This window comes from Bidens hawaiensis, unplaced genomic scaffold, assembly GCF_021521415.1.
Source record: "Bidens hawaiensis isolate Kalapana, Puna unplaced genomic scaffold, B.hawaiensis_p1.1 tig00008064_1, whole genome shotgun sequence".
Lineage (NCBI taxonomy): Eukaryota > Viridiplantae > Streptophyta > Magnoliopsida > Asterales > Asteraceae > Bidens > Bidens hawaiensis.
The window spans coordinates 800,241-944,419 of NW_027491569.1; the positions used below are offsets into that span (position 1 = coordinate 800,241).

Below are 144,179 nucleotides of genomic sequence, written 5' to 3' on the forward strand. Positions count from 1 at the left end.
TAATGAAGCGGGCGGGGGTTGTGGTGGGTGTTAATGGTGGCAAATGGTGGTGGTGGTGTGGGGAGCCGGTGGGTGGGTGGTGGTGACTTTTGGTGGCGATGGCAGTGGGTGGTGGTGGTCGGTGGTAGTGGTGGGTGAGTGGTGGAGGTAATGTAGGGTGAAAAAAGGGATGGAATGGGAATAAAACATGGTGATGGATGGAATGAATTTGAGGTGTTTTAGAAATGAATGAAATGAACAAGGTAATTAGGTGATTCCATTCTCTTAGCCTACCAAACATTCTTTTTCCATTTCTTTGTAATGGTTCATTCCGTTCTGACTCTTACTCCTGCATTCCAAACGCTATCTTACTTTTGATTTATTGGTTACCAATTCAATCTTCATCAACAGACCTTCACCATGAACATTCCATCACATAGCCTTCTACTTCCATCATTGGATGCTTACAGAATTGAACAGGTTTTACCATTAGATTCGTTTTATGGATATTTCATTTGAATGTGATGCAGGGTGTTAGAATGCCATATACCTTTTTATTTGGGAAGCTTTCTCTAAGATGTATTTCTAATGATTATTTTGAAGTTGCAAAACGTGTTAGTAAAAAGGTTTTGCTTAAGACAACCAATGATCCTTGTGTAGTTTTAATTGCTATTGCATCTCTAATGCAATTTCTTTATTTAAAATGCATTTTGGTAAATATCATTCCTGCAAAGTTATAGTTCAAATTAGTTTTACTATAAATATATTTTATGATATTATCTAAGTTAACCGTTCATAAATAGTTATATGTATACAAATAATAATAAATATTTATAACTTATCCGGTTCTTAATTTGGATTCACTGATCCAGCTGGTTTTATATATATGCCAGACAACAAACACGTCATCGCTAACGCCCTCATACAACCCTATTATGAAGCATGAGCTCCTCTACTATACAACCAGTGTCATTTAACTATGCATGTCAAACACATTTTTCTTAATTAATTACTTAAATTATAATTAATGAGAGAAATATCCAATCTTTATTACCCTATAATGCATCAACAATAATTAATGAAACCCACACTCCATCAACTCACCAATTAACATCTATTGATTCATCCATTCAATGACAACTTTATTTTCACCAACACCCCCTATATGTCCGACTCCTCGTAACCAAAACCAATTTTCACACACCAATTGCCTCATTTCAGGTTACATGTCATATTATTGCTCTTTTATCAACATTTCATCCATCATTCTTTTTACAACATTTTACTCATTGGTAAATCTAATCCATGTAATACATACAATACTTTTGTCAAAAACTAACATCGCCTATGTTGCATTTCAGGAAGAAAACATGTACATCACACAAATGCAATATGCTCTTCAGTTAAGACATACTTCTATAAATCACGTTACTAAAACTGCATCACAACATTTCAGGAAAGGGATGTAGCCGGTTTGGGACCATGGAACAGATGATGAAACCAAGCCCTCGAAAAAGGGCAACTACAATGTAACATCCCGTTTTTTGAGTTTTCGGTTAATAAATTAAAATACAAGTTATTATGAGTCGGGCTAGTGTTGGGTTAAATGGATATGGGTTATGGACTTGGGCTATGAAAGAAAGAGGAAAGGACCATGGGCTTAAGCCCATGATCCATAATTATATAAGTCATTAAATGGCCTTTAATCATTCATTTCACACATTCCATACACCTCCCAAAACAAACACTTAAGCTCTCTCTCTCTAGTCTCTCTCTCTCTAGACCGAAACCAAGAAGGATACCGATCCCGACCCAAGGTATGATAGTATTTTATTGTATGAGCTTAAACCCGTTAGATATAAACACGAAACGACGAGCCGACACCGTTAAACCGTTTAAGTCACGAGATCCAGGCGGAATCGGGTATAAACCGAACCTATGATGAGCTTAGGGGTCACCCTAGCTCATATCTGGATCGAACGGGATGAAAAACGGTGAAAACGAGTTAAAACTCGTTTTTCCGACGTATTCGCGGTTTTCCGGCGGCGCCGGAAAAGTTTGTACGAGGTTAAGGGATGTCAGGGAATGTTCTGACATTCCCTGACCTAACCCTAGTTCGCTAAGGAATAACCAACGAATTAAAGTGATTCGCTAGTTGATTCGCCTAAGTAAACATAACGAACTAACTTCAGTTCGTTAAGGGGAAAGGATAGCGAATTACCCTTGATTCGCTATAGTTAGAAGATAACGAATTGAAAGGTCCAATTCGTTACATAGACTGGTTCGCTATGGACTGATTCGTTAAGGGTACAGTTCGTTAGAAGGGTTCAATTTGTTAAAATAACCAGTTCGTCATGACAAGTCAGTTCGTTAAGGATAAGTAACGAACTAGGAGTTTGGCAGAATGACAAGAACAGTCCCTGGACTTAGAAAAGAATGATTTAATTACAAAGAAGCCCTTGGATTTTAAGTAGCAAATTATTTAATGATTCAAAATCCTAATGGAAAATGTGTAAAGACAGTTAATGAAAATAAAATTTGTCCAAGCTGACCTGGCAGCTTAACCCCAACCAGGGGCTCTGTTCCTTGGACCCCGCTAGGGGCTGCCGCCCCTAGAACCCCGCTGCCAGGGGCGCTGCCCCCGGACCCGTTCGTTGAGGGTAATGATTAAACTAGAAATACGATATGTGTAGTGATAGTTTATTGATACGTATAATTATTATACAGTTAGTCGTGCACAGCTCAAGAAGGGAATAACCGTAAACGGTGAACACAACCACATTGAGGTGAGTTTCTAGCCCCCACTTCCTTGTTATGTTTTCGGGGCTGTGTGCATACTCAATGTGATAGTTAATACACTTACCTTTAAGTGGTAAGTGTATGCCTTGTATGATTTATGTATGATGATTGCCTGACGGTGCGTGAACGATCTTCGGATATTGCATGTACCGTCAGGTGATAGCTAAAGATGTGATCTCCATGTATAATGTAAGATAAGATGCATGTATGAATATATACGATGTATGCATAATGTACGTACGATATGTTAATGGTACGTGAACGCTCTTCGGAGATTGCACATATTGTCAGGAAAAGTATTTAAGAACATGTATAGTATGAAGCTATGGAAGAAAGGGTGACCGGACCCTAATAATATCTGAGATGAAGGTTGACCGGACCCTAATAATAATATCCGAGGATGAAGGGTGACCGGACCCTAATAATATCCGAGGATGAAGGGTGACCGGACCCTAATATTATCCGAGGATGAAGGGTGACCGGACCCTAATATTATCCGAGGATGAAGGTTGACCGGACCCTAATAATAATATCTGAGGATGAAGGGTGACCGGACCCTAATAATATCCGAGGATGAAGGGTGACCGGACCCTAATAATATCCGAGGATGAAGGGTGACCGGACCCTAATAATAATGTCCGAGGTATGTAGGTGAAACGCCCTTTATAATGTATGGTTAGATATGAATGTGTATGGACGAATGATGAACATCCGAGGATGAAGGTTGACCACACTTAAGCACTCTCTAGTTATCTCCTTATCTTAGCCGAAACCAAGAAGGAAACCGAGCACCGACCCGAGGTAATGATAGTATGATATTGTATAAACCCGAACCCACAAGATTTAGTCGCGAAACGACGAGCCAACACCATAAACCGTTAAAGTCATGAGATCCGGATAGAATCGGATATAAACCGATCAAAAGATAAGCTTAGGGGTCACCCTAGCTCAGATCTGGATCGAACGGGACGAAAAACAGTGAAAAATGGTGTAAAATGGGGTAAACTGCGTTTTTCCGGCCACCGCCCGTTTTTCCGCCACTATTTAAGGATGTCAGAGAATGTTTCTGACATTCTCTGAAAAAACCTAACCCTAATTCGTTACGGGAGAATAACGAATGAGCTTTAATTCGTTATGTGGTTCATTACGGAAGAACCCTCGTTCGTTAGGCTAGTTCGTTAAGGAATAATAACGAACTAGTTGAGCAATTCGCTATGATTGCCAGTTCGCTATGAAAGACCACTTCGCTATAAAGTTCAATTCGTTAAGATGGTCCATAAGTGGTGATTCGTTATGATACAACGAATCAGAACTCCATTCATTATAAAATTCTAATTCGTTAAAGAACTGAATAATGAATCAGATAACTAGATAACTGGATAACAAACTAAGTTTACAAGAATGGTATAAATGGTCCCTAAACTTAGAAAAGAATGATTTAATTACAAATTAGCCCTTAGACTTTATTAATTAACGAAAGATACCTTAAAGGATTGTCGAGTTAGCAATAAAATAATATTATGAAAACCTAATGGAAAATGTGTTAAGACAACTTAACCTCAGCCAGGGGCTCTACCCTTGGACCCTGCTAGGGGCCGCCGCCCCTAGAACCCTGCTGCCAGGGGTGCTGCCCCCGGACCCCGTTCGTAGAGGGTAATGGTTAGACTAGAAACGCGAGATGAGTAGTGATAGTTAATTGATGCATGTAATTATTATACAGTTAGCCGTGCCCAACTGAAGAAAGGAATAACTATTAACGGTGAACGTAACCGACTTCAGGTGAGTTTCTAGCCCCATTTCTTGTTATGTTTTCGGGGCTGTGTGCATACTCGATGTGATAGTTAATACACTTACCTTAAATGGTAATTGTATGCCATGTATGATTTGTATGTATATCTTAAATGTGAATGAAAGTTTGTCAGTGCGTGAACGATCTTCGGATATTGCATGCACTGCCAAGGCAATGGTTTGATGATATGATTGTTGTACATGATGAATGAATGATGTATGTACGTATGAAACTTACGAATTATATATTTAGAAAGGTACGGCATAATAGTAGGGAAGAAAGGGAGACCAGACCCTAATAATATCTGAGGATGGAGGGTACCGGACCCTAATAATATCCGAGGAAGAAGGGAGACCGGACCCTAATAATATCCGAGGATGGAGGGTACCGGACCCTAATAATATCCGAGGAAGAAGGGAGACCGGACCCTAATATTATCCGAGGATGGAGGGTACCGGACCCTAATAATATCTGAGGTATGTAGGGCGAAATGCTCTTTATAATGTAAGGTTAGTTATGGATGTATACGAACGAATGATGAATAGGTTAAGTGTGTAAAGCGTATTTTCGGGCACGTATATGTTTTTGTAAAGTAAGTTATCTGATTAACTAGAACTCACTCAGCGTAGCTGACTTTTAGTATGCACGCAGGCAAATAGGTTGAGGCAGCTCGCGTGACTGAAGACACATGGCATGGAATTGAAGATACTGGCATCTCGAGGAAATGTTGTGATGTTTTAAAGACTATGTTTTGTTTTTAAATGACTATGAAAGTTTAATAAGACAAGATTCGAAAGATATGTAAAATGTTATGGTTGAAGTTTTATATTCCGCGCAAAGTTTTAATTAACTCTGATATTTAGGACTATGTTTATGAGTAAATACAACACCAAATGTGAGGCACCGGTAACGGGGCCTTACACCAACAAAATATTACAATATGATTTAGTTACATATTATGAGGTTTTTTTTATTAACAAAAATAACATTATTGGTTCTCAGCAACACCCACACCCAGCAGCAACATAACTAACGAAGGCAATAACATTGCATGTATTGACCCACCATCCACATTGGTAACCGTCATACCGGCCTACCCAACTAACGAAAATGACTAGGATAACGCATGGTGGGTTTAGGGTTCACGACATGGTGGGCAGGCAATCTGTACGTCGTCATCCAGGCCTGCAAACCTTATGACACCAAGTGATCCTCTTTTGAGATGCTTATGGAATTATTAATATTTAGCATCTACTTTGCCATTACAATTGTAATAATAGGAGGTACAATAATGAAGGGTGTTCCCGGACCAAAGTTATATTGGTCATATACACCCCCGGGAGAATGCTTACTCTGGCCCCAAGATCTAGTAACACCATAGACATTTGAAAATCGCATACTTGATATTAATGAAGGGCGTTCCCCGATCTTGAAGCTTAGGATGGAGATCTCCTTTTAAAATGCACTTACCCGCTCGGTCAAATCCACCCGCTTAGGCACTTTTTGTTGCCTCTTTTGGGTTCACAATTCTTTCAAAAATTTAGCATAAGCGGGTACTTGCTTAATTGCCTCAAGTAGAGGTAAATTCACTTTAACTTGTTTAAACACCTCCCACATCTAAGGCTTGAGATCTTTGATGTCTTAGATTCAAAACCTGACTCAAGGGTTTTCTCCTACAATGGTGGGTTTTCTCTTTGATGGTGTATTTGGGTGAGTCAAGTTTAGAGCGTTAAAATCAATATAGATGGTTGACATCCCATTTTAGGAAGACTCACTTGAGTACCGGGTAGTTCGAAACGTTATTAAAAAAATAAAAATTAGCTAATTGTAGTATTCCTAATTAGATATGAATCCCAAAAAAAACAATACTATTATCGTACATGACACTTATGGCCTAGAGACAATAATTTCATTCCCGTTCCAGAACAGCCTCACGGGTGTAGAAATACTAGCACACTTGGATGGTCTATTGCGTGTTTGCTTCAACGAAACCAGTGAGATGGTCCTCTTGTGGATTTAAATTTTCCTTAATTTTGCACACATTAATCTTTCAATCTGCTCAGCTAAGATAATAGTTAAATAACATATAATAGATTGAAGTTTAGGGTGTTCCTATTTATAATTGGCCGATCCAATGTGACTTGAATTAGCATAAGCCCATTAGGTGTACGGCGCCTTTCGCACGCCGGTTAAAAATTATCTCTACAACAATATGTCACATAAGGCAGGTTGGATTATGTAAAGAATTGTTTTTTAGTTTAGTACAGTTGCCTCATGCAATGTTTGCCGCTTTGTTGGTCAATTATTTTTAAGTTTTTGTTAAATTTTATATTTATATGAGTTGAGATAATTTAATAGGTAATATCGGACAACAATTAAAATTGCAGAGGGTCTTTCTTTGTTGCATCTAACTTCTTAAATAGTTTCTCAAACTCTAAGTGGCATTTTAAACTTAAATGTGTAATGTTAATATACACTTTAACCGTGCAAAGTAATTAATATAATTTGACTATACATTAGACTTAATATATAATTTACGAGTATGGATAGGAAAATGGTTGTTATTCATAATTTTCTCTCATACAGGATATATCATAAACTTCCTTTTATTTTCATCGTTAATATTCAACAACGCAATATTTTTTTTTCGTTTCATCGTTCTCTCTAAAACACAACATTGATCATCATATTACATAAATCATACAACTTGTTCAGCATCATGCTGATGTTTATTTAAAATTTTTCTATTTAAAAACATAAAAACAAGATTTTTGTCACCAAGGTGCATTAACCTCATTACCCAAGACCGCTTCAAGATTCTCACCCTTTCGCTTCAAAGCTTCAATCACGTGATTAAGATTCTTGATCACTCCTCTAACCGCACACAGCCTTTTACTCAGTATCTTTTCGTTCTCTTGTGTTTTTGCGCGTACATTCCTTTTCACCTCCAAAAGCTCGTTTGACTTAAACAAAATTCGAACAAGCTTGTTGATCCGATCTCTTAAAAACCCGACTTTCATCCCCAAATTTTCGCAGGACTCAAGGGTTTTATCCCATGTGTCGATATCATCACGAGTAGTATCAACTTTACAAGCTCTGATCGCATCAGCGATGTCAACAACTTCAAGAATGATCCCAGCTGTTCCTTTAGCATTTAGACCTTTAAAAAGGTTTTCATGCAGATATGCATTTTGGCTCTTACATAAATCATAATATTTGATTATGAAGTTTTCTGGTATTAAGGAATCTAGTACTAAGCCATCCACAACGATTCTGAAATCATCGATACTCTTGACTTCTTGAAACTCGAGAACCGATTGTGTGAATCTGAGTCCTTCAGGAGCATCTGAATCTTCATGATCACCTCCTGGTTGATCATACACTACCAAATATTGATCTTCAAGATTTTCTTGATTAGTATCATTAGTTCTATCAAGATTCCTCAAGCTCGATTCGAGTTGATGAAGATCTAATCAGGTTCAAATAATTAGATTATTGTTAAGAGGCACAATCAATATTTATAGAATGTTTTTTAAAAAAAAGGAAAACTTATATCAACTATAACCAAGTGTTCCACTAAATTTTGTTTTTTTCTTCTTTTAAGGTCACTCAACTTTCATTAGCTGTTCGAATCTTGTGTATTATTTCATTAATGATAGATCTTTAATTTTTAATACTAAGCTAGACAAATGAAACATATATGGATAATATTGACATCTGTTTAGTGATTATTCTTTCAATTAACCTGAAAATAGCCAAGTTTAACAATTGTACAATATAAGTCAAGTTAGAAAATAGTAATCAAGATTCATATATGCTTAGCATCTATAAAACGTTACACTAGACATGAACACCTAATGAAAGTTGAATGATTTTAGAGAAACAATAAAAACTTCGAGTGACTCTAATAGTTTAATCAAATTTACGTTAAATAAATTGTATTCATATAAAATAAATTAAAACCTCTTTTATATTTATACTAGGATTAGGATCCCACACTTCGCGGCGGGACCATTAAATTGAACAAGAAAATATAACTAAAAACGTTAAACCATAAACCCGTTGCAAGTCGATGCGAAGTCAGTCTGTATCAAGTTACGACATCGAAACTAAACAAAAGAACTAAACCCACCAATGCCAAAATACAACAAATTATCATATGTGGAACCAAAAAAGCCGGCACGTTACAGCTACGAACCAACACAAATTTGGTTAGTATCAGCGGTGCCAACACAAATTCGTAAACATGAATTAGTAAGCAAAAATAAATATTTTAAAGGTGAGGTATTAGACGTTGAAACACGGATATAAAACCATGCGACGATGGAATATTTTTATATCATGAAAAACGTTTTGGTCATTGTAAAGACAAACTATAAAAAATATGAAAGCAAAGTCTAAGAAAATCATTTAACTAACAAATAAAACATGTAAAGCTAACCCTTGTTCAAGTTTAGTGTTTAAAAATATAGTTAAATATTTTAATTAGTTGAAAAAAAAAGTAAAATTAAGGAAATAAAAACCATTATTATTATTTATGGAATTGTCTAGTAGTGATTTAGTTGTTATAATAATTAATAAAATATTTAAATATTGAATAGTAATTGAGAGTAGGATTCAATCCTCTTTTTAATATATATATTAATATGTACATATACAGAATCTTCTTACCAAATTTTTGTGATGAATCTCATACGAGGAACTGCAAAGGATACTCTTCTGCAGATAAGAATCATATCATTAGCAACAATATTTAAAAAAACTGAAAATTTAAAAAATCACATATCATTTCTAGGGTTAATTTCATATCTTTTGTTTAACTATGATCGTACATAAACATAAACATCGAGATAGATAAAAGAAGACCTGGTAGTTAAATATCAACTTTAAATATTCCTCCTTCGTAAGGACTGCGATCAGGTCCTTGGAAATAGGCCGTCATGTGAAGGATGTCATTTAAATCTCGCACGACTGTTATTCCTGCCATATTAATAACTTCATTCTGAATGCAATCGATTTCTCTAAAAATTATCAAAGCACGCCGCTCTTCGTCCATTTTAGTTGCAAAAATTGTAATTTAGACAAAAAAAAAATTATAATCAACAGATCAAGTCGTCGCACTTATTTTTATTGTGTGAATATGCATATTATATAGAAGACTTTATGAATGAAAAACATGTGAGGAAGATGTCACATGGTACATGATTTTATAGGATTCTTTTGTGTCGCATTTCATCTTAGGTGTAGACGAATTTACTTCTTAAAGACATATTTTGAGAAAGAAAACCTGCATAAATTTAAGCTTGTGATTAGACATGATAAAATAATAATGAGATGATAGTGCACTGTGCAAAAAATTTAAGTGAACAAAATCAGTTATATAACAGTAAAGATTCCTAATCTTTTACAGAACTCAACACAAAAGGATAACTAACATAGTTTAACATTATATGTTATTCCGGGTTAAATAGAGATCCAGATACTACGAATAATTCAAAGTTTTAAAATCTTCATATGCGAATAACTAGTTTGGATTTGGATCGATCTGATCCGAATATCAGTTTGCTTTGCTTTCGGTTTGGATTTTGTTTTTTTTTTCTTTTCACTTTTCTTAAACACTCCAAATTATAAGTAGGTTATGCCACAAACTAAGAGGGAGTTGAACAAAAATATCATTAATGTAAATGTTAATATTACCATTAATTGCAATGATCCTTTGTCATAAATCTATGAACAGTCACCATGTTATGCGCTTATGTGTTCTTCACCGTCCTGCATCATGAAACAGATAACAAGTAAGCCTGATACATTTATGAAAAAATCGAAAACTTACAATAAAATAAAAACAGATTTCTTTGAAAATAATAACTCCAAACAAGATAGAAAGAAATAATGTGAAACAAGAACTAAAGGATGCTTACCCTGGGATGATGTTTCTTTTCCTCGTATATTATCAATGAATCCTTGCCATCTAGGGTTGTAGACAGCGGCGGTTGTGGTGTTATTGAATTAATGAATGGAGAATTAGGTTAATGATTTTTTGTGCAATGTGGTGGGATATTTAATAGTTTACATAATGGGCCACAAAATAGGATTGGTCTATATTTTGGGCCTACACGGCCTGCCCACATGAAAATCAATGATAAATATCCGAAAAGTTAATAAGCACAACATAGGGATTTGAACCAAGATCAAGCAGGGCATAATGTGGAATACTTCAAACAAATAAAATTATAATTGATCAATAGTTCAATTACATAATAAAAGCTCATTACATGTACATTTTTTTACCTACGGCTCGAAAACTTTTGAGAACAAGAACCTTATCTTAATACTATACGGGTACCCGTGCGATGCAACGTGCAACATAGTGTAACATTTGCTATATTTTAAACCTGAAAACATGACCCGTTTTAAGTTTTTGATTTTCATGAAAGATTATTTATATTTTTTTTATAATGTTTATCATTGATTTGTATTTGTTAAGTTACAACATCGATTTCAACGACATATTATCATTATTATTAAATCATAAATTATTCATTTCGAGGTATTAACATTATTCTCATATGTGCGAATACTTGAATCTATGTTCATTACATTGTTTACATGTGTAATCGTTAGTTTGACACGTTGAATCGAGTATGTCTATATTATATTTTAACATGTAACATAAATAATTATGGTCATCTCAATTAATTTTTACTCTAAGTATTTTTTTTCGCATCTTTTAGTGAAAGAAAAATCTCTTTCTAGCATATTAAAACATGCAACACAACTTTCTATACTATATTTTAACATGTAACACAACTTTCTCTTTAAAACTTACCTATTAACCTCTTTCTAATCACAACTATAAATACCCCTCATTTTCATCATTTTCTTTTGCTTATTATTCTTCTCTCTCTGATAATAATTCTTTCAACGGATTTTTTAAGTTATATTTTTCTTGTGTTTGTTCATCTCAAGATCACAACCCTCGTATAAAATCCTTTCTGACTCTTTACATATGGATAAATATCCGTAACTTTAAAAGATTATATACTTTCTAAAAAGGTATAAGTATTGAGCGTATTCACCTTTTGATAAGTTGTTCAACTAACAAATTCTTGGTGTTTGATGAATGATTACCTCAGATCTATTGTTCGAGAATAATAGTTTAATAATATATCTATAGATTGAATGATCTAGCTTCAGGCCTTTATTCCGATTTATAGCTTTAAACCTTGATAAAACATTTCTTTTAGCATAAAAGTCATTTTTATTCAAAATGATTACTTTAGTTTGTATGGCGTTTGGTGTGGCATTCTTTGGTATAATAGGGTCGAACACTCTCATCAAGCTCTCCAGGAAAGTGAGCAGGTACTGCGGTTGGTTGAGATTTATACGAATTACTTTCCTTAGACAAGAAACTCGACTACCAGTATTGTCACCCTTCCGGTTATTACATGCCCATCACGCTTTTCTTGTTTAATTTTTTAATGTGTGTGTATATATATATATGTGTGTGTGTGTGTGTGTGTGTGTAAATTGATGTTTCTTCCTTTAGAAGACAGTCAATTGACAATAACATTTGTATGTAAAACTTTTTGTATCTTAATAATAAAGAAACGTTTTTTTAACTTTTATATGTAAAAAGCTTAAATATTTTTATAAAGTTTCCAAGGTTTAGGCTATACCCTCGACTAGGATCTAAGCTATGAAATAAAATATCTAAAACATAACTCTTACCTTAAAATGGGTATATATATACGTAGGGTGTCGTGGTATAAAATGTCGAAACTCTATAGTGGCGTCGGGACTCCAACTCAGTGGCAAAAACTTCGAGAAAGTGAGAGTGGTTTGGTGTTCGGGATGTCACAAATGAGCAACCCATGACCTCTATTTGTAGTTGAAACACACACCCTCGGCCAGACCGTCGCTCACCACCATTCATTCTTGTGATGACACATGTCCTTTCATGTTGACATGTGGCGACACATGTCATTCCATATGATTAGTCATTGGACACATGTTGATTTCGTCCGTTTAGTCATCGGACATGTGTCGATTTCATGCGATTAGTCATTGGACATGTCATAGGACATGTGACACTTCATGAGAGTTTTATAGATTTATTTTAGCTAAATGACTAATTGATCCCTCAATTTTTTAAATTATCAAAATTGGTATGGAAATTTTTTGGGATGTTACATCATGTTTAAAGTCTCCTTAAACCTGATAATTCTTTAGAGCATTCTCATCCTATCCTTCAAAATTATGTGACGGGGGTATGCAAATCATAGGATGTTGTTTTGAGTGGTTGTGAGTGTAAAGTATAGGGTGGAGAGAGAAAAGATAGTAATTTTTTGTAAATTTAGGAAAACAAAGTTTGCCCCTATTTATTTTTAGTATTTGTTGAGTTGGTTGTGAGTAGATGAGAGAGAAAACTGTAATGATAATAGTATAAAAATATTATTAAATTGAACATGAGAGAGATATGTAGTGTTTTTTAGTATAATTATAGAGACGAAGATGAGGACAAGTTAAGAATGCTATTAGGTTTCACACAAAGCACAACTAAATCTGTTAGATATGTCCCATGCACAAAAAATAAAATAAAAAATGTTAATGACTGATACGATCTAAATATATTAATTAGTTTTAATATATACTAATTAAATTTATCTATTACTTAGTTTCTATATTATACTACAATTAGGTTTTCTTATTTTTATCTTTTCCTATTTTTATGTATTGCTTTTCCTATATATTGTAATCTTCGCTTGAGAAAGAATAAGAAAACAATCAGAAAATTGTTTCAAGTTCGGTTTCACTTCTCTTTTTTTCTTGGAGCCTAACCCACTTTATGGGTCTATTGGGAAATTAAACATCTCAATTTGGTCTCTACCAATTGGTGCTTTCATTAACCCTTAGCCTAGATGGCTTTGGAAGAACTCTTGTGGGAACATCATTAATTACCTCGTTTCAGTGATCCTACCATATGGATCTCTTAAGCTCAAAGCAATTTTCTTTTTTACTCGATCTATGATGACGAGCGGGTTCCCTATGTCATTGAATCCTTCGCCTATGGTTCAGTGGTTGGAATTGGAGTTCAGACTTATCACATAGGAAACTTTCACTACTATAATGCTTAATCAATTCCGTATTGATGTTGTAGATAACCCTTATTTCACAAACGACGCCACTGTCTATTCCAAGCTACCACCCTCCAATACCAAAAGTGTCATGACAACAACCACGACAGAGACATGGTTCGAAAAATCAAAAGCCATGCAAGTTTAATCATCTAAACTTGAAACTATTATCAATCAACTCACAGCCAAATTGGAGTAGACTGGCACCATACTCATCAACTTCTTTCAAACATATGTTTCTTCTTCTTCTACCAGACCTCCACTGTCCATGCTACCGCCGCCGCCACCGACTCCGTCTCCATCACTTCCGTTAACTCCAACAGCTACATTGTAGGGCTAATATTCTATATTAGTATTAGGATTGTGTATGTATTTAAATTTGCTTTTAGCCGGTGTATTATGTACCTCAGTACGTTTATTTTGTAAGACAAAATGTTAAAAGATGGAGAAATAGGGACCATATAAAATGGCCACTTAACCCATTTCTCCAAAAACTCTACACACTTCCAAGAAAATAAAGAGAACTTTCTCTCACCCACTTCACCTTTTCTATCTTTTCTTTCTTTTGTTCATACACACTAAGATTCGAGATCCGAGTGTTGTTAGTGATTTCCGCTAGCTAACTACACATATTGATCCGAGTAAAGTTGTTAGATCAATCCCAAAGAGGACCTACAAGTGGCATCAGAGCTTTCAGCTCAACTTTTGTTGTTTTCAGATCAAACTTTTCGGGTTTTGATCTTAGTTTTTGGTGGATTTGAGGTTGTTCTTCGTGGTACTCACTACTTTTGGAGTGCTTTGCATCAAAAAAATACCCGAAAATCATCAAATCTAAATTTTTGGTGTTTTTGGTTTTTGTGTCCGAGTTTAGATCTAGTATAAAAACTCAGATATAGACCAATCTATTGGTTTCTAGACCAAAGTCCTTTAGACTTTATTGATATTTGGGTTATTATATTTCAAAAAAAAAATCTAATCGAGCCGGTCCGACTAGCCAAGCCAGTCTGACAAGCCGAGCCGCCAACCTAATCGTGCCGGTCAATCTAATTGAGCCGATCAACAAGCCGCGTTGACAGTTCACTGTAACTTTGACCCCAAAAAAAACTACTCTAATCGAATGGGAGTTGATTGTTGACTTTGACCAAAACAAAGAAAAAACTTCTCTAATCGAATTGAAGTTGGCTTTTTGTCTTTGACCATTTTTTTTTTGTTGTATTATTATTACTTAGTCTTTTGTTAAGAAAAATGTCTTGCAACTCTAAGCTTGAAGGAAGTCTCAATATGAGGGAAGACCAAAAGGACATGTTAAAAGAAGAATTCAACATGTTTAACCATATTCAAGGGGAATCGAGTGCCTCTCTCATCAAAAAATTTGAGTCACTCGTTACTAAATTGAGAAATGCCGGTATCACAAATAAGTTGTCGAAGATCAACATGAAGTTGTTGAATTCACTGCCTTACATGGAACAGTAGAGTGATTACCATCAAGAAAACGTCAAACTTAGATACCTGAACACTCTCACAGTTGACTTCTACCATCAAGTTTTGGTGCAAAGAAAATAAAGATGAGACAAGTGTTGCAGGTGGAAGTAGTCTAGCAAGTCTTATCCTTCCCGAGGTACACACACTTGTGATCTCAAGCTTGTATAAATAAAATTGAGAACATTAGAACTTATAATGCTACCTTGATAGATGAAAACCTTAGTCTTAGATGCCAGAATGATGATCTTAGAAAAGCTGAAAAGATATATTCCACAAGGATTAAAACTCATAACAATGATATGGCTAAACTTAATGAAAAGTTATTTAAGTCTAATAAACTAACTGAGCACCATGAAAGACGTGTTGTTGAATTAAACGCTAAAATGAAGAAGATAGAATTAGATTTATCACAAAGAAAAATAGCCGTTGAAAGATTTGAGTTAGCCTCTAATAAATTGAATGAGATTATTGGGTCACAGATCGGGGTGAAATAAAAGACGGGCATAGGCCATGATAACACAGCTGTTCCACCTCCTTTTATTGATAATTATACTAGCCTACCTCACTTTGGTTTCAACACCCCGCCCGAGGACGAAATGGTCTATGTTATTGGTTACGTGCCAAAACCAAAGACATTTATTCCTCCTGTATCCAAAACTGTTGATCCCATTCCTACATCAGTTAGTTCTAGTAGTTATTTATCATGTTCAACAGGGTGTGTAGAAGAAAGTGGGTCGGTGGAAAGGCTTGTTGAGGTAAACATATCAAATTTTTAATCATCAAGTTGTAAGACTGAGGATAATTAAAGTAAAAGCAAAGTATTTGAAAATGATAATCAAACGAGTACTTCATGTAAATATGTGCCACCAAATAAAAGATCATTTTATCAAACAACTAATCAATCACAAAATCCTCAGTCATACAACTAATATGATCACTATCAACAAAATTATGTTGATTCATATTACACTAGTGTTTTTGATGATCGGGCGTTTACATGGATCACCATTCCCACCGCACCAACCATATTATAGTTTTGATGAGTTCTATGGCTCTCCTAAGAGAAAATTTTGTTTTGTGTGTGGTCATTCTTCTCACCTTGCAAGAAATTGCAAGAATTGGTTCAAGTAACAACTTGATATTCAAAGGCGGCTTAGTCAATCGACAAAAGGTGCTTTTAGTAGCCCTGACTCAAGGACTGATCAAGCTGATACTGAAGCCAGTGAAGTGGATGTGAGATCCAAAGTCAATAAGGTAAAATGCAAAAAGAAACCTTTTTGGAAAACTAAAAAGGATAAAATTAAAAAGGATCCTAAGACTAAAAAGTCCAAGGATTCACCAAAAACAGTTTTAAAATCAAGAAAAGAAAAGTCCAAAATTTCTAAAACAAAGGAACAAGTTTCTGCTTGGTTTCCTAAGGACGATTCTTCATCAAGTGAGGATTCACCAAGAAATAAATTGTTTTCAAGAAATAAAATTAAGTTTTGTCAATTTATGGTCGACTTTCCCGAGACAACTCAGTCTCGGGAACCCATGTCTATTTAAACGCTTAGTGCATGCAGAGTCAATCAAGGAGGACTATCAATAGTATTGGGTACTTAGATAATGATTCCACCCGACATATGATGGGAGACGAATCCTTGCTATTTGATGCTAAACCATTCGATGGCGGATTTGAGTCTTACGTAAGCGACATGGGACGAAAAACTTCAGGGAATGGAAATGTTTTATACTTTGTGCTTTAACAATGCCAATCTTATTCAAATGGCCCAACCATAACTTGTCGAGTGTTTCTCAAACTCATGTCGTCCAACTACTTCTTTCAAGTGATGGATCCAGCGTCAGCTGTGGCCTTCGGTATGACTCTCTTCAACTTTGTTATACAATGTGATAATGCATGTTTAGGATAGTCCATCTGACAATAGCTTTGCTGACCTTTTCACTAAAGTCATTGATCAATTTTGATTAAAACAACATATATATCTTTTTGTATAAAAAATTGTAAATATTTTTCAAATATATTATAATTTTAGAAGGAGAAAATGAGTTAAGTTTAACTCATCAAAAAGTTTTTCACTTTTGCTTTAAGAAAAACAAAGAGTCATTTGACTTACCAAAAATATTTCATTAAGAAAATGTGAAAGTATATTCTCTCATTTAGAGGGAGCTCCTGCTTAGAGGGAATTGGATTTTTTTAAAATAAAAAAAATTGTTGAGAAATTGATTCGACCTTTGGAAAATGATAAGAAATTGTCTTTAATGATCCCAGCACATGAAAAGAGTATATCAAAAGCCAACAAGATCATTGCTTGATGTGTAGATAGGCTTGACAAATGAGTAATTGTCATAGTAATATAAACTTAAACTCTCACCTATGCTAGTGGTTACACTATTATGAAGCGGTTGCCGACTCCAATATAAGTCATGTCGATGAAGGCAAAAATGTTATTAATCAGTCATACACGAGCCAGTTAGTGATTGATCACCAGGAAAATTATTCTTGCTTTAAATATAAATATTGAAAATTAAAATGATAAAGCAGAAAAACTGCAAAGTGTTTAAAAGTATTTAAAATCAACAACAAAAATGTTAATAAGTAACAGAAAAAAGGGGTATATTAGAACCACGTAATATGGGGCAAACAAGTAAGTCATAAACACTTTATTTGAAGGCTTGTAAGTCCGTATGGCAAGTAAGTCCATGGTTCAGCCTTTATTGTTTGAAAGAAAATTTACAAAAAGTTCAAATAAGCTCAAAAATATTTTGATAAATCATTAGGGGGTTGGAGTCAATTCGGGGTGCTACTAATAATTACAAACTATGCCCGAGGTATGATGGAGTTTGTAACATGTTGGATTAAATTGGGACCACATAAGTATTGCGCTTAATACATACCTTAACATATCACGTTGACATCAAAATACTTGTTAAGTTTAAAGTGGACAAAATATATATACAATCAACTTTGGGTTCTTGGCATAATAATATCCCAATAGAAGTGTGATCTAGGACGTTGTTGATCAATGTGATTCTGTTGTGATCTTTTTCGCAAAATATTAAAGTCATTAGAAAATTCTATAAATATTATTGCTATATAATATTAATTTCATCTTTACTCCTATCATTTTTCTTGTTTTATTGTATGTTTCAACTTCAAAATATTATGTATATATATTCGTAATATTTGATATATGAAAATGCCAAAAAGATTTTTTATTTTTATGAGTTCGTAGATCATTTATTAAACCTTTGTTTTATTCAAAATCATGTGTTTTGTTGTCAATGTCGTTCATACAAAGTTCGTTGGAAACCTGAGACTTAAACAACTCATTTACAAGTTGAGGGACTGAAATTGATATTTTATGAAGGTCTATATAAAATAAAATTTCAGAGTTATCTTGCAAACACTTCAAACCAAAAGCACGTTTTGAAAAAGAATATTCTTCTTTGACCCTCAAGAGGGTATGTGAACGAATCTTATTCGTATTGAGTTTTGTACATGGACAAGTAGATCAAGAGCAAGTGTCCTGGGCTGCAAAGACTGAAATTCGAGATGTTGAAGTACTTAAAAGAACACGAGAACTTGACAGTTGGCGGTTGAACCCAAAGATGAATTGATTGTGTCTGAAGATCAGTCGAAGGAAACCAGTCGGCCCAAAAAAGTCAACAAAAGAAAATTAGACGTCGAGCCTCCCGCATCCGATGTTTCTAAAATCTGTCGTTGTCGATCCTTCCTAGAAAATATGATTGAAGTTCAAGTCTTCAAGCGAATGGAAAATAAAGATTTGTCCAAGATCCAATATCGTTCAAGCTCTTGGATCAAGACAAGTACTAGATTTCAAGAAATAAAGACAGAGCAAGGATCTTGGTGAAGGTTCCTGGACATACTCAATCCTAGAGGGAGATTGTAGGGCTCATATTCTATATCAGTATTAGGATTGTGTATTTATTTGTATTTGCTTTTAGTCGGTGTATTACATACCTCAGTACGTTTATTTTGTACGGGGACCATATAAAATGGCCACTTAACCCATTTCTCCAAAAACTCTACACACTTTCAAGAAAATATAGAGAACTCTCTCTCACCCACTTCACCTTTTCTATCTTTTCTTTCTTTTGTTCATACAAACTAAGATCCGAGTGTCGTTAGTGATTTCCGTTACCAAACAACACAGATTGATCCAAGTAAATTTGTTAGATTCATCTCAAAGAGGACCTACATACATCAACGCCCAAACCAGTTGTTCCTATCTCGTCCGGTGGATTGAATACCAATGTTGTAAAACTAGGTCTACACGGCCAAGTACTCGCTACAAGGCATGGAGCCGAGTAGAGTTTCTTTAACTTCTTCTAGTTGCTAAGAATCGATCAAATGTGGTCAACCTCAGCCATAATCACATCTAGTCGATCAACTTGGCCGATTTTAACTTAAAAAATAAAACATAATTCATATTTCTATAATATTAAAAAAAAGAATATCACCTTTTTTAGTTAATGGTTTGCAAATTTTAGAATAGTACAAATATTAATATACTTATGATATTTGACATATACATACTACCCAAAAATTAATTTTTTTTATATTTACCATTTTCGAGTACACCAAGTACACCCAACTCCCATGTCGGCAGCCTATGGTCCGCCTAGCGACTTTTGCAACCTTAATAAAACCGTAAAAAATACTCTATCAAAGGTTGTGAATTTTAACATCTTCAAAAGGAGTATCACATCGCCACCACCAACTCTAAGTTTTGTCCAATCTGTCAATACCCGTTACCAGCTTAGGATGGTAAAACTACAACACATAATGCTTCCACAAAGCCATAACCTACTACTAAGACGAAGATCACATGTAGCACGGCAAGACGCGAGTGGTGGCCACCATGGTGCTACGTTGAGACCACCCTACTTGTCATTGTACGACTCGAGTGCAACCTCCATGGCGACAACATTCCGTCCTAGAGGACAAGGACGTTTTCAAAGGGTCGAGAGTTGATACGATCCGGTTATTGATACTAATGAGATCCGGTTATTGATACTAATGAATCTCAAACATTGTTTCCAAAGTGCCTTTTGAGTTCAAGGCTACACATTCCGTCCTTAAGGACAAGTACCTTCTAGGTTTCCAAAGTCGATAATGATCTCTCTATAGTTGTTCTAAAAAAGTTTTTGATCGCTAGGTCTTCTAATGGAAACTCAAACGTTGTTGCAAAGGGTGTCATGGGCACCACTGGTTTGTGCCATGTGAAAACCATGCCACATCAGAATGTAACTTTCAAGGCATTTCGATCATACGGAAGAATGTACAAAATATATACCAATATCCAAATTACGGTTTTGATGGATTGCAGTTTTCAATAACGAGGTTAGATGGACCATTGCCAGAGGCAGTGAGCAAAGGTGTAGCCTTCCATAGTGAGCAAAGGTGTAGCCTTCCATGTGGAAGACGCAAATGACCCTGATGAAGACACATCCACAAGACGCAAGTGGCGCACACCATGGCGACTTGTTGAGACCAGCACATATGTTGTTGTCTTGCTTCACACCACCAAGTTTTTACGGTCTCCGTCCTTGAGGATGAGGATGATTTGAAGGGGCAAGGAATTGATACGATCCAAATATATTAATTAATTTGAACATATACTAACTAGGTTTATTTATTATTTAGTTTCCTTATTATACTATAATTAGATTGCCTTATTATTTATGCTTTCCTATTTTTATTTATTTTTTTCCTATATATTGTAATATTCGTTCGTGAAAGAAGAAGAAGAAGGTTAAAAAAAAATTGTTTCAAGTTCGGTTTATTTTATTCTCTTTTGTTCTTGAATCCTAACCCACTCTATGGGGTATATTGAGAGATTGACCATCTAGAATTGGTCTCTATAAGAGATATACGATTTAAGTACATTTGACAACCTCAAATGCTAGATCCCATTTAAGTACATATGACAACCTCAAATGCAAGATCCGATAAAAAAAAAAGAATGGAAATGATAGTTCATATTACTTAGCAACATTTTAGTTTATATGCATTGTATCTTTACATATATAATAAAGAAATCTGTAAATTTGTAAGAGAGCCCAACCAAATTAAAAACTGTCTAGGCTTTTGTTAGGCATGTATTCATAAATTAACATTTTCTCTTGGCCTTGAATACAATATCCTAAGAGCTTTACAAGATTCCGATGTTGAAGTTTAGCAATACATATAACTTCATTCTTGAATTCATCAAGCCCCTGCCCAGATGACTTTGATAGCCGCTTCACAGGAATCTCTTGTCCGTCTTCAAGCACACCCTGGTGCAGGGCCGGCCCAACGATTTTGGTGGCCTAAAGCGAGTAAAAGATCGGGGCCTTTTCTAAGAAATTTAGAGTTGTACTTTCTAAAAAAAAATTCATCCCGCTTCACATTTAATTAAATAAATACGTTAATTTTTAACTAAAATAGTTTCAGTTCTCTTTAAATATTCTATTTTATAATATAACCTGGTACATAAAAAAAACAACTATAATTTAAATATGTTCAAACACGTCATGACACAACTTGATTGTAGAATACTGAAAAACATCATGTGGACAACATACAAATTGGTCTTTTTCAACATTGACGTTTATAATTATGATCCACATATATCATTTTAATTTTGAGAAAAAAATAAGTTGGATATGATAATGTCGAATATTAACCTTATGAACTCGAAACAAGTTTTGATCGCTAATTAGGAACTACTGCATATGCTTAAATTATTATTTATTAATTTTAACAACATATACTTAAAAAAAAGGCTACCGAACATACTAAAAGAAATGGAAATGAGGTATGTAAAATACTAGAGAGATGATTTTTATATGCATTTTGGGCTTTAATTGTTCTATTTCTTGGGACTTTAAAAATATTAATTATGCTGAGAGGTCAAGGGGCTATAAAAATTATTAATCATGTTGAGAAGTGAGGGGCTCGAACCCTGGGTATCATTACAAAAAGGAAAAGAGTGACATTCTACCACCACGGTAGAACAACATTTTACATATGATGGCCAAATAGAAAATTATATATGTTGTATATATAACTCTATTTAAAATTTGGGCCTTAATTTTTTGGGGGCCCAGAACCCTAGCTTGGGTTTGGTATAGAGTTGGGCCGCCCTGCCCCGGTGGATTCAGATGTCCATTGTTAAAGGTGTGTACACCTATTCAATCAAATATAAATTAACGTCAAATTCATGTAACTCATTTACCTTGTAAACTGGTCCAAACAAGGGCGTAGCCACTAAAAATGGAGGGGTGTCCTCCGTCCCCTGTGAACCTTTTCTTTTTAGTGTTAATATACCGAAAAATTTCCAACCGACCCCTGTAAAATTTTGGCATCGACCCCTGTGAAACTTTGAAGCCGTACCCTGTATAATTTCGAGACGACCCTCATGAGATTTTGAGACTAACCCTAACAAAAAATACAATGACAATTTTACAAATATAATTATATAAACGTTATATAAATAATTTTTCCTATTAAATTTGACTTTAATATTAACAAGTCCATTAGTCCAATATTCAATCTAATTTTTAAGCCAAAAACCCAATTCAAACCCTACTTAAATTTTAGCCCAAAACCCAATCAAATTCTAACTTCTGAAATTTATTTTTTTGACCGCCTCTGCTGCCTCACTTAGTCCTTTCATCTCACCAGTTACAGCCTCACCGGAATCGGAAATTCCGACCAATCTCACGTCGTCCTTGACACCTTATCTTCTCACACAATCTCACGCCCACTACTGTACTACAAATTGTTTCAAAGTTTCCAACAAGCAACAACCCTCACGTCCACTAAAATTGTTTCCAGCCTTCTAGGTATAACATAATACATTAAATTTATGTTTAATTTACTTTGACTTTTAGATTTTTAGGTTTATGATATTTAGACTATGTAAAAAAATGGGGGAAACTCGCGACATACATCGATAATTTGAAAGGAGATAAACGATTTAAAAACTTGAATGGTTTAGCAAGTCTTGTTCAATTAATGGTTCTAACAAAGAAACATCATTCCTTTTCATTGGTGTATCGTTTATTAAAGTTAGCTCTTGTATTACCCGTCGCAATCGCAACCGTTGAAAGATCCTTTTCGGCGATAAAGTATGTGAAGTCCGATTTGCGTAATCTAATGGGTGATGAAAATTTAAGCGACGATTGTATTTGTTACATTGAGAAAAACTTGCTTGTCAATGTTAAAGTAGATGATGTAATTGTTAGATTTCAAAAAATGAAAACTCGTAAAGAACAACTTTAATATATTTGTTATCTAATATTTTGTTTGGTAATCCTTATATATATATGACCCGACTAGACCCGATTTGACCCGACGCAATTCGACCGGACAGTTGTATTAGTACCGACCATAAAAAATCCCGACCCCTGTGAAAAAATTTTCTGGATCCGCCACTGGGTCCAAACCCGCCTTCTCCCAACTTGTTGTGGACTGAAAAGTCATTGGTAGCCCTAGAAATTTTAGATAAGCTAAACAAAGGAACCTCAGCACTTCCCATTTGGTTGCTGTTCTCCGCATCTGATCTCTTCCATTTTCTTCTAATGTAGTGTGCCAATATGAGGCCTAGCAAAATCAACACAGCTGATATTGAAAAAGTGACAATCAAAACTACTTTTTTCTTCCCATGCAACCTGAAATGAGGTCTAAAAGATGTTATAGAGTTAAAGGAAACAAGTATATGTCTTGCTTACAAACTGCCTTATTTTAGTTGGTAGAACATATTTATACAACGTAAACAGGTATCTTAGTTTCGATTACCTAAACTCTGAGGCTGCAAGTCTGACATAAAGATATTGCCCGCTTTGGGGGTACACCCACTACAAAAAATGTTAGCATTTGAGACGACACTATTAGAGGCGACCTTGAAATTGTCGCCCCTAATGAGCTAAAAGTAAAAAGCAGGGTGTTTTCCCTCCATGGATCCCTCCCTTTCTCACTTTATCTTATCCCTCACCCAAAAAATATTCAGATCTGAATCGTCTTCCACTTCTCTCCCAAAATTCCTTCAAACCCTAGCTCTAACATATTAGCCCACAACCTGAAAATCCCTCCCATCTTCGATTAACCACCACCGGTACGCCTAGTGACCACCACCGCTTCTGTACACCTCGCCACCACCGGTAGTTTTATGTCAGTTTTGTTCAAAAGATCATTTATGAACGTTCATCAAAGATACTGGTTGAACGTTGGAATTGAGTTATTCATAAATGTTCTATTGCAGCCATGACATCCAGTGATGGAGATGTATTATTCAAGTGCTTCTCTTATTTTTATTTGTATTTTTCTTGTCCCTCGCTCTCTCTATTTTTTTTATTACAGGCTACATAGAAATATAGAATGATGGATTTGGGGCAAATAAACCTGCTGATGGTGGTGCTCTTGCTGCAGAACGTGCTACCGGTTAAAGATAAACATAAATCAACGAGTGTAAGCGATGGTAGTTCAGAACTTATTTTTAAAACAAAAATTATAAATTCTAATTAGCTCTTCGTTGATATGTATAGGTCTTTTATGATATGGATTGCTCTCAAATACTTCACGACAGGTACTCATCTTTCATTTATTATATTTTTCTTTTATGTTTTTTTATTTGGTATTTTTTTTGTCAAATCTGTGATATATTGTAAATATGTTTTGTTGAAAAATTTGTCACCTTATTCATGTAATATTACCAAATATATTTGCGTATGCTGTAGGTGCGGAACCACGCATTAAGATATTACTTTGACAAACTAGATATAATTCTATTCATTTAACACATGACAACTTGAGTGCACAAAAATAAGTCATGTGGTTTGATTAACTTGAACCATATGTCAAAACAAAGTAACAAGAAACTGTTTTCTAACCGAGAAATCGAGTTGGGTGTGGGTTTGGTTTTTGGTCGAAACTGAGTTAAACTGACATGGGTTAAACCGAAATCCGAGTTTGTTATTCGCCTTAAACTTAGCTTGACAGCGACTAATGTCATTACCGAGTTTGTTATTCGAATGTGGTTGAATTTTAGTTATTTGTTTCTTTGTTGTTTTACAATTTGATTTTCTCTTGCAGGTGATGTTGAATGTAATTGGTTATCTGATGTGACATTGGTTTGGTAAGTTCGTGTATTGTGTCCTATATTTCTCTATTTTCTTGCATGAGTTTGAGTTCTTCATTGATGTTATTGTTTTATTTGTTTGCTGATTGTACGTTAGGTGTGTGTTTTCTATTAGTTGTTTTTAGTTGATAGTTGAAATAGATTGAAGCGAGTACTCGCGCCCTTATCTTAATCTTACAAGGCAAGGAAAGGGAAAAATGACATTATATATATAACATATTTAACATAGTTAAAAATAATTATAAACAAACCAAATCCTATTTATTTATTCTAATTATAGATCCGGCTGAAATAGGATTTTAGGGATAAGAAATAAACTAACCAAACTATGGATAAATCCAAGCGAACTTTTCTTAAATCCAAGCGATCTTTTCGTAAGCGTTTGCCCCCGATCCAATCGGGGGATCGAATTGATTATAAAAACATGAGTTTAATTAGTCGATTTATTAGTGAACAGGGAAAAATATTATCTAGACGAGTAAATAGATTGACCTTGAAACAACAACGATTAATTACTATTGCTATAAAACAAGCTCGTATTTTATCTTTGTTACCTTTTCTTAATAATGAGAAACAATTTGAAAGAACTGAGTCGACCACTAGAACTACTAGTCTTAGAGGCAGAAAAAGGTAGGTTTACTCTTTATTAACTTGAATTCAAACCCCCATCCGAACTCAAACGCGGATTTCTATTTTGTGGTCAAAATCCAAGAATCCGGATTGAATTCTCGTGTCATAAGAAAAAAAAGAAGAATCTGGGAAGAAGAAAATTTTTTTTGAACGCGTTGATTCATTTTTATTTTGACTACTTTCTTTTCTCATATTTTCTCATATTCTATTCATTTTTATTTTCTTTTTTATTCGACCTTCGGAGTTCATTCTCCGGGCAACTCCGTTTAACCGGTGGATTCCTTCCAACTTACTTCTTTTATAATCTCATTGGAAATCATATAAAGACAATTCCTATTTGATATAGCTATTTGTGCAAGTATTTTACGATTAAGAAGAAACTGTCTCTTGTACAGATCATTTATTAATCTACTATAACTATAGCATACCCCCCTTTCGCGAATTGCTGCATTTATTCGAGTGATCCACAAACGACGAAAATGGATTTTTTTCCTATCCCTATCCCGATGAGCCGAAACCAAAGCTCCTATTTTTTGTTGAGTAATAGTTCGAGTAAGTCTTGAATGAGCCCCCCGAAAGCTTGATGCAAATAAACGAATTTTTGTTCTACGTCTCCGAGCGATATATCCCCGTCTAATTCTGGTCATTGAATAAATGAAACTTTAACGAATAACTAATAGATTTCCTAGATTTCCTTTCTTTCAGTTATTCTTTTGCCCCTTTCCTAGTATATTAATAACAAAACTGATTTTTCCAATGTATAAACTAAGAATTCCAATGGCTTTGGCTACTATAACCTTCCCAACCACAATTTTTGATTTTTTCTAGACATTTCACCTCGAAATACGAAATTTGACTATACTAGGTATTAAAAAATCAAAGTAATGATAAAGAAATAGTGGATTCCATCGTTTCTATGGTTACTTCTTCAACGGTGAGGTCTTCTCTATACACCGGAGCCTTTACTTCATTTAATCAATGTTATTGCTAACTTGTATAGTTCACATTCTTCGGCTCTACCCATGAATTATCCAGTAATAGGTCTTTCACAACAAGCTCTACCTATACAGTAACGGTATTTAATTATGAAGGTTGGCTGGGTAACTGACCCTGTTAGTCCGTTCTTGCAAGAGGGGTCTATGTTAACTAAGATTTCTTCCGCTTAATGGATAACCATTTGCTACCAATGGAGAATTGCTTCTCATTTTGAATTGAGGTGAGTGGATTTACACCAACAGAAACCATAAATTTCATACAAAATAAAAGGGATATCATCCATTTTTAGATAGGAAATCTAGTTTGTTTTTCCGTTATATCCTATTTGATCATTGATATTCGAACATTGTTCTCTTTCCTTTGTTCTAGTTCATGATCTGAACGAGTCGCACATACACCCTAGTACATGTTCCTCGGTGCTGAGGGCATCCCTGAAGCGCGGGGGATTTTGTGACATTTCTAATTGGCTGTCTTGTATTTCTAATAAGTTGTTTAATCGTTGGCATGTTGAATCATATACATAATGGGCTGGTTTAGATCGATCCTAACCGGATGATTATCAATTACTTTTATTCAATAGAATAATAAAAAAGATTCCATAGAATAATAATATTCAACTCGGCAGGGTTCATTTCAGAATTGACGCGAAATCCAGGTTATTGTCATTCAACCGTCACAAGATCAACAATTCCATAAGCTTGGGCCTCTGTTGCTGACATAAAAACATCTCTTTCCATGTCTTCGGATACAACCCATAAGGGTTTGCCCGTTCTTTGTACATAAACCCTTGTCAGGGTTTCACGTAGTTTCAGCAGTTCTCCCACTTCCCGGATGAATTCTCTCGTTGCTACTTCAAAAAAAGAACCAGCAGGTTGGTGGATCATTACCCTGATGATATAAGATAATAAAAGGTTTCTCTCTTTTTCATGATGAGGGGAAGATAAAAGAAAGATAAAAGAATAACAAGAAAAAAAGATAGAATCGAACAACCGTACGGGCATTATGCATTGCATACGGCTCTACAATAAAATTGACCCTGGATATGAACTGATTTAAACTGATTTGTGTTCGGCTCGTGGTTCGGTTCATGTTAACTTCTGTTTTCTTTTAAGGTTCTGATTTTGGTGGGCCAGTCTTATGAGAGGCGCTGTTTCTATGGTCCTTGCCTATAACCAGGTCAGTTTTATGGTTCTAAATTTTATTAATATCTTTTAATAACAAAATCACATTTAAACGATTTTATTTTCTTAACGTCGCAGTTCACAAGGTCAGGTCATACACATTTGCGTGGGAACGCGATCATGATAACAAGTACCATCACCGTTGTTTTCTTTAGTACAATGGTAAGTAATTTCTTTTAATTATATCATTAACATATACAGAAACAATTCATGATTTTATAATATAACATTTTGTAAAATTTTGCAGGTATTTGGATTGATAATTAAGCCTTTAGTGAGACTGCTGCTGCCCCCATCATCGAGAAACATATCCCGAATGCAGTCCTCAGAGCCAACAAGCCCAAGAGCTTTCATTAATGTTCCTCTTCTGGGAAATATGCGAGATCCAGAAGCTGATCGAGCAGGGTACCAGTCAGCTTTACAGGTGTTCCTATCAAAACCATCTCACACAGTTCACTATTACTGGAGAAAGTTTGATAATGCTTTCATGCGTCCGGTTTTTGGTGGTCGTGGTTTTCTACGTCACCTAGATGAATATCACAATCGCCTAAAAGAATCAAGCAAAGACATCGATGATGATAAAGATGAGGGCGACAATGATAGTATGGATTTTAACTAGTTAACTAAAACTCTATTGGTTTACATGTTGTTTAATTAGTACTAGTACGTTGACATTTATGTACTTTTATAAGTTGATATGTATATATGAATCGTTGTGACAAATGTTTGTATAAAACTAGCGTAAAAATCTGGAAATAGCCGGAAATACGAAAAATATTTTTTTAAAATTTCAAAGGCCTTTAGGGACGCCTCTTTTAGGGGCGAAATACACTTTTAGGGGCGACAACTATTAGGGGCGGCGACGAGTACTTTTAGGGGCGACAAATGGGTTATTAGTGACAAGGCAATAGGGGCGCCTCTTTAGGGGCGACCCGTCGCCCCTAAAAGTATTAGGGGCGATACTTGAAACCTTTAGGGGCGACGGGCGTCGCCCCTAAAACCCCCTTTTCTTGTAGTGACCCTGACATCAATCAGATCCCAAACCATAACAAGCACCCAACTCCACCTAGAGTGATGTTTGGATTTGCATAGGCGGTACACGAGCAATTATTCTTGCAAGCTGTGTCGCAATCTTGTAAGCTCATGTTGCTATTATAGACAGCATTCCCCGTGTCTGGCAGTTTCATGCTCGAAAACTTGTGAAATACCTCTCCAGGCCCACAATCCAAGGCTATCTTCCGTCCACAAACACTTGTATCATTATCAGGACTCTTTTCAAATCCTTTCAAGCACCCACAATAAGGAGATGTGGCGGTATCACAACTCCCATATGGGTCACAAACTCCATAGCCGTCACAATAACCTACCGATAAACTAATACTATGCATCCATTCCGGGTTCGGTAATTTTAGCTGCGAGATCTCAAGTATACCACCAGGACTTACAATCATTCTTAACAAGAACGTGAAGTCATTACCATTAGAAAAATAAGTGAAATACATCTCATTCTGATTCACAATCATATTAATATCGTAGGTCGGATCAGAAGGGTTAGGAGTAAAGTTTGGTCGGCCAGAAAATGTTTTGCCATTACACGGCCCGAACCTTGTTTCAATAGCAGAGCTTCTCATAATATACAACTGTTGGTATTTACCCCTAACCATCAAAAACCTTAATGCATACTCACCTGGAGAAGGATCATCTTCACTCTCCATGATGTCAGATATGTTTCTCTTCCGGTTATGAAGTTCTTGCCCATCTTCATTCCCGGTAAGTAGGTATCCCCAGGGTAATCAAAACTTTGCCAAATAACATTTTCATTCTTAATCACCAGATTTCCTGTATCCAAGAGTTGTGCTACAAGATTGATATTTGTATCAGATGCCGAAGAGTTGGATGACCAGAGGACTTTGCCGCTACCAATACCAAGAGTCAGGTTCCCTTGGTTGCCCAGTTCGACCACGCCAGAGGTGTCTATAAGTGGATTTTCCCGGTTTGCAACCCATGCAATCGTAGGCGGTGATGCGTTCTTAAACCAAATTCCCAGGTACCGATTTTTGGAACTGCCCAAGCTAAAGAAACCAAACTCAAATTTTTCGTTTTCTGAAACAATGGTCTGACCATCTGAGATGTGGTTATGCACAGCTATGGTGTCTGATGATCTAGAAGTTGTGAGCACTAGAAAGAAGAAGGTGATATATGGGAGTAACATTTTGGTTTGATTGATATCTGTACACAAATTCTCTGAATTTGGCCTTCCTCACAACTTGATAACACTTCTATGGATAAAGATAAAGCCAACTTTCATTGATGGAGATATTTTCGTTCTTCCAATAAAGAAATCTCGTCGGTCAACAAAAAGTAAACTGACAGTTTAATAGTAGATACACATGATCATTGTATGATCTCAAATGAGACGTTTGGGACTAGCACTCATAAGCATTCCATCAAACCAAAGAGAGTTAAAATTTGACACTTAACCAAAGAGAGCTAATTACACGTGTGGGACTGGTAAACCTAAGAAAGCAATGTTATCGTAGTATGCCAGAAGATATGATATGTAAAATTATTACATTCTGTTTGTGGTTTTCAATCTTGGCAACGGCTTTTCTTTAAATGAGTCAAAAAGTCAACCTTTTCCTCTATAACACTGCCCTTTCTTTTTCCTCCAGCAAAGAATCGATCTAACCATTTTTCTTGGATCATAAACCTGCAACTTCTAGCGATGTGTTACAGAAAATAATTGTTGGCGTTATGGTTAGTTTAAGTTGTTAGTAAGCCCGGACTAGTAATAGATGGTTTAATGAAGTTCTGTCAAAAGTTTAACATTTTGTGAAACTTTGAGGGAACCAAGTCTCATAATCTATTTAATTCAATTTTTGATGTTAGTCCATCATTTCAGCTCATTCTTGTTTCTTTGTAATCGTTTTCATTAGTTTTGAATATACCCTAATCTTTTGATTAGTAATTCTTATTGTATAGGTTCAATTTCTCAGATCAATAAATGTTTGTTCTTCGTGTTATTCTGTAATCGGTTGCATTTACGCTTTGAATTGATAACAATAACCGAATTAAACATGAGTATATGTTGTTGGAGTAGGTAATTATCAATTAATTTTGAAATCGATGCCAATATCAATTGATTTCGGAATTGAGTGTGGGGAGAAAGACAATGATGAAACATGGAAAATCTTGGAGAAGAAAAAAGAGGATGTTCTTCGCTGGGATTCGTCCGGAAAGGGGAAGGGAGTGGTGTGACTGTTGGTGGTTAAAGTGGGAAATTCCATAATGATAATTTTATGGGGATTGCTCTTGGTAAAAAAAAGTGAAACTTAAGAATAATTATCGGTCAAAGTGTAAGTATAGACTATTGTCAACAATAGGTGATAGTTTAGAGTATTAGAACCTAATTTTCAAGGTAAATAAATTATGAAGTAGATTCTTTATCGTACCAAGTAAATTATGAAGTAGTTAAATGCCAAAATATATGCATTTACATGTAATTTGAGACGCTGCTAGAAAAACTAGTGCCGCTGACAAATATGACGGATATAATATGGCAACGAAGGATCTCATGAAAAAACGAAAACTAAAAAAAATGAAAAATAAAAATACCTGTAGGTAATCCCTACGCAATCACTGACGGATTAAGGATAATTAGCATAACCAAGAAGTAGAGATTACGCCTCTCTTGATTTTGGGACCACTCATTCACGATCCTTATTATGCCCTTATGGGTGATGCTGGTGATTTCATCATGGGAGATCTCATCATCTCGTTCTTCTCCAAATTCTATGCTACTACTTTTATACATATATCATTTTTTAGTTGTTAACAAACTACTAATTATTTATTCAATGTTTGGAGATTATTGTCATGCTAGAAAAACTAGAGGAGGCCATGGAAGTTGATCCGATGGTGATGCAACAACTGTTTCATGCGGCCATGGATGAAGTGTTGAGTCAAACGTAGTTAGGACCACCACCATTATGTTATATAGCTAAAATTCGATGGTGATGCAACACATGCTTTTTGCGGCCATGAAAAAAGTGTTGAATCAAACGTGGTTAAGACCGCCACCGTCCTATTATATAGCTAAAATTTTCACCTGTATGTAACTTTTTGTATAAAGATATTTTTCATTTAGTGTTTATATGATCAAATCCCGGATCGATAATCAAACATGAATAAACAAATAACTCTTGTTTATTAATTAGAAAATCTAACTCAAAAAACTTATTACAATCTCTCAAACCCTAACTCGGTTTGACTCTTGATGAACCCTAACTCGGTTGCATCTAGATGAACCCTAACTCGGTTACATCTCGTGTGTGCCTCTTGGATGAACTCTAACTCGGTTGCATCTCACATCACCACACTCTATAATGTCTAACCATACATGTTTATATAGTACTGACCTAACTTGCTATCAAAGACATTACCTATTATAATTACAATACAATTACGAAACATAACGTAATTAGGAAACACAACCAATTATGACTAGCTTGTCAATATTAGTCTCTCAAGTTCACCGACTTGTGACTTAGAGTCTGAAATTACTTCCAACATATGAGGTATTTTGGATACAATACCTTTTTTAATATATTTACTTTTTACTTACAATCTTACCAAAGATTACCAACAAATCTGTCTGTCGTCACTAAAAGCCTTCTGGTTTGTAGTGGGATATTGCTTAAGCAAACGTGTATAATGTAGGCGATAAAGGTAATATTAAGGTAATACTGTTAAGCCTGGAAAAGTAGTTATGCTAAAGTTAATTAAACTAATTAAGTGACTCTAAATTTAGAGTTAATTTCAAGTAATAATGAGGTGCTTAGTCATGTTCAACTTCCTTTTGATATTAGGGGAGAAAATTACATTGTGTTTGCTTTGTATCTTCTCGGGGTGAAACTTTAGTATGATTAGAATAACATTTAAATACAAATTACATAGAAGTTCTCGTAAGCACACTGCCGTCCCCGTGCATCAGAGCACAGAAACTTTACGAACAATACCTTGGAGCCGATTTCTCGTAAGCACACTGCCACTTACAACAAAAAAAACTAAAGTAGATTATTATAGAGTTCTCCAATATTCCCAGCCTCCTCTATCAAACGTGGAATGAAATTGAATGAATCATGTCAGATAAACTAGTAACTAGTAATCCAATGCTAGATTTGAGAAGATTAAAGAAAAAGGAAATACACATATAAACAGACATTTATGTGGGCATGGATTGATAAGTATGCATGCAGTGATCCAAAAAATTCACATTATTTATATATATAGGCATCTAAAATGACCTGAAGTGTGATTAAAATGTTTCTTCTTAGTATCTACCATCCACTTGACTTAGTGTTACTACATTAATTGAAGATGATAGTGAAGGAAGACTTGAGGTGGAGTTGATTTCACTTTCTTGAATAAAGAAAGCTGGTTTTTTAGGAGAAGGACGTGCCCCTTCACCACCCAAGAATGCAACCACGGTTGGCGTGTTAGGTCTATCTTCTACTCGTTGTTGCACACACAATAAGCCAACATGTACCGCTTGCAACACTTCGGAAGCTGAATAGGACGCACCTAAAGACTCATCAATTAGATCGAGAGACTTGCCTTTCGTGTAAAGTCTCCATGCCTATATGAATCCACATGAAGACAAAAGTTAGATCATATCATAAGGTATATATATGCACCCGCATTATTCAGTGCAAGTTTAGTTCAAATCACAAAACGATGTTTATAGAACGTCATCACATGTATGCACATAAAGGCTCGTTGTCACATAATATACATGGAGGCCAGGAGGTTAAAATCATAACCGTTAAATAATTAGGAGCCAGAAAAACCACTTTTAACCGTCGGATCATTTGAAGGGATGATTGTTATCTCCACTCCATGAAGCGCTACCAATCTTTCCTTTTGTTCCCCGTGTTAAGTCTCAAGAAGGTTCATTTTGTTCCACATTAGTTAATGGTTTTTAATTCAACTCACACTTACATGTATATGTATTCCAAATACAACAAGGGTGCATAGTATATTTCAATTTTGGATGGATGATCGAAATTAACACACTTACATGTCCAAGAAGGTTATCATCATGGTCTTCGTGAACGAAACCTCTATTTTTCTTCCCGCTCACAATTTCAAGTACCAAAACCCCAAAGCTGAAAATATCTGACTTTACCGAGTAGAGACCATTCGCTGCATACTATGGAGATATGTAGCCCCTGAGTAGAAGTTAGGACCATGCAAATTAAGTCAATGGACGCAAGACATATATAAATATTACTGAAATCACAAATTAAGTTGAGGGTTTCTTACAGAGTTCCCATGATTCTCTTTGTATTTCCTTCACTCTCGTCTTCTTTAAACATTCTGGCTAAACCGAAATCTGATATCTTTGGATGTATTTGATGATTAAGTAAAATGTTTCCTGCTTTTAAGTCCCTATGTATAACTTTAAGCCGGGAATCTTGATGAAGATAAAGAAGACCTCGAGCAATCCCATGAATTATACGGAATCGTTGTGGCCAGTCAAGTAACAACTTCCTAGATTCATCTGCTTAATATGCAACAATTTAGTTTTAGAAAAGGATGCAACAATTTAGTTTCAGAAGCAATACACCTTATAAGAAGATTGATGGAAAAGTATAGGGAGAAGAAGCGTGACCTGCATATGGTGTTTATTGACCTAGAAAAGGCCTACGACAGTGTGCCACGACAGGTGCTTTGGGAGTGCTTGGAGGGTAGAGGAGTACCAAGGAAATACATAGAGATAATTATGGATATGTATACCATGAGTGCAACAAGTGTTCGTGCACCAGCGGGGGATACTGAGTTCTTCCCCATAGAGGTGGGTCTTCACCAGGGGTCAGCGCTAAGTCCGTTTCTTTTTGCAGTAGTCTTGGATGAGTTGTCAAAGTCGATTCAGGGAACGCTTCCGTGGTGCATGATGTTCGCGGGCGATATTGTGTTACTTGCTGAGACAAAACAAGATCTAAACATGAGGCTTGAGGAGTGGCGAACAACCTTAGAGACAAAAGGTTTAAGGATTAGTCGATCTAAGACGGAGTACCTACACTGTGATTTTGGTGGGGTAAATAACAATGAGGACGTACAGATCACCATTGAAGGGCAGGTAGTTCCGCAAGTAACGAAGTTCAAGTATCTAGGATCTTTTGTTCAGAGCGATGGGGAATTAGACAGTGATGTGACCCATCGAGTCCAGGTAGGATGGTGTAGATGGAAAGCAGCCACATGTATATTGTGCGACAAGAGTTTCCCAACTAAACTAAAGGGAAAATTTTATAGGGTTGCAGTTAGACCTGCAATGCTATATGGAACAGAGTGTTGGGCCATCAAGAAGGCACAAGTGCGGAAGATGGAGGTAGCAGAAATGAGAATGCTACGTTGGATGTGTGGACACACAAGGTTAGACCGAATAAAAAACATTGTGTTTCGGGAGAGATTAGGGGTAGCAAACATAGCAGACAAAATAAGAGAGTGGAGATTGAGATGGTTTGGACATGTGAAGAGAAGACAGATGACGAGTCCTGTTAGAACCGTAGAAAATATTAATACAGAGGGGAAGAGGGGTAGAGGACGGCCTAAATTGACTTGGGACGAAAGGATTATGCATGATTTGATAGACCTAAACCTCTCCGAGGACATGGTTGAGGATAGGAATTCTTGGAGAAGTAGAATTAAAGTTAAGAATTCTTAGGAATAAACGATTACCCTAGGGCTTCTATTTTCCTTTTTTGTCACACACCATAATGATATTATCTTTACATATATTATTATTTTTATTATTATTAATGTTTATATTACTGTTGAACTTAGATTTATCTGTATTGCTCCATACATATGTACTTTAGAGCTGAGGGTCTCTCTGGAAGCCACCTCTTTATCCTTTCGGATAGAGGTACAGTGTGCCTACATCCCACCCTCCCCAGACCCTACTTATAGCTAGTTGACATCATTCGTGGAAAATGAGGTGTCGGGTGCAACTCCGTCTATGATGTGGTCAAAAATAGGGGATGAATTTATCACTGCTACATCATTGTTTGCACCGGGCATTCCAAGAAACGCATGCCAAATCCAAATATCAAATGATGCAACTATCTCAAGAATAATTGTTGGGTTATCATAATCACCCCAATGATATTGACTTTGCCAAGCAACTGGGCAGGCTTCCCAATCCCAGTGTGTGCAATCGAGGCTACCAAGCATCCCTGGAAAACTGTGTCTTTGTTGATGCACCTCATGTATTTTTTGAATGTAACTTTGAATCGGTCCCCTCAACTATTTTTTATGATATTGTTGACGAATACCTAATAGTAATAATTTCAACAAAGTTAATAAAATTTACACTTAAAATAAGAAGGTTTAGAAATAAATAATTAAAATGATAATAATACTCACATTCGCAGAACGTGTAAAGGGTTTCACGACCCACTGTCTCCGACAATTGTAAATACTCTTCCATGGCGTCGCTCGTGTTTACGCAAGTTGACGAATTGCCACCGTGCATTTTTGCATGGGAGAAAAACCCGATTTACCTTTCATGTCCTCCCGCTATTGTAAAAATGCATAATCGCGTTCTAAATCGCCAACTATTCGTAAAAATAGTTGGCGACTCATCCGAAAACGGCGCCAAAATCATTCCAAATCAAAAGTCGCGTCCGACGAAAAATAATCTTTTATCAAGCGGTCATGAGCACCTACTCGTTCCCGTTGAAGACGAGGTCGTCTTGTTCGTAGCTGTGATCTTTCGCAATGCTCGACTAAGAGTTGGGGCAGCCTCTCGAATAGCACTAAATATCGCTTTATCCTCTGTATCCAAATCTAAAATAACGTCGAGATCGAGGTAGTAATCGGGTGTCGAAGATAATTCGAAAGACATATTTTTGGAGATAATTTCATAAGTTTAAAGAGGTGAATGAGATATTTGATATATATATATATATATATATATATATATATATATATATAGGGAGAGGATCATGAAAGAACTCTATTTTATGGAGAGAACTAGAGAACTACTAAGTTAAGGGGGTAAATATGTAAAACATCTCAAACTATATTTTTCCCCAAATATTGTTTCCCTTATTAGTATATCTCCTTCCCCTGTTCAATCTCAATCCATCGATGATGCCCAGATCAATTAATTGAATCGTCCTAATCTAATTGAAATCGAGCTCCATTGATCACGCATGTTGTTCATCCCGTTATTCCAAACATGTTGATCGAAGGTATTGTTAGGTTAAATTCATTTTACTACCTTAGATTCAATTATAATCGTGTTTTTGCTTTTGTTTAATCGGAAATCGACTAGTCTGGAAGCATTGTTGCATTTAATGGTGCATTGTCGGTTCAATTGAACGATTCTATGTCAAATACCTTTGTTACTGCAACAAACGGTTACGACTATGCTGAAATAACCGACTCTATGTCAAAATCTCGTGTCAATCAATCAAGTGTTTCATGTTCAGTGTCATCCGGCAATGGTGCTTTAAGCTATTGTGTCCAAACCGATAATAATATGCAATCTGTTGGTGTTGAACATCGAGGTAACATATTGACTTTATGGATCTGCATACACACCTGATATTCAATGCATAAATGATATATATTACGTATGTGTTTTATATTGCATATACGTATTATAGCACCTTTTACCCATATTATGCAACACACATGTGCACTATACATGTTAACACTCTGTCTTACATGACGTGTTATCTAAATGTTAACACTATGCGACATTTGTTACAGTCACGTAACGCGTCTTAAATGTTAATGTATTTGTAATAATATATTCAACCTTATACAGGGTGTGTGTCGAGTATTGTTTACCATACACCAAACGGAACAACATACTGGAAACCTAACGTGCCCGAAGAATTTGTGCCTGTCAAAGACATGGAGTTTGAAACGTGGGACGATGCTGTCAATATGTATAACACGTATGCTGACAAATCTGGGTTTTGCAATGCGTTTAAGCACTATTAAACGAGTCAAGGGTTCGGTAACACACAGATACATGCTTTGTACTCGAGCCGGAAAACCGAAATTCAAGATTTTGATTCAACTAACACAAACTCTGCTTTGACCTCGCGTCGCAGCAGCTCCAAGGCCGTGTGTTGCAATGCCCGCCTAAGATTGAAACCCGTTCCAAACACCATGAGATTCAAGATATATGATTTTGTTAATATTCATACCCATGAGCTGATTGGACCGAACGCTATGGAGTTTACAAAGAAACGACAAAAAATTGGGTATTCTGAACGCAATTTCATTCACAAACTAAGTTTAAACAAAATTGGTCCAAACATTGCGCATAACTTGCAATGTTCGTTAAAGGGCGGATCTCACAACGTCAATGGCACTAAAACTGATTTCCAAAATGCAACCAGGGATGTCCGCATCTTTATTTCTGACAGAGATGCGCAAATGATTGTGGACACACTGACGTCTCGTTCGTTAAACTTGCCAGATTTCTCGTTTGAGTACAAAGTTGTTGGAAGTGAACTCCGGTATATATTTTGGGCTGACGATGTTTCAAAATGCAACTATGACGCATTCGGGGAGGTTTTAGGTTTTGATGCAACCTACAGTACCAATAAGTAAGTGATCGATACACAGATACATTACACGTATATATTAATGATGTTAACCATTTTTAACTGCACATTGTACTACCGTCACACCTGTTTGATACCAACATTCCACACACGTGTTTTTTATACGTGTTTTATGTATGCATTTTGTGTAACATATTTTTTTTCTTTTTTTTGTAATTATATGAAAGATACGGCATGATATTTGTACCATTTACTGGCGTGGATCATCATAAGAAGTGTGTGAAATTTGGTGCTGGTCTAATATATGACGAAACTATCGAGTCGTACAAGTGGTTACTCGACAAGTTTCTTAAAACACATAAAAAAACAGCCCAAACTCGTTTTAACCGATCAAGATGCCGCGGTTAAACAAGCTGTTTGTGCTGTGTTTGACCAGTCAATTCACCGACTTTGCATGTGGCACATTGTTAAGAAGATACCATTAAAGGTACAATTATTTTAATTTTTGTTTTAATTTTTTATTTTTGTTATATATGATGCACATATGTAACGCTCGTGCAATTTTTAAAAAATTTCGGGTGACTTATTAGCAAATACATATTTACGAGTTTCCATACATAAACTGGTATGGAACTTGTTTATAACACCTTCTACATTTGATGAGCAGTGGAAATTGCTTATTGATGACCTTAATTTGAGTGATCATCATTGGCTTACCGAGATTTATGCAATTAGGGAGCAACGGGTCCCTTGTTATTTCAGAGAAATACAATGGTGTTGCCTTCTGAAAACCACATCGAGATGTGAAAGCTCAAATTCTCTTTTTAAGGTCAACACCAGTCATGCCAACAAGCTTGTCCAGTTTTTATTGTGTTTTGGCACTGCTCTTGATAGACAACGAAAAACTCAACTCGAGCTTGACATTGAAACTAGTACAACGACACCAAAAATGCCCGAAAAACTGCCTTTGGAAATACACGCGTCCAAGATATATACACGCAAAATATTCTTGGATGTTCAAAAGGAAATTTACAGAGGAATGCAGTGTTATATTACAAGTTCTTCGGAAATAGACGGCGTTAAATAATTCAACATTGCACATACCAACAAAAGATTCAAAGTAGTCAACAATTACGTGGTAAGTTTGTTTATGTTTTCTGTTATATTTATGTTTACATGTTAACGCTTACATTCCTCGGCATTCACCTTATTTTTCATGTTACATTTTTTGTTGGTTAAAATACGTAGGTTGACTTTAATGCACATGATACAACTGTTTCTTGCTCGTGCATGGGGTTCACGCGTGTTGGATATCTGTGCAGACATGCTTTTTGCGTGTTTAGGTACAACCAGGTCGAATTGATACCTGACAAATACCTGCCTGCTTGGTGGATGAGAAACGTGCTTCCGTACAGGGTTCATGACATCTCGAACAGATATTCGGCTGAAGATGACGAGGAGTCCGTTATTAGACCCAACATGTTTGAATTATTAACCGAATTTGCTGACCGGCTGAGACACAAACCGGATTGCCTCATTCCCTCCTTGTCCAGCTTAAAGATATAAAAGACAAGGTGTTTAAAGAGTTCCCGTCTGAGCCACCTTGTAACAGTAAACGTTCGATTATAAGCGAGCTTGTTGGACAGCCCGACACGGTTGATGTGACTATCAAGCCACCGACTGGTATTAGAAATAAGGGGTCGGGTACTAAACGTCAAGTCGGCGTGGTTGAAAAACTGCTGGAAAATTGTAACAAAAACCCAAGGCTGTGTCACAAATGCAACAAATACGTGATCGATCATGACTCCCGTAACTGTGAAAAGGTCAAAGCTGCCAAAGAAGCCGCCACCGCCGCTGTTGTTTTAGCTGATGCTGCTGTGCCAAGTCAACCACCGACCGTTCCATCAACCGTTATGCCACACGGTCCAAACGTGTTGCTTCTACTTGATTTTATGCATTTAATATTACATGCATGCTTTATTTTATGCACTTTATGTTACATACGTGCATTGCATTGTTATATATTCAATAAGCGCGTCTCATATTTTCGTATTAGACGATTATGCATTTTAATAAATTTTGAAATGACTGCTGGCACCAATGAAACTTATGTTTGTGTAATACAGATTAATATTTTGATTTTTATACTTGCGTTTAAACCGTTTTAGACGGGTGCAGTTGCGTGGCATATATCGTTTGCGCATGTGTTTTGACCGATGCATTATCATTTGTGTGTTGTATGTTTTATATACCTGTGTTTTTTTACATTCTACGTTCTGAATATTGTATCGGGTATACACATTTACACACGCTTTTTGATGTTACACTGATTATCAGGTTGTGTGTACGCATTATAATGCGTATACGCATGTTTATTCTTTTTTATTTGCACCTCTTATTTTAATACAACTATGAGTGTTTTTTAATTTCCAATTTGTATAATGTAATGTGAACATCTATCCTTACTATGTTTTCGTGTTACATGTGTGCATCCCAAATTAGTCCTTGTCTATCCTTTTTTCATATTACACGTGTGCATTACACATTGGTACCTTTATATATCCTTGTTATGTTTTCATATTACAAGTATGCATCACACTTTCTATATATATTGTACCCGTCACACATTCTATTTACATGTCGAATATCATCGTATACGTTGCACATTCCCTATGCATTTTTACACACATTCAACTAACACAAACACTTGCATCCATACCATTCAAATGTTCCATTAACTTGCAAATATCAAAACAAACAAAACAACCGAGACAAATGTTTACAACCATACCATCCAACCGTCTAATTCAATTACACGTGTCAAAACAAAACAAAATAAGCATGCATAAACTATATGACACCATATGTTTTTATACGATTACCGTTTATTTCATTCTTAACTTCCAAGTATCAACATTTATCCATCAGCCCTCCTTAAAACGAACCTTTTTAACCATAACCTGCTTTGGTTTTTTGCTTTCCCATTCCCTAGCATCCGCCAACAAGCCATCCCTTACATTGTTTACTTCCGAAAGCAACATGCGATCTATGTACTTCATCCTAAGAATATTGATCTGCTCTACCTTTCTGTCTTCTTCCATGCTGAAGTCACATTCGACATGATCTCCTCCTCTATAGCACTCCATGTGTCGCATCGCGAATACAGCACAATCTGTTACGTTGCTTGATGTTTTCCATGGTAACTCCACTCTTGTTGGCGACCATGTACGCATAATCTCTTTAACCTTTGGGTGTCCAACCAATGTCAGGTACCTGCCGAATATGTCAATCTGTGTAAACGAAAAAAAATATCATTATAACAAATGTGTATGACAACAGTATATATTTATAATGTAATACATGTTCAACTTGTTAACATACTACGCTATCACCGACTGCCTACGTGTATTCATCGCTAATAATATTTTTATACTGTGCCTTGACTTACCACTTTGTACGGCGTGCTTTTGTTCGCGTAATTTTTGCTGGTTCTAACTCCATACACGGTCTTCACCATGTTGTCGAAAACATAAACACCAGTTTCCCTCATGTCGAAAGCGATTACGTAAAAGTGATTTTTTTCAAAAATTGGAAACAACACCGCATCATACTCTCTTAAACCCATCTTGCTTTCATCCTTATTTAGCACAGACAACAAGTTTGTTTTAAACGCTTTTACTCTTTCTTCATGTGTTGATTTCCTTTTTGTAAGCATCCATCCAATCTTGCACATTTAATTAATGTCACTTCAACATTAGTTTATATAAGCGTTATTCAAATTATTCTAAGGCTATATATACTGTAAACTTACAATCGTTGATGCGCGACAAAATAAACGGTTTATTGACCCCGGGCTTCTAAATTGTTCTTGATAGTTTAAAACCGTGATCCAACAGTCAACCATGCTTTGCTGAACCAGATTACCCGGCAACAGAGACTCCAACAAATAAGCTCTCGTGAAAACACCATAGTCAGCGTCAAACATATCCTTTCTGTGTAATATTAAATTGATAACAAATACTAACATTATATATATTAAATTGAAAACCCCATATGTTTATATAGTACATACATGTATTATTCACGCATGTATAATTAACAGCACGTATACGCACTTTAATGCGTATACGCAGTAATATAGTAAGTTTACATATGCACCAGCTTAATAATGTGTATGCGTGAAACATCAATACTTACATAATGTTTCATGAACCATACACATACACGCTGCTGCCATATTAACGTGTTACATATATGCATTAATATGTGTGCATATTGCTACATACACGCACTACTATGTTTTCATATGTAATTACAAACATAATACGTGTATAAAAAATTAATAAAACATTTTTACGTGAATGTTTTATCAGCAATCCTGTCTTCTTCCTTCTCCGAAAGTTCTGTAGATTTCAACCTTGTGCTCTTTCTTTCCTTATTCTTTTTAAAGTCTACCAGTCCTCTTAGGTACCGACAAACCATCATTTCTTCATCACTCATCACCTGTTCTATGTGAACTGGTTGGTACAACCCTATACCCGTGTTTTCATTAGCATTCGTGTCGTTATCCATGCCACCTGATTCTTGGGAGCTGAAACCGAGACTGAAACTCGGTTTTTCATAATCGACTTCTTTTGTTTTATCTGTGATATTCTTTATCACGTCATTCAGATTCAAACCACCCTCATCCTCTTCAGCCTCGACTTCAATCTTCTCACCATCAACGTTCGCATTGTCGTCCTCGAAGTTTACAACATCTTTGTAGAAATTTTTATACCTGTCAACAAAAGTCTTTATCTCGCTAATTGTTAGAAAAGCCGAACGTGCTTCACGCAGAGCTCCTTCGATTATTTTTTTGTTTTTGATAGCAGATTCGAATAGCATGTCAATCTTGGTCACATGTCCCTGTTAATAAAAAAGCACATCATAAGTTATTAATGCTAACAGTCCCATTATACTAAATATATACACGTGTGATGGTTGTAACTTGTACCGTCAGATCATTCGGGCTATACAGATTTGCAGACGTGTTAGTCTCTATTTCGTCCTCGCTTTCATCTCCATCCACACCCAAATACATGTCCTAATCTCACCTTGTCCAAAACCTCCATGTTTCATTTCTAACCTTTCCTTTTTTTTCAGATTTGCCATGCTCCAAAATTTTATCGGGCTCATGCTACGTTCCACATTAAATTCGGGAGATGCGACTCTATCCACATAGGTTAACTGTCAATTTTTTTAAAAACGTTAGATACACGCACGTTTAATAATGCTAAAAAAATTTACAATCATTTATTTAATGAAATTCGTACCACGAGTATCGTCAGCGGGCCAGTAAATATTGATTTCAGATCGCATCTTCTCCAACCAGACTTGCATTTTTTCATTGAATCGACGATGAAAGAGCACCTATCAATATCACATATGTTTGTGTCGTCTCTTATGTGATGAATGAATTCAAGCTTGCATTTTCCCATCTGTTGAATCTCACCCATCGCGCTAAGGAACATCGCCAAAAAGTCAAGCTTGAACATCATTCCACCGTCATCACGATTATCTTCAATCTTTGCAGCAATCTCGGTTGGTGTGACATATGTTCCCAGATACCTCTTTTTCCAAGTTTTTTGTATTCTTACAAACTTCTGGGTACACTCGGTCGATGATAACTGTATACCGCTGTTTGGTATCCCGAGCAGTTGGTGGATTGTGTCGTTGTCTATTTTGAGCTTATTGGCACCCAAATCAATCACCATATTAGCTGCGTTGAACTTATCAACCACAAAATGCCCTAACCCATCCGGTATACCGTCTACTTTAAATTGTAGCGTTTTCCCAAACCCTATGCTTCGAACAGCGGCCCGTTGTGTCCTTGAAAGCTTTTCGATGCATGAAAATAGCTGTTTTGGTGACGAGCGAGTCCTTAACCCACCTCCTTCATACTTTTTTGCCACTATTCTCTTTCCCTTTGCAGTTTTCTTTCTACCTGTTAAAACACAAGTAACATGTATGTTTAATACACTAATAACGCATATATGTATACATATCTAAAACACATGTCATACATGATTATGGCCTACATCTAACATGTCGTAATATGCACGCGCTTTCGTACACGTAATACAACGAGTCGCTTAAACGTGAAATACAACAGTAGTACGCATGTGCATTTCTTAATGTAATGCGTATACGTATTGCAATAATGATGCGTACAACACATATGCATTGCATACACTCAATATGTTATATCTGCATCAACATTTAATACACACATATACGCGTAAATGTCTAACACATCGGTAGTGCATATTTGTTATACGCCTAAACGTATAAGACACAGTAAATCATGTAATGCATATACGTATTGCACTAACGATACAAATAATGCGTAATCAATGCATATGCGCACTACATGAAGTCTACATTAATGTTTAATACACCATATCCGCGTAAATGCTCGACTCATCTGTAATGAGTATGTGCTATATGCGTAAATGTATAAGACGAATTAATATTGTATCTACCTAAATTGGTAGTGCATAGGTGTAATACAACATATAATGCTCGTGTACTCACCTTCATTGCTTTTGGATACGTCAACATTCAGTGTTCCACTTTTCAAAACGCATGCATGTTTTGATGATCTTGATATAACTTTTGCTGTAAAATATATGAAATATCATATATGTATATAATACGTGTTAACAAGTATGTGTGCGTTTGAGAGTTTTCTACCTGGACTTGCATCCTCAACGTCCGACGATATTCCTTTATTCGATGTCCTGCTCCTTTTATGCCCTGATGACCGTGACTTATTTGATTTTTCTATCGGTGTAAAAGAAATAAAAAAACGTATAAAAAACAAAAAAATATACAGTTGACCATTTCATGCTTTTAAAAATAACGAAAAAAAAATAAACATTATATCTTACCTATGTCTATATCAGCAGCCGGCTGTGTTTTACTTTTTTCTTTGTTATATACGACTCTTATCTTTTTGACCACATGTTCCGTCTGCTCGTCTTTGTCCGCTATAGGCACTTGTATCTGGTTTTAGCAACTGTTTCGTGCCATCTGCCTTTCTTTGTAAGTTTTAAAATTGTCATTTCTTGTTATTACCTATATAAATTATGTCCACGTGTTAGTAAACATGATAAAAGTTTCATATATTTGCATGTACATATACCTAAACAAACACCATACAATTTCTTACTCTATTCATGTTATAATGTAACACACCTATGCATTTATATATATTTTACGACCATGTAAGACAACATTAAAGTATTTTTACAAACTTATCTATAAAACGCTCAATCAGTCACGGTAATTATGTGTTGTGTATATGAAATCGAAAAAATAGTAAATTTTCATCAACGTTTTATTGATTTAAAAAAAAACATATACATATATAACAGAGTATAATGCGTATGTGAAGCGGTATATGCAAAATAATGTTCGATCTACTAATGACTCATGTAACAACCAAAAAACGCACAATAATATCATATGTTTGCTTCGATTATGTGTAATATACTAATGACTCATGTAATACATATGTTCAATCACATTTATACGATCTATTATCAACATATTGTTATTCGATTTTTAGAGATAAATCACGAAAAACAGAGAATAATGCGTATGTGTAGTGGTACACACAAAATAATGTTTGACTCACAATCAAAAAACGCATAATAATATCATATGTTCGTTCGATTATGTGTAATATGCTAATGAATCATGTAATACATATGTGCAATCACACATATACGAGCTATTATCAGCATATTGTAACTCGATTTTGAGATATAAGTCATGAAAAACAGAGAATAATGCGTATGTGTAGTGGTGTACACAAAATAATGTTTAACTCACAACCAAAACGCACAATAATATCATATGTTAGTTCGATTATGTGTAATATTCCAATTAATCATGTAATACATATGTGCAATCACACGTATACGAGCTATTATCAACATATTGTAACCGATTTTGAGATATAAATCACGAAAAATAGAGAATAATGCGTATGTTTAGTGGTGTACACAAAATAATGTTTAAGTCACAACCAAAACGCACAATAATATCATATGTTCTTTCGATTATGTGTAATATGCTAACAAGTCATGTAATACATATGTGCAATCACACGTATACGAGCTATTATCAGCATATTGTAACCCGATTTTGAGATATAAATCACGAAAAACAGAGAATCGGCTATTGAATGATTACCTTATAGTGTTACTCGGCTTCGATTTTATGTTATTCACATTTAATCGGCCGGCTGGTTTGTGTTCGTCTGGTTTTGAATAAACCCTAGGTTGGATGAACGACGATTGAGAATTGAGATATGCGTGAGATCTAGAGAGAGATGGGATAGATAGGAAGCGATGGTTTTGGGAGGGTTTTTGTTATATTTTGTAATTCCTTAATTGCCCTTTTCTAATAAAAACGAGACTTGTTGTCAGTTTTTTTTTTTCAATTTTGATTAGGTGAAATTAATGAAAATAGTAGAGTTCTCTAGTTCTCTCATTTAGAAGGGTTCTCTCTAGATCTCACCCCTATATATATATATATATATAGGTTGGATCATTTCAGAAGTTTTTTTACAGCGAGAAGTGAAAATGTAACTCTATTAATCCCTAATTTCACTCCCTTTCATACGATGTTACATACATATATGTAGGTTGATTGTATTTATGTCTTAATTACACATTCAAACCTACCTACAAACATATAAATGTAATATATATATATATGGGAGATATATTTTGAGAACCTTGATGAGTTTTAACAAATTTAAGAACTCAATACGGACCACGCATTTAATTAAATGAGTATAGAATATGTGGTTGAGAATAAATCCGATTAAAAATTAATTATGAGAGAGAATAAATATTTTTGATTATTACACAAGTAAAAATGTTAGTTCGCATGTGTAATAAGTTGATTCTGTGTGTAAAAAAATATAGTAATTTTTTTTACGTTATGTACACTTACGTATTACATAACGTGTAAAAACAAATTCAAAAGAAAAAATTTGTTACGTTGAGTTCTTTCGATTTCGTAAAACTCAAAGTGGTTCTCAAAAGAAATCAAACATATATATACACACACACACACAATTTATTTTTGAAATTTTTTTCATATTTTAAACAGTCATAATACCATTGGAAAAGGAGGGGATCCATCTAAAACATAAGACCAAGCAAAATTTAGAAGGTTTCTATGTTTTGCATCAAGTACATTTTTTTGCTTTGGAATGTAAACCGTATGATAAATAATACTCCCCCCGTCCCATTATAAGTGTTCTGTTTTAATTTTTCAAATCTTTCTTTTGCAACTTTGACCGTAAATTTTTTTGTTCGTGTCATATAATACTTAATAAAAATTATATCAATGTAAAATACATTTAAAACCCAATCCATTCATATATTTTACATCAAGTATTATATAACACAAACAAAAATATTGCCGGTCAAAGTTAAATAAGAAAGACTTGAAAAATCAAAGTAGAACACTTATAATGGGACGGAGGGAGTACTATTTTTCTAGTAAATCCATTTATTTAGTTCTCTGTTTATTTTTAGACTCGGTGCCAGCTGACTATGAAATTTTTTACTTGACTTCCAAACAGAGATTTTAACATACTAACAAAACTCTTAACATTTTCAAATACCTCAACCATTTTATTTAGAAAAAAAAAACAAAAAACAAAAACCAACACGGCTGTTGAGTATTCATTGCTTTCACCGTCACCACGTCCCACTCTTATGATTTAAGTAATACATGACAGTGGTCCACTTCATATTTTTCTTTACAAGTACGTCCACAACATCTCTAATCCAGAGTGACAAAATATAATTCAAAACAATAGCTTTTGAATAATCATAAACATTTTTTAAATAATATAGTTTGGCAAAACACACAAATGTACCGACACATCTACATATTCTTCAAACTTCTAACTGATAATGATACCTTATACATTCACAAACCATTTCTTCTTGTCATCTGCCATCTACTTGACTTAATGTTACGCCATTAACTGATAATGATGGTAAAGGAAGAATTGAGGTAGAGTTGATTTCACCTTCTTGAATAAAGAAAGCAGGTTCTTTGGGAGAAGGAAGTGACCCTTCACCACCCAACATTAATACAACAGTCGTTGTGTCAGGCTGATCTTCTACTCGGTGTTGCGCACACAATAGGCCAACATGTATAGACCGCAACACTTCACTAGCAGAATAGGACGTGCGTAAACATTCATCAATTATATCAAGAGACTTTCCTGCTTTGTAAAGTCTCCATGCCTATACGAAACCACATAAATACAAATGTTAGATCATATCAATAGGCAAGGCTGCCTTATTCAAAGTTCAGGTTACATATGTGTGTGTGTGTGTGTGATTGTGTTCAACTCACTTACATGTCCAATAAGGTTATGATCATTATCTTCATGAACAAAATCTCTATTTCTCTTCCCGCTCACAATTTCCAATACCAAAACCCCAAAGCTGAAAATATCTGACTTTACCGAGAAGAGACCTTTCATTGCATACTCTGGAGATATGTAGCCCCTGAATACAAGATATATATAAATAGGCATATATGTTGTACAATATGAACTGAGTTTGCGGATTCTTACAATGTTCCCACGACTCTCTTTGTATTTGCTTCACTCACACCTTCTTTAATCATCCTTGCCAAGCCAAAGTCTGATATCTTTGGATGCATCTGATGATCAAGTAAAATATTTCCAGCTTTTAAGTCCCTATGTACTACTTTAAGCCGGGAATCTTGATGAAGATAAAGAAGGCCTCTAGCAATCCCATGAATTATCCGGAAGCGTTGTGGCCAATCAAGTAATGACTTTTTTGATTCATCTGTTCAAAAGACAGCAAGATGGCTTATATGTCTTATATCCGTTTGCATTTTTGATAAATCTGTACTTTTAGGATTGTAAGAGAGCCCAACCAAATAAAAAACTGTCGAGACTTTTATTAGGCATGTATTCATATATTAACATTTTCTCATGGCCTTGAAGGCAATATCCCAAGAGCTTCACAAGATTCCGATGTTGAAGTTTAGCAATGCATATAACTTCATTCTCGAATTCAAGAAGCCCTTGTCCAGAGGACTTTGATAGCCGCTTCACAGCAACCTCTTTTCCTTCTTCTAGCACACCCTGGTAAATCGAGACTGCGATTATTAATATTGTATATATTATATTCTAATAGAATGTAGATCTAACTTTGTTTGATCAGTACTTACACATATATGACCATCTAATTCCTATCATTTACCTTGTAAACTGGTCCAAACCCGCCTTCTCCTAGCTTGTTGTCTACTGAAAAGTCATTGGTTGCCTTAGAAATTTTAGACAAGCTAAACAAGGGAACCTCCGGACTTCCCATTTGGCTACTATAACTAAACGTCTTTTCAGGTCTACCTAGAAAATGCCATTGAGACAAAGATCTTATTTTCAAACATAATTCATCATAGAGTGTTAGGTTGTATTTAAAGCACCAGATTCATATCACTTGCCTTCTCTCCCAGAATCTGATCTATTCTTCCATTTTCTCTTAGTATACAATGCCAATAATATGAGGCCCGACAAAGTCAACACAGCAGCTATTGATGAAGTAACTTCCATAACTACTCGTTTCTTTTTGTGGAAGTTGGAATGGAGATCTAAAATATTTTGAGGTCCAAGGAAACAAAATATTGTCAAGTTTACAGCAATAAGCGAACAACACATACGTCTTGGCGACAAATATCCTTACAAATTACTGCAGTTGTGTATAGTTTGTCTATTACTAGATCATATGTATCCATCATAAAAATGTAGTGACCTAACATTAAGCCGTTAAAACAAGGTAAACAAGAAATGCATTAATTTGGTAATTACTTACCTCATAATTCTGAGGCCGCAAGTCTAACATACAAATCTTGCCCTTTTTGTGGGAACACTCGGACATCAGTCAATTCTCCAAACCATAGCAAGCACCCAACTCCACCTGGAGTGATGTTTGGATTTGCATAGGCCGTGCACGAGCAATTATTCTTGCAAGCTGCCTCACAATCTAGTAGGCTCACGTTGCTACTGTAGACAGCATTCTCCGTGTCCGGCAACTTCATGCTTGAAAACGGCATAAATCCCTCTCCAGGCCCACAATCCAAGGCTATTTTCCGCCCACAAACACTTGTATCATCATCAGGATTCTTTTCAAATCCTTTTAAGCACCCACAATTAGGAGAAGTGGCAGTAGTACATATCCCATATGGGCCACACACTTTATAGTTGTCACAATAATCTACTGATGAGGTAGAAATCAGAATCCATTTTGGGTTCGGAAATTTTAGCTGCCAGATTTCCAGTTGACCACCAGGAGTTACTATCGTTCTTAATGTAGTACTTTTAGAATCAAAAGTGATATACATCTCGCTCTGATTCATAATCAGGTAAGAAACGCTCGCCGGATTAGCATCAGGAGCAAAGTTTGCCCGGCCAGAAAGTGATGCGCCGTTATATGGCCCGATCCTTGTTACAATATCAGAGCTTCTTCTAATATATACTTGCGGATATTTACCCTTAACCATTGAAGCCATTAACGTATATTCACCTGGGGAAGGATCATCTGCGCTTCTCCATGATGTTTCTCTTCCGGTAATGAAGTTCTTGCCCAACTTTATTTGTGCTAAGCAAGTATCTCCAGGGTAATCAAAACTTTGCCAGATAACAATTTCATTTTGAATCACCAGATTACCTGTATCCAACAGTTGTGCTTCAATATTTATATTTGCACCAGATGCTGAGGAGTTGGATGACCAAATAACTTTGCCACTACCATCAACAAGAGTCAGGTTCCCTTGGTTGTCCAGTCTGACCACACCCAGATTATCTGTAAGTGGAGTTTCACGGTTTGCAACCCATGCAACCGTTTGTGGCGATGTGTTCTTAAACAATATTCCCAGGTACCGATTTTTGGAATTGCCGGGGCTAAAGAAACGTAGCTCAAATTTTGCGCTCGCTGAAACTATGGTCTGACCATCTGAGATGTTTTGATGCACAGATATGGTGTCTGATGATCTAGAAGTTGTGAGCACTAGAAAGAAAAAGGTGATATAAGGGAGTAACATTTTGGTTTGATTGATATCTGTACACAAATTCTCTGAATTTGGCCTTCCTCACAACTTGATAACACTTCTATGGATAAAGATAAAGCCAACTTTCATTGATGGAGATATTTTCGTTCTTCCAATAAAGAAATCTCGTCGGTCAACAAAAAGTAAACTGACAGTTTAATAGTAGATACACATGATCATTGTATGATCTCAAATGAGACGTTTGGGACTAGCACTCATAAGCATTCCATCAAACCAAAGAGAGTTAAAATTTGACACTTAACCAAAGAGAGCTAATTACACGTGTGGGACTGGTAAACCTAAGAAAGCAATGTTATCGTAGTATGCCAGAAGATATGATATGTAATGTCACCAAAGAGATTCTTTGAATTTTGTCTTCCTCACAACTTCATGGGACATTTTTGGATTAAGATGAAGGTAAAAGTTTCTTAGTCAATGAAAGGTAAGTAAATTGATAGTTTATTATTAACAGGGACTTCTAACACCTACTAATCCTTTAAATTGTCAAATTTAGGACATTTGTTATCTCTGGGTCAAGCCCACAGATCTAACCTATAATTCAGTGACAACTTAACAAAATATAAGTTGACCTTTAGCCAATTCAACTCCTATATATATTTTTTGTGGTTTGAAACATTGAATCTCGCCAACGGGATCTTTCTTTGAATGGGTGGGTCGTACACAAAAGTTTTTCCAGGAATTCTAACTAAGGACAAACCACGATATATAATATACCACATATATAATATACCGAGGATACAATACCAATATGCCATCCATGCATCAGTACATATATAAACATAAACCGTAGTCATTCACATAGAGATAGAAGAATAACAAACATAATATGTGAAAACTAGCTAGTGTTCATATTGGCATGTTGATGCGGTGTTGGGAGCTCACACAAATATTGTTTTGGACTTTTCAAAATTATGAGCCTTGTCCGAAAGGGCGGTGGACCCATGTAGAGTCCCAACAGGGTTCACGTGAAGTCGTGAACCATTTAGAAGTGATATATAAAAACCATTTAGAAGTGATATATAAAAAAATTGAGTGAACCCATAAGAATTTTAGCAGTGAAGCCACAACAAAGATTCAAGGTTGCTGTAGTGGTAAAACTGCCGTCCCATAAACCTTCTATCTTGCTAAGGTCTTAAGTTTTATTTGATTCCAGCTAAATCCTTTTTTTTGTAATTACTTTTGTCTATATAAACAAACCATCCTTGTGCGCATGTGCTCACTATTTGATGACTTGGTGAAAGAATGTGTTTTTAATGTCTAATATCATGTGTTTCAGTTATTTATATATGGTGAACACGATTACTTTGAGATCTTCAATGTTTGTAGAGTGTTCGGAGCTTCACGAGCTAATTCGGACCATTAATAATGGTCAATACTTATGACATAGATGAAGGGAAGAAACCGGGGATCAGGAATTATACGTTCTCACACTACTATGGGTTTTAAGATTCTAATAAAATAACCTAATAGATATATGTATTCTTAGAATGTAAATCGGCTAATTATAGAGAATATTGATTAGTTAGTATTATCCCTAAATAGATGAGACATATTCTGTATTTATGTAAATGGTTGGAGTAAATCAAAGCAACAGATTATTCCCTTCTACATGGTATCATTAGCCTAACCCTACCGCCGCCCACCCTCTCCTCCTTCATCTTCTCGCCGGCGGTACAACACCACCATCTCGATCCTACTCTATCGCATCCACAATGGACTCAAAACTACACCCCGCAATCACCGTTTTCAACATAAAAACTGACGTCCCGATCGTCCTCGATAACGAAACCGGCCAATACACATCATGGTCGGAATTGTTCAAGATACATTTCCGGGCTTATCAAGTCTCCGATCACCTTCTGCCAAAACCCACCCCTGCTGCCACATCCTCAACTGCAAAACCCGAAGAAGTCGCGGCTGCCCTTGCTGCTGCTGATCTTTGGGATCGGTTGGATGCCATAGTTCTTCAATGGATCTATGGCACCATCTCCCTTGACCTACTCAACACCATTCTTAAACCGAACACTACTGCCTGTGAGGCTTGGACTACCCTCGAGACTTTATTCCAAGACAACAAATCATCTAGAGCCATATACCTTAACCAGAAACTCAATAATACCCGTCTCGACAATTTCGATAACATGGCAGCATACTGCCAGGAGGTAAAGGTAATATGCGATCAACTCGCTAACGTGGAGGCGCCCCTCACGGATGAAAAGATGGTTCAACAACTTGTCACCGGGTTAAACGAGCAATACGAAAGAATTGCTATGCTGATCTCAAACCTTCAACCACTACCTTCGTTTCAAGAGGCACGCTCCAAACTTACGCGTGAATACGATCAGAAGACCAACATGACCCTACATGCTTCACAGACCGCGGGGGCTGCTCTTCAAGCCACAACATCTCAGAAACCCGAGACCCAAACCCTCCGACCGGACCAGCGATCCACGGCTGACCCACATGCTGACCGTGGAAGAGGCCGGGGCAGGTCCCGGGGTCTTGGACGTGGCCGATATGGCGGCCGTGGGCTACCCAGCCGCAACCACCAACAACCTTCACATCAGTTCTCTCCGGTTCAAGGTCAATGGGTATTCCAGCCTTCATGGGACACGGTTCACAAGCAAATCAATGGTCTGCTCAACCACCATGCCCATATCCAACCACCCCTCGGTCCACCGGTAGTCAAAATCCGGGTATTAATCAGGCCTATGCAGCGAGTTACGCCCCGACCGACATTGAACAGGCCCTATATACAATGTCACTCAACCCACCAGATACTCCATGGGCTATGGATAGCGGAGCAACCACCCACATGACTAACCAACCAGGTAACTTCACGTCTTACTTTAATAATGAAACTTATCGTAATATTATCGTTGGAAACGGGACTACAGTTCCGGTTGTTGGACAAGGCAATCAAACATTACCCCCACCGTTTCCACCCCTTAAATTGACCAATGTCCTTTATGCACCTAACTTAATCCATAATCTCTTATCTGTTAGACGTTTAATCACAGATAATTGGGTTTCCGTTAAATATAACCCTTTTGGTTTTTCTGTGAAGGACCTCAAGACGCGGACCCCTATCCTCATATGCAACAGTACTGGTGATTTGTATCTTCTGACGCCACCAAATGCTATCGAAAATCAAGTCTCCATCCGCAAATGTGGCGATCGCACAAACACTGTGGCATCACGTCTTGGTCACCTTGGCTCATGTCCTTTGCAGTCTCTCAAGAAGTCCTCATCTATTTCTTTTTCTAAGTCTAATAAACGTGTATGGGAACCGTGTGTTTTTGGGAAAAGTGTCAAACTCCCTTTTATTTATTCTTGTAATCGTACTTATTTGCCATTAGAAATTGTTCACAGTGACCTTTGGACCTCACCAATCTTGAAGTCCGGGGGTCACCGCTATTACGTTTTATTTATTGATGATTTTTCTGATTTAATATGGACATTCCCCATAAGTAAGAAATCACAGGTTTTCTCAATATTTCTACACTTTTATAACCTGACTAACACAATTTGACAAACGTATTAAGCAATTACAGTGCGATAATGACAAAGAATATATAAATAATCAGTTTCATCAATTCTTTAATCACCACTGTATGATGTTCCGTCTATCGTGCCCTCACACATCCTCACAAAATGGTAAAGCGGAACGCAAAATCCGCACCATTAACAACATGGTTCGCACTCTTCTTGCACAATCCAACCTACCCAACACTTATTGGTACTATGCTCTTGAAACAGCCACCTATCTCCTAAACCATCCACCGTGATTCACAAACTTGAATACCGGTCGAACGCATGTGTGTTTCTTGGTTATCCACCTAACCATCGCGGGTACCGATGTCTTGATATCAAAACTCGTCAAGTGATTACGTCCCGTCATGTAATCTTTGATGAAGCCGTTTTCCCCTACGACAAAACCCCAAACACGATATCGGACCCGTACATCTTCATGTCCGAACCACCCCACCCCACCCTCTGGTCAAACATCTAAAACACTCCTCGCACACCATCCTCTCAAACTCATACAGAATCCGACCACCTGCCCACCCCACTTATCACCCCAACTCACGGTACTACTCCCGACACCCACTCTAACAGCTCGCCATACTCCTTGGGATCCACACCACACCGAACCTCGTTCGGTTACTACCTCCCCACCCATCCTTACCTACTCCCGCCGATCCAAACCCGTACCCTCCACCATCCAACCCACGGACACCATTCCACCAACACTATCCTCCGCCAACCCATACCACCGACCTCCCCAACACCTTCTACGGCCCCCTCCTACTCGCACCATGCTCACGCGAGCCATGGATGGGATCTCGAAACCGAAAACCCATTTCAACCTTCACTCCACTCACGTCGAACCACTACCCAAATCGCCGAAAATTGCCTTGTATACACCAGTATGGCGAAACGCCATGCACAACGAGTATGATTCCCTTATTAAAAATGAGACGTGGGAGTTAGTCCCACGCCAACCGCATATGAATATTATACAATGCATGTGGTTATTCAGGCATAAATTTAAATCAGACGGGTCATTGAAGTGCTATAAAGCGCGCTTGGTGTGTGATGGACGTGGTCAGCAGGTTGGTATCGATTGCGGTGAAACATTTAGCGGTTGTTAAACCGGCCACTATTCGCACAGTTCTTTCTATTGTGTTATCTCAGTCGTGGGTCGTGCATCAACTCGATGTCACCAATGCATTTCTTCACGGGAATTTGAACGAGACGGTATACATGCACCAACCGATGGGATTTCAAAATAACAGGTTTCCAGATCATGTTTGCTTGCTTAAAAAGTCACTATACGGTCTGAAACAAGCCCCTCGAGCTTTGTATCAATGATTTACTGAATTTTTTCTTACGTTTGGATTCAAACAAAGCCGAAGCGACAACTCGCTTTTCACTTACCATCATGGTTCCGCCACCGCATATTTATTATTATATGTGGACGATATCCTTCTCATGACATCGTCTGAGAAATTCCGTCTGAACCTGATGGATCATCTGAGCTCGGAATCTACTATGAAAGATTTGGGACCGCTCAGCTACTTTTTGGGGATATCGGTAAAACGAACGGGTAACACTATGTTCCTCTCACAACAGACCTATGCGCAAGACATAATTAATCGAGTTTGCATGACCCATGCAAACCAGTTGCGACCCAGTTGACACTAAAGGAAAGCTTCTGGCAAGCAGACCTGAGTTTGAAGACCCGTCTCTATACAGAAGCTTGGCAGGAGCCCTCCAGTACCTCACCTTCACGAGACCGGACATCTCGTATGCGGTTCAACATGTTTGCATGCATATGCATTCCCCGCGTCTTCGCATTGGGATAGTTTGAAACGTATCATACGATATCTTCGGGGCACTTCTCATCTCGGGCTCACTCTTGGACCACTCACATCGACCTCGTTACGGGCCTACACAGATGCTGATTGGGCAGGGTGTCCCGACACTCGTCGATCCACGTCGGGATACTGTGAATACTTCGGCAACAACTTGCTAGCTTGGTCCTCAAAACGCCAATCAACCATCTCCCGATCGAGTGCCGAAGCCTAATACCGAGGTATTGCAAATGTAGTTGCCGAAATCTATTGGATTCGAAACCTCCTTATGGAACTACATCGCACTCTTGCGCACGCTTCATTGGTGTACTATGATAATTTGATTCCATTTATCTATCAGGTAACCCAGTTCAGCATCAATGAACCAAACACATCGAGCTTGACATTCATTTCGTTCGTGAACAAGTTCAACGAGGTCTCGTCCGCGTTTCACATGTCCCATCCCGTTACCAGATTGCTGACATATTTACGAAGGCTCTTCCAAAAGTCCTATTTGAAGATTTTCATACCAGTCTCAGCCTTCGTGAACCTCCAGCTTCGACTGTGGGGTCTAATAGATATATGTATTCTTAGAATGTAAATCGGCTAATTAAAGAGAATATTGATTAGTTAGTATTATCCCTAAATAGATGAGACATATTCTATATTTATGTAAATGGTTAGAGTAAATCAAAGCAACAGATTATTCCCTTCAACATAACCCAAGAATGAAATTTCATTGTCAATGAAAGTAAAATGATTGTGGCCGTTTACTGTTCCATTTAAAACCGTACACCACGTTTAGTAACTAATACATAAATGATAATCTGGGGCTAGCCCCTCCGACACGTTTGTGGCTCCGTGTATACTTATAACAATTCAACCCATTCAATGTTTGCACTTGCAGCCCTGATGTGTCCAATCTGTTAGGCTTAACCCGGCCCACATTCTATTAATTTTTTTCCGAACATCAATTCTTAATAAAAACAAAGGCGAAATTAGCAAACTCTAGTACCAACAAGCGTACCTAAAATAAGAGGTGGGTGCATCTTATCTTCATCACCTATATGGTGCCAAAGCTGTATTGTTATCTTCATCACCTGGTCATCCCATTCTTGCGAGCTGAAAGAAACTAGCCCAAGTTTGTCGCGTTTGTCATCATTAGACTGTGTTGCACATGTGTGTTCTCAATGAAACAAGTTGAGCTATTTAATCTTTTTAGAAGTTTTTGTGCTGAAATAAAAACCCAATTTGGCATTCCTATTTTTACTTTGAGAAATGACAACTCCCTTGAGTATTTTTCTACATCTGTTTTTGACTACATACATGGTAATCCACGGCATTTTACACTAGTCATCGTATCCTAGAACTTGACAACAAAAAGGTGTCGCCAAAAGAAATGTTGATACATTGTTCTCACACCTTACTGTTGCAGGCTAATTAATCATCTGCTTCGTTTTTGGGCCAATACTGTTCTCACTGTACACCGTGTTATTAACAATATGAGTATCAAAAAGAAAATATTAATATGATTTTGTGTCTTTTACTTACACTGGATGTCTTGATGATGTATTTTTAGAGATCAGAAAAAATTTGTCCCAAAGTCTTTAAAGAAAAAAAGAAGATTTGTTGAATGCATTCTCGTTGATTTATATAATCTGTTTTGATGAAAATCCCGGGTTTTGGTTTGTTCATAGTCAGGATTCTTCAAGAGAAAAGGTTATATTTTGGTTAAAGGTCAAGATCTGTGGGCTGGGTTTAATCATAGAAATGATTTAAATACTTGATAATTTAAATGATTAGTTGGTGTTAACAGAATGACTGAAAACAATAAACTATCAAATCACATACTTTTCATTGACTAAGAAAGTTTCATGCTTTAAAGAATGACTGAAATTAAAAATGTCCACCTTCTTTGAACTTTGACTTCATGTTGATCCATAAAAGTGTTATCAAGTTGAATTCAAATAGTTTGTGCATACTTATCAATCAAACTAAAATGTTATTCCCTTGTACGATCACCTTCTTCTTTCTAATGCTAACAACTTCCCGGTCTTCAGACACCATACCTATGCATCAAAATATCTCAGATGGTCAGACCATTGTTTCAGAGAACGCAATATTTGAGCTAGGCTTCTTTAGCCCGGGCAGTTCAAGAAATCGTTACCTGGGAATATGGTTTAAGAACATTTCACTGCCAACGATTGCATGGGTTGCAAACCGGGAAACTCCACTTCTAGACAACTCGGGTGTGGTCAAACTTGACAACCAAGGCAATCTGACTCTTGTTAACGGTATTAACCAAGTCATTTGGTCATCCAACTCCTCAGCTTCTGGTACAAATATAAATCTTATAGTACAACTCTTGGATTCAGGCAATCTGGTTATTAAGAATGGAAATGAAAATGTTATTTGGCAAAGTTTTGATTACCCTGGAGATACCCTCTTACCAGGAATGAAGTCGGGCAAGAACTTCATAACCGGAAGAGAAACGTATCTGACATCATGGAGGAGTGCGGATGATCCTTCCCCAGGAGAGTATACATTAAGGTTTTTATCGGTTAAGGGTAAATATCAACAATCATATATTAGAAAAAACTCCGCCATAGAAACCAGGATTGGGCCGTATAATGGCATAGCATTTTCTGGTAGGCCACTCAGTACTCCTGACACTGCTGATCCGCCATACGTTAGTTATTTGGTGGCGGATCAGAACGAGATGTATTTTACTTATATTTCTACAAGCAATACCACCATACACTTGTCAAGAACTATCATAACTCCCGCTGGTAAATTTGAGTTCTTGCAGCTAAAATTTCCAAACTGGGATTGGATGCGTGTTGACACCTTACCAGTAGATTATTGTGACAACTACGGAGTATGTGGCTCGTATGGGATTTGTAATACTGCCACTTCTCCTAACTGTGGATGCTTGAAAGGATTTGAACTAAAAAGCTCAGACGACATGAGTCTTGATAATGGTACACGTGTTTGTAGACGGAGCATAGCCTTGGATTGTGGGCCTGGAAAGGCATTCCATAAGTTTTTAAGCATGAAATTACCAGACACGGAGAATGCTGTCTTTAGAAGCGACATGAGCCTGCTGGAGTGTGAGGTAGCTTGCAAGAATAATTGTTCGTGCACTGCCTTTGCAAATCCAAACATCACATCAGGTGGAAATGGGTGCTTGCTATGGTTTGGGGATTTGATTGATGTCCGAGTGTACGCACAAAATGGCCAAGATCTTTATGTTAGACTTGCAGCCTCAGAATTTAGGTAAACCAATAACATTACAAATTTATTGCATTCCTTGTTTTTTAGCGCTTATTGTACGGTCAATACTTGTTTCCTCCATTCCAGGTTCCATAAAAAGAAAAAAGTAGTTATGATAGTTACTACGTCAACATCAGCCATGTTGAGTTTGCTTGGCCTCGTATTGGCACTCTACATTAGGAGAAAATGGAAGAAGAGATCAGATGCAGAGAGCAACAGCCAGATGAGAAGTGCAGAGGTTCCTTTATTTAGCTTTTCAAAAATTTCAAGGGCTACAAATGACTTTTCGGTCAACAACCAACTGGGAGAAGGTGGATTTGGACCGGTGTACAAGGTAATAATTTAATATTAAAATGATGTTCATACCTGAATAAGTACATATTGAACAACTTTGGGTTTATATTCAACACAAGTGTACATAATATTAATAATAACAATCTTGATCCACCAGGGTGTGCTAGAAGGACAAGAGATTGCTGTGAAGCGGCTATCAAAGTCCTCCGGACAGGGACTTGTTGAATTCAAGAATGAAGTTATATGTATTGCTAAACTTCAGCATCGGAATCTTGTGAAGCTCTTAGGATATTGTATTCAAGGCCAAGAGAAAATGTTAATATATGAATACATGCCTAACAAAAGCCTCGACAGTTTTTTATTTGGTTAGGCTCTCATAAAATCCAAAATAAAATATACAAATCGATTAAAAATGCAAAGGAATACAAAACATATAAACCCAGCTATTGTCTTGAGCAGATGAATCCAAAAACTCATTACTTGATTGGGAACACCGCTTTAGGATAATTCAAGGTATAGCTCGAGGTCTTCTTTATCTTCATCAAGATTCCCGGCTTAAAGTTGTACACAGGGACTTAAAAGCAGGGAACATTCTACTTGATCATCAGATGAATCCAAAGATATCAGACTTCGGCTTGGCCAGAATGTTTAAAGAAGGCGAGAGTGAAGCAAAAACAAAGAGAGTCATGGGAACGTTGTAAGAATCCCTTAATTCGATTCGTACTGTTTAATTTTTTTTGTGTTTTATATATCTCTTTTGTGTATTGATTCAGGGGCTACATATCTCCAGAATATGCAGTGAACGGTCTCTACTCGGTAAAGTCAGATATTTTCAGCTTTGGAGTTTTAGTCCTAGAAATTGTAAGCGGAAAGAAAAATAGAGGTTTTGTTCATGAAGACCATGATGGTAACCTTCTTGGACATGTAAGTGTGTCACTGTGTTGAATATTATCATCCATTTTTTTGAAAGTTAACTTTATATAAACAGTCCGACGGGGCTAGAAACAAACAGCATTACATCAACTTAAACGGGCACCAATCCTCCCAAAGGATCGGTTTAAATCTTGGCCTATTACAATACCAAAGAAAGCTAAGAGATTTAATGTCTCCTATTATCTCTTCAATTCTAACCACTTTATTGGATAACACTTTTTCATTCCTTGCTTAATTTCCAAATCCTCCAACAAGCAATAATAACAATCTCGTGAATAACATCTTTCTTAGCCGTAGGCACCAAAAGAGAATTATGAAAGTCCATCACATCTTCAAACTTAGACCTACTGAACCTGTGAATTTTGCACCAAGAAGCTAAGCCATCCCAAACCACAGCCGTATAACCACAAGAAGTGAAAAGGTGATCAACGGTCTCAATTCCACCTCCACAACACGAGCAATGGACCGAGCTTAAAGGAATATTATCATCCATTGATTGAAAATATAATATTTTACCACGCTACATTTAGATATATATGCATACATTTTTGAAAATGTGAGTTCAAACAAGAACCATTAATAACGAGGAGACAAATTAACTTTTTGGGCTTTTAATCATGGAGAGAACAAAAGAAACGGACGTTTTATATGAATGGAGTGCAAGAGATGTAATACTCGGAGACTACAATCATCCATTGAAATATGATCCAAGAGCAAAAAAAAGTTGTTTTGCTTCCTTATTATTTAAAGGTTCAGATTTGATCCTCTCTCCATATCTGTATTGCATGTTTGTGACAATTCACAATCAGTCGTATGTTCATATATGTGATGAAGTATGAGTAAGTGACGCTCTTAAACGCCAATTTGAGATTTTCTTTTTATCTATATTCATGTAGGCATGGAGACTTTACAAAGAAGGAAAGCCTCTCAATCTGATTGATGAATGTTTCTTCACCTCCTATTCTGCTAGTGAGGTGTTGAGATCAATACATGTTGGCCTATTGTGTGTGCAACAACGAGTAGAAGATAGACCTGACACGCCGACTGTGCTTGGTATGTTGGGTGGTGAAGGGTCACTTCCTTCTCCCAAAAAGCCAGCTTTCTTTGTACAAGAAAGTGAAATCAACTCCACCTCAATTCCTTCTTTACGATCATCGGTTAATGGAGTAACTATAAGTCAAGTAGATGGTAGATGATGATTAGAAGAAATGTGTTCATCATTTTTAAGTTATTTTTGTTTGTAAATTAATTATTATGTATATGATGAATGTTAGAAGTTTGAATATGTGTTGGCATCGTAGAGATTTATGGTTTGCTTTGGGAAATTAATCAACTTAAATTATCATTATTTGACATGTTTAGTCCGATCTATTTTTGATATATTTGGCCAGTCTTAACCAATCTTTTCTTTTCTCACTGACAACAAATCCTGGATCAGTCACCGAGTCTATGTGTTTGTGCTTAGGGACGGACCTAGTTCACAACGGAGGGTAACCTCCGCGACCCCTCAACTTTTCATCGGCAGTGCAAAAAAGTTTTTTTTGTCTGTGTACGTATTTCGCTACCCCTGAAAAAATTTATGTTACCATGTTTGTTAAAAGCCCAACCAATTTAAAAGTTCAAATCAATTAAACCCCAAACAAAGTTTAAAGCCCAAAGCAAATTAATAAAACCCATTAACCTTTCTTTTATTTTATTCGTGAACTAGAAGCATCAAACATAAACAGGCTCAGCAGCCCGCTTTAGCAATCTGTTTAAATGAAAAAAAATGATGATATCGATCCAACACCAAGTTCAAATATTTCGGCTCCAAGTATAAATATTGTTGATGATATGCAAGAAAATGAAGATATCGGTCCACGTTCAAATATTGAGAATGATATGAAAGAAAATGATAATATTGGTCTAAATATTCCTTCAAGCCCTTCAATACCAAATACAATTGATATTGCTAGTTATCATCCTAACCAAATAGATGACATAAGAAGAGCATGTCTTGTTAAAAAGGTTTTTCAATCACGAGATTATGACTTTAAATATACAAACTATTCTAGTGGTTGGAGACGTTTTTATGTAAAATGGTTTGATAAACACCATTGGTTGGATTATAACACTAAACAAGAAAAGGCATATTGGTTATGCTATTATACTTGTTTAATGAAAATGTTGGTAATCAAGGCGGAATGGAGACTTTTATAAGTGGGGGCTTTTGTAATTGGAGTAAACCGAGTGCCTTAAAAGATCACGTTGGGGAAGTTAATAGTGTTCATAATAAGACGGCAAAAAAATATAACAATATAACAAATTCTTGAATCAAAAGCGATCCTATAAGGTAAATGTCACTAAGCGTAGTATGGAAAAAAAAGATTGAAAATTGATATCGATTATTGGGTTCTGTTCACAGTTATAGATTATTGTTAGAAACTAGTCTATCATTTCATAGTCATAATGAATTTGAAGACTCTTTATCTAAAGGTCTCTTTCTTGCGGTATTAAAGCTGATTTGTGAGAACAGCTCGCATATTGTTAAGTACACTTTTAGGAAAGAAAATAAATAATAAGTTAAATAAGATGATATAATTGCTTGATTTCAAGCTTTTAAAAACCAAAAAGGATACATTTGCACCCTATATGTTATAATAAATATTTATTAATTATCATGTTTCTATTTTGTTTTGTTTACATAGTGTGAATTATAGCAAAAAAAAATATGTTAATGTTACCTCTGAATCTCTTGTTTAGATCCGTCACTGTCTGTGCATGTAGTCTAAGTATACATGTGCATTGTAGAAAAAAATTGATAGACAGGAAAATATGATATGAGGATAGAGAAACAAATTAAAAATCCATTCATTTGTATATTTTATAATTTTATTTTATTTTTTTAACTTTATAGATTAGGGACCACTATTGAATCGAGCATTCTCATCTCGTACTCTAACTTTAAATCAAAAATTACATTAAAACTCGCTACATTTCCTCTTTCATTTCAAATAAGTAATATTTTTTTATATCGTTATCATTATCTTTTTTCTTTTCCTCACTAACAACTACTTTAAAAAAATATTAAAAAAGTTATAGGGGGTGAACAGTAGTTTTTCAAATTTACAGAACAATCACTACGTTTTCTAAAATATAAAAATTCTTTACTCACATAAAATAGGGGGTTGGATGAGAATGCTCTTAGGTGGGAAAAGTTAAAATACAAAGTAAGACAAAAATGAGAATTGTGAGAAGGATTCGTGACCATATAAAAAACCCCTAAACAAAAATTTCAAAAAGAAAATCATAACTCAAAATATAAATAAAAAACAACAAAAAAAATAAAAACTCACATGTTTCCTCCGTTTTACTCGTTAAAAAAAAGACGAAAAAAACAATGTCGAGATCAAAGACACAATGACAAAAATAAACAAAAGTCACAATTATAACTAAAAGACACAGTAGTTCGCAAAATATAACACAATGTTGAACAAAAATATAACACAATGTTGATTAATATAACACAATATCAAGATAAAAAATAGCAAGATGTCAAGGAAAAAAGACTCAGTTAATGACGAAAATATACACAAAACACAATGATAACAAAACGACACAATGATTTTTTTTCCACAACATTGTATCTTTTTTTAACGAGAAAGACGGTGGAAACATTTTTATGTTTTTACTTTTTTTCGTTTTTGTATTAGATTTTGAGTTATGATTTTATTATTATTATTATTATTATTATTATTATTATTTGAAGGGTTAATTTGTGTGGTTATAAATTGTTCTCATTCTTTGTATTTTTGCCCCCCTTTATAGAATCGCTTAACCTTGAGATCTTAATTACATTGCTAAAAAACGAGTATTAGTGTATCACTAATTAATGATCCTACAAAAATCTTATGAATACATCATTTAAATAGGTTTATTGGATTTTAATAATCCCTATAGAGCAATATTGACCGATAATAATCCATATTCATTTTATCGTCACTAGCGGTCCAAATTAAAAAAAATTGGCCCCCGGTTGTCCCTCGTTAAAAAGGACTTAACGACATTATACTTTTTTCCGGATTTCAAGCTAATGTTTTAGGGCTTTTGATTGGAAGGAGGATACGAATCGATTGATGTTAAACTTAGCTCAAAACAATGATCAAACGGCTTGACTTTTGTTAATTCACTACGTGAATATTGGCTTTTAGCCACACACATGCTCTGGGCGGTTTGCCACACCTCGGTCTAAATGTGTGGCTAAAGGTCGCTTTCGCCACACATTTTTTATTCGTGTGACTAAAAACACACCTGTTAGAACCTTTAGCCACATAAATTAGATTTTTATGGCAAAAAATCTAACCTGCTGGAACATTTAGCCACACTTTTTCATTTCGTGTGACAAAAAACACACCTGTTAGAACCTTTAGTCACATAAATTAGATTTTTGTGGCAAAAAATCACACCTGCTGGAATATTTAGCCACACTTTTTCAATTCGTGTGACAAAAAACACACCTGTTAGAACCTTTAGCCACATAAATTAGATTTTTGTGGCAAAAAATCACACTTTCTGGAACATTTAGCCACACTTTTTCAATTCGTGTGACAAAAAACACAGTTGTTCGAAAACGTTAGCCACAATTTCATAAAAACATGTGACTTTTACTTGCCACACTTAGTAAACTATGGCCAAATATGATCTACGCTCACAGTAGTTTGATAACGATGTGGTTAAAAACTAATACATATGGCCACACTTACGGGTATATGTGACCATAGAGTATTGTTTGTTAGCCACTTATAAGTTTTATATGTGGCTAAAAGTTAACGGTGACAACAAACAAAACGTGTGACCGTTAGTAGTTAATGGCCACACTTTAATTGTTTCATATGTGGCTAAAAGCTTATACATGTGGTCACACTTAAGGGGTTTATGTGACCATAAAGCATTATTTTATAGCCACTTATAAATTTTTATGTATGGCTAAAACCTAACAGTTACATTAAAACAAAAGTGTGACTATTGATAATTAATAGCCACATTCTAATTCTTTTGTGTGACCAACCAGACATCCACCATTCAGTAACCAAACCCTAATCCATCACCTGCTGCTAATACTTTCGTCACTCATTAACATCGATTGAAGCTCATCTTGGTTAGGTAGGTGATTTATACTTTAATTTTGAGAAATTTGGGTGTTCGAGGTTTTGAATGTAAGCAATTAGGTCTTGGATTCAATCGATTAGTATTCGTTCTAATTTAAACAATCTTGATACAAGTTGCAAGTGACATTTTTGAATCTTTACTTTTTATCATTGTTGGATTATATTTTCTAACGGGGTTTTTTAACATGATTAATTAGAACCCTAGTGATGTCATAAACATGTTAGGGTTTGAGTTTTGTTGAGTATAGTTGGCTGACAGATTCGTTCTCATTTATTGATTGGTCTGTAACTCGCTGTTAAATGATGATTATTGATCGATTATTGATTTTAGGATATAGTATTCTGATTCTAGTTTCCAAAAAGGTAAATTTTGTAATTTTTGGATGAGTACTGAATACCTTTTATGATTTTACAAAAACATATGTCAAAGCTGATTCAGGGAGTTATATTCTGGTCCATTTTTCGGACACCATAACTCCCTAATGACAAACCCAAACGGGTTGGTTCCACTTCTGGAACTTATTATTATGAGTTTAAAAGATAACCCAATTGGCCTTACACAATTTGGTTTAATGAGTTGATAGAACCATTAAACTAGTTTTTGTTGCGCAATCTGCTGAACTGTTAGTACCTATCTGTAATGTTTGAATTATTGTGAGTTTTCTATGCTTGAGAAAAATATAATAAAAATTGTTTGAGAAACCTGATTCATATATCATACTGTGGCAAATTTTGTAGAATTTATCCTTAATCTTTTCTTTGTGAATGAAATCAGTTTGTACATGCCAGAATCTGTCTCGTGAACTGAATGATCATAAGTTAAGTTGTATGATGAATATTTGGTTGCTTTGCCATGATATGATGTGTGGATACATATTAGGACTTTCGGTATTGTTGACATTACTTATTATCACCAACAATTCGTCGGGTCAAGTTTGTGTTTGTGTGAGTTCATACGTGGGTCTTAGAGTCATGTGTTTTTGAACATACTCTCATAACTTAAAACACTAGTACTAGGTAACAGTTAACGAGTCAAATGCATTCATTTGGTTTTGAGAAAACTCTGTTACACGTGACACCAGGTTTTGGATTGAAAACACGGACATACTTGCATACTAGTTTTGAAAACAGTAAACGTTTGCCTATACTTGTTTTCTGGATTAAAAACACAAAACGTTTTGAAGTATTGGTTATGTAATCTGCTGAAACGGGCAAAAACGAGCTGAACTATTGATTTTTTATTGCTGAATTGCTGCAAAATTGGTCAAAACGTGCTGAAACGAGCTGTTAAATGTTGAAACGGACTGAAAAATTGATGAAACGAGCTGTTTAACATGATGTTTGCTGTAAAAACGAGCTGTTACTTGCTGAAACGAATAGAAAACTTGCTGAAACGAGCTGTTTAACTTGCTGTTTGCTGTTAAAAAGAGCTGTTAAGTGTTGAAACGGACTAAAAAATCGCTGAACGAGCTGTTTAGCATGTTGTTTGCTGTAAAAACGAGCTGTTAAGTGCTGAAACAAGCTGTTAAGTGCTGAAACGGACTAAAAAATTGATGAAATAAGCTATTTAACATGAAGTTTGCTGTAAAAACGAGCTGTTACGTGCTGAAACGAACTGAAAACTTGCTGAAATGAGCTGTTTAACATGCTGTTTGCTGTTAAAACGAGCTGTTAAGTGCTGAAACGGAATGAAAAGTCACTGAAACGAGCTGTTTAGCATGTTGTTTGCTGTAATAACGAGCTGTTAAGTGCTTAAACGGAATGAAAAATCGCTGAAACGAGCTGTTTAGCATGTGTTTGCTGTAAAATGAGTTGTTAAGTGCTGAAACGAACTGGACTGGAATATGAATTTTAATGATAAAACTAAAACATTTCCTCCGTTGTCCTTGTTAAAAAAAAAAAGACTCGAGACCCGTTTTGACCCGTTCCGACCTTGACCCATTTTGACCCGGACCCGTTATGACCCGAACCTTTTGAACTTGACCCGTTCCGACCCGAACCATAACAACCTTTTTTCTAGTTGACCCGTTCCAACCCTGACACGTTTCGACCCTAACCCATTCCGAACCATAACCCGTTTCGACCCAACCCAACCCATTTTCCACCCCTATGTTTAATGTATATCGACGGGTTAGGTGAGTTGTACCTCTTAAGACACAATTTAAAATTATATGCATAATGGGCCATTAGAGATTTCAAGGCCCAATATAGCCCATTAGGACATGTATGACTTGTATTTGTCTATTATGGTCTAATATGACTCCCTATAACACGATATAACCCTTAAATATCTAATATTACATATCACATGCCATAATAGGCTACTAAGAGATTACAAGCACTAATATGGCCCATTAAAGCGACTATGACATGATAAAGGCTATAATGGGTCACAAACACCAGTTAAGGTCCAATAAGGCCCATTGATGAAAGTATGACATATTATTAGGCTTTAACCAAACTATGACTCACTAAACTCATATGCAACCCTTTTAGAGCAACTATGATATGATAAAGACTACAATGGGTCACTAACAACAATCAAGGCCCAAGACGGCCCATTAATGCAAAGTATGACATGCTACTAGGCGTTAACACCAACTATGAGTCACTACACTCCTATACAACCTGTTAAATTAACTATGACATGATATAGATATATTGGGCCATTAACAACAATCAAGGCCCAATATGTTCCATTAATAAAAGTATAACATGTTATTGGGCGTTGACACATGACTATGGCTCACTACACTCGTATACAACCTCCTTGTAGCGACTATGACATGATAGGTGATATAATGGGCCACTAATACCAATCAACGCCATTTGATGAGACCAATTATGACTCACTACACTCCTATACAACCTGTTAACGTAACTATGACATGATAGACCCATACTGGCCATTAACAACAATTAAGGTCCAATAAGGCCCATTGATGAAAGTATGACATATTATCGGGCGTAACCAAACCATGACTCACTAAACTCATATTCAGCCCTTTTAAAGCAACTATGATATGATAGAGACTACAATGGTCACTAACAACAATCAAGGCCCAAGACGGCCCATTAATGCAAAGTATGACGACCAACTATGACTCACTACACTCCTATACAACCTGTTAACGTAACTATGACATGATAGAGACGATATTGGCCATTAACAACAATCAAGGCCCAATATGGCCCCTTAATAAAAGTATGACATGTTATCGGGCGTTGACACATGCCTATGGCTCACTACACTCATATACAACCCTCTTGTAGCAACGGGGACATGATAGATGCTATAATGACCACTAATACCAATCAAGGCCCATTGATGAATGTATAACATGTTGGGCCATTGAGACAAATCAAGGCCAAATAAGGTCTATTGACGAAAGTATGGTGTGTTTCAGGCATTAATACCTAACCATGACTAATGACAGTCCTATACAACTCTTTTAGAGCAATTGTGACATGATAGATGTTATAATAGGACACTAACACCGATCAAGAACTAGTATGACCCACTAATGAAAGTATGGTTTATTGGGCGTTAACACTGATTACTACACTCTTATATAACTCTTTTAGAGCAACTATAAATATCACTTGTATTTATTTTATATGTTTTTATATTTAAAATACAATTTTTTTAGATTATATAAGTTTTAATTAGTTGTTATATATATATATACACACACACTAACAACTCTTTATTTTAATTATTAAAAATAAATTAAATTCATATTTAGTTCATATTAATTTCACTTCCCTCAAAATTTCAAATTAAATTCAACCCCCTCTTTTCTTCAAAAAATTTTGAATTACTCTCATATTCTTAAATTTAATTTGACCACATATTTAACCTACCTTTTTGTTCTTTCTTTTCATTCCTTCTTATTATTCTTCTTCTTCATCTCTTTACACCCGCCATAATCCTCAATCATTAATTCTCTAACTCACTCAATTCTTAACCAAATCCTTTGATTCCGGGCTCTAATCTAATTATTTTTGCGTAAGGAATTCACGTGTGGTGTCGGTTTTCATCAATTCTATCTCGTTTTTTGCCGGAATCGTGTTGAGTGTGAAGAACCCTAACAACCAAGTTTGGGGATTTTCAATTTTAAGTGTTATTTCTTGTAATTGAAGCTTAGTACATCTTCTTTCATCGCTAAAAAGGTATGTATTTCACTTGTTTGATGACAACAGTTTGCTGACAGATTCATTTTCGTTTATTTATTGGTATGTAACTTGATGTTAAACGATGATTACTGAACGATTTTTGATTCTAGGATATAGCACTATGAGTCTAGTTTCCAGAAAGGTAAAGTTTGTAATTTTTGGACATGTTTTGAATAGTTTTTATGATTTTACAAAAACACTGGTCAAAGCTGATTCGGGGAGTTATATTTTGGCCTGTCTTTCCGACACCATAACTCCCTAATGACAAAACCAAACGGGTTGTTTCCAGTTCTGAAAGTTAGTATTATGAGTTTTGAAGACAACCCAATTGGTCTTGCACAATTTAGATTAATGAGTCGATAGAACCATTATACAAGTGTAGTTGTGCAATCTGCTGAACTGTTGGTACATATCTTTAATGGTTGAATTATTGTGAGTTTTGTATGTATGAGAAAAATATTATAAAATTTTTTTGAGAAACCTAATTCATATATTCTACTGTGGTAAATTTTGTAGAATTTATACTTAATCTTTTCTTAGTGAATATAATCAGTTTGTACATGCTATAATCTGTCTCGTGAACTAAGTGATCATAAGTTAAGTTGTATGATGAATGTTTGGTTGATTTTCCATGATATGAATGTGTGAATACATGTTAGGACTTTTTAGTACAGTCGGCATTGATTATTATCACCAACAAGTCGTCGATTCAAGTTTTTGTTTGTGTATACATTATGTCTAATGTGATTGTGCGTGATAGTCATCGTGCTTTGAGGTTTCGCCTCACATTAACCCTTTACTAGTTATGATGCTAATATTTTAACAATTTTAGGTTCAAAAAGTTAGAGCCGAAATGGAAAAATATGAAAAGAAGTCAAGAAACGAGTTGGAAGAACGAGCGCAACAAATGGAATAAATGGAAAAAAACTTAAGTAAAACGAAGAAAGAAGGCAAAAACAATTTGATTAGTTTATGAGAAAGTTTGAGGTCGGTAGTAATTAGTAGTAGTTTCAAATATTTTGAATTCATAACTTATTAGTGAAGGTTTGTTAATATAAACTTGTTTTGAATTTATGTTATTGTGTTTGTTAAACTTATGAAATAGCCACATTTATCTATGTGTGATCAAAAGTATGATAATAGCCACACTTTATATTACAAAAGCATTATGTGTGACAAACGGTAAGACAATGGCTACACCACAAACTACAAAAGAGTGTTTGACTGGCAAGTTCACAATTTTTGCCACATTGACAATAACCTCAAGTGCCTATATGATATGATTAGCCACACAATACCTCACTATGTGTGACGAAAAGTTTGACAATAGCCACACTTTAAATTACAAAAAGCATTATGTGTGACAAACGGTAAGACAATAGCCACACTATAATCTACAAAGGAGTGTTTGGGTGGTAAGCAAACATATTTAGCCACTTTTAACGTAATTTCTAGTGTTTGTATGATATAATTAGCCACTCTATTTTTAATTTAAGTGGCCATTTCTTTGCTATATCCACACGGTATAGGTCATAATGTAAGCTTAACAAAACCCTATTGGCCACATTATTATAAAATTCATGTGGCTGAAACATGAATTCATGTGGCTGTATACGTGCAATGGTCACTCATAGTAAATAGTTATGTGGTCATTTTCTACCGTTTAGCCACACTTATTGGAGAGGATTCTTGATTGCCAGCAACTAATGTATGTACCCTTTAGCTACACTTATTACCACATAAGGCCACTAAAAACTATGTGTGGCCATATCATACCCACGGTATCTCGACCTTTGGCCACATATGACCTGAACCAAATGTGTGTGGCTAAAGGTCTGCGGCCACACTTTTTTCGTGTGGCCGAAGGTCAACTTTCACGTAGTGATTGTATGTTTGAACACTCGAATTGAAGCATTATGTCTTCGTTTTGAAGCACCGTTTTGAACTAAGTTTACATCAATCAGCTCGTTATTTGATCAAAAGCCCTAAAACTTTGAGATTCGGAAAAAAACATAACATCGTTAAGTCTTTTTTAACGGAAGATCACTGGGGGCCAACTTTATTAAATTTGGGACTGCCAATGATGATAAAATAAATAGGGATTATTATGGGCCAATATCATTTAGTATGGATTATTAAAATCCAATAAACCTTTTAAATAAAATTCTCATAGTCCAAATGTTAGTAGGAACTAATTGCTTATGGAAAACCATTGATAACTATAGATGGGAATCTTCGTAAGATTCTCACCATCTTTTCCAATCGTTTGTCGGTGAGGTCTGCTTTTGCGACGGACTATCCGCTGATAATTATATTTATACATAGCACTGATGGGGTGGGATCTAGAGAGAACTCTTCTAAATGAGAGAACTAGAAAACTCTATTATTTCCATTGATTTCACCTAATCAAAATTGAAAATAAAAGAGGATTGATAACAAAACCCATTTTTATCAGGAAGGGCAATTAAGGAATTAACAAAATATAACAAAAACCCGATCAAAACCATCGCTTTCTATTTCTTCTCTCTCTCTCTCTCTCTCTCTCTCTCTCTCTCTCTCTCTCTCTCTCTCTCTCTCAGATCTCACACAGATCTATCAGATCCATCGTTCATCCCAACCTAGGGTTTCTTCAAACCAGACGAACGAGATTAAAACCAGCCGATTTAATGTGAAGAACACGTAATCGAAGCCGAAGAACAAATAATCGAAGCCGAAGAACACTACCAGGTAATCATTCGATAGCCGATTCTCTGTTTTTCATGCTTTATATCTCAAAATCGGCTTGTATACGTGTAATTGCACATATGTATTACATGAGTCATTAGTATATTACACATAATCGAAGAAAACATATGATATTATTGTGTGTTTTGGTTGTAAATCAAACATTATTTTGTGTATACCACTACACATACGCATTTTTCTCTGTTTTTTGTGTTTTATCTCTGAAAATCGAGTACCAATACGTTGTTAATAGCTCGTATAAGTGTGATTGCACATATGTATTACATGAATAATTAGTATATTACACATAATAGAAGCAAACATATGATATTATTGTGCGTTTTGGTTGTAAATCAAACATTATTTTGTGTATACTACTACACATACGCATTTTTCTCTGTTTTTCGTTTTTTATCTCTGAAAATCGAGTAGAAATATGTTGTTAATAGCTCGTATAAGTGTGATTGCACATAAAGTATTACATGAATAATTAGTATATTACACATAATCGAAGCAAACATATGATATTATTGCGCTTTTTTGGTTGTGAATCAAAAATTATTTTGTGTATACCACTACATATACGCATTATACTCTGTTTTTCATGCCCTCTCTGAAAATCGAGTAACAATATGTTGTTAATAGCTCGTATACGTGTGGTTGCACATATGTATTACATGAGTCATTAGTATATTACACATAATTGAAGCAAACATATAATATTATTGTGCGTTTTTGGTTATGAGTCAAACATTATTTTGTGTATACCACTCCACATACGCATTATACTCTGTTTTTCGTGCTTTATCTCTGAAAATCGAGTAACAATATGTTGATAATAAATCGTATACATGTGATTGCACATATGTATTACATGAGTCATTGGTATATTACACATAATTGAAGCAAACATATGATACTCATTTTTTCGTGCTTTATATCTGAAAAAGATGGCAGTTTCAAAACTTACAAAGAAAGGCAAAAGGAACGAAACAGAATAATTCATATGTGCACTACACATGTAGTACACGTATTGTATATGTGAGCAAACATAATAACATAATTGTTTTATTGAATCAACAGGCGAGAAAATGTGCGGGCAAGAAAGGAAACTGGGTATGAAACAGGGGAAGACAATAGGGCATGAAACAGGGGAGGACAACAGGCGACGAAGATGTCAATCCAGGTAAATACATATTTTTAATCATATTAACAATGCATGCGTGTAATAAATTAGTAATACATATTCTCTTGATCCCACAATTGATTTCTTTTTTATTTATTACAAATCTCTCTCAATTGTTTACGCTCTGCCCAAAACACAAGGCCACATCTCTTCACATTGCTGGTCTCCTTCATCTAGGGTGTTAACTGGTTCAATAAGATGCAAAATTATTCATAAATATGAAGATTAATATAAGGTAACTGATCGCATTACGTATTAATGGTATTATCACCATCAATTAAACGTATTACACCAATATAATGTTCGATAGTCTATACTTTTCATTTTTTCAATGTTTAGGGTATCAATTGTTTCAATCAGATACAAAATCCAAAATAAATTAAAAGAAAAATATCAGGTAACTGATTATATTAGTCAGCTTTACTCGTTATGAACATCGTCGAGTTTATGTGTGTGTTTTTGTAAATTGAACAATAATACATTAATACCATTTAATATTTGTCTGATTGCATATATATGGTACATGAATCAGACATGTTTGTCAAAACATAGTAAAGTTACGTTATATGAGTATATTCGTATTCAATGCATAGGAGATAGCAATTATATAATTTACCAAGTATATAACGTTAAAAGGTAGTAATAATAAAATTTCAGGATAAGGCAAACGAGGACCGACAACACATGACTCGTAAAAGCCAATAATGGGAGATAGCAAACGAATTTGGATACCAAGAAATTAAAGTTCGTGTCTAGACGAACGAACAATGAAGAATGAATAAAGGACGATAAAGAGTTTGGTAAGTTACACAATACATTAAATATATTAGCGGTAGCTCATACACGTATTACGCGTATTGCATATGTGAACAAAAATAATAATTCAATTGTTATATTGAAACAGTGGACAAGAAATCGATTGGGCAAATAAGAAAATAGTGCATGAAACATGGGAGGAAAACAGACAATGAAAACAATATGTTATTTCAGGTGCATTGTTGATGTAGTGCACATATGTGCAGTATTGGTGTGTTACGTATATGCATTACATATGTGAAAACACATATGTCTTTTTTTTCTTTTTGAAAAATGATGGGTTGTGTTTTATGTTGAGTAATGATAGTTATGTTTATGAGAGTTTGAAGTATGGATTTCTTTGTTGTTAAGGAGTATTGGTTGGGTGAGTGGGAGTATGTTGTTGGTCATGGTTGAGTTGAAAGTTCATTGGTGGGTCTGGTATGCCTATTGCTGCTGATGCAAAGTTTCTAACTGATGGTGTTGGTTGAGTTTTGAAAGAATGAGCATCTTGTGTTGCAAGTTATGGGCTTGGTTAGTTCAAAGTTGGATATATTTTGTTGGAGTGTACTTAGATTATGTAGATCTTATGGTTGCGGATTTCATTCGGGTATGACTTGGTTTAGGTTGGTATGCGTTGGAGGCATGTTTTTTTGGTTTTGATGACAAGAAAATTTTGCTTGATTTTGCTCCATTGTTCCTTTTGACTTTTGCTCTCTAGTTTTTTGGTTTGTCTTGACCCGGGTTGTGGGATGGTTTTGTTTGTTTATTTTGGCTAGCCGGTTTAGGTGTATGTTTTGGACTTATTGTTTGGTTTGTGGGGTAGTTTGTCCCTTAGGGATATGTATGGGGACTAGTTAAAAGGGGATCTTTTAGTAGTGTTATCTTGTTATTGTATTTGATGGAATATGTGCAACATATGTTAGAAATTGTGATGAAATTTGAATATGAATGTTATGGTATATTTACATGGTGGTGTTAATTAATGTATGAAAATTTGCAGTTGACTGGTACGGTTAAAACTTGTATTCATATGTGCATTAACGCATGTAATACATATATGCAATACCAATGTATATTACATATACGCAACGTAAACATATAGTGTTGAATGAATGCGGTATGTTATGGAGTGCATGAATAAAATGTTTAAAATGCAAGTAAACGACCAATACACTTATGTGATACAAACATACAATGCATAAGAAACATCATTAAGCTAATGTTAATGTTATTTTTCATTAAAAAAACATGATAATAATGTCAAGAGCTACAACCAAATTCTTGAAACCACTAAGCATACCACCATTAAAGCACTTAAAACATGCCTAATTGACACATATAATATGCAACATCCAACTGTTCATTGCATATACATATTCATTATAAAAAATATTTCTTCAACGGTAGATTTTTGTAAGGATGATGCATGAAAAAACTTATCATAATTCATACATTAAGTTACAAGAAGGAATACATGATGATATAATGAAGATAAAAAAAGGATTACATTATGAACACGAAAGAAATTGATAATACATGAACTTTAATTATACAAGTGTTTTTGGTAAGATGATAACTACACATATGACATACCTGTGAATAACCAAATTGCAAATATCAAACCAAAATTTATACACCAATTTGAATAAGTCAAAATCATATCAAATTACAAATCTTAATTCATTAAACTATAAAACCAATGACATTATGCACCAATTTACCAAAAAAAAACAATAATTTTTTTGTAAACTGGATCCATGATATCATAGGTCTAACATGTAACATATCCAAACTGAACTGTGTCACAATTGAAAATGAAATACATAACCGGCCGAACCGTACATATTTTTAGATATCGAGTCCTCCAATCGAGTTTTCTAAACCAGGTTCACGGGTCTCACCCGTGACCTGCATACCCTGTTTTTTGCCACCACAACATCTTTAGCCGTTTCCAATTCATATAATGAAACGGGCCTAACAAAATATGTCTGCACACATAGCTAGTACTCGTGAAACCCATAAACAAACGTGCAACTAATTTATCACACACATCAAAGTTCACCTGCACATAAGTCACGTCTGATCCATTAAAACATATTAGAACTAACTACTACATATATATTGTGAAAAGAAAAACAATAAAGGAAAACAATTATCGACGAGACAGTTGCAGTTGCAGACGCATTGCATATGTGTAATATATGTTGAAAACGGGTGATGTAAATGCTGATGCAAATGTCTGTGTATACTACACATATGTAGGTGTCTGTGTATACTATATATACGTAGGATGTTAGAATATGATAATGTTTAGTTGTTGCTTACATGTAATAAAAGTGTTACTAGTGAGGCAATCGAAAACATATTGCATATGTGTAACATATGTGTTGAACTCGTATGGGCATTAAATTAGAAACATCACAATAAAATAATGCGTATGTGTAACAATTACAACCACACAATAAAATAATTGTAACATGGCATGATAACATAGATGTGTAACAATTGCGTATTTGCAACAATTGAAAACATATTACGTATGTGTAACAATTAGCAACATCACAATAAAATAATCGTAACCTATCATGATAACATAGATGTAGTATGTGTGAGCAAAATATGTTAATTGCATAATTTATATTATATATATGTAATACTTAACGTTATATTTACGCCCTGCTTGCGGTGCGCGCATATAATGTATATATGTGTGAACCCTCGGGTGGGCAAAAGTAAAATTGCACTAATTTTGACGTTATTTTACTAATCTCGTTAAAATAACGTTAAAAGTGGCGGAAGGTTAATCAGGCATCATGTGGTGGCGTTGATAGCCGAAAGACAAGGGCACATTCACCAATCAGCGGTGTCCCGATGATTGAGTGCTATGTGCCTTATGTCCAAGGCTTGATGCAAAACTACTATAGAGCAGGGGGTCTCACCGGAAGCAGCCTCTCTATCCCTATGGGATAGAGGTAAGGCTGTCTACATCTTACCCTCCTCAGGCCCTACCATAGCATTGCTATTGGTGGGATATACTGAGTACGATGATGATGATGATGACTTAACGTTATATTACATATATGTTACCATGTTGAGACTTAACGTTATGTTACATATATGCAATATATGATATTGCATATATTACGTATATGCAGTATATGATAATATATCATGCTGATAAGTATATGTAATACTTAACGTTATATTACATATATGCAGTATATGATAATATGCTATCATGTTGATTAAAACAAGTAGATTGCAGTAGAATGCCATTAGAATTGCCAAATATTGATCAATATCGACATACGATCTCGCTTGGCCCAACGATCAAAGAAATTAGGCTTCTTCAACAAGTAGCAATTGTGCTAACATATAAATGTCTGATTTGGGATTTGCTGTGTAAATTTCACGTGTAGAACTTCCAGATGAATCAACACCAAATTAATTTAATAGGGAACTGATTGTATTTCAATAAAAAAAACACGAATCAGCAAGAATGATAACAATGGAATCATAAATACCTTCAATTTCCATGTTAAACGGTTGAAATCTTGTTGAATCGGTCTTCAATAGAAATCAAGATGTAACGACGCACGAGTAGGGAATCAATCTTCAATAACTAGGGTTAGGAATCATTGAGTATGATGTATTTTATGATCTGTTTATTGAAATCATCTGACATTATTAGGGTTTAGTTGATAAGGGAGATTGGGGTTTCATCTAACAGGGAAAGGAAACGATGTGTTTCCAGATCTATTGGAAAGCAAATTTACAATTAACCCTTTAGTTATGAGTTCTCTAGTTCTCTCCCAAATATGGAGTTCTCTCTTGGCCTTTTCCCTAGCACTGATAATATATATATATGTATGTATGTATATATTCTCCAAACGCCTCAAAATCATTCATTCACCTCCTGTTTTTATTTTCTTTTAATTCCCTCCTTCACCACCACGACTGGCTATCATCACCAACAACACCGCCACCGGCCACCATCACCATTGTCACCGCTAGAACCATCACCACCCACCAGCACCACCTGCCACCACCACAGCTTGAGTATTTTCCACATAAAAGTCCTCGTCAGACGTTTTACCATACTGTACTTATTCAACATCTCATCCTTCCATTATTCACAATTGAATTGGTAAACTTGAAGATCATCTCTCCCACTTTATCGCATTCGACGACTATTTTTTTTATGTAGATTTGTAAACAAACCAACAAATTTACGAATTTCGACCCACTATCCCGTATCATGTCGTGATATATGCATCACTTCCCACCAGCTTGTAAAATAACCCTCATACTCTAGTCCAAAATATTTCGCTTTTCCGATAGTCTTCTACAAAAAGTTAACAATGTTAAAAATGAATAATAAAAATTTGATATGAAACCCAAAAAAAAATAGTGAAATAAAATACCGCATTTTCGATCCTAGGATATATCAACCTAATCACGACACAAATCCGCTTTCTTGTCTTTCGTTTAAGGAATTGTTTTTCGTTTCGGAATGGTCGCCTCGACTATTCCCCTTGAACCTCCCCCTCTTCTCGTTTCTTTTTTATCCTCACACTCCCCCCATTTAATTCTAACATTTATTAGATAGTTTGTTTTTGACATATTTCATTCAGAGCCTCTTACATCTCCGGAATAAAAAAGTCACGAGACGGTGGTGCCATGTGACTCAAGTTTTGGTCAGCTTCCACGGTATACACGTCATCTTGACATAAATACATATTTGGACGGCAGCAGTTCCCTCTTGGATCCATATTTTATTAAGAAATTTGAAGCAATGAGGTAGATTCTTAAAAGGTAAAGGGTGTAGAGAGAAATGATGAAGATTTTTTTTAAGGATGTTGAGAGAAAGAAGATGGTGGATGATTTTTAGAGGTTTAAATGGTTAAAATATTTAAAATATAAAATTATTTTCTTAAACCTAATGGTTATGGTGTTTGCTACTAGTGTGGCAGTGAATCGGTGGCTAACGCCTTGGCTAGCGAGCTACAAAAGTTAGCCTTACTTGAAGTAAGTGGTGTTGTTGTTGGTGGTGGTGGCAATGGTCGAGAGCGATGGTTGGTAACAACGGGAGATTGGTAGTGGCGGTGGTGGGTACCAGTGGTTGGTTAAAGTGGGTGGATGGTTGGTGGTGATGGTGGCTAGCGGTGGCGGCGATAGTGGTGGTGGGTAGTAGTGACGGTGAGAGGGAGGTGACGGTGGTGGCACCAACGCAGGGTGATGGAGGGTTGTAGAGGTGATGTAGTTGGGAGGGACAAGACAAGGGGTGAATTGAATGAATTTGAGATATTTTATAAGGAAATTGAATGGACTGATCCATTTCATTGATAAATCAAATACTCTTTTTTAATTCCTTCACAACGATCAATTCCATCCCACATGTCATAACTGTATATCGAATGCTACTTAAGTTTCGCAAACATGATATTGGTTCAAATAAGAAGTATTGTTTTGCTAGGAAATCTAGGAAGGATGATATTTTTGCCTATCTAAATTTTTACCCTACATATCAATATGACACCCAGCCACACCATCGTTCTCTCCATCCTCAACATCATTTACGTTTCCACCCTACCACCCACCTCTGTCACCCGCCACCACCACCTACAACCTAATCCACCGTCGCACCCAACTGCCATTGTCCGATCATAACCCTAAGCATGGCAGTCTCTTGGGAAATGATGCAACACCTCCGTAGTCTGAGTTGTAGGTTTCAACATCCCTAAAACACAATAATCGATTCCTATCGACTGATTAAACAATGACACAACAGATCAATTAATTACATCTCTTCAAGTGGTGACTTTGATGACGATAACACATGCGTGCTTGTTGCGTTAATTGAATTCGTTATATATATGGTGGTTGAATTGTGCCCTATATTGTTTTGCCTTTTGGATTAAAATTAGGTCTTGGGGGTGATTGTGGTGGTGTACGGTGATATTGAAGGTTCAGATTGATTTGTTTCTATATTGTGGTGTAATTGATCCATTGTGACCTTGCTAAAAATACAATGACGTGGGCCTACAATAGTGAGATTATAAAACACAATAATGGGATGAAATAAAACACAATCATTATAACACATAATAAGATTACTAATAAATTGAAAAAAACTATACTAATAACACTATGCTAAAAACACAATTCACCTTAATCAGAAAAACACAATGAAAATCACTATGAAAAAAAACACATAATGGAAAAACATCATTTTGGTATTGATAAAAACACTATTGTTAAAACACAATGGAAAAAAAATACTATGCTAAAACACAATATAGAAAAAAACACAATGCTCATAACCTATAACACAACATATAAAAAAACCCATTACATTTTTTTATAACAATATGATACTCATATTAAAAAAACGCTCGTTATTATCGTGATTTTGATTTTTTTAATAAAAGCACAGTATTAAAACATTATGGACGTTTTACAATGATTGGGGAATTGACATGTGTCATGCATGTAGAGAGAAAGTCAACAATTAAGGTGTTGTTGTTTTTCTGAAAAAGGTCTGCGCAAACTCTTTTGTCTTCGCCATACAGATCACGCGCAGACATTGCCATCTGAAGATTGTTTGTTTTCTCGAAGACGTTTCATTAAAAAAACGTCTGCGCAAGCTCTTCTTGGTGCAGACTTGGCACATCCACTTCTGAGATCTTCTAAGGTCCGCTTAAGGCTAAAACACCGCACCCTACCAACACCCACTGTCCATCAGCACCACCACCGCCACCCACTTTTTGCCACCACCACCGCCCACCCCACCACCCACCGTCCGCCACCACCATCGTCCACCACCCACTACCATCGTTCGCCACTGTCTACCACCACCGCCGCCTTCTTCCATCGCCACCACCCACCACTACCACTATCACCATCCAGCACCACCACCACCGTCCACCACCCACCACCAGTGTCCGCCACCACCACCGTCTACCACCATCGTCCACCACCTCCATTGTCCACCACCCATCATCGCCTTCTACCACCATTGCCTTCTACCACTGCCACCATCCACCACCACCAACACCGTCCATCACCACCACCCACCACTACCTCTATCACCATCACCACCACCCACTACCACAGTCCATACACCACCACTAGTTTTTTTCGCAATCTACAGACGTTAGCATATATTTTTAACAATCTATAGATGTGTTCTCTCCATATTACATATGGTTATGTATGTTTCTGCTAAACAAATAATGTTATGAGATTTGACGAGAATTAACATATGATTATAGGATTGGACATTTAGGCTTTAAAATAGATGAACAGAGCTTGGATTTTGTTGACATATAATAATCTTTTTGAACATAATATTTTACCCTAAAGCAAGTTTCTTTGTATTTTCATCTTTGTTGTATATTTTTATATGTTAGCAAAAGAAAGAATAGATATATAAGGAGGAATTGTTCTCAACTTTCACAATTTACATTCAACATTGTTTTAAGCACAACATCTATCAAATAACATTATTTACGCAAAGTACGGAACACGTGATTTAAAAAATATGTTATTGTGGTTTTATAAATATTATTTCAGTGTTGTTGACTATTATTTAAATTTCTATGTTGAAGGAATTTTTTATTTAAATTTAGCTTATTTAACAATTTCTGTTTGACTTTAGCAGTTTACAAACGTTAAAAAAACAAATGTTTTTTTTTTTTTTTTGCAGACTGCAGAGGTTTGGTCCATCTCTTATGCTACAAATGCCTGCAGATGTGGTCCGCAAACTGCGGACATTTACCTATGAAAAAACAAACATCACCTAAGTGTTATCTTTTATGTCGTCCCTTTGTTTGAGTTCCGGTACAAATAAAATTAACGTACTAAGCATACAAATAACTAGAGTAATTATAGTTTTTAAGTAGAGTAATTATGTTGTAAAAAGTAAAATAGTGTAATAATAATTAATGTAGTTCAAAAGTTATAGAATAATAATAATTACTTTATTGATAGCATAATTACTCTAGATTCCTTCTTATCCTTTATACAAAATCATATTCTTATTTTAACTTACCTCTTAACTTTAATAATTTAGCACATAGAAAACTATGATTTTCCTCCCTGTGTAATATCGGGCACCATTAACCCCTGAAAACTAAAATGCGCATATTAAACCCATGTGTAATATGGACGAGCTCAGTCTACCCCTAGCCGTAAAAATGAGTGGTTAAATGACATAACTAGCCCCTCCATCTTCACCTTCATCTTCAACATTCTAGAAACCTAAACCCAAACCCAGAAATTCATCCACCTTCATCTACCCCAATTATCATAAAGATAAATATAAGTAAATCCAAACCAACCAATTCATCCAAACAATACATACCGATTCACCATAAACATATCAATTATACCAAACAATACATATCGATTCACCCTAAACCCGCCGCACTATCCCCGTCGCCGCTCCCGTCGCACCTCCTCTTCGCCGTCACCGTAACTCTACCCATCTCAACTGGAATCCAATTTGAAGATGTCAAGAACACACACTGGGTGTGAGATAATACACTTTAGATCTATGGTTTTTTTTAAAAAACAATTGTTGTACAAAACTTTGTGGTTAAGGGTTTGAATCTAGATTAGGATGATAAATCTGTTGATTATTGAGATTGAACGTGGTTCGTGTTTGAGTTTGGTTGTGGGATGATAACAGGGGCGGACCCACATAGATCCGATCGGGTTTCTGGACATCAATGTTTTTTGAAAATTACTTAGAGGCGGTATATTAAATTTTGTAAGGACCCCATAAAAATTAATACTTGGAACCCATACTATTAAAACAGAACTGGTCTAGTGAAAAGTCTCTTATTTTTTTTTTGAGAGGTTGCAGGCCCAAGACTCACCATACTATGTTTTTGTTGTTATTTTTGTGTTTTTGATATCCTAGTCAATATTAGTTATTTAGTTAGGATATTTGTGTTTTTCTTTAGTTTCTTCCTTATAGTCATTATCACCATCTAACATATATAATGACAACATGGGTTTTGCATATTCTTTTATTATTTATCTTGGGTATATATATTATAATTAATTATTTATTTGTGTTAAGGTTATTTTTCATGTGTTGGTCATGTATGTAAGACCATATATATGGCTTTCTTTTATGTTTTTCGGATATGAAAAAAAATGAGTTAAAAGTCTAATCTAGATTTTCTCTACTTACTCGTTTCCGATGACGCCATATTTCCGTGTTTTATTATGTTCCTCGCCTCGACCGGACCCGAATAACAACCGGCCCGAAATTTTTGTAAACCGAAAATATTGGGACCCCGTCGACAAAAAATCCTGGGTCCGTTACTGGATGATAATGGTGTTCTTGTGGGTGGTGATGATGGTTTGTGTTTGAGTTGCTGCTTTCACATTATTATTATTATTATTATTATTATTTATCTAATTACTAAAGTGTATTTAAACCAAATTGTCAATCAACGGTCAACTAAAAATTAAGGGTTTAATACATGCAATCAGTGGCTCATATCACTATTATGAAAAACACATGGGTTCAATACCCGAAATTTAGTTTTAAGGGGTTAATGGTGCCCCGACGGTATTACGTTTTCTATTCAACACAGAGACCCCTGATATAAAATTTGATATTTAAACAAATCATCACAAGATCATTCCTCAAAGCCAACCTCTTATCTAAATTAACTTGGTCATACACACTAATCATATTCAACCCACCCACGCACAAACACACAAACCTCAGCCTAAACCCCACGGCGGCGCAAATGCTCCGGGCAACCTGAATAATATTCCGATACCAAATACACTTCATTTCATCCGCCATGTTCTTCCACCCATCTCCATCATCCCAAACCCTAATCCTCCGATCATTCAGAACCCTAATCTCACTCTCATCAAACCCCATCACTCTCTTCACACCAACACACCACGCCGTACCTCACTTCCACCAAACCCTAACACGATTCTCACATTCTTCTCCGATCGCAACGGCGGACCGTCAGTTTTCTGGGTTTAGTCCCAACGGAGTTATAGGCAAATGGGTTTCGTCGTTTTCGTCGGCGCCGTCGGTTCCGGCGGCTGCGGCGGTGGAGTGTGATGAGGCTGTTAAGGGTGTTGAGGATGAGTCAGATGATGTGGTTGACGAGGATGTTAAGCCTCCTATTCCTGTTAAGGCTTATTTCTTCTCCACTAGGTATTATTATTTTCTAATTTTATGGTGTAATTGTATTGTTATTTGTTAAATGAATATGTATTATGGCATAAGTTAGAAGATAAGGAGGAACTGTTTTGAATTTTTATAAAATTACAGTTAGAATTTGTCGTAATGCTGTACACCGAATACAATCCTTGGGTAATCGATTACAGCTGGTCACGGGTCTGTTACATCGGTTATGCCAGACTGAAACCATAACCGAATTACAATTTTAGGTTAACCAGCTATGGCTTAACCGAACAGTAATTGTTCCGTTTAGTTAAGTCAGTTAACACTTTAACGGGTAATTCCAGACGTTCTCTCAACTAGGTATATATGTTCATACCTGCTTGAATTAGCTTTTTTTATTGTTATTTGTTTAAAAAGAACATGTAATTAAATGATCTTCATAACATCTCATAGGGAACAAATTAGATGACTAGGAGAAACTGTTCTGAATTTCTAAAAAATTACAGTTAAAATGTTTTGGTTCAGTTAATTCGGTAATTTCGTACACCATAACCGAACTGCGATTTTTGGTTAATCTGTTACGGCTTAGTTGTTCAGCTCAGGTACTTTGGTTTGGTTAAGTCGGTTATATCGGTCACGGTTCTGTTAATTTGGTTATGCCATACACTAAAACCGTAACAAGTTTTGGTTAATCGGTTATGGCCTAACCGAACAATATCGGTTAAGTTGGTTAATTTGGTTATGTCATACACGAAACCCATAACTGAACTACAATTTTTGGTTAATCGGATATAAGTACTTAACCGAACAGTATGTTAATTGTTAGGTTTCAGTTCATTTGGTTACGGTTTGGGTAATTTGGTTATTTGCTCACCTATGTTGCACCAAAACGCCACAGTATGTGGAGTCCCTGTCCCGGGGACGTGTTGGGGACGGATACGCCGGCGAAACGTTTCCCGACCGTCTCTAAAATTCGGGGACGGGCCTAAATACGTTTCTGGGCTTTGGTACGTATTATTTGAGGTTTCAGAAACGTAACCTGACGACCATATAGCGGTTTCCGGCGTCAAATCCGACGCCATTTCTGCCGGAAATAGTTGTCGGAGGTCAGGAAGAAGAAGAAGGCGGCTGGGTGTTGTTTTTTACTTTTAGGGTTTAAAAAAGTTAAGTGTTTTAATAATTAGCCCATTTCTCTTTCAATAGTTTACATTCAGTCCCTGTAATTTGATTGTTTCTACATAAGAAAGTGTAAAATTAGTTTGTGTATTTCAACAATTAACTCCCATTTATCTTTACTAGTTTACATTTGGTCCTTAAACTTATAAATTCATACATAAAAGGTTTAAAATTGACATTATAAATTTATAAAAAATTATAAATAGCTATTTATTATATATTTGTATTTTTTTTGCTGTACCCTCGCCGTACCCGTATCTTGGATTTTTAATTTTTGCCGTTTTCACGTATCCGTAACGTCCCTGTATCCTGGTCCCGTTCCCGTGCTACTTAGTTGCTCACTCCTGATAATTGATATGCAAGCGTGACTGTGTGTAGCTGGTTTGGTTTATGTGATTATGCTATTGTACCTTTTTGATGAGCATATTCTGTTGTGATTATTTACTTGTTGATTTTGTTTTCAGTGTGAATTTGAAGGAGTTAATGGACCAAAACAGACCTAATTACATCCAGCCTACTTCTAGGATGACAAATTATGTTGTCCTGAGGTTTGGCGACACAAAGCCTGAATCTATTGTAAGTCTTAATTTTTTTATTCAATTGTTGGTTTACGGTTGCCTTTATTGCATGTTTCATGATTTTGTTTATGATTATGGTTTTTCAGGGTTTGGGTGCAAGTTTAAGTGGGAGTGACAATGTCTATATGGTAGTTTTTCAGTATGGTTCAGTTGTCTTGTTTAACACTCGTGAGCATGAAACCGAGCGGTATCTTAAAATTGTAAAAGGACATGCTTCTGGGGAGCTATCTGAACAGGAAATGAGAAAAGATGGTAATGTTTCATTGAGCTTTTGATATATACTTTTCATTTTGATACTAATAGTTAGTCTTTTGTGATTAACTCAGAGTATGAAGTTAAGGAGAAACCAACTTTGGAGACATGGATGGAAGGTGGATTAGATTATATAATGCTTCAGTATTTGAATATTGATGGGATCCGTACAATCGGCAGTGTTTTAGGCCAGAGTGTAGCTCTTGATTACTATGTTCGCCAGGTATGATAACTATCTACAGTTCAAGTTTCTCTTATTAATTGTTAAGAGCCTTAGAGGTTACAATTTCGATCCATTTACTAAAGAATAGGTTCATTTGGGTTATGTTTCATTTCTAGCATGCCAAACAAACTAGCACAATAAAGTTTGCTTAAAACTAAGGAAATTGTATGCCTGTAAACGAACCAAGTGTTGAGTGAACAGTTCACGAATCGATTGATGAGAAGTTCTTTTATGTTTGTTTATTTAATAAACAAGCGAACATGAACAAATTTTTTTATCTGTTTAGTTAATAGAATGGACATGAACACACGTCTTGTTTATTCATCTACGTTCGTTTGTGTTCTTTCGTTTATATTTGTTTATGCTTGTTAGTTTATGGTCATTTATGCCCGTTAGTTTGCGTTCATTAATATATGCATTTGAAATTTTTGGCCCATTACAACTTAGTCCAGTTTTAATAACTTTGAAGCCTAACACATTTTTCTTCACATTACTTTAAAGTTTTCAACTGGTTTTAGGCTTTTAGTTTTGTTATGCTCATTCATCTATGTTCAGTTGTGTTTGTCTCTGAACCGTTTATTTATACTGTTATCGAACGAACATAAACGAACACGGATATGTTCATTTCAATGAATGAACACTGACATATTCATTTTCTTAACAAATGAACCCGAAGATGTTCATTTTTTTAACGAACACGAACAAGTCTTGTTCGTGCTTGATTGTTCAGTTTGTTTACAAGCCTAGGAAATGGGTAGAACGGGTTGAAAGACAACTCGAGCACATCAGTAGTGCATAAAACCTTCTTAATTATCTTACAAAAAATTGCTTATAATTGAATTAAGGATACGTGTATCATATTTTACACACTAGCTATTTCTTAAAAGATTTAAGAATTTAGGACATACCTGTTAACCAACTTGCATGGTCTGCAATTCGGGCATGTCTAGTAATTATGAAAACCTTGTACTTGTTTTAGGTTGATGGAATGGTTGGAGAATTTACTGATATTAATCGCGGTATGGAAAAAACTGGAACGTTTACAATGAAGAGGAAAAAATTATTTCAGTTGGTGGGGAAGGCAAATTCAAATCTTGCTGATGTCATACTTAAGCTTGGGCTTTTTGAGAGGTAACTTTTAAGTTATAACATCATAAGTTTTTTCCTAAAAAATGTATAAAAAACCCGTTAATGGGAGCTGTATTGATGGTTACATAGATCTGATATTGCTTGGAAGGATGCTAAATATGCACAAATATGGGAGTATTTAAGAGATGAATTTGAGTTGACTCAGAGATTTGCTAGTTTAGATTTTAAGTTGAAATTTGTGGAGGTAAGATACTTGTTTCTGCAAATTCCATTTTAATTTTTCTTTTTGCGTTAGAATAATTTTTTTCTCATATTTTGATTGCAGCATAACATTCGATTTCTTCAAGAGATACTTCAGAACAGGAAGTCAGACTTTCTGGAGTGGCTGATTATTATTCTCATAGGTGCTGAAATCCTCATATCTGTTTATGACATTGCGCACAAGTCTGTCACGGCTCTATAGAAAAGATCATTTTGTTAATAATTTTGACTCGCATGCTTTTGCTTTTATATTTAGTCTAGAGAACTAGTCTATCTATGGGAAGATGCATAAACTTTGGGTCAACATTTTAGTTGATGCAGTATAATATTTTTGCTCCTTTAATGGTTAAATCTAATGTTTTCAAATTTAGGTCGGTTATTGAACCGCTCGCTCGGTTGTTTCACTGGTTTCAAAATCCGGATGGCACTATTAGTATGATGATAGTTATGTTATTGTATTGAATTTAGTATTCAATTTTTTCTGCTGGAATTAATAATTTATCAAATATTTTTTCGCTTTGGTTTCTGGTTTGTTCCATGCTTAATCAAGATAATGTTATATAAGAAATTCACGATCATAACTATAGAAGTAACTAAACATGTTAACAGAAATTAATAACATACAAGTCATTTTATCGAAAATTATATTAGAATGCTGAATGTATCTTGTTTTTCTTTCTTTCGCTTACGTGATCCAAGGCGGCCATGCTCGAATTTGCCCCGGGGTTTGCAATCTTCTTCCTGCTCGTCAAAGTAATTCTCGTCCATTTAATCATATAGTACATCGTTCCAAGCACAAACAACATTATAATCCCACCAAACACAGAAACAGAAACGGCAAGCCACTCATGTTTCTGACCGACCACTATATAAGACGACGCCATAAAGGCTACCGAAGCGCACACAGAAGCTATCCATATTAACTTACTAATAACCTCGACCACCTTTCTTCTCTCGGATTTCGTCACGCCTCTAATTCCCAACGTCATATGAATCACCACCAATGCTAAAGACGAATAAAGACCAACCGCGTTGAAAATAAAAAAGATTTTGAAAGAAGTCAAGTGGGCCACTACCGCCATCCCATCATCGTTGTGCCCACCGGGAACTGTAAATATTGCGGCAAATGCGATCGTTGCAAACAGCACTGCCACGGTGACCGAATTGTTGTCATTGTTGATTCCTTTACGGTGGAGTTTTCTGACTTGTTTAGCGATTTTGTGGACGTCGCTTTTTATCTGACTCACTGTGTTTCTCAATTCGTCTTGTGGTTGGTTCAGCTCGTTGGCTCGGACTGCACCACATCGGACCAAGTAGACTCGTATATCTGTTGATTCTTCTGATTTGGGAAGCCCTTCGGCTATGTCTGAGTGCGGTTTTGAAGTCACTGGTTAGTGCATTGACATTCGTATCAGGGAGACAAAACAGCTCGTTTACCAGCAACAACTTAATCACCTCGCTGCTAGTCCCTTTGACCGCCATGTGTAATGCGGTTTGACCCCTTTTGTCTGTCTTTCGAGCCAGTAGTGGGTCCTTTTCAAGCAAACTTTTGACAGTCTCGACGTGGCCCGATCTTGCAGCCAGATGCAATGCATTTTTACCATTGGATCCGGGAATATCTAGTAAGCTTGGATCCTTTGAAAGTAGCTCTTGAACAACAGCATTGTGTCCTTTTGAAGCTGCAGTGATAAGTGGAGTGACATTGCCTTGTGATCTGGTTTGACATAGTAATACATCATGATCAAGTAGTAGTTTGACAATGGCTGCAATAAGAGTCAATATTAAGATCTTTGCATATTTTAATAAGCAAATTAACTATAAAAACCTATAAAATATTTTTACCATGATGTCCTTGACTAGCAGCTATATGCAAAGGATCAAAATCCGAATGACTTCTTCTCGTAAGTGTTTCTTTATCCGAGTACTTCAAGAGTTTTTTCACAACTTCAAGATGCCCCTTTTCAGCAGCTTTATATAGTGCGGTTTCTCCCAATTCGTTCACTTCATTCACCACCGATGTTCGGATTTTGACCACCTCAGCATCAAAATCAGATCCCACCATTTGTGAATTGATTCCATCAAGAATGTGCTTTATAGATGCCAAATCACCTCTTTGAGCTGCTAAATGCAGCTCGGTGTCATTATGCTTGCGTGTCACTTGCTTCATCATAATCCGTTTTCCAGAAGGTGTAAGTACCGATGCTGGAGCAGATGTAGAAGATGGTAATGAATCAAAAAGGTTAGAAGTTTGATTTTTCTTAACTGGAGTCATGAGTAACCCTCTTTCTAAATCTACAGAAGAAATTGTTACCAAATTATAACTTATCAAATAAAAGAAGTTACTGTTTTTAGCATATTTGGTCCAAGTTCTAACTGATGCAAATGCACAAATATGAACATCAAGAACTGACCAATCAATCAACCAGCAAAGTCTATGATATATTTGCAAATAGGCTACAAAATTACCGGTTACACAAAATGCAATAATCTAGTTAATCTTCTTCTTCTTGTAAACATTTCAAACATCATTTTGCTACATTTAATCCAGAGATATGACACAAAGAAGTTTGGAATTTCAGACGATCGTTGTGACTTTTATCAATCACAAGTCATAACTTATAAGAAGCAAAGCATATATGTTAATAATAATATTATTTAGCAGCCTACAAATATACAGACTAGTTAATTTCGATCGACACACAAAGCATTAATCTAATTATCTTCATCTCACAAGAACTAGCACACACAAACACATAAAATAGTTAGAACTTAAAAAGAGCACCTTCATCTATGGTTGAATCCATTGGAATTCGGCGATGTAAAGAAACAACTCAACGCCATAATGTTTCAGACGTATTTATATACAGAAAAAATTCGACTTTCGATTGCTATTAGCTAACAAAGGAGGAAAAAGGTAAACAACATATTCAAATAATTAATCTAAAAGCACACATGCATAAACAACACTTCAAAAATTAGCAGCAACAAGATGCTGTTTTGTTGATATATATATTTTAAGGTGCGTTCTCCATTTTACTTCAGCTTTTCATATATAAAAACAAACTAGTCTTGATTTCTTTGTATTATCTCAGCGCAGTTAACTGTAAAGTTGTTTTCTTATTGTAATATTAAATCCAAAACATGTTTGCCATATTTGTGAAAGAACATATATCCATGTGGTTAACACACATGTTAATTTTTCTATTCTTATTTTATGAAATTTGTTTAGTGGATTGTCAAATTTAAAGGAAAAAACAGTCAAACAGAACTTTATGCATTATTTGGCGCATTATTCTTAAAATACTTTTGTCTGCAAAAAAAAATGATATGTTATTACAAAGTTGGTTCTATCTCTGCTGCTAGAGTGTGGATGGGTCGGTTTGTGCCCAAAACTGTAACCAAAACCGAACTTTCAGCTAATCAGTGAATGATAACCTATTAGTTTCGGTTAAGTCGGTTTTAGATACTGATTTGGTCGGTATGGTTACCAGTTAGTTAACCATGAACTAAATTGGTCATATAATGTTTTGGTCCGACTAAAAAAAGCACATAACAATGTAATGGGCATGAAAACTTTTTATTAGACATTTGGATTTGAATAATTGAGCCTTACTAAATTCGGATGTAGTACATAGCATCTACAAGAAATTATATAATTGATAATATATTAATATGTTTATGGTCAGTTATTAGCGGTTTTGTTGGTGATGGAAATATCAATAACCATAACCGATCTGTTACTTTCGATTTAAAAAAAACATCAAACCAACCGATTGTTTATTATTAGGTTTGGTTATATTCGTTCGGTTTCATCGGTTAATATGGTTTTGAATTGGTTAATTGGGTTTTGTGTACACCTCGAATTCCTAAGATTGTAGAGGAACTTAGTCGTATCCAACAGATCATGAATAGTAATGTTATGACCTCACGATATATAAATGTAATTTTAAACAACTTAGTTTTACTATTTAGAAAAAACTAACACGCAGCAAGGTGCTTTCTCTTTCTACTTATAATATAATCATATAATATATAATATGTATATACTAGCTTTAGAACCCGAGTAATATACGAGATTTGTCAAATGTTAAAATAAATAAGATGAGTTACTTGAAAGAAACAAAATTAAAGGTAAAGATATATATTACAAACAATAAAAAGGCTTAATGTATAAAATTAACAAATTTGAAAATATCTTTTTATATAAAATTCTAGTATTAACTTGTTTATGAAGATTAGTATACAAGAATATCGATTGTGTTACATACTTACATAGATGTATATATGTAATGGATCCATCCAAAATTTGCATTGAACCTAGGATAACATCAATCTATTGAAGTTAACTAATATTGATTGGTGGATATTTTTGGTATTAATTCAAATTTCGAGGATGATTTATGAATTACTTTTGATTGATTAGACCACCCGTAGTGGTGGCGGTATACCCGCATTATGGGCCAAAACGCCTGAAGCAACCTGGGGGGGGGGGGGCGTTTTTGGGTGTTTTATTTGGTTTAGAGTTTTGTGTATAACACAAGAATGTCACAATTTTCAAAAAAATATTACCGTTAATATATATGACCATTTGATAAAATGAACACCCCCCCCCCCCTTTTCAAATTTTAACACAATTTTTTTATAAAAACAAACTCAAACTTCAATTTTTATAAACACTTCTACTTCTCAATAAAACACTCAAATGTATATTCTAGAACACCAACCAATATGTTTCCCTACAACCAAACGCTCGGTTTTGCCGCATACGGCCGACAAGGCAACACAAACAATCTCGACCCATATAATCCACAGCCGAACCCATCTACAATCCCAATGCCAACAATCCCTATCCCTCAAACCCCGTATCCATTCGACCCACAAATGGTCTCGTACATACAATATCTAAGTTCCAGAGCCCCTAACCCAAATATGGTGCCCGATTTCCAAAACTCAACCACGAATATGATGGCCGGTTCTGATTCCCAACCCGACGACGAGACGATGCCGGAGACACAAATCAACCCGGAGCCACAACCCGTCTCGGAGACTCACGGTGGTTTGAGCCAACATGGAGGCGAACGTGGGAGAAAACACATAAAGAAAACCGCCGGCGGACCTCGGACTAAAAAGACCACTATACCGTGGACACCGGACAAGTTTGGACTACTTGCTATGGCGTGGTGCGCGATATCGGAAGATCCCGAGTGCGGTAAGTTTTAAAAAAATATATATTTTTTTTAAATTTCTTAGAACAAACATTGAACTTGAAATATTTTAATTTAATTTAGCGAACTTTCAAGCATTAGACGTATTTTGGAACAAAATTAAAGATTTGTTCCATGAACTTGGCGGGGACTCGCGCCGGGAAAAAGATTCGGTAACGTTGAAATGGATCGATATAAACACCAAATGCACGACTTACCATGCGGTTCACTCTCGGATGACTCGAACGTGGCGTAACGGTGTCTCTGATGCGGAAATCATGGAAAGGGTGTTAGTAGAGTATCAACAGAAGTCGATGAACTTCGGTTTCTTTAACTGTTGGAAATCCCACTTGAGGTTTCACCCTAAGTGGGCCCCCGTTACGGACACCGACACCGAAAGTTTTAGGCCTAACAAAAGGTCTAAAAATTGTCTTCGGTTGATCTAGAAACGCCAAGTTCCGATGCTCGAATCTTCAACTTAAGCGATAATGAAGACGGTAATCCCTATGCGGATGTTGTCGAGATCCCTCGACCGGGGGGGGGGGGGGGTAGAAGAAGCAAGGGAACGGGGAAAGGGGTCGCGTCGTCGTCAATGGGTTTGAATGCCGAAATGGAAAGTCATTTAAAAAAAATGAACAATCACTCAAAGGTATACAAGAACTTGGAGCTCAACGTCTTCAAGTAAACTTGGACGCCGTCGAAGTACTTAAAAGGAAGGAATTGGACCACGACATCGAGGTTTTAACAACCGAGTTATCTGAAGACGACCCGAGAGTCCAATCTCTAAAAGCAATTCGGAAAAATAAATTTTTAAAAAAATACAACATTTAGTCTTATTATTATTGTATTTTTTTAATTTAATGTATTTTTTTATTCTAATGTAGTTTTTATTTTTAAGTTCATGTATATTTTTTTATTTTAATATAGTTTTTTAATTTTATTTTTAAATATTTAATGAATTATTTTTAAAAAAACAAATAAGTGTAAAAGTGACTGGGCGCCACGTGGCGCATAATGCCCAGGGGCGAGGCATTATGACTACACCATCTTTTTGCAAAAAACAATAACTCTGACCGGACGCCACATGACTCATAATGACCGGAGGTGGGACATTATGACTACACATAACCATCTTAGAGCATTCTTATTCTTTCATGTATATTCAAATCCAAAATTAAATTTAAAATCATTATATTATCTCATATGTTCAATTATATAATATTTTTTACACCTTTACCTTTTCGTTTTCCTACTCACAACCATTTTTAAAAAATATTAAAAAATTTATAGGGTGCTACAGAAATTTTTTAAATATATTAAAAAATAACAATATTTTCTCACTCTTTCACTTACAACACTCAAAACTATTCCTTCTATTATAAAAACTTCACTAACAATAAATTAGTTCCATAATTTACTCACATCTTTTTCCTCGTTCAAAAAGTATTGAAACCGCCCATTACTTATAGGAAATTTTGCCATTTATACTTTAGTGGGGTGGTAAGATGGTTAGGGTGTTAAAAAGGAGATTATAGGTTCAAACTCCACAGTGTACAAATATTTAGTCGTTCAAAAAAAATTATAGGAAATTTTGTGTGTTTTTTTATTTAAGTGAGTTTTTTTATTTTATTTATTTACTTAGATAAAAATATAAATTTATTGACAAGAAAGAAATTAGCGGGTTTCAAAAATCTTATTTTCGATACAATTATAGGGTCATTTTAAAACAAACGGTAAAAATTTTTTATAAAGTATTTTATATATTTATTAACGGAATGTTGATTTAGAAAAATGAAAGATAGAAACCTTTTTTTGGTTTTTTGTTTTTTTGTCTGTGTGTTTATGGGTATTTCTACTCAATTAATTATTTTGATTACTTTCACAAATAGTTAAATATGTAACCTATTTTTGATAATCTTTTTAAAAAGAAGTAGCCTATTTTTTATAATCTTGGTATTAAAAAATTAATTAACCGTTTAAAATATTTTTTACGTGTGTTTTTTATTTTTACTTAGACATCCTAAATAACAAATTATTTTAATCCAAAGATTATAATTGGGAGAATTCCCAAAATAGCCCTCTAAGGAGAGAGAAATTTCAAAATGGCCCGTGAGATTTTAAATTCTCAAAATAGTCATTCAAATCCATCTTTCACGTGACGTTGGGAATTTCCTCGTGAGTTTTCGTGGACCAACCATAAGCTGCCATGTGTCAAACATTCCCACTTACCACGCGACTTTTCATCTCAAATCCGTTTTAAACGTTTGTTTTCACATCAAATCTAACATGATGAAAACCAACTTTAACGTGATGTTTTAACCTGTATCCGTCTCCAACGTGAGTTTTCAAAAAAGTTGATTTTTGAGTTTTTTTTTTAAATTCATCTCCAAAGATAAATTTCATTTGAATTTCGTCTTTTAAAAAAAATCATATTCATCTTCTTCATCAAACTTCTACAATTTCCTCCGCCACCTAATACTACCGGACACCCCTACCATAACCACCCAATCACCCACCACCGCCATATTGATGCTCTCAAACCAAACCCTCATCTTCTTCATCTACTTCAGTTCACTCGCTTGTCTTGACCATATTCACACGTGAAATTCAATGGTATCCCTAGACTTTTTAGTATATGTAAATTTAATATTTTTAACAAAGTAAAGATGGTTCGCTTTGATAGGTGAGAACAAAGAGATTCTGTGCTAATTGCTACAAACAAAGCACACTTCCTCTGTTTACTCAAAGTTAAAAAGAAACTTTTGATACAAGTTTGCCTCAAAATTGTCACCAAAATCCTTGGAATTAGCATAAATGAATTCTAGCATTTATTGATGAATTCTAGCATAAACAAAACACACGTGTGAATATGGTCAAGACAAGCGAGTGAACTGAAGTAGATGATAAAGATAAGGGTTTGGTTTGAGAGTATCAATATGGTAGTGGTGGGTGGTTGTGGTGGTGTCCGGTAGCATTAGGTAGCGGAGGAAATGGTGGGAGTTTGATGAAGAAGATGATGAATATGATTTATTTTAAAAAGACGGAATTCATTTGAAATTCATCTTTGGAGATGAATTTCAAAAAAACTTAAAAAATCACAATTTTGAAAACTCACATTCGAGACGGAAACAGGTTGAAACACCACGTTAAAGTTGGTTTTTATCAGGTTAGATTCGATGTGAAAACAAACATTTAAGACGGATTTGAGATGAAAAGTCGCGTGGTAGGTGGGAATGAATGACACATGGCAGCTTATGATTGGTTCACGTAAAATCACAGGGAATTTCCCAATGTCACGTGGAAGATGAATTTGGAGAGCTATTTTGGGAATTTGAAATCTCACGGGTCATTTCGGGAATTCTCTCTCCTTAGAAGGGCTATTTTGAGAATTCTCCAATTATAATTTTAGAAGGGAAAAGATGGTGAGAAATAAATATGAGACTGACATGTGGCAACAAATATTTTCTTTTATTTGTAAAGTAAGATAAGATAAGATTATATTTTCGAGTGCATACCATCTCACTACATGTTACGCTCACTTCCACGTGATTAGAGAAACTTTAGGAGGTAATTAAAGAAAAGAGCTACCGTAGTACCAACTCGGAAACTCTTTTTTACTTAATTTAAGAAACTAAAATGACCTGAACCCGTACAAAACCCGAACCCACTTTGATGTGAAAACCTTCCCTGACCCGAAAATTACTACATCTTGCAATAAATATTTAAGTAATGTTAAAAATTTATTCCATATATTTTCTAACGGTGTTGCTAAACATAACCCCATCCCATCCATTTTTACTAAACATATTCCCTCTCTCAAGTTTTGCATTAATACGATTTAGACTTTTTTGTTGTTTCTTTTGTCATATTGTTATCTTTTATTATCACTATTATTTTTATAAAAGCATTTTTTTCTTTCTATTTTTATTTAACATTTTTTTATTTATATTTTTATGTATATTTGAAAGCCTTTAATAAAAACATATTTTTTCTTATCTAAAAACCGTTCTTTCGCTTTTTTTAATTTTTTTTTCTATACTTGTTTTAATCTTTTTGGAGAGTTTTTTTTTAAATTAAGAGATAGTTTACATTCTTTTATAAAAAATCATATTATTATTTATAAATAAAAAGGTTAAATAACATACAACTTGATAAACAAATTTGGCTCTTTTCTCAGGTAACGTTAATCTCATGTATCCAAACCTAACAAAAAAAATCAAACTGTTTTTAATACATTTTATAAAAAAACAAAAGCCAAAAATATGGTTAGAGAAAACATACAAAACTTTTTAATACATGTAAAAAATAAACAAACTTTTAATAAGATTTTAAAGAAATAAAAATAAAATTAATAACAAAAATATAAAAAAACTGTAAACAAAAATAAAAATTTAATAGTCTTTTATTTGATATTTTGAGAGAATTATAAAAAAAGGGACTAACATGTCAATTACAAATGTTAAGGGGAAATGAAACTTCGGGGGGGGGGGGGGGGGGGGATATGGTTAGCAAGAGAGGATGATACGTTTAGCCTGACTTATATTTTAAACATTCTTTGTACATATGGAAGGATATTGTAAATTTCATTGATTAAAGGATTTGATGGGAAATCATCAAATCAATTTCCAATTCCTTATCTTAGCCAAACAAATTGTCGGCCCGTTGATCACTCAAGCACTCACTATTAATGTCGCAACCCACACAATTAAGTGTTGACAAGAGGGTTAACGACTTGCTATTTAGGGAAAGAACAAAAGTATGTTAATGGCGGAATCACTAACACACAAGATTGTTGCTTAATGAATGTAAATGTAACAAACACGATGGTTGGTTAATTTGTATATATTTTAGTCCGTTTATTTATTAGTTTTGATAGTTTATTGTAGAAACTTCGATACTTCATACGTGTTTATTGTATTTAAGGTCACAAGTATTAAAGTACTCAATTTGGACCTATTGTGGCACGGGATGAAGACCCGGTACGTCCAGCACGCATTACGAGAAAGATTAAAGAAGATTGCTGGTGACAAGACCCATCGCGATACGCGATGGGCATGTTTGAAGACCCATCACGTATCTCGATGGGGTTATTTAATGAAGTTGACTTTAGGGTCCATCGCGATACGCGATGGACCAGTGAAGACCCCATCGTGTATCGCGACGGAGGGTGCAGACGAGAAAAATAAGGGTTATTATCAATTTCATCCTATGACGGCCCTATCTACACACACTTGAAGGTAGGCGATTTCCAGAGCTCAAGGAGGCCGATTCCACCATACTGGATCATATCAAGACCACCTACATGCTCTATTTCATCCATATTGAAGATTCCATGATGCCGAGATGCGGCTAAACTCTTAGAATCTCACCCGGGAATGTATAGTTTGTTATGATTTCAGTTTTCTCATGTGACTAAGAACGTTTATGTATAATTGTTAATGGTTAATCTATGATTATTGATGTTTAGTATTTCTGTGTGTTCAATTGGTTTAGGTTTACGTTGATCTGAATGATTCGTTACCAGTTTCTATAATATTTGATCATAGGGTTGTTTTATTAGGTTGAATACGATAAAGCATATAATTGCCCTTAACTGAGTCACACTGGCAGAGACTGTTTGATAACCAGTGCCGTGTGTAAAGTTGGTTACTGATGCCTAAGGTTTTGTCTGGTTGATCAGTCTATAGTTAACCGTTAATGATTAATCTGTTAGGTTGCATGAGATTACTATAAGTTGCTTAATTGAAGTCCCGGGTGTGATTTGCCTTTACTATTTTATTGGAACTTTCTTACTTGTTCGTTTGCTTAATTATAAACTAAACTATTTGCTTGTGTGATCAGCACTAAAACTTGCTACTTCATAATATTGAATTTGTTTACATGATTTGCATTGACCATATACACCTGGTGGATACGGTACCTTACTTACTCTATCTATATAGTTTAATTAGGTTTTTGAATGACTCAAACGACGGTCATCAAAACACAAATTGTTACTCAAAAGATTTTCATTTATAGAATAATCAGTACAAAGGAAAATCGATTAGGGTTTCAATAAGGAATGTTTAATTTGTACAATTCTTAGGACAGTCGTCACAATCAATTTCATGAATAATTCAGTATATCTGAAAAGTGTGTGAAAGGTCTGTGGTAGGTGTGCCCTAAATTATTCTATTTATAGGTCTGCCACTACTTGACAGCTGTCATTCCTTTTTAGAAACCCTAATGATTGATACATAACCAGAAAATCATATTACAAAAGATTCTAAGTGTAAAACAGGTCTTCGAGTAAGCTTTGCAGCTTTTGTCTTCTTCGAGCAGACCTGGTAACCAAATTGTGTTGAGGAACATTTCTCCGGGTAGACTTTACTTAGAATATTTTCCATCGAAAATATTCTCCTAGCAGACTTCAATCTTCTTGACCATAGCAAACTTTGCTCGATATGGTCCTACGAGCAAACTTGTTCTTCATGAGTCCCTTCAAATCTTGTTAATCATTAACTTATTTAGCATACCAAAGTGTGCTGGTAACACTGTAGACTTGTGCTAGTACAACTGTAGCGTGCTAGGAGTTGAACCTTGCTAGAGAAAATCCTTAGTATAATTCTTGATCAACTTTCTTCAAGCATGCTCGGACAACTGTTTATTAATTTACCCTTGCTAGAGATTCCAAAGTACTTGGCTTCGTTAGCTTGATTTAGTCAAGGGTTTGCTAGAAAGCAAACCATGCTCGACTTGAAGAAAAACCTTGCTAGACAAAGTGAACCCTGCTCGGAGTAACACTTAAGAAGACTTCAAGAAGATAACTTTGCTCGGAAAACAAAATACCTTGCTAGGATAAGTAAAACCTTGCTCGGAGGCCTAAGTGTGCTCGGTGTCCATACTTAGCCAATTTCAGAGAGGTTGAGAAGATTCCAATCTACACTTAGTACTTTTCTCATCCCAACGCAAACATTTAAATTCCAATTCCCTTTCCCATTATTTCCTATCAACCAAACATCAAGCATAAAAATGGAAGGCATGATAAACAATAAGTTAAAAAAATAAGCAGCAAGTTATATTTACCATGATAATTAGAATGCATGTATGATGATAGCAAACCTCTCTACTTAGGTATTGCATGTAAGCCATTTTGTTTCAGTGTCTGAGATCATGCTATAACCGATTTATTTGCTAGAATAGGTGGCTTTGTAAAAAAAAAGAAGTGGTTTTAGGCGTCTGACTTTATTTTAAGTGATTTTAGGTAATCTTCTATCTCAGATAGAGGATTAGGGTGACACCTCAACAACCTTTTCAAGTGGCGGTCCACATCATCCAAATGGTCGTCTATCTCATCACATGTGTGATGTGGCATGACATGTGGAAGACTCTATCACAAATAGAGAATTATGAGTAAAATAAAGAATTTATAAAATATACATATTAGCGCAGCAGCAACACCAACAGCAACAACAACAAGAACATCAACAATAACAACAACATGATTACAAATCATAAATTAACGATAATATTTGTAATAACTATAATAACAAATTAGTAACTTTATAACAATAAAATAATAATAATGTAACATCCCAAAATCTCTATGAATAATATTTAATATATTATTTAAGTCAGAGGGATTAACTGATTTAGTAGAGTAATAATAATAATAATAATATAATAAAGATAAAAGGGTTGTGGGCTAGAGTAGATAGAATTAAAGATGAAATAAGGGATGATAATGAGCTTTAGGTCCATGGGTTAAAGGTATATAAACCCTTTAGATCTTGATGATATAATAATAATGAGAGTAATATGGATAATAATAACGATAAAGATCATCAGCAGCTACAAGAGAAAATAAAGAAATAAAAAGAGGAGAAAAGCATCATACATGGGTTCTCGGTCACGAGTTCTTTGTTTAGAGTTCTCGGTCATGAGTTTTAGTTTGGAGTTCTCGGCTATGGGTTCTCGGTTCCCTTGAGTTCTCGGTTCTTTTGAGTTCTCTACTGAGTTCTCTGTCTTTGAGTTCTCAGCCACTCAGTATTCTGTTTTGGCTTTGGGTCTAGTTCCCAGTTGGGCCCAGATGCCATTATTGACCGTTGGGCCTGATCTAACTAAGCCCACGAGCTTACTAAACTCATATCCTAATTAAAACAAAGCTAGACCATCGGTATAAACTAAACGAACGAGCCTAACTTAGCAAGTACGTTGGTTAACTAAAATGCCAACTTAATTAATTATACGGTTACTTAAGAATATATATATTTAACAGTTAGTCGTGCACAATTAAGGAAAGGAATCACAGTTGGCTCCGAACGTAACCGGACCCAGGTGAGTTTCTAGCCCCATTTCCTTGTTATGTTTTCGAGGTTGTGTGCATACTTGATGTGAAATGTTAATACACTTACCTTAAGTGGTAAGTGTATGCCATATATGATTTATGCGATAGGTATTATCTTGAGGTTATGAATAAATGCTCGTCGGTGCGTGAACGATCTTCGCATATTGCATGTTTCTCCAGGGAAGGTGAATGTTAGAAGATTAGTGCGAAGGATGCCCAGTGTATCCGTATGTTATGATGTAATCTGCTTGTTTACGTTGGTACGCTCTACACCCGACATAGTAAGTTAGGATGACAAATCCCTCTAACTTCAATTGCACATAGACGTGGGAAGTGATAGTGTAGATAAGGACTGAGACCTTATTAGTGTTCCTTAGATGGATATTAAATAATAAAGTATATGCTCTTTAAATGGATAATAAATGTTGAACCTTCTATGGATGATGTATAGGGATAATAGATATTGTTCCTTTTATGGATAATGTTCCTTCTATGAATAATGCACGATGTTTCTTCTATGGATAATATATAGTGTTCCTTCTATGGATAATATAGAGCTCCTTCTATGGATAATGCACGTCATTCCTTCTATGGATAATATATAGTTGAAGAAACACTAATTGACCCCGGGCAGATTACGGATAATCTGGGGGTTAAATAGATGTGGTGGACCGGTAGACGGTCGAACCACGCTCTGGCTGCTCCAACCAGCGTCATCTGGAACATATAACACCACGTGGGTTCCATCCAGTTGCTGACGGTTGCCCCCGCTATGAATCTGTTCAAATGATCGTCTGGGTCGGATATACCATCATAAGTGCCGATGTTGGGCATCTGCCTGGCACTCTTCGGGGCTATTGCTTCCGCAATGTCCCTTGTAAACTTGAACGTTCCCGCATTTGCAACAGTTGGTCTAAAAGCTTTGGAGAAGTCACGTGGGTTTCTACCCGCGTTTTTTGGTTTGAAAGTTTCTCCAAAATTCCTTCTCGGTTGGAAGTCCGTTTCCTTACGCTTCCCTTTCGCCCTATGGCGAGGGTTTGCGTCGGTGTCGGATTCCTCCCGATCATCGTCCGAATACTCGCACTCACTGCTCATGTTGAGCTGTTGTCGAGTGCTTCCGAATTCGTCAGCCTGTTGGAGTGAACGTAAGCGTTCATCCAACTCAGCTTGGAATTCCCTCTGACGTGCCTCCGCCCACGCTTTAACTTGTTCAAGTGTTTGGCGGGGGAGCCTCGTCTGTTGTCTTTCCGCCTGGGTATTAATGAATCCCAGGGGATGATTGTTTACTGCACTTGCCCCGGCTCGGGTATCCGGGGTAGTGTTCGTAAAATTTACTGCACTTGCTCCGGCTTGAGTAACCGGGGTAGTGTTCGTAAAATTTGTGTGATCACCGGTGTTCCTCCCAGTAGCTGGGGTTGTGATTACCGGGATTTCTTGGTCACTCGCTGGCTTTGGCAACGGAGTAACCTTAACCATCTTTCCAGAAGTTTGAAAAAACTGAAAATGAAGTAGTTCTAGCTTTTATGCACGGATGGCGCCAATGAAGAAACACTAATCGACCCCGGGCAGATTACGGATAATCTGGGGGTTAAATAGATGTTTCCCACGAGGGGTTAGGTCCGGCAAAGATGGTTCTTCTGATGACCTGCAAAACAGACACCGTGAGCTCGTCACTGAGAAGGGGGGGTACCTCCTTGTGACCACCCTCCGGCGTGAGAATCAGACTAGATTGCTCTTGAATATAAGTGTATATTAAGAGGTTGCTAGAGAAGATAAGATAATATAAGATGTCATAAGATAATCATACCATTCCAAGGTGTTGGAGTATTTATAGCCGAAGGTAGGTTTCCAAGAAGGTACAGTCGGCTGAATAGTATTCCTGTTCTGCCAACTGTGGGCTACGCACATGCCATGCTGGTGGTTGGTGGGTAGGCAGCGGCTGATAGTGACCAGGCCGGCTGCGTACTATTCCTGTTCCACCAACTGCAGGCTATGCACGTCCTCCGACATGTTGGTGAGTAGGCAGCGGCTGATAGTGACATACAGTATAAGAGCGTGCTGCTCGTCATACTGTTGTCAGTGAGCTGTCGTATCTTTGGTCAGATCTTTTGTCCATACCTCGTCAGGTACAGTACAAAAGATCCTCCAGTATCGTACGGACTGGCTCATTTGGGCGGGAGTTTTCCCGGCTTTGTGCGGGAGTGTTCCCGGCTTGCTCACTCCTTCTTCAGGTGACATTACTGAATTATTTAAGAGTTAAGTGCCTTGTGCGTGTAGCCTTGCTGCGCGGGTAGCCTCCCTGATGGCTTGTATCCGCAGCTGCGGGAACAGGCGGGGTACTTCACCATTGGGAGGCTTTTCCAGCGGGAACAGCTTGCGTACTGCGCGTAAGGACGTCACGTCTCTGAGCATGGTGGGTCCTGCGGATCCAGTTGGTTTCTGCGCAGACGTCTCTCTTCAAGGTGAGTCTTGCGAGTTTAGCCTTTGCGCAGACGTCCCTGTTGAAAGTGAGTCTTGCGGGTTCAACTGCGCAGACGTCCCTCTTTGAGGTGAGTCTTGCGGGTCCAACTGGGCTCTGCTGGGACCTACCTCTTCAAGTCCCCCCAGTCCAATGTTCTTCTCATGAATTGTTAATAAGTGAGGTGAACTTTTGGACTTAAGCAAAGGGTTTTGAAAAGGGTTTAGTTTTAAGGTTTTCCATGGGGATTCTTCCCGCGGAAGTCCTAATGTCACGTGCAGAAATTCCCGACTTTTCTGCTTGATCTTTGGGTATGATGCGGGTAGGTCTGTAACCTCTTCGCAAGTCAGGAGCGTTGAGTTCCACTTGTGTAGATTCTCCATGAGGTTTTGGTAGTTTTGAACATAGTGATCAATTATGTTAAAACAACCAATTCCATCTTGGAGCTTCAAACAATCTAGTTCTCGACGTTCCCGCTATGCGGGGATGTTATTCCCGTTTCCGCAAGCATGGCCCAGAAGATCCTTCTTGGTTTCAATTCCCTGCGGAGTGCTAGGTATGTGAAGGGTTTCGCCTTGACACTGTACCCGCACTCGTCTTATAGTTACTTTACTTCCAAGGTATTCCTGGCTTCAATTCCCTGCGGGTGCTAAGTATGTGAAGGGTTTCGCCTTGATACTGTACCCGCACCCGTCTTATAGTTACTTGGTTGCCGAGGTATTATTGGGTTCAATTCCCTGCAGGTGCTAAGTATGTGAAGGGTTTTGCCTTAACACTGTACTCGCACATGTCTTATAGTTACTTGGTTGCCAAGGTAAGGGGTATAGTCTCGCTTACTTTTGAATCTTTGTGACTTGCGTTATAAACGTTACATGACTTGCGCATGCGTATTTTAGTTTATCTTAGCAAATTTCCCAGTGTTTCGAAAGTTAACCGTTCGACGCGCGGTTGTCAATAGGTCAGTGTTCGGTTTCCTCTATCATGATTATGCGGGTAGGGCCGACACTTTCATTTAGTGGGATGACTAATCTTTACCTATAACTGACCTGCGTGAAGGTTTTCCGTTTTTTGTGTTTACGCGGGTTTTGCCGCCGTCCACACGCAACGTCTTTCCATATTTATGCGGTGAATACCGGCATACCGTCTGGAAAGTTTATAAGTATAAATGTAAAGCGATTAACACAATGTGATAAAGGAGAATCATTTCCATTAGAAGTGGCCCCAGGCCGTTTCTTTATATGTTTGGAATTGATCTACATGCAGACTGTGTAATTGAGCTCCCTTCCATGTTCTTGGGAGTGTCATCGAGCCTTTCGAGCCGATATGCACTTGGTTCGGAATCTCGTTGTTTACGCAGTATGTAGGCTCCGACATTGAAGCTGCAGTTTTATTCGTGTTTTCCCCAACTGGGGTTCTACACGCATTAGCCTGCTTAGCGTTCATTACGCCACGAGGTGCGTGAGCGTCCCATCTCTGACAAATGCTTCGACGATGTCCTTCAAGTCTACGCATTCCTCGGTGTTGTGGCCTCTTGTCCTGTGGAAGTCACAGAATTTGCTCTGATCAGCGTTGTGACGCTCTCGGATTATTGGAGCCTTTGGCCATGGGAGCCTCTCGGTGTCAAATATCTCGGTGACGCTTTTGGTGAGTGGCGTCCATCTGGAGTTCCGGTTCGACGACCGCGTGTTATCCTTTCCGCCTAACCGAGGGTGCGAGCCGGATGAGGTGTCAAAGTTTACCCTTGACTGCCAAATGCCTAGCTTCCTCTTTTTGTTTAGTCGGGCGGTAAGGACATTGTTTTCTCTTGTTTTCTGGGTGTAGAGGTTTGTGCTCTGGGGAAGATCTCTACCCAGTTGATTTTCCGTTTCCGCGAAGCGTTTAGCTGCTGTCATGATGGCATCCCATGTGGATGGCATGCCATCTTTACCCGTTAAGGTGCGGATGAGCTCTGGGTCTTTCGCGCCCTGGATGAAAGCAGCGCGAACAAGATCTTCGCTAATATTGCCCAGACTTAGCTTCTTTGAGTTGAAGCGAGTGATGAAGTCTAGTAAAGACTCATCTTCCTCTCGGATGCAGGTGAGGATTGCCCATTGTTCTTCAGTGTACTTTCTTTGTTGACTGAAGTGTTGGCTGAACTTCTGTTGGAAGTCTGCCCAATCGTAGATGTGGTGGACCGGTAGACGGTCGAACCACGCTCTGGCTGCTCCAACCAGCGTCATCTGGAACATATAACACCACGTGGGTTCCATCCAGTTGCTGACGGTTGCCCCCGCTATGAATCTGTTCAAATGATCGTCTGGGTCGGATATACCATCATAAGTGCCGATGTTGGGCATCTGCTTGGCATTCTTCGGGGCGATTGCTTCCGCAATGTCCCTTGCAAACTTGGACGTTCCCGCATTTGCAACAGTTGGTCTAAAAGCTTTGGAGAAGTCACGTGGGTTTCTACCCGCGTTTTTTGGTTTGAAAGTTTCTCCAAAATTCCTTCTCGGTTGGAAGTCCGTTTCCTTACGCTTCCCTTTCGCCCTATGGCGAGGGTTTGCGTCGGTGTCGGATTCCTCCCGATCATCGTCCGAATACTCGCACTCACTGCTCATGTTGAGCTGTTGTTGAGTGCTTCCGAATTCGTCAGCCTGTTGGAGTGAACGTAAGCGTTCATCCAACTCAGCTTGGAATTCCCTCTGACGTGCTTCCGCCCACGCTTTAACTTGTTCAAGTGTTTGGCGGGGGAGCCTCGTCTGTTGTCTTTCCGCCTGGGTATTAATGAATCCCAGGGGATGATTGTTTACTGCACTTGCCCCGGCTCGGGTATCCGGGGTAGTGTTCGTAAAATTTACTGCACTTGCTCCGGCTTGAGTAACCGGGGTAGTGTTCGTAAAATTTGTGTGATCACCGGTGTTCCTCCCAGTAGCTGGGGTTGTGATTACCGGGATTTCTTGGTCACTCGCTGGCTTTGGCAACGGAGTAACCTTAACCATCTTTCCAGAAGTTTGAAAAAACTGAAAATGAAGTAGTTCTAGCTTTTATGCACGGATGGCGCCAATGAAGAAACACTAATCGACCCCGGGCAGATTACGGATAATCTGGGGGTTAAATAGATGTTTCCCACGAGGGGTTAGGTCCGGCAAAGATGGTTCTTCTGATGACCTGCAAAACAGACACCGTGAGCTCGTCACTGAGAAGGGGGGGTACCTCCTTGTGACCACCCTCCGGCGTGAGAATCAGACTAGATTGCTCTTGAATATAAGTGTATATTAAGAGGTTGCTAGAGAATATAAGATAATATAAGATGTCATAAGATAATCATACCATTCCAAGGTGTTGGAGTATTTATAGCCGAAGGTAGGTTTCCAAGAAGGTACAGCCGGCTGAATAGTATTCCTGTTCTGCCAACTGTGGGCTACGCACATGCCATGCTGGTGGTTGGTGGGTAGGCAGCGGCTGATAGTGACCAGGCCGGCTGCGTACTATTCCTGTTCCACCAACTGCAGGCTATGCACGTCCTCCGACAGGTTGGTGAGTTGGCAGCGGCTGATAGTGACATACAGTATAAGAGCGTGCTGCTCGTCATACTGTTGTCAATGAGCTGTCGTATCTTTGGTCAGATCTTTTGTCCATACCTCGTCAGGTACAGTACAAAAGATCCTCCAGTATCGTACGGACTGGCTCATTTGGGCGGGAGTTTTCCCGGCTTTGTGCGGGAGTGTTCCCGGCTTGCTCACTCCTTCTTCAGGTGACATTACTGAATTATTTAAGAGTTAAGTGCCTTGTGCGTGTAGCCTTGCTGCGCGGGTAGCCTTCCCTGATGGCTTGTATCCGCAGCTGCGGGAACAGGCGGGGTACTTCACCATTGGGAGGCTTTTCCTGCGGGAACAGCTTGCGTACTGCGCGTAAGGACGTCACGTCTCTGAGCATGGTGGGTCCTGCGGATCCAGTTGGTTCCTGCGCAGACGTCTCTCTTCAAGGTGAGTCTTGCGAGTTTAGCCTTTGCGCAGACGTCCCTGTTGAAGGTGAGTCTTGCGGGTTCAACTGCGCAGACGTCCCTCTTTGAGGTGAGTCTTGCGTGTCCAACTGGGCTCTGCTGGGACCTACCTCTTCAATAGTGTTCCTTTTATGGATAATATATAGATTGTTCCTTCTATGGAGAGTATATAGTATAGATAGTAGTAAAGGTTCTTTTGATGGATATTATGTAACGTTCCTTTATGGATATTTATAAAATGTTAAGTAAGTAATGTATATCTTCGGATACGAATGAGTAAGTATTTGAATGTATTATATGTTACCTGATTATAGAACTCACTCAGCGTAGCTGACTTTTAGTATGCACGCAGATAAATAGATTAAAGCTGCTAGCTTGAGGGAGGCACATGACATGATCTGAAGAGGCTGACATCTGAAGAAGAATTGTCATAAAGCTTTAATACGATGTCTTATGTTAAGGTTAAAGATAAGATTTGAATGATTTGTAAAGAATGATTAATGTTTTTATATTCCACGAAAAGATTTTAATTCACATGGATATTTAGAACTGTGTTTATAAGTAAATCCAACGTCTAAGTAGGGCGTCGGGACGGGGCCTTACAAATAATAATAAATATTCTAAGTAATAATAATAAAAATAAACCTTAATAATAATCTTAATCTATTTAGTTAAATATGTATTATATATATATGTTATAATCATTTAATAATTTATAATTCATTTTAATAAATAACACGACAATAAAACTATAGTAATACAAGATTATACAAAGTAATACAATACAATATGTCAAAATATATTATTAGCGAGTGGCCAATATGTTACATTAAACACCTTATGAACTACTTTGAAAATTTTGGCTTAGCGGTAAATGTGACGCTATATAATACCACCTGTCATGAAAGATTTAAGTCAAAAATTTCAAAATAATTTACGTCGTTTTTTGAGGTTACATTTTGGTCACCCACTAATATTGTATATTGTTGTATAGTTTTATGTTGTATTATATTTTTATTTTATTGTTTTTTATAAAAGTGAGTCATAAATTATTAAATGATTTTAACATACACAAGTACACAACTCATATTTAACTAATTAGGCTGGGATTTTTATTAAAGTTTATTATTATTACATATATTATTATTATTTTTGTTATTTATTTAGTAGGTTTTGTTTTTAACATATATATTTTATAAATTCTTTAGTTTACTTACAATCCTTTATTTGAGATAGAGTTTTCCACGTGTCATGTCACATCACACATGCGATGACATGGACAATCATTTGGATGATATGTACTGCTACTTGGAAATGTTGCTGAGGTATCACCCTAATTCTCTATTTGAAATAAAGAATTATCTAAAATCACTTAAAATAAAGTTAGCCATCTAAAACCATTTTTTTTAAACCCACCTATTCTAGGAAATAAATCGGTATAACCGATCATGCACATTCAGAGTTAACAACCATTTCATATGCATGGCATATCACCACTTAAACAATAATAATAATAAATCAGTATGACTTTACTAGGTCAAAGTATAAATATAAGATGCTAGAAATGCTGTAACATTTAGCTTTAGGCGCCGCTAAAAGTCTATTTTTTTGTAGTGTGATCCATAACAAGGCCAGAAAGCAAATCTTCTTGCGTTAGTAGCTTTATTTATCTCTATCCTCCATAAAACCACGAATAACATCATTGTTCCAAACACCGCCACGATCATACTCACACCAAGCACCGTAATTAAAACCGCCACCCACTCATGCTTCCGACCGACCACTATATAAGACGCGGCCATAAAAGCCACTATAGTGCACACAGAAGCTAACCAAATTAGCTTATTAGTAACTATAACCACACGTATACTCGCTATCTCATCTCTAGCTGTCAACGTTGTATGAATCACCACTACTGCTAAAGCCGTATAAAGCGTAAACGCATTGAAAATAAAGAAGACTTTGAAAGAAGTCTTGTGAGCCACTGCCGCCATCCCATCATCTTTGTCCCCACCCGGAACGGTGAAAATAGCAGCAAAGGCGATCGCTGCGAAAAGAACTGCCACGGTGACGGAGTTGGAGTCGTTGGTTGCTTTGTGGTGGAGTTTTCTGACATCATTTTTTATCAGGGTCAAGGTGTTAATCAACTCGTCTCTTGGTTGGTTCAATTTGTTGGCTCGGATTGCGCCCCGGCGAACAAGGGAAGCTTGTATGTCTGCTGACTCTTTTGATAAACGAATTCCTTTGGCTATGTCGAGTGTGGTTTCATGGTCTCTGGTTAGTGCATTGACATTGGTGTCTAGGAGGCTAAGAAGCTCCTTTAATATCTGTACGTAACATAGTGCGAATATAAGGTTCGGGTCAAAACGGATCATCTCATAAATTAAGTCAAGCTAGTCAGAAATGGGTTGGATTATCCCATTTTCTAATAAGCACTTATGTACAAATGATTTGAACTGCAATTAATTTATTGTATTAAAGTTATAATATGATCCCTCAAGGGTTATTAAGAGGCTACCCCTTAATGGTTCATAGTCTCTTAATAGTTAAGAGGTAACATCGAGTTTGAATGATTAAGAGGTAACCATTAAGAGATAACCTCTTAGCCATTCAGACTTAGCGTTACCTCTTAACAATTAAAATTCTTTTGTCTCTCTTAAAAACTTTAAAATATGATTTTATAAGATTCTAATTCACCATTGTGACGTGCTTATTTTTGTCAACATTTCGTTGTGTTTTTTCATCACATTTTAATTTTTTATATAAAATTCGAATATTATCAACTTCTCAAATGCAACACGTAGATTATGTATGTTAGATTTATTTGATTTCAGAATGCACCTTTAGTCTCTTCTTTTTTGTGGCAACATGCAAAGCGGTAAGACCAGAGTTATCAGACAGCATTACAATAGCAGCATCAGCCTCCAGCAGCAACTTAACCACCTCACTGCTAGCCCCTTTGACTGCCATGTGTAATGCAGTTTGACCATTTTTGTCACTCCTTCTAACCAGATGTGGGTCCTTTTGAAGCAAACTTTTCACAGTCTCTACATGCCCTGATCTTGCAGCCAGACGCAATGCATTTTTACCGTCGGATCTTGAAATATCTAATAGGCTTGGATCCTTTGAAAGTAGTTCTTGAACAACAGCAGTGTGTCCTTTTGAAGCTGCAGTAATAAGTGGAGTAACATTGCCTTGTGATCTGGTTTGACATAGTGATACATCATGGTCAAGTAGTAGTTTTACTATGTCTGCAATAAGATTCAATAAAAAGATGTTGGCATATTTTAATAAACAAAATGATTATACAAACCAATAAAATATATTTACCATGATGTCCTTGACTAGCAGCTATATGCAAAGTATCACACCCCATATGTCTTCTTCTTGTAAGTGTTTCTTTATCCGAGTACTTCAAAAGCTCTTTCACAACTTCAAGATGCCCTCTTTCAGCAGCCGTATACAGTGCGGTTTCTCCCAATTCATTCACTTCATTCACCACAGACGCTCGGATTTTGGCTACCTCAACATCTAAGTCAGCTCCACTTAAAGTTCCCACCATTTGTGAAATGATTTCATCAAGAATATGCTTTATAGATGCCAAATCGCCTTGTTGGGATGCTAAATGCAGCTCGGTATTATTATGCTTCAGATATTTCTTCTTTCCCTCCCAATCAATCTGTTTTCCAGAAACTGTTAGGTTGGAACTTCCATTTGGCATCCCTCTCTCTATATCTACAGATCATGTGCGTAGAAATCGTTAATAAATTCTAACTTATCAAAACAAAATAAATTTATGTTTTTAGCAGATGCACAAATATGAACAGTAAGAAAAAAAAGAAGCAATTAATCAAGCAACAAAGTCTTTAATACAAAAAAAGAAGCAATTAATCAAGCAACAGAGTCTTTAATACAAATTACCAAGTGATCACAAGCCATCACATAACTAGTATTAGTATGCAAAAAAAAATAAAAATAATAATAATAATAATAATAATCAACTAAATCAAATTAACTAAGAACACCAAATGCGCATTAATCTACTTTTCTTTTTATTCAAAACATGCCAACCATCAATCTCATGCATTTAATCTGACAATATGATATACAAGTAACTAAAGAAGTTCAGAATTTTAGACGATCTGACTTCGATCAAGCGGAAAGTTGTAAGGCTGAACAGTGAAAGCATCCATGCATAGTTTGAATGTATATTTCCATCTCTTAATATACATCGTTTGAATGTATACTTCATCATTTGAATTAATGTACATCACGCTTTAGTTTAGTTAAACACAAACCTATACCAAGGTAAGAATATCAACCAATTTTGTGCAAAATATGACACGCGAAATGCGTAACTTACAAGAACTTCGATTTCATACATTCAAGCTAAACATGATGCAAAAACTTACAAAATTCATGTAATTAACAAGAAAGAAAGACCAAAAAACACATGTACTCAATTTAAGAATTAAATTTACCTTCATCTATGACTGAACCCATTGGAATTCGGAGAAATAAAAACAGAAGATGTTCGACTTCCAACCGCTATTGACCAACAAGGGAGCAAAAGTTAAGCAATGCAAACAACAGAAAGTATGCAAGATGATGAATTATTTAATTGTATATAACTATATATAGACTTGGACAAAATGTCCTTAAAAGATATTTGAAAGATATGAGAGGACCATTTATGGTAAAATTCATAGTCTTTATTCGTTGTAAGTTTCCTAATATCTTCCATGTAGGTCTCACTTGTAAAAGAACAAACCATGATAAGACGAAAATGTGGGGTGGTGTGACATTTTGCATAATTAAAGTTAGCAATTACTTGTACCTAGCAAAAAGAGTTCATGCACATGCTAGTCATGATGAAACCAAACATCTAGCTAGCATGTTTAGGGGTGTTTGTTAATTCTGTATGGGTTTGATTTCGCTTGACATTCTTTTTCCTTTTCAAATTGACAGGTTTCCTTCTGTAGAGGTAGGGTCCTGAACTCCCGGCACGACCATTTACTTATTACATTTATATTTGTTATGTTATTATTTGGTTACTAACTAAGGCCCAATGGGCCGGGGGTTGGGGAGGTAACCCCTAACCGGGCTTGCCATTGAGTCTCCTATATAAGGACCTTCATATCTCATGTGAAATGATCCTCTTTTGGACTCTCATGGCCACCATCAATATTTTTGTGTCTGTAAAAAAGAGTTTACTCTTAGCAGTCACCTCCACTCCCCAAGGTCTTTCCATGGCAAGTCTCAAGCAACCAGAGAAGAAGATCGAGATGCGGCTTCGTTAGTTCCAAAACCGAAGAGAACATCCATCTTACCTAGGAGGGGTGAGATCTCATGTTCCTTCTTATAGCCCATCGTGTGGAATACTTAACCATTACCCTCGGACTAACGTGTTAGACCTTGAGGGGTGGATTTGTGTTTCTTCATTGGCGCCATCCGTGGGACACGAAAACGAACCTCATCTTCGACTCTCTCTTTTTGACTTCTAGATCTGTTTTTTGGCAGAAGAAGAGGGTGAAATAAATCTGAAAACCCTTTCAGATCTGATAATTTTTCAAAAAAAAAAAAACCAACAGATTCGGACAGTAAACCACTGGATCTGTGATCGTTTTAACTAGATCTGACTATGACGCCCAGATCTACTTTATTTTGGTGGCCAAAAAATTCTCACGGTGCGAGATCTGCATTTTTTCCGACAATACAACCGAGATCCGGTTAAGAAATCATCATATATGAGTTCATCAGGTAAAAATCGAAGCTTTCAGATTTGCTCCGTTTTCCGGAGAAAAAAAAAGAAAATATTGTAAAATATTGTACAATATGATGGTGAAAAGTTCCTTTGATAGTGACACATTACAAAAGCATGAGACAGAATGACAGCTTTAAGTCATTCCCAATAAATTTGTCTTAGGAGATACACACCACCGGCGCCTGTCCAGCCACCGTGAAGCAAGCGTGCTCCGCCACCGCGGAAGTATCCGCGCTCCGGCGAGAAACTCAAATGCTAAAGCTTGCAGACTAAGTAAGCTCCGCCACCGCGAAAGTATCCGCGCTCCGGCGATTTAACACCTAGCCACCATGCATGAGTGTCACCAAACAACACGCCGCCATCATGCTTGCTTGACACTCAGGATCAGCACTCCGCCACCATGCATGCGTGCCGTCTCCAAGCAACACTCCGACGCCGCCAAGTATGCGCGCCGTCACTTCCGGCGATTGAAGCTATGAGCAAGCGATGCGGATTGACGGGTAAATCCAGGCTTACGAGTGTCGCGAATAAACTTTGATGGGTCAAACCAGATCCGGTAGCTCACCAAGAAAGCTTCAAGTTATCAAGTGCGGGGCAACACCACGCCATGGCGAGCCGATATGCGCCTCGGCGATTCAAACCCAAGTAAACTCCGCCATCATGCATGCGCACCGGCGTGATTCAATACAACGCCACAGGCATGCGATCAGTCGCGGATGACACTCCGCCACCACTCATGCGCCTGTAGATTACACTCCCGCCGCCATGCATTAGCGCAGTCGCGGATCACACTCCGCCTCCATGCGCGCCATTGCGGATGAACAGTCCGCCACATTTCATATGCTTGCTACATCAAGCCAGCTCCGCCACCGCGGAACGCATGCGAGCTTCCGGCAATTCAATGCTAACTCCGGCGACTACGGACCCCATACAACCCTCCCAAATGTGCAAAATGTTGGCAGAGGAGCACGTGTAGAGAAAAGAAGCATTTAAAGAAGGAATTATTTCCAATTTTTCAAAACAGCCCCTCAAATATGGCAGGACATTTATTATGGTCCACAAACAATTCAAAAGATGAGTTTTGCATGTACAAGAAAAAGCCGCAGACCGCGACTACGAATGGCGGATGCGGAACATACGTTGCAAACAAAGCACGGATGGCTACATATCTTTCATGTAAGTGAATTATTTTTCACAAAAACCTCAACCTTTTTGGTTATATTGATTTTGTTTATATAATAAACAAAATAAAAGTTTAACGCATATTAATGCAAAAACATACGGCTACTTGCCAAATATTGTACGGGCAAGATCCGTCAAAAACGTACACGCTCCTCCCAAAATGCCAAAGTTAAGATTGACAAGGAGATTACAACATTCGCAACAACGAGACGTACAACATGTATGCGTTGAACAAACTCGATGGCACGACTGTTTATAACATGGCGTAGCTGCGAAGTGTTATGCGTAAATCGATTTCATTTTATATAAAAGCAGGCAAATAGCCGCAAAATTAATAAAAACGATACTCCATTGTTGGCAATCTAAATTGGCGTTAATTAAATGATACTTATTTTAACACGCGCCGGAAATACTCTGGTTCCACCGCGTTGGACACGTTCCGGTCCATCGCGTCGGGCACGTTCTGATCTAAACGGACATGCTCCGGTCCACCGCGTTGAACACGTTCCGACCAAAACGGCCACGCGCCAAACATAAAGGTCGGGAACCAGATAATATCCCAAACGGCCAAGTGCCAAACATAAAGGTCGGGAACCAGATAATATCCCAAACGGCCACGTTCCAAAACATAAAGGTTGGGGAACCTAATAATAACCCAAGTCGGACACGATTCGTTCCACGCGCCCCGGACATGTCATGTTCAAGACGGACACGATTCCCACGCGTCTCGGACACGCTCCACCAAAATTCACCATCATGATTTTAAAACATCTTAAAACCTATTAAGTTTAACCCTCAAGCACTCCAGTTAAGTCCATAGCTCCCCTTTCTTTAAAAGAGCAACTATGGACTTGGAGGACTTGTAGAGGTAAGTCCCGAACCCCGACACGACCATTTACTTATTACATTTATATTTGTTATGTTATTATTTGGTTACTAACTAAGGCCCAATGGGCCGGGGGTTGTGGAGGTAACCCCTAACCGGACTTGGCCCATTAAGGTTAGGGTTCATGATGGTTGCTATTGAGTCTCCTATATAAGGACTTTCATATCTCATGTGAAAGGATCCTCTTTTGGACTCTCATGGCCACCACCAATATTTTTGTGTCTGTAAAAAAGAGTTTACTCTTAGCAGTCACCTCCACTCCCCCCGGTCTTTCCATGGCAGGTCTCAAGTAACCGGAGAAGAAGATCGAGATGCGGCTTCGTTAGTTCCAAAACCGAAGAGAACATCCATCTTACCCAGGAGGGGTGAGATGTCATGTTCCTTCTTATAACCCATCGTGGGGAGTACTTAACAATTACCCTCGGACTAACGTGTTAGACCTTGAGGGGTAGATTTGTGTTTCTTCATCTTCAAACCCGATATAATGGTTTCTGTGTGAATTGTTTTAAAACATGTCTACTATCAAATCGGACTATACCAAGCTATTTGTCTAGTAGTATCATAGAACCAATGATCATTCATAATGTTACGTATTCATGTAACTATCTAAGTTGTATTTGTACTTGTGTATACCAACGATGTCTTATCTCATAATAAAACCAAACCAAGAAATCAAACTAAAATTAAACCGCAGTTTCAAAGGTTTGATTTAATTACCTGGCCGGTTTCAACTTTTTCGACGATTCATTTATATTTATAGAGTTATAATTCTTGCAGTTTGATAAAAAAAAATAGATGATAACAGACAAACATCCCTACAATGCAAATATAGTGTCTTAATTATTTACTTTTCTCATTCCCTCCAAACAATCGATTTTATCAGATCGTGAATTTCAGGGGCGGATCTATATGGAAGCCAGGGTAATCGGGGTTACCCCTCAACTTTCTTAATGATATGTTAAAATTTTGTTTATCCCTCCAATTTAGGGATAAGTTACCCCTGAACAAACATCAGGCTACCCCATCAAAAGCCTTGCCTTGAAGTTAAAAGAGGAAAAAAATTGTTTAAAAATTTTCCGGCCATAATCGGTGCCCAGTGAACTGCTATTGTAACATTGAAGAAGACGTAAAGTACACTGTAATATGAAAATGGGCTTTAAAACATAAATGATTGACCTAGCTATAACCTATCTATGAAAAGAAAACCTATATTTTCATTATTTTATTATATTATATAATAAAAACATCATGTCTCGAATTCACTGTACAATCCTGTATAATTCCCAAAAGTCCTTTTTGCTATTCTTCCAAGATTACTAGTTTCTTTAATTTGTTTTGGTTTTGGTTTTTTATTGTTAAGTACGGAGTACATTTCATTATTGAAATATGTGAATATAATTATGTATGAATGTTTAATCATATGCTAGCATATATAATTAAGTAATTTAATTTTTAGATATTTAAAAATATAATGCAAAGCTCTAATCAATTCTTTAATGTTATGAAATTAGGGAGCTATTCTTTCTAGTTTTTAATAACTTGAATTCATTTTTTTATAGAAAGAAGAGATTTAATGTCACACAAATGCTCTCTCAAAATATCTTAAAAATGTCAAGAATTATTATAAACGGGTAAGTTGTTAAACATAACAAAACGAACATTGAATAAATTAAGACAAAAAAGGTTTGATACGATGTTGGAAGATGTTTTTCTAAATTGAATTTTGTCAAGACGGATTTATGCAATTAAATGAGTGATGATTATAGTATTATACGAACAATGATCTAGTTAGTGTAGTTGAAAGAAAAACATTTGATAAAGTAATAGATAACGATGTAATGACTTGACCTCCAACTTTACGAAGCCGAAAAGGAAAAATCTATTAGGTATTCGTTTAACTTTGTTTATGTTCGTGCATTAAGTGAATGTACGGTAAAAAAATTTAGATTACCCCTGAAATTCCCTTCTAGATCCGTCACTGGTGAATTCCATATTTATTTACGTGTTTTTGTTGGTGTTAGCTGCGAAAGCCTCTCGCTCTAAACCGTGGAAGGATAACGGGTCATTACATCATTGGCTCATATAACCAATTGGATTCCTTCTAACAGAATCAGGGAAAATTCCCAAAATAGCCTATTTTGACCAATTTTTTTTCCAGAAATAGCTTAGGTTTTTAACAAATCCTCAAAACAGCCTATTTTTTCCGTTAGATCCGATGGAAACACGAACTGATCCGATGGATTAGTATAGCCTATCAGATGTTGACATGTATTTAAATTTTCCGGCAAATCCAACGTTTTTTAAGCTTTCCAACGGATTCGTGTTCTAGTCGACTAATAATAAACAATTGGATCTAATGGTTCAGTTCATGCTTCCGTCGGATACGACTGTTTAATTTATCCGTCTAACCCTAAAATTTCAATTTAAGAGTTTTAAATTTTGAGTTCTATAGTGAAATTGAGCACTATGGTTGTGATCCCTCGAAAACCTAAACGATTTGCACTATTGATGGGGATGAAGGTTGGTTATGAAGGTTTAAGGGTTGAGATGTTGGATCCATTAACATTTTTGTTGGATCCGACGCTTCTTTAACTATTCCGTTGGATCTATTAATTATACGTTGACAGGTGACGTGATTTTAAAGGTTCATAAATTCATCAGATCCGACGGAAAAAAGTAGGCTATTTTGAAGATTTTTTGTTAACCTATTTTTGGGGGGAAAAAATTGGCCAAACTAATGGTTTTGGGGAATTTCCCTTTAAATAATAATTAAAAAAATACGTTCCAAAAAGATTTACGTGTTTTTGTGCGTGTGTTTGCTCGATGAGGGCTATCAAAATTCAAAAAGTGGTGTTGTGTGAATGGTGGTCAAAAGTAATGTCGGTGGGTGAGGGTGGTGTTGCGTGATCTTCAAGTTATAAACCATAACATTCAAAGAAATTTCAGAAAAGGAAAATGATTAATAAAAGAGAAGAAAACATAAATTACGAAATTAGGCTAAAGTATGAGTTTCTAAATTATCAGATTTTAAAGAACTATTTTTAAGGAGTAACTAAAAGTTTTATTTATTAAAAATAATACTTGGTACAATACGACCACATCCCATGTCAAAGTACACTCAACATATAATTATCATATGCGCATTTACAGTTTTATTACTCCACAATTGAAATCCAGAAAAAAGTTCTTTTTTTTAATTATTAAAACATATAAACTTGTTAATACCTTTAAATAATAAATCTCAAATATAATTTCTTTTAAAAAATAGTAATATTTTTAAAAACTTCTAAGTCAATTTATATAAAAGAGCATTCACTTGTTCAAAATCATATTTTGAGGCACTTTTTTTCTTTTCTTTTTCATCTTTTAATAATTACGGGTTTAAAAACATTTTGTGGAGAGGCTAAAAACATTTCATACATACCCATTCAACCGATATACCACTAGTTCATTATCTTTTCTTTTTTTTTTCATCTTTAATAATTGCGTGTGTTTTCTGCTTCTGAACAAACGAGAATTTCTTTGGTCATTATTGAAGGTGTTGCTAGGACTTCGATGCGGACGTCTTTCGCTAGGTGTTCAAAACCAACGGCTGCAAGTTTGCTTAAGGCGTCAGCCTGTTTGTTCTCACTTCTCTTGATGTGTTTCACCTTGCATGTGGCAAAAGTTGCCATTAGCGTTTTAGCTTGCGCTAGGTATGATGCCATCTTATCGTCTTTTGCATCGTACGATCCTTCAATTTGATTTGCCACTAACATGGAATCCACATGTGCTTCCAAGTGGTGTGCCCCTAGTTTTTTTAGCGATTCTCAACCTTGCCAACAATGCTTCGTACTCCGCCTCATTGTTTGTACTTTTGAATTCTAGGCGTAATGCGTACGTGAAGTGTTGTCCTTCTGGGTTGGTTATCTTTAGGCCCACTCCATCGCCTTCATCGTTGGAAGCTCCGTCTGTGAACATCTTCCAGACTTCATCTTTCGTTTGATCTACAGGGGTTTCGATCTCTCTTTCACATTCTTCTTCCTTTTCTTGAGGGATTTCTGCGATGAAGTTGGCCAAAACCTTGCCCTTGATTGCTGGCCTTGGTTTATATTCGATGGCGTGTTCTCCCAATTCTATTGCCCATTTTGCGAGCCTTCCAGACAATTCTGGCTTGCTTAGCACATTTTGTAAGCGAAAGTTGGTGAGAACATGTATCGGATGGCCTTGGAAGTATCTTCTCAATGGTCGCGCTGTCTAGACTAAGGATAGGACTAACTTTTCCAAGGTGGAGTATCTTGTTTCTGCGTCTGCCAGGGTGCGGCTTTTGTAATAAATGGGCGTTTGAACACCATTTCTTTCCACCATCAAGACTGCGCTGACTGTTCTTTCTGATGCTGCTAAGTACACTATTAACGGTTCCCCAGCTTTAGGGGCTGTAAGTGTTGGTAATTCTTCTAAGCGTGACTTAATTTCTTGGAACGCCGTTTCTGCTTCTTCTGTCCATCGGAATTGAGATTTCTTGAGGCAGTTTCTCAAGGTTGAGACGAACGGGAATGATCTTTCCGCATGACTAGATAAAAATCTATTCAATGCGACCAATCGGCCGTTAAGCGTTTGCACTTGTTTGACCGATTTTGGCGACGGCATTTTCTGCAAGGCTTCCAATTTTTCTGGGTTGGCTTTGAAGCCACCATTCGTCACGATTACTCCCAGGAATTTTCCTTCCTCCATGCCGAAGGAGCATTTTCCTGGGTTAAGCTTCATGCTAATTGACCTTAGAGTTCCGAAGGTCTCCTCGATATCCTTTAACATGGCTCCTTCCGTCTTGCTTTTGATGACCAAATCGTCCATGTAGACTTTCAAATTTCTTCCAATCTGAGGTTTGATTTCTCTGTCCATCAGCCTTTGGTAAGTAGACCCGGCGTTCTTGAGGCCAAATGGCATCATTTTGTAACAATATGTTCCGCTGTTCGTTCTGAACGCCATTTTGTCTTGGTCTTTTGCCGCCGTGTGGATATGGTGATACCCTTCGTACGCGTCTAAAAAGCATTTGAACTGAAAGGATACTAGTGCGTCAACTTTAAGGTTGATCTCTGGCAGTGGATAACAATCTTTTGGACAGGCTTTGTTGAGATCTTTGAAGTCTATACACATGCGCCATTGGCCATTTGCCTTGGGTACCATTACTGGGTTGGCTACCCATGTTTGGTACTGTATTTCTCTGATTATACCCGCATCAATCAATTGCTGAACTTGTTCATCACTGGCTTTTGCCTGTTCCGGTCCTATCTTTCTTCGCTTCTGTACCACCGGAACGAAGGTTGGGTTAACCTTTAACTCGTGTTCCACTTTGCTTCTCGGGACCCCCGTCATATCCGCCGGAGTCCAGGCGAAGACCTCAATGTTCTTGACCAACAGGCTTTTGAGTGCCGCCCGTGCTTCCTCGGAGATGGTTGGTCCAATGGTTATGCTTTGTTCTGGGAATTTTTTGTTGAGTATCCATTTTTCCACTTCTTTGGTTTTACCGAGTTTAAGCGTCTTTTGTGGCGGTGTTTTTCTCTCCACCATGTTACACTCTCTGTTGGCGTGGATCATTGCTATCCCAGTCGGGGTTGGTACCCCTACTATCCCATGTGTTGTTGACGGGGTAGCGTTGAAATCACCAATGGCTTCTCTTCCCAAGATTATATCATATTGTGGGTGGGGGTCTCCATTACTAGGAAGTAGACGTCTTCCGTTCGCGAATGGAGCCCATCACTTAGCTCGACTGGGAATGTCAACTGCCTCAGCGGGTATGCAATACTCTGGTTGAACCCCGTGATTGGAGCGTTAACTGTTGTCAACCGACGTTTGTCTACTTCGTCTACTAGGTTGAAACACTGGCGATACATGATGTTGGACGTTGCCCCCGTGTCAACAAAGAAACGCGGCGTCCTGTAGCTACCGAACACGGCTGTGATCACTAAGGGTGCTTTCTTGTTCGCCCCTCCTCTTACTCTTGGGAAAATGACTTGTTCTTCTTTCCATGGCGCCCATTCTGTTTTTCTTTTCTTGTTTTGAGCATTGCATAAGATCATATTGGCGTGCAGATCTTTGATATTCTTTTCTGGTTTTCCACCATCTCTTGGGGGTGGGCGTCTGTACTTTCCTCGTATGTTTCTGAAAAGGTGATCCAATTTGCCATTTTTGACACATTCTTCGATCGCGTCTTTTAAATTGATACACTGGTTTGTCGAATGCCCATGTTGCTCATGAAAGTCGCAATAACTTTTCATATCTGTGCCCGGCCCCTGTTTAACTGGTGTCGGTTTCTTCAGTTGGATCCCTTCGTTGTATATTATATGGGCTGGACTTTTTGTCAGCGGAGTCCACCTGGATGCGTTCGTTTGGGGCGTACTCGACTGACTTTTTTGTCTTGTTTTGGATGGATCGAATGTGGGTTCTCTATCGCTGTTCAACCTTGACCATACGGAGGACACTCTTTTGCCCTGGCGGGCCCTATTAATGTCGTTCTGGCGTCATTCTTTGCCAGTTCTTTTCCCAAACTTTTTTCCATTCGCGCGTATGTTTTGGCCGCGGTCATAACATCGTCCCATCGCTGTGGCATGCCATCTCTACCCGTAAGGTTACGTATAAGATCGTCACACTTTACGTTTTGGTGAAAGGCTGCCCGCAGAAGTTCTTCACTTACGCCGCCGATGTTCAGGCCTTCTTGGCTAAATCTTGTGATGAAATCTTCAAGCGTTTCGTTATCTTTTCTAACGACATTCAAAATGTCCGCTGGGTCACTGATGTGTCGCCGTTGCTGGCTAAACTGTTGAGTGAACTTTTTTGCTAGGTCTTCCTAGCTTGTAATTTGGCCATTTGGCAACCTTTCAAACCATGCTCTAGCGACTCCCACTAGGGTTAGCGTAAAGATGTGGCACCATAACGGCATGGTCCACCCTGATACTAACCCCGCAGCTGTGAAGGTTTGCAAGTGATCGTCTGGATATGAGATACCGTCATATTGGCCCACCGTTGGCGGGATTTTGGGATTTTCTGGTAGCTCTGCTTCGGCTATTCTTGCTACAAATTTTGATTTTCCCGCTGATGTTGTTGGCCGATATGGTTTGGAAAAATCAACCGCCGCTTCTGGGTGGTACTTAACTAATTTCTTGGCGTCTGGTCCTTTCCATCTTTCTTCATAGTCAGGGTCGTCTAGGCGTGAATCTGCCTTTAGGTTCGACCGTTGAGACTTATCTCCTGCTTTGCTGTTTTGCTTAGCAGGAGGTGTCTTGGCGAATGGTGTTTTCACACGAGCCGGTGTTGAGTTTTCTTCAGATTCTTCTTCTTCGTTGCTACTAGAAGCTGTATCAAACAGTGATCTAGGTTTCACAACGGACGCCATTTTTTCTTGTACTTTGTCTCTTAGTTTTTGTTGTTCTGCCTCGAGCCACGCCAGGCGGCATGGTTGTCTTGGAACGTGTTTTTGTTTTTTGTTTATCCGTGACGGTAGGATGAACGGTGGAGGCATTTAGAAGACCTCCGCCTGTATCCTGTACGTCCAGATTTTCAATGTTTCCTTCTAGGTTGGCTTTTTGGCCAACCTCCTTCGGTTTGGTCTTGCCACTCATCTGAGTCAAGAACGGAGTGAGTTACTGTTCTAGCTATATGCACGGATGGCGCCAATGAAGAAACACGAATCCACCCCTCAAGGTCTAACACGTTAGTCCGAGGGTAATGGTTAAGTATTCTACACGAGGGGTTATAAAACCTTCTTGGCGCAGACAAGTTTAACCTGCAAAACAAAACACTGTGAGCTCGTTACGAGGAATGGGGGGGGGGTTTCTCTCGTAACCACCCTCCGGCGTGAGAATCAGTACTTGATAGTATGATGTATAAGTTGATAGTGATAGTAGGAGAAAGTATATCCTTTACCATTTGGAGGTTTACTGGTATTTATAGCCGGAGGAGAGAGAGTGTGACCAACCACCTTGTCATGTCTTCCACCAATAATATTCTCCATTCGTGCGGCCGTGGTGGTTGGTGGAAGTTGGTGGGCATCATGGCCTTTTGACAAGGACGTGGTTGTACTGTTTGTACCGTCCTTTATGTGTTGTCCAATCACCATTGGTTTGGTGTTTGTCCCTATGTGGGTTACCATCTTTTTGTCCCATGTTGGTGGGACCTTTGTATTACCATTCCCGAGGTGCCAGGAAAAGTTATATTGGACTACACTCTTCGCGCCATGCACTACGCCCGGCGTTAGTGATTTCTTGGCGGCCAGTGTTCCGCCCAGCGTATGTAGTTATTGTTATACTTTGTCACATGGTGGGTTTCATACCCTACCTCTACAACATAAAAGAGCATTCACTTGTTCAAAATCAAATTTTGAGGCACTGTTTTTCTTTTCTTTTTCATCTTTTAATAATTACGGGTTTAAGAACATTTTGTGGAGAGGCAAAAAACATTTCATACATACCCGTTCAACCGATATACCACTAGTTCATTATCACTTTTCATCTTTACTTTATAATATCAATTCATTTATATCTTCATTTGTATAATTTAATATAATAGAATATATAAAAAACTAATAAAATATTTTTAAAGTTAAATATTGTAATAAAAGAACAAACAAATTTTAATATCATATTTTTCTCAAGTTGTCACACTGATTTTATGGATAAACAAACTACTCTGACAAGTTCTTCTTTTTGTATGGTTTGAAGCACGCCCCTAAAGCTCGGTATTCTAGATTGACAAGTAGCTAAGAAATGAAAATGAACCTACACTATAAGTAAAGAAATATTAGTTACAGGGAGCTATGTATGTTTGTATGTTGATGATATAAGATGCATTAGCTCATCCCCTGATTTTATTGCTAAGTTTAAAGATGGGATGAAACATATGTTAGAGATGAATTGAACGACTTGGGCATGTTGAAGTACTTTCTAGACACGAAGTCAAGCAAACTAGATATGGGTTGTTCTTATGCAGGCCCGGCCCAAAGGTGTGGCAGGGTAGTCGACGGCCACAGGCCCGACACCCGCTAGGCCTGAAATTTTTTTTTTATAAAAAAAATTATATGTATTTTTATGAAAAAAAATATGTATAATCAATGTTTCAACACATTTACATAAACACTAGCTTGGTCTAGTGGCAAAAAGGTATGACTTATAACCAAGAGGTTGTGGGTTCTAGTCTTATTTAAGACATTTTTAAGTTTATTTTTACACAACTCAAATCATAACCAAGTAAGCCAACTTAAAATTAAATTGTTTAACCACAACAAAATGTTCATTTTACTTAAAGCCCAAAAAAAATTTCGACTTCTCGAAGCCTACCCTGTTCTTATGTTAAGAGAAGTATGCAAAAAGTTTATTGTCAAAGTTTGGGTAGACATCCTGCAATCATGAGCTCAACCCCCCCCCCCCCCCCCCCCCAACACACACACAAATGAATACAAGTGAAAACTGCAAATTGAAGATCAAACTGATAAATGTAATGAAGTAACTTATAGAAGTTTGGTTGGAGGTTTGATCTATTTAATTCATGAATTCTTGGTTTAGCATATGCAGTGTAACATCTCGAAAAATATCATATTTCTTTTGGGTTAAAAATGTCACTTTGAAAGTTGAAGGACCCAAAAATATTTTAATAATATGGTAAATAAATAATGAGATATATATAATTATAAAGTTGGAAGCATTCCATGTTAAGGAAATGTGAATCCGTCCCACATGTAAATAAGGAAGAATATGAAAGTCTTTCACATGTGTATAAATATGAAATATAAATCCATCCTACATGGAAAGTAGGAAAAATTTGGAAGTTCTTTATAAGGAGATAAGTTTCCATAGTGATATTCTTGTATGCCTAGCATGCACCCAGTGGTCCTAGCAGTGGGTGTGAAGCACTCGACGCCCACGGGCTCGGGCGTTGGGCGTAATGTGGCGCTTTAATGGCATTTCGCACGCTCGCATCTCCGCGAGCCGCTTTAGTATTTTTGGAAAGTCAAAAAGACCAAAAAGGTAAATCATAGACGTCATGGGACTAAAATAAAAATTTTGATAATTGGACCCTTCACACTACTCGAAGGAGCAACAATTGATTCCTTCGCACAACGCGAAGGAACCAAAGTATTATCCTGACAATTTTTGCCACGTTGCAACACGTCATAGAACACGTGTCACTACGACTTGGCAGGACTATGTGTCAACTCAGCGATCCTATAGATCTAGTTCGTGCGACACAGACCATTCCTTCACGCTACGCAAAGGAATATAAAATCAATAGAGGTTAAAACGTGTCTTTTGCGCTACGCGAATGGATAAGGAAGTTCTCCTTCGCGCGACGCGAAGGAACACAAATCTTGCCTATAAATAGACAGCCATGGGTGATGCTACATTCATCCATCTCACACCTCAAATCACACACACTTAACCTTGAAGTGCGTGCCACTACTCCGACGTTCGTGTCTCGAAGTATGTGCAAGGTTTAGAAGTGTTGTTCGTTCATTATTTCGATACCGACGCCAAGTAAGCGTGTTGCCCGCGTCAAGCTTAGGCATTTCTAGAAATACAAGCCATACAAGGTAGGGTTCCGCCTGATTATTTTATTATATATGTCTTAGACCCTAGTCGAGGGTATAATCTATACCTTGAGTATAAAATAAGTAAAATATGATTTTCATAAGATAAGAGTATAGATACAATATTAATTCTTTATTGAAAATTAAGTTTTATACTATTTCTTAATAAAGAAGAAACTTAGTATATATGTTTCTTCATGAAGAAGAAACATAGTGTTTAATTGATAAATTATTTGGACTAAAGGTCCAAGTATAAAGAAATGATTATCAAGGTAAAAAAAATATGCAAATAGACTAAAGGTCTAAAGCTAGATCATTGATCTAGTATTTATAAAAGGTTATTCTCGTACTATAGGTCCGAGGTAACAAGAAGATTAAATCAGTGGGTTACGATGATCGTAACAAAGGTGAATACATCTAAACTCTTTACAACTTTATAAATCGAGTCATTAAATTCTTGCATGGGATTATGTATCACTAAAACGTTATAAACAAAAGTAATCGCTGGGCTATCATATAAGTTTATCAGGATCCTTACATATGTCGGTAGACAGTGGGCACACCGCACCACACTTGATAATGCCTCCGCCAAGTTGGGTCGGACCTAAGTAATGTTTGAGTGGGAATTGCCTTGTGTGTATTGGTAGTAGCTAAGTTATCTCAAACGCTGCGGTGTTTGCTGAGCGATTTCGAGTAGAACTAGAGTTTGTAATTGTTATTCAGATTTCAGAACTTGATTATTTCCTAAGCCACGTTGGGCCGAGATCTAAGTTATATCTCGAGGGGATAATTAAGTATTAAAATAATTAGTTATATCTCGAGGGGATAATTAAGTATTAATGTTGGGCCTAGTTTTGTGGTTTGAGTTTGTCTAATGCTTAGTTGGACTTGGTTTTGGGTGCTTATGTAAACCGAGAACACAATTGTGTTCTCGGTGGGCTTGGTGTACATTGGGCCGGCTTGGGTTGGTGTCCCTATATATAGATGTGTAATGTATAGGGTTAGTGTTGTTCATTCTTATTATCATTCAAGTATTGTTAGTGCTTAAGCACTCGACATAATCAATATACGTGTGTTTTGAAGCAACTTTGTGTTCGTTTACTTGTTATCACTTGTGCTCTTGAATAACCGAGCATTGGTATTCCGCACCAATACTCGTTTGGTTGGTATCATATTGTAGTGATCCAGATTCGGGACTTACAATTGGTATCAGAGCCTTTGACGAATTCAGGCTCGTTATTGTGATATCAACGTATTCAAGATCGTATTTTTGGTGGTGTTTTGTTTTTCCGGCCAACTGATCATCGGAGGAGAAAAGGCTGTATCTTGGTAAATATTGGATTTGGATTTGGAAACATATCCACATTCCAAAATTTACGAAAGTTTGTTACAAATAAACTGGGAAGATTGGGTATTCGGCCAAGATAAATTCGAATAAAATCCTAGTTCTCGGCTGACTCAATTTTCGGCCATAACTTGCTCAAAAGACAGAGCTTTCGGTTAAAGGCTTTGGTCAACACCTTTGGTTCTCGGTCAAGAATATTGGTTTTCGGTCAAATTCGTTTTCGATCAACACCAGTTTTCGGTCACCTTTGTTCTCGGTCAAGATTTGGTCAAAACTCCTAGATCTCGGTCAACAAAAGAAGGTTTTCGGTCAACTGATTTGGTCAATCAGAGATTTTGGCCAAACATTAAGTCAGCTCTGTGTTTAGTTCTCACTTAGTTCTCGGCCAAAAGTGTTTGTTCTCTGCCCAGTCTGTGTTTGGGCTTATCCTATTGGACTTACAATTATTTTAATTGGACCTAAAATTAATCAGTAACCATTTTGAAATGGCCCAGTTAACAAATGGCAGCAACTCAACCAACTCATCACTTCACCAAGAACTTGATTCAATCATGGGTACTGCTACACGTGTACCTCATTTATTATCCTCGGAAGGGTTCAATGAATGGAAATTTCACTTTGAACACTATGCCAAAATGAAAGATTCAAAGATTTGGAGAAGTATTGTGAGGGGACCTCAAAGGATTACTTATCAAAAAGCTTGTTCAACTGAGGTTCTTGTGAAACCAGTTGCTCAATACGACGATGATGACTTTGCAAAAGTTGAAGAAGATGAGAGAGCTTTATCAACTCTAACTATGGCACTTTTACCCGAGATCTCTCCAGTTTAGAGAACTCCAATCAGCAAAGGAGTTGTGGGATGCACTGATAGAAGTTTATGAGGGTAATGAGGATATGAAGAGAAATCGCCAGGATTTGTTGCGACAGAAGTTTAATATGTTTAATCACGTTCTAGGAGAAACACTGGAATCTCAGCTTCAAAGGTTCATATCCCTGGCAACTGAAATGACAACTGCTGGAATTCTTCTACAAACTTCAAGGATTAACAACAAGCTGGTGAATTCCCTGCCAAAGAACTGGGACATGCATGTTGCAGTCATTAAGAAGACCAAAGATCTTAACAAAATGAGTATGACTGAAATGATTGCCACTATTAAGGCCTGCAATATGGATGACAAACATTGAGCAATAAATCATGCTAGTTCTTATAGCGCTGCTGGATATAATGCTACCTCTAACAGTGCCCTCATGTCTCAAGATAACTTCTCATTATTTAAGCCCTCCCAACTACCACCACCGGGAAACTTTCAGATGTTCTCATCCACTCTTGGTCAATCATCATCATCAAATTCACCCAACCCAGTTCCTGTGTTCTTTACCAAATCTGGTCAGTCAGTTGGTGATGCTAGCAAAGTCGTTTCCAGTGTAAACTCCAGCCAGATTCCTACCATACCCAAAGAAACTCAAGAAAATATTGCATTAATGGCAGGATTTATGAACTGTTACCATGCGTTTCTGGCAGGAGATCTGGTCCAACCCATGACTGCTACTGAATTTGATCAGATTCATCCTGATGATGTTGAAGAAATGGACATCTCGTGGCAAATTTCCATGGTGGTTTTCCGTGCTAAGAAGTTCACCAAAAGGACGGGTAGAAATAACTGGAACATGCCAAACAATCAAAAGGTGGGTTTTAACAAGGAGACTCTCAGGTGTTACAACTGTCATGAGCCATGTCACTTTGCTCATGAATGCACCAATCCAACTAAATAGGGGAATACAGAAAGGGCCTTGGTTCCAGCCGGAAATGCTCGGGGTGAAGCTGGAGGTAGTTCAAGTAATGGGGAAAGAGGTATGGTTGCTCAAACGTTCTCATGGGAAAGACAGATGGCTGCGTTGAATATTGGAAATCAAACTGCAAATTTCACAAAAATTGAGGAATCTGAAGAGGAAAACATTGCTGAGGAGAAGATTAAGGAACTCCAGTTTGCATATATGGCATTCACCTCTCCGGTTGCATCTGAGGTACGTTTTCAACCATGCTCTTTAAATTGTGGTGAGAAAATTGAAATGTATCAACTTCATAATGATAATCTAATTAGAGATATGGAAAGAATAAAATCAGAGAGTTTTAAACTTAAGAAAAACGAAAAAGGGTTTTTAGAGAAAATTGAATCTCTAAATAAAGACATTAAGAAACTCAAATCTGACTTTAGTGTTAAAAGTTGTCATTATCTTGATGCTAAACAAGAAATTGATGAGTTGACTGCTAAGCTGGAAGCCGCCAAATTGGAAATTTTAAATCTGACTAGCAAGTTTGAAAAGCCTGAACTTGATTTTAAGAAGTTCGATGGTCCAGTGAAGTTGTCAACTCAATGATTGAGAATCAGTTGTGGTGGAAAGAAAATGAAGGTGAGGGGATAGGATTTAGTCAAGTTCCCCCACCATACAACCACAACTATGTTCCTACCCCTGTTACCAAAGAACAGGAAGAAAAGATAAAAGATGTGAAATACGGTAAAAAAGATAAAGGTGAGGGGACTGGCTCTGCTAGTGCCGGTTCATCTACTTCAAGTGTGAATGATTCTAATGTGTCTACCTCATGTGCAGAAAAATTAATTGTGAAGGAGTGGACTGATGAGGATGACGACCCATGTTTTGATTTTGATAATAATCTCATTTCTAATGTTTCTTTAGAACTTCCTGTTTTAAATTCTGTTATTCCGACTGTTTGTGTGGGCTCTATTTTAAAGAGCAAGGATACTTGTGTGATTGATTCGGATGAAACTTTGAATTCTAGTAATGTGATTTCTAATAAAAACAAAACTCCAAAAATTTCAAAAACCTCAGAAAAATATGTTGCACCTAAGTTTGTCAAGGAGGGATGCTCCAACGACAACCAAGGTGATAAGTTCAAAAGACAAAATGTGAATTCTCGCAAATCTAAACAGACTGGTCCACACAACCAGTCCAGACAAAAATCTGATCAGAATGATTTTTTCATAAAACGCCAGACATGTTTCAATTGTGGCATTCCTGGTCATATTGCTAGAAATTGTCCACATCGTCCGTACATTCCATACTACGGATTTTATCAAAGGAATATGCCATATGTGCATCACGATGCATATAGGAAAAGGTTTAGACATTTTTCGGCTAGTTCCTTTGACGATGATTGGAATCGAAACAAGTCTGGCAGGTTTGGTCCTCATCAGACCAAACCCAACATGATCAAAAGAAGGATTAGTAAAGGTGTTTCACATTCAAAATCTCACATAAACACCAACTCTTGACCTAAACAGGAGAAGAAGAAAAATTGTTTCATCTAATAATTCTACGTCTGAGGCACCGGAGATAATGACAACCATTCGTACTTATAATTCCATGTCTTTCAGACATAAGTGGTTGCCTAAATCTACGGCAAAAGCATCTAATCATTCTGTTTTTGATGATCAAAAGGATATGACATGGCAGTCTGTGACAAAAGTTAATGAGTCAGGGTCACCCAGTGTATGTATGGACTGGGTACCAAAAACTAACTAATCCCGCGCTTTGTGCAGGGACAGCTATGGAGGAATATCATCAGACCTTGGTATGTTGATAGTGGTTGTTCCAGACACATGACAGGAGACATCACCCAGCTAAACGACATTCAAACATTTAATGGTGGGTATGTGTCTTTTGCGGGATGAGAGAAAGGAAAAATCACTCAAAAGGGTACTGTATGTAACGGCGTGTTGAAATTTGAAAATGTTAATTTTGTTCCAGAATTGAAGCACAGTCTGTTAAGCGTGTCGCAAATTTATGACAAAGATTTTTCAACTCCTTTTACTAAAAAGGAGTGCTTAATTATGAAACCCGGTATAATCATACCAGAGGAATGGATTCTTGTTCGATCACAACGAAAAGATAATGCTTATGTGATCGACATGAACCAAAATGTTCCCGACGAAATTACATGCTTGTTTTCAAAAGTGTCGGAACATAATGCGATGCTTTGGCATCGTCGGCTTGGTCATGCTAATATTAAAAATCTAAATCGTCTTGCTAAAAATAATTTAGTGTGTGGTTTACCTATAAAAGATTTTGTGATTGTTGAAAAATGTGTGGCTTGTGCCTTGGGAAAACATCATCGAAAATCTCATAAGCCTAAGTTAATTAATACCATCTCGTCAGTTTTTCAGTTACTTCATATGGACCTCTTTGGGCCAGTTCATGTATTAAGTTTGTCTCGCAGCTCTTATTGTCTAGTTATTACTGATGATTACTCACGTTTTACATGGGTGTTTTTCTTGTCAAATAAGAGTGAAACTGCAGAGCTAATCAAGAAATTTGTGGTATTGATGGAGAATCAATTGAACCTAAAGCTGAAAGGAATCAGGTGTGACAATGGAACGGAATTCAAGAATGCAGTTCTGAATCATTTCTGCTCAGAACAGGGAGTGCTTCGTCAGTACAGTGATCCGCGTACACCTCAACAAAATGGTGTTGCTGAAAGAAGAAACAGAACTTTAATCGAAGCAGCAAGAACGATGTTATGTGACTTTAAATTGCCATTGTTCTTCTGGGCTGAAGCCATTAACACAACCTGTTACGTTCCAGAACCGGGTGATAATAAACAAGTCAAAGATGAAAACTCCGTATGAGATTGTTTATGGTCATCAAACCACAGTCGCACATTTCAGAGCCATCGGATGTCCATGAACTTTGCTGAATCTAGAAACCACTCCAAAGTTTGGGGCCGCAGCAGATGAGTGTTATTTCGTTGGATATGCCGGTAACACAGCCTACAGGGTTTACAACAAGTCTACCAAACAGATCATAGAGTCTTATGAAGTTCGTTGGTTGGAAGAAAATGAAACTGACGCCCGTGTTGGTCCTGATTGGCTATTCGACTACAATGAATTTTTCAAGTCTTTTAATGTCTTTCCAGTCATCATCACAGAGACTCAAGGTGGTTCTATAGTGGAGATTACTCAAGACAGTTCTCAATCACTGTCTCATATTTCTCCGTCACTGGACGATGAGGTTGTTGAGATGACGAGTGCTACAACCACAACCGATGATCAGCCTATTCAATCTTCAGAGACCAATCAATCTCAACCAATCTCGTCTGAAAATACTGCAAATGTTGAGGGGGAGAGTTCCGTTCGTCAGATTTTCGGGAGCACATTATTTCCCGATGCCATTCCAAATGAATACGTTGCTAGAACCTCGTACTCTCACAGTACAGCAACGTCCGGATGGAAAAACCCTCTCACTGACTCAGGAGAAAATGTAACAAATTTGCAACCCAACTGTGTTGTTTTTGATCATTCAATTCCCTCTAGAATACAAAAGAATCACCCGATTGAGAACGTCATAGGTCCCATTGAAGCAGGAGTGTCCACCAGAAGCCAGACTGGATACATAAACAGCTGCATGTTCTCCTGTTTCATATCTCAAATTGAACCAAGGAATGTTGAGATGGCACTTCAAGAACCTAGTTGGGTTGATGCTATGCATGAAGAACTGAATCAGTTTGAAAAGTTGAAGGTGTGGAGATTGGTTAAATTGCCGGAAGGAAAGAAAGCTCTTGATACAAGATGGGTTTTTAGGAACAAGCAAGACGACACTGGTGTCATTGTTCGTAATAAGGCTCGACTGGTAGTTCGCGGGTTTCGCCAGGTTGAAGGGTTAGATTACACAGAAGTCTATGCTCCAGTAGCCAGACTTGAGGCAATAAGGATCTTTCTGGCATATGCGTCATACATGGATTTCACAGTTTATCAGATGGATGTTAAAACAACGTTTTTGTATGGTGAGGTTAAAGAGGAAATTTATGTCGATCAGCCACCGGGTTTCGTTGATTCTAAGAAGCCAAATCATGTTTACAAGTTAAATAAGGCTCTGTACGGGTTACATCAGGCTCCACGGGCATGGTATGCTACACTGACTGCGCATCTACTTGACCACGGCTATAAGCGGGGAACGATTGATCAAACCTTGTTCCGAAAAACAGTTGGAAAGGATTTGATTCTGGTCCAGATTTATGTTTATGATATCATTTTCGGTTCTACCAGTGCTGATCTATGCAAAGAATTTGAAAGTGTTATGAAGAAAAGATTTGAGATGAGTTTATTGGGTGAAATGACAACATTTCTGGGGTTACAGGTTCGGCAAAGTCCAACGGGTATTTTGTTACATCAAGGAAAGTATGTTGAAGATATGCTGGCTAAGTTTGAGCTTCAAGATTGCAAAAGTGCTAACACTCCAATGGCAGAAAGACCACTCTTATCGTCTGATCCTGAAGGGAGTCCCGTAGATCAGACATACTATTGATCGATGATCGGGTCTCTGATGTATCTCACAGCCAGTCGTCCCGACATAATGTTCGCAGTCTGCCAGTGTGCTCGATTCCAGGCTAATCCTAAACTCTCTCATTTAATTGTTGTTAAACGATTTTTTAGATATCTGAAGGGACAACCGAAGTTAGGTCTTTGGTATCCCAAACAATCAGAATTTGATCTTTATGCTTTTGTTGATAGCAATTATAGTGGAGATGACATTGACAGGAAATCCACGTCAGCTGGTTGCCAGTTTCTTGGAGATAGACTCATTTCATGGCAGTGTAAGAAACAACAAACAGTGTCCACTACGACAGCCGAAGCAGAGTATGTTGTTGCGTCTGCTTGCTGCTCTCAGGTCATCTGGATGCAAAATCAGTTGCTGGATTACGGTTTGGAATTCCTTGACACTCCTATTTTTTGTGATAATGATGCAGTCATAGCTATTGTGAAAAACCCTGTCCAACATTCTAAAACCAAGCACATCGACATTAAAATTCATTTTATTCGTGACTGTTTCGATCGAAAATTGATTCATCTTGAACAGGTCCACACCGACAATAACGTGGCGGACCTATTTACAAAACCGGTCGGAACAGCAAAATTTAATGTGCTTGTGAGTTTTCTCAAAATGCTTCGCTTCGAGGATTGAGTTTTTTTTGGAGTAAATTTGTACTTAATTTGTTTATTTTTGCACAAATTTAGGTGGAGAAAAAGTCAAAAAGAAAAAAAAATAGTGTGTGTGGTCAAAAAGAAAAAAAATAGTGTGTGTGTTGTCTTTATTAAAAAAAAATCTTTAACATTCATCTTTGCTTAAAATTATGTCGGTTGCTCAAGTTTTAAGGACATATACTTGCATATGGTTGGTCCGGTGTTACATCTATAGTTTCACAGGATAGCCATTTACCTGATGACTGAAAGCACCCGGGGCGATTATGATATGTTGTTTGTGTTTCGTGTTCTTTTACTTAAAATTATGTCGGTAACTCTGAGTTGGAAGGACGTGTGTTTTTATGCATGTTTGGTCCGGTTAACCACTTGTGGTTATAATGGATAGCCATTAACCTGAAGGCTTAAAGTGACCAGGGTGACTGAATGCTTAACGCGTGTGTTTTTAATTAACTCTCAGGGAAGTGATATCACTATTCAGTTAATAGCTTTTTAGAAGCTTTAAAATATTTTCAAATGGAAATTGATCCAACCTTTGGAAAGTGATAGATAAATTGTTTCTGTGTGCTTAACGGGTGAAGTTATTAGGCTTAAAAGACTCTAGAACAGTCATTGATGTGTATGGTAGTTTCCACGATGCGTAAAAGTTGAAGTGATATAAACTAAATTTGCTAAACTTAATGTGGAGGGTCATTTTGAAGACAGGTGCATGTCTCCAGATACATCTCTGCGAATGATAGGCAGAAAAGCAATTACCCATTCATACACGAGCCCGTTAGTGTCTTGATCTTCAAAAATATTATATAGTCAAGATATTGCTATTATTATTTAAAAAAAAAATTTGCTTCAAAATCAAAATATTGCTATTTTATGTATATCATAGTTATCTCATTATCAAGGCTTCAAGGGTTCAAACTAGAACAACAGAGATGGGGGCACACAAGTAAGTCTTGTCATATCTCGAATGAAAGGCTTGTCAGTTTACTGGCACTAAGTCCAACGTTCAACCTTACTTCTAAGCCATGTTTTGTATAAAAATTCATTTTGATCAAGCACTAGGGTTTGGAGTCAAATTGGGGTGATCTGGGGAAAGCCAAATACGCTTTGAGAAGAGATAGGAGGCATCACAGGTTCATGAAGAGTGATGTCCATCTAAGCTTTATGCCTAGCTGAACCTTAATCATATCACTGATGCGATGAAAGATCATGCTAAGTATGGGATACACGCTATCAATCTGTCTCTTAGATGTCATAATAATGCTTAACATGAATCCTTGTGACAGCCTCTTAAACGATATGATTCCATGTTCGGATCTTTTCAAAAAGGGGCAGCAGTTTTACGAAGAACTGAAATTTGATCCCGACGTTAAAATAAAAAGAGTTAGTTTCTGGTGAAAAATATTTTCTACTTTATTATTTTGTTTATTTTTGTCATGTCTTATATAGCTTCTCCTAAAAAATTACTCTCCTTGGAACATTTGCATAAACCATATCTTCAAACTTGGACTTTGAAAGTTTTGGACTTCCCGAGTGGGTCATGATTCATGTTTTGGGCTATTTCTCAAATGTTTTGAAAGTATTAAATGGTTTGGGCTTTTTGTCTGGTATTCGGCCTTCTTGAGCCCTCCAAGAGCTTTCGGCCCACTAAGGGGTTTTCGGCCTGCTAAGGGTAATATAAATATTCAAAGAGTTACTTTTCCTTTTTGTTTTGCCCATATCAAACACTCTCAGCCGAGATCCTTCTCCATAATACTTGATATTCTTGCCGAGATCAAAACCTTCCCTACTAATAAAAGCTTCAAGATTGTTTTTGTGACTTGCAGGTACTGGATGTGGGTATATGAAGCTTACATATCACTAAGACCTATAGTTGTGGTCTCTCAATTTGCTCTTATGGATGACTTGTTGAACTGGTCACTAGTGTCATGAGTGATCGGACTAATAATAGATATATTAGTTGTGATTTGGGGTTTTTGGTTGATATTAATCAGCGTGTCCAATTTGAATCTGTTTTCGGTTGATATTAATCAGGGTGTTGCAGGTTTAATGGTGTTTTTAGGGATCTCGGTGGGATTGAAGACGATGGTTCGCTTCTCGAGGTGGAATTCAAAAGGGTTTTCTGTTACAGCTGTGATGGAGTTCTCGGTTGACTTTTGTTGACCGAAAACTCCTTATTGTGAAAGAAAATTCTGTTCTCGGCCAAGTCCTGACCGAGAACTCCCTTTCATGGCAGACTCGTGACCAAGAACCCCCTTTCGGCCAACTCGCGACCGAGAACCTTTGTTCTCGGTTAAATTATTGACAGAAAACCCATTTGATAACCGATATCCCTCTTACTGGGCTAAATTCCTACTATTTGAGCCCAAACCTTCACAGTGATGTGAATTTGGACCTGTTTAATGTACTTTGGGCTATCTGACATTTTTTTTAGTCTAATAACTAAAATTCTTTACCATTCATGAACAAATTGTTGATCCATGTCAAGATAATTTAATTATTAGCTAACTTGTTAAGTTTAGTGCAGATATGGCTAATCAAAATCCGTTAAAGTTTGTAGACACTCATAATATCGCTGGTCACTTATATGACCCGCCACTGGCTCACAAGGAGTTCTAGTCGATGATTGTGTGACTCAACACTTGTGAGGATTTCCCATGCTCTTCGTGAGAATCCTGTGATTTGCAAGAAGATGATTACTGACTTCTGAAAGAATGCAAAGATCAACTCTCAAGGAGCAGATGGAATTACTTCAATCGACTCCAAGATACAATTAAAGCCTGTTACCGTTACTGAAGCAATTATCAGAGAAGTACTTCTGTTTGGGGATTAACCCGACTACCCAACAGGGTATTCTACAGCCGCGGTTACTGAAGTAATTACCAGGATGGGGTATGAAGGTACTTATCCACCGGCAATCAAGAAGCTGTTTCACCCTTACTGGAGATACTTATTGCACACGTTCTTCACATGCATCTCGGGAAGAAAAGGGGGTTCAGATGAGATTAGCCACACTCAAATGTCTGTCGTTGCTGCTCTGATCATGGGTTGGAGTTACAACTATTCCAGATTCGTCTTCAATGAAATGATAAGCAATCTCAGAGCAAAGAAGAAAGATGTTTTTGATGTACCCAAGGTTTTTACAGATGATCTTCGATTCTCATTACTCTGATTTGGTGAAAACTGTTGAGACCTTGGATATGAAGACAATGGGACCCAACTCCTTTGGGTTAATGAAGCAGTCAAGAAAAGGGGCCAAAATAGTTTACAAGGGATCGAGACCCCTTGAGAAATTCGGTCATTTTTCTGAGACCAAACCTGAGCCTGTCATTGTTCAGGTTGCTGAAGAACACGTGGCACCCGCTCAACCACGTGCTGCTACGTTTGAGATTTCCGACGATGAAGACGAGGAAGAAGAGCCTCGTCAGACAAGTACTTTTACAGATGTTGAAAGATTAAAAGCTCTCGAAGCTGCTAAAGCTCTATTTCAGTCAACTGCTCTGAAGCCTCCTCAGACAGTCACTGAAGATATTGAGGAAGATTATGTTGAAGAACCAACTGCTGATCTCATACATCGTAAACGAAAAAGGGATGATTTGAGTTCAAGCAAGTTGGTTCGTGAAGTTGAAACAACCGAAGCTACACCAACACCAACAATTACACCAGCACCAGAATCAACCACCAGTCTACAACAAACCACCGATCAACCAGAATCACATGCCCCAAAATCACAGACTAAACCAGTTGCACCTACTGTCGAGCCAACTTTCATGGATTCCACATTCCGACACTGCAGATATGCCTTCCGGGTCCACCAGTCAATTTAATCAAGGTCAGTCTAGTTCAGATGTTTCTGAGAAGGTTGCTCGAATCCTGGCCATGCAGGAGAATTATCTTCAGAACAAAAGAAAAGGGGTGGTTCTAGAGAATGCTCCTGTGGATGTTCAAGCTCTTCAAAGACGAGTTTTCGAACTCGAACAAGATTCGGTAATCAAGGATGTTCGCATTCAAGAGCTTGAGGCCAGCAATTCAGACAAAGACTTCAAAATTAAAGAATTGCAGTCCAGTATGGGAGGTCTAACTGCTATGTATCTCGATCTCCAACAAAAGCTATTTCAAAAGTTTGGAAATGAGTTCAAAAATAATGAAGACATAGTCCATCAAACTCCATCTAATGATCAAGACAAAGATTCCAATGCTCGTCCAGACGATAATGTTGGTGTCAATCGACAAGAAGAATCAGATTCTCTGAATCGTTACCTGGACGCACCATCTGTTACAAAAGAGAAGTCTGACAGAATTAAGAAGAAGCTGCTTAGAATGGAAAGAAGAAGATACTAGTAATGAAGAACTCGGATCAAAATGTTGTATCTTCAGATCACCCAGAGAGATATGTTGTTACACTTCAAAAGGGGTTCTCCGACAAATACGATGATCGATCTGGAGTTCTATCATGGGGTTTTGATGCTGACAAGAGTATGTGGTGGGTCAAGAGAAAGTCAGGGACAATGGAATATTACAAGAAGATGAAGGATTTTGGTTCCTGGACTAAACTTGATTTGAGCGACTTAATAAATGCTCCATTTTCAAATCCATCACACGACAAACGGGGAACAGATTTCTGGAACTTTCTCAAGCGTCAAGTTGATAGAGGTTTTCCAAATATGCCGACTGCTGAATCTTTTCTGAAGAAAGCCAAAGGAGTCCTGGATCCACGAACCGGGAAAACTATGGTTAATGTAATGTGGCCTCCCACAAAGAAAGCTACTTACATTCCCGTACCTGGTGCCATTCCTGAGGGTACGTTGGACAATATGAGATTCTGGTTCTTTGATCCTTTTACTGCCATAGCTGTTGTCAAGCTACAGAAAGGGAAGGGTCAATATCGGTTTGTTGACCCTAAGGATTTGTTGAAATTTCATGAGAGGGATATCAAGACACTTAGAACTCATCAGATCAGTGCCGATGGCCTTTTTGAAGCAGGTGCCAAAGAATACACTAGCATGGTTGCCTCTATCATAAATAACAAGTTTTGGCAAGGAGGTTTGCAGGATGTGGATATCGATTACATGGAGGAAGAGTAAAGACAAAGCTACAAACCAAGGGGGAGATTGTTGGGGCTAGTTTTGTGGTTTGAGTTTGTCTAATGCTTAGTTGGACTTGGTTTTGGGTGTTTATGTAAACCGAGAACACAATTGTGTTCTCGGTGGGCTTGGTGTACATTGGGCCGGCTTGGGTTGGTGTCCCTATATATAGATGTGTAATGTATAGGGTTAGTGTTGTTCATTCTTATTATCATTCAAGTATTGTTAGTGCTTAAGCACCCGACGTAATCAATATACGTGTGTTTTGAAGCAACTTTGTGTTCGTTTACTTGTTATCACTTGTGCTCTTGAATAACCGAGCATTGGTATTCCGCACCAATAATCGTTTGGTTGGTATCATATTGTAGTGATCCAGATTCGGGACTTACAATTAAAATAATTTGCGTTAATGTGTTCATCAGCATGTGTTGCTGACGTATTTTCTAACTGTTTTACAGGTAATCATGAATAGGTGTTTGGAGATGAAGGATAGCCATTAGACGATCTGATGGCTCAGAGGAAACTTTTTTTTTGTTATTAAAATAAATTATGATTTTCATGTTTAAACATTTTGTAACATACTAACGGGTGTTTAATTCCCGTCTTTTTGAATATATTAATATTTTAATCATGACTTCCGCTTTACAACCTCAACTCTGATATATTTACAAAACAGGTATCAACTACGGTCACACGCCTAGGCCCTAAGTTGAGGTGTGACATGCAGTGAGCATGATCTCAAGATTCATGCAACGTCCCTCTAAAATACACTATGGTGTTGCTAGAGAATTATTAAATATGTGGTAGGTATCACTGGTTTTGGTTTACGATATGCTGCAGGAAGTGAGATTTGCCTAACTGGTTTCACAGATAGTGATTAGTCCACTTGTACTGATGATAAGAAAAGTATATTTGCTAGTGTATTACTCTAGGAAGTGTTGCAGTAAATTGGAGCTCAAAAAAGCAGTCAATGTATAGTTGCTCTTTGAAGCACTGAGGCATAGTATATAGTTGCTACTCTTGCCACATGTCAAGCCTTGTGATTGAGAAGAATTATGGAAGATTTGGGTATTAAACAACAAGTGGCAACGTCTGTGATGTGTTGTGATAATAAGTCCACTCTCTGAGTATGAACCCTGTCATGCACAACAAATCCAAGCATATAGAGCTCAAACATCACTTTATTCGTGAAATGGTTAGTCAAGGGCAAGTAAAGTTGGAATACTGCAGAACAAATGAACAAATGGCAGATGTGCTGACAAAAACTTTAGCTCAAGAGATGTGTGTTTATTTTCGTCACTAATTATGAGTTATGAAGCTTGAATCAAGGGATAATATGATCCAAACTCCACATGTGACCTGCATGCATACAAGGACGTGTTACAAGTTTTATTTGTGTTATTTAAAATTTTAAATTAAATGGGCTAATCTTTAAGTTGTTAGGGTTGTCGATTCTCTAGTTGTAAGTTGTTTTGAGAGTTTTTTTTTCTATTTAAATTCTCCTTGTAATCTTTATCAGGTGTGCCTTCTAATCTAATCAATTCAGTGATTTGAACCCATTTCTTCCGCTTCATTAAACCATCAAGATCATTTTGTTAATAATTTTGACTCGCATCCTTTTGCTTTTTTATTTTGTCTAGAGAACTAGCCTTTCTATGGGAAAATGCATAAACTTTGGGTCAACATTTTAGTTGAGGCAGTATGATGCTTTTGCTCTTTTAATGGTTAAATCCAATGTTTACAAAATTGGGTCGGCTATTGAACTGTCTCATGTTTGTAAAAGAAAAAGAATAAAACCGAGAATTACTCAAAATATTAGGTCTTTTAATCAATGATATTTTTGTAACATTTGTCTTTTCCGTTAGTGATTAAACGGAAGGAAATGTGTGATGTTTTAATAGATCACTGTTTATAAATTTCTTCTATGTTCTTACATGCATTTAGCCTTATCTGTAAAGATACTAGTATCTAGCTTTTCTTGCTTCGTCTTCGCTTATCAATGATCGAGTACTTATTTTCCATTTAGTAATTAAGTGCGTTATTGTTCCAACCACCGTCGTCATAACACATACACCAACCACCGTAGTAAAAACAGCGATCCACTCATGCTTCCGACCAGCCACTATATAAGACGAAGCCATAAAGGCCACTGACGTGCACACAGATGCTAACCACATTAGCTTATTAACTACCTCAACCACTCTCAAATCAAATTTTCTACTGCCTCTAATTCGTAATGTCATATGAATCACCACCACTGCTAAAGCCGTATGAAGAGCAATCGCGTTGAAAATAAAGAAGATTTTGAAAGAAATATTGTGTGCCACAACCGCCATCCCATCATCTTTATCCCCACCAGGAACAGTAAAAATAGCAGCAAAGGCGATCGCTGCGTAAAGAACCGCCACGGTGATGGAGTTGTTGTCATTGATGATTCCTCTACGTTGGAGTTTTCCGACCTTTTTTGCCATTTCGTGGACATCATTTTTTATCTGCGTCACAGTGTAAATCAGCTCGTCTCGTGGTTGGTTCAGTTTGTTGGCTTGGACACCACCCCAGCAAACCAGGCAGGCTCGTATGTTTGCTGACTCTTTTGATAAAGAAAGTCCCTTGGCTATGTCGAGTGCGGTTTTGTGGTCTCTGGTTAGTGCATTGACATTCGTATCTGGGAGACAAAGCAGCTCGTTTACTATCTGCATGATAGTGCAAATAAGTTTCGGATCAAAATTTTTTCTTGCCCAACAACCTTGACACATGGCTCACTTGCAATTTCTTTTTTGTTTTTATTTTTCTCTTGTAACTTTTGGGATTTGATGTTTTATAAAATTTTAATCAAAACTTTTCAATCTGCATATTTTTA

General features: G+C 36.9%; 6 protein-coding genes and 5 pseudogenes across 7 annotated transcripts; 5 read left to right on the forward strand and 6 right to left on the reverse strand.

Moving 5' to 3' along the window:
* Nucleotides 1-7,208: 7,208 nt before the first annotated feature.
* LOC143636812 (B3 domain-containing protein Os01g0234100-like) lies at nucleotides 7,209-9,623 on the reverse strand. The gene is made up of 2 exons (XM_077104309.1): nucleotides 9,479-9,623; nucleotides 7,209-8,036 (listed from the first exon to the last, which is right to left on the reverse strand). The coding sequence occupies exons 1-2, from the start codon at nucleotides 9,621-9,623 to the stop codon at nucleotides 7,342-7,344; spliced, it is 840 nt and encodes a 279-aa protein (XP_076960424.1). The 3' UTR covers nucleotides 7,209-7,341.
* An 18,471-nt stretch (nucleotides 9,624-28,094) lies between these two features.
* LOC143636813 (sodium/hydrogen exchanger 1 pseudogene) lies at nucleotides 28,095-28,757 on the forward strand (annotated as a pseudogene).
* A 412-nt stretch (nucleotides 28,758-29,169) lies between these two features.
* LOC143636816 (G-type lectin S-receptor-like serine/threonine-protein kinase At4g27290 pseudogene) lies at nucleotides 29,170-30,350 on the reverse strand (annotated as a pseudogene).
* A 7,976-nt stretch (nucleotides 30,351-38,326) lies between these two features.
* LOC143636817 (protein FAR1-RELATED SEQUENCE 5-like) lies at nucleotides 38,327-38,773 on the forward strand. The gene has a single exon (XM_077104310.1). The coding sequence runs from the start codon at nucleotides 38,327-38,329 to the stop codon at nucleotides 38,771-38,773; it is 447 nt and encodes a 148-aa protein (XP_076960425.1).
* A 258-nt stretch (nucleotides 38,774-39,031) lies between these two features.
* On the forward strand, nucleotides 39,032-40,895 carry LOC143636818 (protein FAR1-RELATED SEQUENCE 5-like). Its single transcript, XM_077104311.1, has 5 exons — nucleotides 39,032-39,214; nucleotides 39,395-39,805; nucleotides 39,976-40,191; nucleotides 40,281-40,697; nucleotides 40,854-40,895. Exons 1-5 carry the CDS (start codon nucleotides 39,032-39,034, stop codon nucleotides 40,893-40,895), a joined length of 1,269 nt encoding a protein of 422 aa, XP_076960426.1.
* Nucleotides 40,896-41,651: 756 nt separating this feature from the next.
* Nucleotides 41,652-45,003, reverse strand: LOC143636820 (uncharacterized). Its single transcript, XM_077104312.1, has 2 exons — nucleotides 42,176-45,003; nucleotides 41,652-42,017 (listed from the first exon to the last, which is right to left on the reverse strand). Exons 1-2 carry the CDS (start codon nucleotides 42,458-42,460, stop codon nucleotides 41,652-41,654), a joined length of 651 nt encoding a protein of 216 aa, XP_076960427.1. The 5' UTR covers nucleotides 42,461-45,003.
* Nucleotides 45,004-48,519: 3,516 nt separating this feature from the next.
* LOC143636853 (G-type lectin S-receptor-like serine/threonine-protein kinase At4g27290) lies at nucleotides 48,520-51,887 on the reverse strand (annotated as a pseudogene). The gene is made up of 7 exons (XR_013154325.1): nucleotides 50,649-51,887; nucleotides 50,277-50,427; nucleotides 50,040-50,181; nucleotides 49,711-49,921; nucleotides 49,382-49,619; nucleotides 49,163-49,313; nucleotides 48,520-49,046 (listed from the first exon to the last, which is right to left on the reverse strand). The product of XR_013154325.1 is annotated as a G-type lectin S-receptor-like serine/threonine-protein kinase At4g27290 (transcript).
* Nucleotides 51,888-58,980: 7,093 nt separating this feature from the next.
* On the forward strand, nucleotides 58,981-63,210 carry LOC143636838 (G-type lectin S-receptor-like serine/threonine-protein kinase At4g27290). Its single transcript, XM_077104330.1, has 6 exons — nucleotides 58,981-60,536; nucleotides 60,621-60,867; nucleotides 60,985-61,192; nucleotides 61,287-61,524; nucleotides 61,601-61,751; nucleotides 62,657-63,210. The coding sequence occupies exons 1-6, from the start codon at nucleotides 59,191-59,193 to the stop codon at nucleotides 62,954-62,956; spliced, it is 2,490 nt and encodes an 829-aa protein (XP_076960445.1). The 5' UTR covers nucleotides 58,981-59,190; the 3' UTR covers nucleotides 62,957-63,210.
* Nucleotides 63,211-85,554: 22,344 nt separating this feature from the next.
* Nucleotides 85,555-90,020, forward strand: LOC143636839 (protein RETARDED ROOT GROWTH-LIKE-like). Its single transcript, XM_077104331.1, has 7 exons — nucleotides 85,555-85,989; nucleotides 87,600-87,711; nucleotides 87,800-87,965; nucleotides 88,040-88,188; nucleotides 89,168-89,319; nucleotides 89,407-89,521; nucleotides 89,603-90,020. Exons 1-7 carry the CDS (start codon nucleotides 85,619-85,621, stop codon nucleotides 89,738-89,740), a joined length of 1,203 nt encoding a protein of 400 aa, XP_076960446.1. The 5' UTR covers nucleotides 85,555-85,618; the 3' UTR covers nucleotides 89,741-90,020.
* Nucleotides 90,021-90,124: 104 nt separating this feature from the next.
* On the reverse strand, nucleotides 90,125-92,342 carry LOC143636821 (ankyrin repeat-containing protein ITN1 pseudogene; annotated as a pseudogene).
* An 18,758-nt stretch (nucleotides 92,343-111,100) lies between these two features.
* On the reverse strand, nucleotides 111,101-113,075 carry LOC143636822 (ankyrin repeat-containing protein ITN1 pseudogene; annotated as a pseudogene).
* Nucleotides 113,076-144,179: the final 31,104 nt, after the last annotated feature.

Bases quoted from the DNA above. Each gene is read 5' to 3' on its own strand.
- LOC143636812 (XM_077104309.1), bottom strand. From the start codon at position 9,623: ATGGACGAAGAGCGGCGTGCTTTGATAATTTTTAGAGAAATCGATTGC. The intron at 8,037-9,478 runs GTCCTTACGAAG...GAACCTGATTAG, and splicing joins TTTCCAAGGACCTGATCGCA to ATCTTCATCAACTCGAATCG.
- LOC143636838 (XM_077104330.1), top strand. From the start codon at position 59,191: ATGTTGATCCATAAAAGTGTTATCAAGTTGAATTCAAATAGTTTGTGC. The intron at 60,537-60,620 runs GTAAACCAATAA...CCTCCATTCCAG, and splicing joins CTTGCAGCCTCAGAATTTAG to GTTCCATAAAAAGAAAAAAG. The intron at 61,525-61,600 runs GTAAGAATCCCT...GTATTGATTCAG, and splicing joins AAGAGAGTCATGGGAACGTT to GGGCTACATATCTCCAGAAT.
- LOC143636839 (XM_077104331.1), top strand. From the start codon at position 85,619: ATGTTCTTCCACCCATCTCCATCATCCCAAACCCTAATCCTCCGATCA. The intron at 88,189-89,167 runs GTATGATAACTA...TACTTGTTTTAG, and splicing joins TTGATTACTATGTTCGCCAG to GTTGATGGAATGGTTGGAGA. The intron at 89,320-89,406 runs GTAACTTTTAAG...ATGGTTACATAG, and splicing joins AAGCTTGGGCTTTTTGAGAG to ATCTGATATTGCTTGGAAGG.
- LOC143636817 (XM_077104310.1), top strand. From the start codon at position 38,327: ATGAGATTCAAGATATATGATTTTGTTAATATTCATACCCATGAGCTG.
- LOC143636818 (XM_077104311.1), top strand. From the start codon at position 39,032: ATGACGAAACTATCGAGTCGTACAAGTGGTTACTCGACAAGTTTCTTA. The intron at 39,215-39,394 runs GTACAATTATTT...TTTGATGAGCAG, and splicing joins TTAAGAAGATACCATTAAAG to TGGAAATTGCTTATTGATGA. The intron at 40,192-40,280 runs GTTATTAGACCC...CTCCTTGTCCAG, and splicing joins CTGAAGATGACGAGGAGTCC to CTTAAAGATATAAAAGACAA.
- LOC143636820 (XM_077104312.1), bottom strand. From the start codon at position 42,460: ATGTGCAAGATTGGATGGATGCTTACAAAAAGGAAATCAACACATGAA. The intron at 42,018-42,175 runs GTAAGTCAAGGC...TCGTTTACACAG, and splicing joins AAAGCACGCCGTACAAAGTG to ATTGACATATTCGGCAGGTA.